Source organism: Lonchura striata, chromosome 33 (assembly GCF_046129695.1).
Source record: "Lonchura striata isolate bLonStr1 chromosome 33, bLonStr1.mat, whole genome shotgun sequence".
Taxonomy (NCBI): domain Eukaryota; kingdom Metazoa; phylum Chordata; class Aves; order Passeriformes; family Estrildidae; genus Lonchura; species Lonchura striata.
The window spans coordinates 3,337,323-3,469,664 of NC_134635.1; the positions used below are offsets into that span (position 1 = coordinate 3,337,323).

At 51.7% G+C, this 132,342-nt stretch overlaps 33 protein-coding genes and 2 pseudogenes across 33 annotated transcripts; 18 read left to right on the top strand and 17 right to left on the bottom strand.

Annotated features, from left to right (window-relative positions):
- The first annotated feature begins 7,206 nt into the window (after positions 1-7,206).
- LOC110476928 (feather beta keratin) lies at positions 7,207-7,576 on the top strand. Its single transcript, XM_021542227.3, has one exon. The coding sequence runs from the start codon at positions 7,207-7,209 to the stop codon at positions 7,510-7,512; it is 306 nt and encodes a 101-aa protein (XP_021397902.1). The 3' UTR covers positions 7,513-7,576.
- A 1,708-nt stretch (positions 7,577-9,284) lies between these two features.
- Positions 9,285-9,716, bottom strand: LOC110476931 (feather keratin 1). Its single transcript, XM_021542231.2, has one exon. The coding sequence runs from the start codon at positions 9,652-9,654 to the stop codon at positions 9,349-9,351; it is 306 nt and encodes a 101-aa protein (XP_021397906.2). The 5' UTR covers positions 9,655-9,716; the 3' UTR covers positions 9,285-9,348.
- Positions 9,717-12,486: 2,770 nt separating this feature from the next.
- LOC110476905 (feather beta keratin-like) lies at positions 12,487-13,306 on the bottom strand (annotated as a pseudogene).
- A 2,263-nt stretch (positions 13,307-15,569) lies between these two features.
- Positions 15,570-16,410, bottom strand: LOC110476930 (feather keratin 1). The gene is given in 3 exon segments (XM_021542230.2): positions 15,570-15,959; positions 16,264-16,308; positions 16,311-16,410. Coding segments are annotated over 3 exon segments (471 nt in total). The 3' UTR covers positions 15,570-15,633.
- Positions 16,411-17,200: 790 nt separating this feature from the next.
- LOC110476929 (feather keratin 1) lies at positions 17,201-18,081 on the top strand. The gene is given in 3 exon segments (XM_021542228.2): positions 17,201-17,300; positions 17,303-17,347; positions 17,692-18,081. Coding segments are annotated over 3 exon segments (471 nt in total). The 3' UTR covers positions 18,018-18,081.
- A 4,864-nt stretch (positions 18,082-22,945) lies between these two features.
- Positions 22,946-23,296, top strand: LOC144247772 (feather keratin 1-like). Its single transcript, XM_077789353.1, has one exon. The coding sequence runs from the start codon at positions 22,946-22,948 to the stop codon at positions 23,294-23,296; it is 351 nt and encodes a 116-aa protein (XP_077645479.1).
- A 5,341-nt stretch (positions 23,297-28,637) lies between these two features.
- On the top strand, positions 28,638-28,990 carry LOC110476919 (feather keratin 4). The gene has a single exon (XM_021542214.2). It carries the CDS (start codon positions 28,640-28,642, stop codon positions 28,988-28,990), a length of 351 nt encoding a protein of 116 aa, XP_021397889.2. The 5' UTR covers positions 28,638-28,639.
- Positions 28,991-33,396: 4,406 nt separating this feature from the next.
- On the top strand, positions 33,397-35,007 carry LOC110476904 (feather keratin B-4-like). Its single transcript, XM_021542197.3, has 2 exons — positions 33,397-33,479; positions 34,308-35,007. Exon 2 carries the CDS (start codon positions 34,342-34,344, stop codon positions 34,672-34,674), a length of 333 nt encoding a protein of 110 aa, XP_021397872.2. The 5' UTR covers positions 33,397-33,479; positions 34,308-34,341; the 3' UTR covers positions 34,675-35,007.
- A 1,683-nt stretch (positions 35,008-36,690) lies between these two features.
- LOC110476903 (uncharacterized) lies at positions 36,691-37,916 on the bottom strand. Its single transcript, XM_077789326.1, has 4 exons — positions 37,830-37,916; positions 37,649-37,706; positions 37,110-37,490; positions 36,691-37,010 (listed from the first exon to the last, which is right to left on the bottom strand). The coding sequence occupies exons 1-4, from the start codon at positions 37,914-37,916 to the stop codon at positions 36,691-36,693; spliced, it is 846 nt and encodes a 281-aa protein (XP_077645452.1).
- Positions 37,917-40,517: 2,601 nt separating this feature from the next.
- Positions 40,518-41,318, top strand: LOC110476902 (uncharacterized). The gene has a single exon (XM_031506863.2). It carries the CDS (start codon positions 40,518-40,520, stop codon positions 41,316-41,318), a length of 801 nt encoding a protein of 266 aa, XP_031362723.2.
- A 680-nt stretch (positions 41,319-41,998) lies between these two features.
- LOC110476918 (feather keratin 4) lies at positions 41,999-42,450 on the bottom strand. The gene has a single exon (XM_021542213.3). It carries the CDS (start codon positions 42,448-42,450, stop codon positions 42,058-42,060), a length of 393 nt encoding a protein of 130 aa, XP_021397888.2. The 3' UTR covers positions 41,999-42,057.
- Positions 42,451-46,307: 3,857 nt separating this feature from the next.
- Positions 46,308-46,856, bottom strand: LOC144247773 (feather keratin 4-like). Its single transcript, XM_077789354.1, has 2 exons — positions 46,832-46,856; positions 46,308-46,724 (listed from the first exon to the last, which is right to left on the bottom strand). Exon 2 carries the CDS (start codon positions 46,698-46,700, stop codon positions 46,308-46,310), a length of 393 nt encoding a protein of 130 aa, XP_077645480.1. The 5' UTR covers positions 46,701-46,724; positions 46,832-46,856.
- Positions 46,857-47,658: 802 nt separating this feature from the next.
- On the top strand, positions 47,659-48,306 carry LOC144247774 (feather keratin 4-like). The gene is made up of 2 exons (XM_077789355.1): positions 47,659-47,683; positions 47,791-48,306. The coding sequence occupies exon 2, from the start codon at positions 47,815-47,817 to the stop codon at positions 48,205-48,207; it is 393 nt and encodes a 130-aa protein (XP_077645481.1). The 5' UTR covers positions 47,659-47,683; positions 47,791-47,814; the 3' UTR covers positions 48,208-48,306.
- Positions 48,307-49,574: 1,268 nt separating this feature from the next.
- LOC144247751 (feather keratin 4-like) lies at positions 49,575-50,178 on the bottom strand. Its single transcript, XM_077789328.1, has one exon. It carries the CDS (start codon positions 50,176-50,178, stop codon positions 49,786-49,788), a length of 393 nt encoding a protein of 130 aa, XP_077645454.1. The 3' UTR covers positions 49,575-49,785.
- Positions 50,179-51,246: 1,068 nt separating this feature from the next.
- Positions 51,247-51,859, top strand: LOC144247775 (feather keratin 4-like). Its single transcript, XM_077789356.1, has one exon. The coding sequence runs from the start codon at positions 51,286-51,288 to the stop codon at positions 51,676-51,678; it is 393 nt and encodes a 130-aa protein (XP_077645482.1). The 5' UTR covers positions 51,247-51,285; the 3' UTR covers positions 51,679-51,859.
- A 1,457-nt stretch (positions 51,860-53,316) lies between these two features.
- On the bottom strand, positions 53,317-53,924 carry LOC144247776 (feather keratin 4-like). The gene is made up of 2 exons (XM_077789357.1): positions 53,900-53,924; positions 53,317-53,792 (listed from the first exon to the last, which is right to left on the bottom strand). The coding sequence occupies exon 2, from the start codon at positions 53,766-53,768 to the stop codon at positions 53,376-53,378; it is 393 nt and encodes a 130-aa protein (XP_077645483.1). The 5' UTR covers positions 53,769-53,792; positions 53,900-53,924; the 3' UTR covers positions 53,317-53,375.
- Positions 53,925-54,875: 951 nt separating this feature from the next.
- Positions 54,876-55,449, top strand: LOC144247752 (feather keratin 4-like). The gene has a single exon (XM_077789329.1). It carries the CDS (start codon positions 54,876-54,878, stop codon positions 55,266-55,268), a length of 393 nt encoding a protein of 130 aa, XP_077645455.1. The 3' UTR covers positions 55,269-55,449.
- A 1,329-nt stretch (positions 55,450-56,778) lies between these two features.
- LOC144247753 (feather keratin 4-like) lies at positions 56,779-57,352 on the bottom strand. The gene has a single exon (XM_077789330.1). It carries the CDS (start codon positions 57,350-57,352, stop codon positions 56,960-56,962), a length of 393 nt encoding a protein of 130 aa, XP_077645456.1. The 3' UTR covers positions 56,779-56,959.
- Positions 57,353-58,462: 1,110 nt separating this feature from the next.
- Positions 58,463-59,036, top strand: LOC144247754 (feather keratin 4-like). Its single transcript, XM_077789331.1, has one exon. The coding sequence runs from the start codon at positions 58,463-58,465 to the stop codon at positions 58,853-58,855; it is 393 nt and encodes a 130-aa protein (XP_077645457.1). The 3' UTR covers positions 58,856-59,036.
- A 1,263-nt stretch (positions 59,037-60,299) lies between these two features.
- LOC144247755 (claw keratin-like) lies at positions 60,300-61,434 on the bottom strand. The gene is given in 3 exon segments (XM_077789332.1): positions 60,300-60,876; positions 60,879-60,897; positions 61,400-61,434. Coding segments are annotated over 3 exon segments (450 nt in total). The 3' UTR covers positions 60,300-60,480.
- Positions 61,435-61,827: 393 nt separating this feature from the next.
- Positions 61,828-62,475, top strand: LOC110476917 (feather keratin 4-like). Its single transcript, XM_077789358.1, has 2 exons — positions 61,828-61,852; positions 61,960-62,475. Exon 2 carries the CDS (start codon positions 61,984-61,986, stop codon positions 62,374-62,376), a length of 393 nt encoding a protein of 130 aa, XP_077645484.1. The 5' UTR covers positions 61,828-61,852; positions 61,960-61,983; the 3' UTR covers positions 62,377-62,475.
- Positions 62,476-63,645: 1,170 nt separating this feature from the next.
- On the bottom strand, positions 63,646-64,375 carry LOC144247777 (feather keratin 4-like). Its single transcript, XM_077789359.1, has 2 exons — positions 64,351-64,375; positions 63,646-64,243 (listed from the first exon to the last, which is right to left on the bottom strand). Exon 2 carries the CDS (start codon positions 64,217-64,219, stop codon positions 63,827-63,829), a length of 393 nt encoding a protein of 130 aa, XP_077645485.1. The 5' UTR covers positions 64,220-64,243; positions 64,351-64,375; the 3' UTR covers positions 63,646-63,826.
- A 798-nt stretch (positions 64,376-65,173) lies between these two features.
- On the top strand, positions 65,174-65,821 carry LOC144247778 (feather keratin 4-like). Its single transcript, XM_077789360.1, has 2 exons — positions 65,174-65,198; positions 65,306-65,821. The coding sequence occupies exon 2, from the start codon at positions 65,330-65,332 to the stop codon at positions 65,720-65,722; it is 393 nt and encodes a 130-aa protein (XP_077645486.1). The 5' UTR covers positions 65,174-65,198; positions 65,306-65,329; the 3' UTR covers positions 65,723-65,821.
- Positions 65,822-67,524: 1,703 nt separating this feature from the next.
- LOC144247779 (feather keratin 4-like) lies at positions 67,525-68,118 on the bottom strand. Its single transcript, XM_077789361.1, has 2 exons — positions 68,094-68,118; positions 67,525-67,986 (listed from the first exon to the last, which is right to left on the bottom strand). Exon 2 carries the CDS (start codon positions 67,960-67,962, stop codon positions 67,570-67,572), a length of 393 nt encoding a protein of 130 aa, XP_077645487.1. The 5' UTR covers positions 67,963-67,986; positions 68,094-68,118; the 3' UTR covers positions 67,525-67,569.
- Positions 68,119-68,916: 798 nt separating this feature from the next.
- LOC144247780 (feather keratin 4-like) lies at positions 68,917-69,646 on the top strand. Its single transcript, XM_077789363.1, has 2 exons — positions 68,917-68,941; positions 69,049-69,646. Exon 2 carries the CDS (start codon positions 69,073-69,075, stop codon positions 69,463-69,465), a length of 393 nt encoding a protein of 130 aa, XP_077645489.1. The 5' UTR covers positions 68,917-68,941; positions 69,049-69,072; the 3' UTR covers positions 69,466-69,646.
- Positions 69,647-70,914: 1,268 nt separating this feature from the next.
- LOC144247781 (feather keratin 4-like) lies at positions 70,915-71,644 on the bottom strand. The gene is made up of 2 exons (XM_077789364.1): positions 71,620-71,644; positions 70,915-71,512 (listed from the first exon to the last, which is right to left on the bottom strand). The coding sequence occupies exon 2, from the start codon at positions 71,486-71,488 to the stop codon at positions 71,096-71,098; it is 393 nt and encodes a 130-aa protein (XP_077645490.1). The 5' UTR covers positions 71,489-71,512; positions 71,620-71,644; the 3' UTR covers positions 70,915-71,095.
- Positions 71,645-72,448: 804 nt separating this feature from the next.
- LOC144247782 (feather keratin 4-like) lies at positions 72,449-73,042 on the top strand. Its single transcript, XM_077789365.1, has 2 exons — positions 72,449-72,473; positions 72,581-73,042. Exon 2 carries the CDS (start codon positions 72,605-72,607, stop codon positions 72,995-72,997), a length of 393 nt encoding a protein of 130 aa, XP_077645491.1. The 5' UTR covers positions 72,449-72,473; positions 72,581-72,604; the 3' UTR covers positions 72,998-73,042.
- Positions 73,043-74,832: 1,790 nt separating this feature from the next.
- Positions 74,833-75,382, bottom strand: LOC144247783 (feather keratin 4-like). The gene is made up of 2 exons (XM_077789366.1): positions 75,358-75,382; positions 74,833-75,250 (listed from the first exon to the last, which is right to left on the bottom strand). The coding sequence occupies exon 2, from the start codon at positions 75,224-75,226 to the stop codon at positions 74,834-74,836; it is 393 nt and encodes a 130-aa protein (XP_077645492.1). The 5' UTR covers positions 75,227-75,250; positions 75,358-75,382; the 3' UTR covers position 74,833.
- Positions 75,383-76,186: 804 nt separating this feature from the next.
- LOC110476916 (feather keratin 4-like) lies at positions 76,187-76,736 on the top strand. The gene is made up of 2 exons (XM_021542211.3): positions 76,187-76,211; positions 76,319-76,736. The coding sequence occupies exon 2, from the start codon at positions 76,343-76,345 to the stop codon at positions 76,733-76,735; it is 393 nt and encodes a 130-aa protein (XP_021397886.1). The 5' UTR covers positions 76,187-76,211; positions 76,319-76,342; the 3' UTR covers position 76,736.
- A 3,122-nt stretch (positions 76,737-79,858) lies between these two features.
- On the bottom strand, positions 79,859-80,314 carry LOC110476915 (scale keratin). The gene has a single exon (XM_021542210.2). It carries the CDS (start codon positions 80,312-80,314, stop codon positions 79,859-79,861), a length of 456 nt encoding a protein of 151 aa, XP_021397885.1.
- A 4,057-nt stretch (positions 80,315-84,371) lies between these two features.
- LOC110476914 (uncharacterized) lies at positions 84,372-84,827 on the top strand. The gene has a single exon (XM_021542208.2). The coding sequence runs from the start codon at positions 84,372-84,374 to the stop codon at positions 84,825-84,827; it is 456 nt and encodes a 151-aa protein (XP_021397883.2).
- A 1,915-nt stretch (positions 84,828-86,742) lies between these two features.
- LOC110476913 (uncharacterized) lies at positions 86,743-87,186 on the bottom strand. Its single transcript, XM_021542207.2, has one exon. The coding sequence runs from the start codon at positions 87,184-87,186 to the stop codon at positions 86,743-86,745; it is 444 nt and encodes a 147-aa protein (XP_021397882.2).
- A 3,825-nt stretch (positions 87,187-91,011) lies between these two features.
- Positions 91,012-91,455, top strand: LOC110476912 (uncharacterized). The gene has a single exon (XM_021542206.2). It carries the CDS (start codon positions 91,012-91,014, stop codon positions 91,453-91,455), a length of 444 nt encoding a protein of 147 aa, XP_021397881.2.
- Positions 91,456-96,045: 4,590 nt separating this feature from the next.
- On the top strand, positions 96,046-96,411 carry LOC110476911 (uncharacterized). Its single transcript, XM_021542205.2, has one exon. It carries the CDS (start codon positions 96,046-96,048, stop codon positions 96,409-96,411), a length of 366 nt encoding a protein of 121 aa, XP_021397880.2.
- Positions 96,412-101,152: 4,741 nt separating this feature from the next.
- LOC110476910 (feather keratin B-4 pseudogene) lies at positions 101,153-101,882 on the bottom strand (annotated as a pseudogene).
- Between the last annotated feature and the right edge of the window lie 30,460 nt (positions 101,883-132,342).

Sequence of the window (132,342 nt, forward strand, 5' to 3'; positions counted from 1 at the left end):
TTTTGTACTTTTAATATTTTATTTATATGATATATTTTTGGTTTTTTTCCTTTTTATGTTTTATTTATATTATATATATGTAGATATATAAAAATATATTTTATATTTCATTTATATTTATAGTTATATTTTATTTCCTTTCGGAACCCACATACTAAGATTTGGTTCTTGCCGATTAACCACTCAACACTTTTTAAAGACAATTATTAATTGTATTTATATAAAAATTCACACGATGTGCTGCCAAGTGCAGATAAACTTAAACCTGATGGTTTATCCATTGGAGGTTGGATTTGATGACCTTGGAGCTCTTTTCTTGGGATTCTGTGAACGTCCCCTTTTTCCAGCCCCTTGTGCTGTAGAACATTCTGGAACTCGCGGGGATTTCTGCTCCCTCTGCATTTTTGGGCCCTCTATAAAAAACCTCCTCGGCCCTTCCCTCGCAGGCGGATTTTCCGTCGCCTTTGGCAGATTTTAATTCCAGTTATTATCTGGGTTTAGGGAAGCACAGGAGGCAAATGAATCCTCCCAGGTCACCCCGGGAGCAGCCGGAGGAACCCGCAGTGAACCGGGCTGACGTTTATTTCAATTCCACATTTGAATTCCAGCGGCTCCTGCAGGCCTCGGCCGCGGTTCCGCGGGATCCGCGGGGGGAAGGAGAACCCCCAAAGCCGGGATCAGCGCGATGGAGCTGGGAATGGAGGACTGGGAGCTCCAAAGCCTGGCAGGATTAAGGAGGAGCTGAGATGTGTCCTGAAATGGCTTTTCCAGCTGGGGCCTGGAAATCTGCGCCAGTAAACACAGCCCTGGGTTTTATTTGAATAAATAATTTTGTTTTCAAAGTGCCCTGCGTAGCCACGTTCTCTCCGTGTGCTGTTTTGGGAGTCCTGGAATGGTTTGGGTGGAAGGAGATTTAAAATAATTTCATTCCGAGCCCTCCCAGGAGCACAGGCCGCATCCAGCCGGGCCTCGGACACTTCCAGGGATGGGGAATCCACGATTCCCTGCAAAACCTCCCCGCCCTCCCACACAACACTTTTATCCTTAATTCCTCCCTCGGAACGAGCAGCAAACTTTGATTTCTTTCCATTTTCCCCCACAAAAAAAGTGCTGAGTTTGCAGAAGCTGCTGGAGGCCTCCAAGGCCTGATCCCTAATTAAAGCCCCGGCCTTTGTTTATGTCTTTCGAAACCTAAAGCTGCCACTTAAGAAATCTGCAATTACTGGGGCCTGCAAATTGCTCCCGTGGATGGGGTAATGATCCTCAGGCAGAAAATAATTCCTTTTTAATGAAAATCCTGCCCCAAAAATGCCCCCGTAGGAAACGCCGCGCTGCCAAGGAATAATCTCATCAGTGTGGATTTATCTGCTTTTTAACAGCTAAAGAGGGAGGAAACCACGCAAATAAAAAAAAATAATAATAATAAAAACAGGAGTGTGAAGCTGTGGAATTTTCTTCGATTAATTGAAATGTTAACTAAGCCTTTTGTGTGTGTGTGTGTGAGGTGCTAATTAATTCCAGGTTAATTTTTTAGGACTGAGTTGTGCATTCTCTCCTTGTGGGTCACGCTGGCCCCGTTTGCATTTCTGACCTTCCCACTTTGCTCCTGGTGCTTCCCTAGAATTCCAGAATAATTGTCTTTTTTGGACTCTGAGGCTCAGAATTAAACTGAAAAAAATCCATTTGTTTTTCTCAGTTCCTTCTCCTGACAAGGCCCAAATTTTTATTAAATCTTAATCAAAGTTCTTTATTTCTTATTCCTTTATCAATATGAAAAAATTCAGCTCTGAGCCCCTTCCCCTATATCCAAAATTAACCATGAATGATCTCCACATTTTGATTTAAAAATTAGTCCCTGCTTGTGTAATTCCTGAGGAATCAGTGTTGTCCAATGTCCAGGTTTTCTCTGCTAAAAATTCCAGCATTTGCCCATCCTAGGAAATCGGGCAGAAGTAAAAAACCAAAGTTTTCATATCAAAATCAAACCAGAGAAAATATTTATCATTATTAATATTATATTTGCAATAACAAAAATGGTTGTTATTTATTATTTAGTGTACTGCTAATAGAGTATTATTTATGATAAATATAATCAATATCTATAATTTATTAAATTTATAGCATTATATGAATAATTATAAATATATGATAGATTTAAAGTATATTTATATTTTTATATTTATATATTTTATAATTTATGATTTAAAACATTTTTATATTTCTATATTTTTAGAGTTTTATATTTTTGTAATTTTATATTTTATGTTTTTGTTTTTATATATTATATTTTCATATAAATATATTTATATAAAATATATAAATATAAATGAAAAAATCGATAAATAAATACATTTACTAGATTTATTTTTATTTTATATTTTCTTATATATTTTAAAAAGATCTGTTTATGACCAGAGGATGTCCTTTACCAGGTCCTTCGGGGTGACTTTGTGACTCTCTTTGTGATCCTGCAATCCTGCTGCATCCCTAAAAGCTGCTAATGAGTGTTTGACATGAATAAATCATTCATGAGAGTTGGCAAAGGGCTTTGAAATCCTTTAATCTGAAACTTCCCGAGGCTGTTCCCGGGGACTGGCGTTGCCTCGGGAACTTTGCAGAGTCACCCATTTTTGCAGGAATAATTCCAGAGAGAAATGGGATGAATTATTAAAAAACAGGAAATAGGAATAAAAATGGGCAATTCAGTGATTTTCAGGGAAAGAGGGATGGAGCATGAGCCCCTTTCCTACTGAAATCTCCCAGTATTCCGATTAGTTTGGATATATAAAATAAATTATATATATATAATTGTATATATAAAATTGCATATATATTTAATATATAATAAATTATATATATAGTTGCATATATAAAATTATATATATTTTTTGTTTAATTAAAAAAATAATTATTATTTCCCCAACAGTGGGGAAATGGGAAGAGGGAGGGAGGGAATTTTCCCTGCTCCAAACATTTTCCGAGCAGGAACCATGAGACTCTGCTGCAAAACCTGAACAGATTTTCTGGAGCACTAAAAATCAGGAGCAGAGAAGCCCCAATTCCTTCTGGGAGTTTCTGGGGCAGGACCTGGAGCTGCTGGAACCCTGAGAGGATGGAGGAAAGGCTGAAGGAATTGTTCTGCCCGCACAGAAATTGGGATTTTTTTTTTTTCCAAAAAAAAGGACATTTCTGGCCACTCTGAAACGCTTCTTTGAGCATCACCCCCAATTAAAGGGCCAAGAGCTGCCCCGAGGCTGAAAAATCTCATTCTGAGTTAATTTTGGGGCCATTTCACCAAAACCTGCAGCTTTCAGCATTGGAACTGACAAAAACCTCATTCCCCAGCTCATTTTGGGGCCGTTTTACCAAAACCTGCAGCTTTCAGCCCCGGGAACAAGGCAGGGAAGGTGCCCGGTGTCCCCCGAACTCTGCCCTTCCCCACAGCCAGATTTGTTTTTTACCTGCTCCTTGTTTGCTCCTTTACTAGAGCAGCCAATTTTTATTTTTCTTCCTCTTTAAATCCCTCTAAAAGAGGAGGTGTGACAGGGAGAGCCCCGGGGCAGCGGCTCGGATCCCAAATTTTGCCATCCCAGGTGCTCATTAATGGTTTGCACATCCCTGTGTCATTATCCCCAGCGTGGAATTGGCTTCAGACACCCATGGATTGAGCAATAAAAGCCCTCAAAGATAAACAGATCAGCTGTCATTCCAGTAATCGGCTCCTAATCAGGTCAGGATTCTTGGCCTTGTAAGGGTTTTTTTTTTATTTTATTATTTCATAAGCTGCTTGCATATTGAAGCCAAATAATGGAATAAATTAAGTCCCAATAGTGGAATAAATTAAATCCCAATAGTGGAATCAATAAAATCCCAGTAGTGGAATCAATAAAATCACAATAATGGAATAAATTGAAATTGCAGTAGTGGAATCAATTAAATCCCAATAGTGGAATCAATAAAATTCCAATAGTGGAATCAATAAAATGTCAACAGTGGAATAAATGAAATCCCAAGAATGGAATAAATTCAATGCAATAAATTCCACTATAATTAATGGAATAACCTGGATCCAGGGGGAGGCAAATCAACTCCTTTCCCTGGGTTTCAGGAATCCACTCCGTGGGTTTGCCTTGGGATTTCCTGTCAGTCTCCCAGGAAATCACGGAATGCTTTGGGATGGAAGGGGCCTTAAAACTCATCTCATTCCCCCTGCCATGGACAGGGATATTCCAGGGACATTCCCACCATCCCTGGCTGCTCCAGCCTGGCCCTGGACACGTCCATGGATGGGATAACCCCTGCCAGGACCTCCCAACATCCCAGGGAGGAATTCCTTCCCAAAATCCCGTCTAAATTTCCTTTCTGTCAGTCTGAACCTTCCCAAAATCCCACCTAACCCCTCTACACGGGTCTGAGCCCATTCCCCCTTGTCCTGGCGCCCCATCCCTTGGGAATTGTCTCTCCCCGTGGTCCTCGAAGCCCCTTCAGGTCCTGCAAGGCCACAGTTGGGTCACCCCGAAGTTTCTTGAGGGTGAACATTCCCAGCTGTCCCAGCAGAGCTGCTCCATCCCTCGGATCCGTCCTGGAGCCTCCTCTGGGCTCTCCCCAGCAGCTCCAGGTTCTCCCTGGCTGGACTTGGGGCTGGGGCAGCTCTGCAGGTGAGGTCTCACCTGAGCTGGACCCCCTCCCCATCCCCACCTCGTTTTGTTCCCAGTGCTGCTGCATTCAATTGTCACAGGAATCCCAAGCAGCCTTGGATCTGCTCCAGAGGCTCCGTGGGAGGTTATTGTGACACACAAAATGACTTTTTAATGAAAAAAAAATTAATAACCCTGGGTTCTGACGCTGTCAAATGCTGTCTGCCCAGGGAGTAATCAAATTTCAGCTGACGTTCTTGCCCAGGTGACAAAACCATTCCAATTTTGCATTGTAGCTGCAATATTTCCATGCCTGATGCACTTTGTGTGTCTCAACCATTTAATGAATATTTGGGATTGGCTTTGAAGTTCTTCCTTTCAAGAAGCTGAAGCTTCAGTTGTTCTGCAGACAGACACCTCCGAGGCTTCGGGATGTGGCATGAAGCTAAATGAGAGATGGAGGTTCTGATACTGCTGGGAGGGAGCTTCCAGTGAAATGTCCCTTTTTTAATTTAAAAAATAATTCCTTAAAAAAAATCCTATTTTTAAATTTAAAAAATACTTATTTTTGAAGTATTGAAATTTCTTTTTTTTTTATATTTAAACATACTCCCTAATAATTTCACTTTGAGTGAAATGTCCTTTTTTTTGATTAAAAAAAACTTCCTAAAAAGATTCTTGTCAGTTGTAGAGTCATGGAATGGTTTGGGGTGGAAGGGACCTTAAAGATCACCTTGTCCCAACCCCTTCCATGGGCAGGGCCACCTCCCACTGGGTCAGGTTGCCCAATATCCCATCCAGCCCAGCCTGGAATGGATCACGTCCTGGAACTGATCATTTCTTCAGCCTCAATCACCACGGGATGCATTCCCAATTAATTTGGTTCTTCTCTGAACTGAAATCTTCAAATAATTCTAAAAATAAAATGGAATCATTTTATCTCTTCATTGTCAGTTTAATTCTTGTTGCGCTGCAGTCATGATGTGCCAAGCTCTGCTTTAATGAGTAAAATTAAACATTTCTCTTCCCAAAAATGTTTTGGGGTGGAAAAATAGAAGCTGGAGCCTTCTTCCCCTTGGCTAGCCAAAATTACCTGCTCAAATTATCCGAGTTGAGCAGAAATGATTGTTGGCTGCACCACCTGAATGAAGCATTTGGGCTTCTGGCTTTGGGGATGGCCATAAATAAACCCAAATTAGGTGTCCCAGCAATTGCAGCAATTGGGAACCCTGAGTTCCCAATTGCTCCCATTCCTGTCCTACAGCAGAGCTGTCAGGATGTCACCAGTGGCCATCCTGGCCTCCAAACTGTGGTGCCAGGACATAAAACCCGAGCACGTTCCAGCCCTAATTAGGCCAGGGAAGCAATTTGCCCAGTTGCCAGCTGCTGAATGTTTTATTTCCACTGAGAAACAGAGTTCGGCTCCCTGTTGGAAAAAGGGAAGGAAAAACCACTCCTGGAGACTTTGCAGAAGTTGCTCTGAGGGTCAAGGGGGAATTATTTCCCCTTAAAATGTGAAGTTGACTTGGAAAAAAACCATATTTTTAAAAAAATCAGATTTTGGTTACTAAATGCACTTGGAGATTCCACACAAACTTATGGTAGTGACACAATAAACTATAAACCATGAGGTGCTTTCTGGAATAAAATGCTGAATGTTGACCAAAAAACTAAAGAAGTTGGTGCCAGGCTGGTTTTGTGACCTAATTAGGCTCTCACCTAAACCAGGGTTTCATTCTCCACGAGACATTCAAACCAGACATGAGGCACAATCTGAAAACACAGGGAAAAATAGCTGCAATTACACTTATGCAAAACATGCAAATGCTGTGTGAATCGGGAGCTACCTGGGATGAGTCTGGCATGGTTTTAATTTGGAAATGGCCACGAGACAGACGAGGCAGTGACTAAAGTGCCAGACAGAGGAGGAAAAACGTCGCTTTCCAAGGAGATCGCCACAAAGGCCTGAATTACCTGAATCAACAATGCTGGCCAGGAGAGGTCTTTGATCTCTAATTAAGTCACATAAAACGAGGTTCCAGCCTGGAATGGGGATGCCGGCAGCAAGGAAACGGGGAAGGAGCGTTGCAGCCCCAAATCAAAGGTTGGTGCAGGAGGAAGGGAGTGTTTTCCATGCAGGATGAGCTTGGGAAACACATCCCATGAGCAAAGCCTGGCCCTGGGGCTGCCCAGGATGGTATAAAACCCACTCTGAGCGCAGGATCCCTCATCCACCTCTCCTGCCTTCTCCTCCTCGGTGACACAGGTGAGCTGCAACGAACTTTGCCTTCCTCTTCTCCTCCTCCTTCTTCTCTTTGTCTTTGCCTTCATCGCTGCTGTGCAGCTCCTGCTGAGAACTTTGCTCCCAGATCCTGCTCCCAGCCTCTGCTCACTGTGAGGAGCTGGGAGAAGCTCTTGGGCTCTTTGCAGGAAGCCGTGGGGATGGGGATCCTGATCCTTTCTTCCTCCCTCTTCCCTGTCCCTTGTCCCGGGCTCTGCTCCTGCTCCTGCTGAGGCCGAGCCTCACGTTCTGCCTGTGCCTTCCGCAGGTTCTCCTCCAGCCACAGCCATGTCCTGCTACGACCTGTGCCGGCCCTGCGGCCCCACGCCGCTGGCCAACAGCTGCAACGAGCCCTGTGTCCGGCAGTGCCAGGACTCGCGGGTCATCATCGAGCCGTCCCCCGTGGTGGTCACCCTGCCCGGGCCCATCCTCAGCTCCTTCCCCCAGAACACCGCCGTGGGATCCTCCACCTCCGCCGCCGTGGGCAGCATCCTGAGCGAGTCCGGGGTCCCCATCAACTCGGGGGGCTTTGGGCTCTCGGGGCTCTCTGGCCTTGGTGGCCGCTACTGCGGCCGCAGGTGCCTGCCCTGCTAGAGCCGGGCCGGACGTCCAGCGAGTGCCTCGCCAGGCCAAGCGTCCCCTGGAGCTGCTGGCCAGCGTTTCCAGAGGCTTTGGCCCCTGCAGCCTCCTGCCAAGGAGGGAGGGAGGCCAACGTGGCCAGCTGAGGCTTCTGCTTGTCCTGCTTTCTCCTGCGCCTCCCCGGCCCTGCTGGGCCCTGCTCTGCTGGCCCAGGGGCTCAGCCCCGGCCGGCGCAGCGGGCTCCTGCTGCTCCCGCTGGCCCCGTGCCCGGGGCAGGCGGACGTGTGTCCCACCGCTGGCACAGCCAGGGCTGCCTGCCCGGCCCTGCTGCCGGGCCAGCCTGGCCCGGGCTCTGCCCACCCCTGCTTTGTTTCTGTCTTCACACTCAATAAAGTTCACTCTGCATTGGAACTGGAGGCTCCTGGAATTCCTGCCCTGCTGGGATGTGCAGCACAGCTGCTCCATGGGGGCTGTGATGCCCTGGGGGGGTTTGGGTGGTTAAAGGGCAGGGATGGACCTTTCTCACACCTGGGCAAGGTGAGAACCTCCAAGGCAGTGGCTGCAAGCGCCATGGGGCAGTGGAGGGCGTGTGTCCTCGTTTGGGCGTGCACAGGGCGAGCAGGAGATGCCCCAGGGCAGAGTTGAGCCAGACTAAGGTTGGAGACCTGCTGAGGGTGGATGTGTAACGTGGACATGGGACAGGGATGGATACGCAGGGACCATGATCCCTCCTCTGAGGGAGGGCAGCGGTGACGTGACATGGCCTGGGACAGTATCCAGGCCTAGAAGGGAGCAGTGGAATCATCTTCTCCCCCATCCAAATTGTCCTGTGGTCAAGGCATTAATTGCTGTGGAGTCATTCCATGTGCCACCGTGTCCGGAAGGGGCAGGAGTCTGGAGCAGACCTGCAGAACTCTGCTGTGCAGAATGGCCACTTGATCTTGGAGATTTTTTCCAGCTTTGAGGACTCTGGGATTGCTCCAGCAGAGTGACCCATGCTCAGTCCATTTCCCCTGCACCAACACCTGGCACAAGACTCACTTTTCTCTTTGCACACCTGCCCTGGGTGCCATGTGTCACCTCAGAACCTTTAGCTGTCCCTGTGCCCCAGGCTTTGGATGCTGTGCTTGGATGCAGCCAAGGAAAACAACCACTTGTAGCTGGAAATGCACAAAAAAGGCTTTGGGAAGAGGTCTGTAAATCTTCACAGAGATCTCTTCTGGAAGGTCAATGTTCTGCCTCATCAACTGGAACCCAATGTCCAAATTCTGGAAGGTCAATTTTTGCCTCAAAAACTGGAACCCAATGTCCAACCTCCCTCCTGGATGAAATGTCCTCTGGAGCACCTCATAGTCACCGTACGCACAATCACAAGGCCACACTCCCTCCAATCCCACATAAACCCCCCAGGGCATCACAGCCCCACATCCCAGCAGGAATTCCAGGAGCCTCCAGTTCCAATGCAGAGTGAACTTTATTGAGTGTGAAGACAGAAACAAAGCAGGGGTGGGCAGGGCCCGGGCCAGGCTGGCCCGGCAGCAGGGCCGGGCAGGCAGCCCTGGCTGTGCCAGCGGTGGGACACACGTCCGCCTGCCCCGGGCACGGGGCCAGCGGGAGCAGCAGGAGCCCGCTGCGCCGGCCGGGGCTGAGCCCCTGGGCCAGCAGAGCAGGGCCCGGCAGGGCCGGGGAGGCGCAGGAGAAAGCAGGACAAGCAGAAGCCTCAGCTGGCCACGTTGGCCTCCCTCCCTCCTTGGCAGGAGGCTGCAGGGGCCAAAGCCTCTGGAAACGCTGGCCAGCAGCTCCAGGGGACGCTTGGCCTGGCGAGGCACTCGCTGGACGTCCGGCCCGGCTCTAGCAGGGCAGGCACCTGCGGCCGCAGTAGCGGCCACCAAGGCCAGAGAGCCCCGAGAGCCCAAAGCCCCCCGAGTTGATGGGCACTCCCTCCTCGCTCAGGATGCTGCCCACGGCGGCGGAGGTGGAGGATCCCACGGCGGTGTTCTGGGGGAAGGAGCTGAGGATGGGCCCGGGCAGGGTGACCACCACGGGCGAGGGCTGGATGACCACGCGGGAGTCCTGGCACTGCCGGACACAGGGCTCGTTGCAGCTGTTGGCCAGCGGCGTGGGGCCGCAGGGCCGGCACAGGTCGTAGCAGGACATGGCTGTGGCTGGAGGAGAACCTGCAGAGAGGACAGCCAAAGCACCCACGGGCTGTGAGGCACCCAGGGAGATGCTGCTGGGCAGGACAAAACACAGCCTGGGCACAAGGGACAGCCTGGAGAGGGAGGAAGGCAGCAATTCCACAGCCCTGAGCCCAAAGAGTTCCCTGCAAAGGAATCCCAACATCTCCCACCTGTCCCCAGGAAAAAAACATCCACAAAAACCTGCTGAGAGCAGGAGCAAGGAGAAAGACTCTCAGAGACCACCAGGGAGAGGCAAAGCTTCTATTGAGGGCCAAGGCAGAAGGGAAGAGAAGAGAGGAAGAGAAGAGAGGAAGAGGGAGGCGAAGGCCCTTGCAGCTCACCTGTGTCACCGAGGAGGAGAAGGCAGGAGAGGTGGATGAGGGATCCTCACTTGCTCTGCCTTTTATACCGTCCCACACAGCCCCGGGCCCGACGCGCCTTCAACAGGGAACGTATTTACCAACAAGCTCATATTTTATGCAAAGCATCCCCAATTAAGTAAACTGGAGGTTGTTTACACTCCCTGCAAGGCTGTCTTTTCATTTCCCTGTTCAGGACATGCCCATTCAGCCAAACTGACTCCTTTCAAGTGGCAGCATTAGAGGCCAAAAGGTTTTTAGGGTATTTTTTAGCCAGAACCAGGCTGATGTTGCAGCCAGCTGGGTGGAGTGGAGCCGTATTTCCAGGTGATGTCAGCACCTTCCTCTCCTGAGGCAGCTCTGAGCCTTTGGAGTGATAAATGCAGTTTTTTTATTATAAACCCAGAATTAAAGGGCTGGCTTTGGCTGGGACTGGCCGTAGACATTGCTCCCTGTGACTCCAAGGCCTTTCAAGCCTTCTTAGACATCATTTATTCATCAGAGAGACTACATGGGTTGGTTTTTAACTTTCTTTGGGATCTCATATTGCCTTTAGAAGAAATTGTCTCGTTTCTTCTGCCTTTCACCTCTTTCAGCATCGCCTGGAGTTCTCCAGTCAGCAGGACAGGACATTTCCAGAAGGAAGGACGCTGCTTTCCCAACAACAAATATTAGTCAGGGTCATTAGCTTGCAGAAAACACTCCCTAATGAGAACATCTGACTTCAAAATCCTCCTTCCATTCCCCAGGGCCATCCCTCCACTCCTTTTCCCCCATGCCTCCGAAGAGACCCTACGCCCAGTCCCAAACACTCGGGAATATTTCTAAGCAGCACACAGGGAGCATCTGAGGGCTGGCAGCGCCCACAAACCCAGCCTGGGGAGCAGCAGGGGCCAGGATGTCCCCAGAGATGCCCGGCAAGGGAAGGATTCCACACTCTGAGCTGCATTTCCTGGGGCAAGAGCAGAGCTGGTGACCCCAGGAGCGGTGACAGCCCTGCCCAGCCACCACCGTGACACCCCTCATGGCAAAGGGGGCAAAACTCCTGTCCCAGCAAGGCTGGGACTCCATCAGAGACACAAAAATCTTAAATCCCAGAGGTCCAAGCCACATTCCTCATCCAGGAGGATGAAGGGAGCTCTCAGGTTGACAGGAGAAGTTTTTCCAAACAAACCCATTCAGGACAAGACCCCAGGTGTGAACAGGGCAGATCTAGCAGAGATTTTCCGTCAAAACCCACCCATCACATTTCCATCCAGGCATTTCCATGTAAATCCCTTCGACAGGTAAAAAACTGAATGCAACAAAGGCATTTCCAGCCCTCTCTCCCTGGCCCAGCCCTCCCCACTGAGGGTCTCCATAAAGCCTGCCACCCACCCCATTCTCTCAGGGGTGCCTTGGGGGTGGTGCCTCCCTTCCTGGGTTCCATTCTGACTCCGTGGCTCCAAAGTCCCCTCCTGGTTCATACAGGGATGGGAGGGCATTTCCACAGCAGATAAAGAGACAGAGCAACTTGGCAGGATGGCTTTATTTCAGACATGAAGCCCCAAAGAGGGCAGAGGACCAGCCTTGGACTGTCAGCAGATGACAGCAGGGCCAGGCACATCCCATCCCCTGGGGAGAAACACTGCACAGAAAGCAGGAAAAGAAAATTGGGCACGATGTTGACTTTGGCAGTTGCACTGTTGGGTACATGTCCCTTCAACTCATTTGGGACTCCCCCTGCACTCAGGGCTTGGGAGAAATGCTTGAGGAGGGAAGGCAAAGGTCCAGGGGTAGGTGGTAAAGCACAACCACGGCCTTGGGCAGGTGGGTGGAACTGGCACAGAAACATAGGTCAGTGGCTTGACTCATCGGCTGCAAGTTGTCCAACCTCAGTCTGGCTCAGCTGTGCCCTGGGGCATCTCCTGCTCGCCCTGTGCACGCCCAAACGAGGACACACGCCCTCCACTGCCCCATGGCGCTTGCAGCCACTGCCTTGGAGGTTCTCACCTTGCCCAGGTGTGAGAAAGGTCCATCCCTGCCCTTTAACCACCCAAACCCCCCCAGGGCATCACAGCCCCCATGGAGCAGCTGTGCTGCACATCCCAGCAGGGCAGGAATTCCAGGAGCCTCCAGTTCCAATGCAGAGTGAACTTTATTGAGTGTGAAGACAGAAACAAAGCAGGGGTGGGCAGAGCCCGGGCCAGGCTGGCCCGGCAGCAGGGCCGGGCAGGCAGCCCTGGCTGTGCCAGCGGTGGGACACACGTCCGCCTGCCCCGGGCACGGGGCCAGCGGGAGCAGCAGGAGCCCGCTGCGCCGGCCGGGGCTGAGCCCCTGGGCCAGCAGAGCAGGGCCCGGCAGGGCCGGGGAGGCGCAGGAGAAAGCAGGACAAGCAGAAGCCTCAGCTGGCCACGTTGGCCTCCCTCCCTCCTTGGCAGGAGGCTGCAGGGGCCAAAGCCTCTGGAAACGCTGGCCAGCAGCTCCAGGGGACGCTTGGCCTGGCGAGGCACTCGCTGGACGTCCGGCCCGGCTCTAGCAGGGCAGGCACCTGCGGCCGCAGTAGCGGCCACCAAGGCCAGAGAGCCCCGAGAGCCCAAAGCCCCCCGAGTTGATGGGGACCCCGGACTCGCTCAGGATGCTGCCCACAGCGGCGGAGGTGGAGGATCCCACGGCGGTGTTCTGGGGGAAGGAGCTGAGGATGGGCCCGGGCAGGGTGACCACCACGGGCGAGGGCTCGATGATGACCCGCGAGTCCTGGCACTGCCGGACACAGGGCTCGTTGCAGCTGTTGGCCAGCGGCGTGGGGCCGCAGGGCCGGCACAGGTCGTAGCAGGACATGGCTGTGGCTGGAGGAGAACCTGCGGAAGGCACAGGCAGAACGTGAGGCTCGGCCTCAGCAGGAGCAGGAGCAGAGCCCGGGACAAGGGACAGGGAAGAGGGAGGAAGAAAGGATCAGGATCCCCATGCCCACGGCTTCCTGCAAAGAGCCCAAGAGCTTCTCCCAGCTCCTCACAGTGAGCAGAGGCTGGGAGCAGGATCTGGGAGCAAAGTTCTCAGCAGGAGGTGCACAGCAGCGATGAAGGCAAAGACAAAGAGAAGAAGGAGGAGGAGAAGAGGAAGGCAGAGGTGGTTGCAGCTCACCTGTGTCACCGAGGAGGAGAAGGCAGGAGAGGTGGATGAGGGATTCTCACTTGCTCTGCCTTTTATACCGTCCCACACAGCCCCGGGCCTGCGGGCACCCTCGGCACACGGAACGTGTTTACCAAGCTCATCCTGCATGCAAAACATCCCCATTAGAGAAATGGGGACACTGCAACGCTGCTTTTTCATTTCCCTGTGCAGGACGTGCCCAGTCAGCCTCCCAGGCTCCTTTCAAGTACCAGGATTAGAGGCCAAAATGTGTCTGGGGGCAGTGCCACATCAGCAGGGCCGGGTGATGCAGCTGGTGTTGGGGACTGTCCTATTTCACCAGGGGACACCCGGCCCTTTGCCCTCCAGGGCCTCACTTTACGATTCCCAGAATGATCAGGGCGTTTTTTCTGGCAGCCTTAAAATGACTAGCCACGCTTTAAAACATGGTTTTTGTGACAGGAGTCAGTTCATCCACTGCATAACCAAATACTCGATTCCAGCAGAGGTGGCTGTCAACTTCCCTGTCACCTTGGACACTCTGAAGAATCAGGAATTTCACAACCAGACAAATCTACGCACTCTTTGCCCTTCCATGCCTTTTTGGAGAGCCCCCAGCATCCTCGAGTCAACAGGAGGATGTTTGAAAACCAGAAAGTCCTCTCCAACACACCCTAACTCTGCTTCCACCAGCTCCAAGTGTCCGTGTTGGACCTTTCCCACTGTTTCTTCTCCATTCCCAAATCTCCAAAACCCTTCTGGGAGCCTACACCCAAACTGAGTAGCCAGCGGTGGAAAGAGCCTGCAGAGCTCTCCAAGGAGACATCAAAACACATCAGAAGGACTCACGGTCTGGGAATGTCAGCAGGAAAACACTGGAGGCAAGCAGACACAGGATCACAGGCTCCTCTTCCATCCTCTCAACACACTCAGACATGCAGTGTCCACCTGGCTTGGCCTCATCCCATGGTCAGCACTGAGGAGCTGCCCTTAATGGTCTTTGAGACCTCCATTCCCTGCCCTCCATCCCTGGAATGGTTTGGGACTCCTCCATCCCCTGCCCTCCATCCCTGGAATGTTCTCTGACCCCTCCATCCCTGGAATGTTCTCTGGCCTTTCCGTTCTTCTGCTCCAGGTGGAGTGAAGGTCACTTCTTGTGTTTGGACAATGCTCTCAGGCACAGGGTCAGATTTTGGGGTGTCTGTGCAGGGCCAGGAGATGGATTTGATGATTTCTGGGTCCCTTCCAATCTGGATATTCCACAGTTCTATGATTCTCGGAATGACAGGGAGTAGAATACATGGGAGGAAGCAGGAGCACCTTGCCCTCCTCTGCCTCACCACCCACACAACAACTCAACACCCCAGTGATGTTGTCCCCATGCCCAACGTGTCCCTGTGACCTCCTGAGCCCTCCAGGAGGGACAGGAGGGCACAGGAGATGCTGTGGTGACAGAAGTGAAGGGTGACAACTCCTTGGGATTCTGTTGCATGAAGGACATTGTCATAGTTGAGATGGTCACAACACAGAGCAGCACACTACATTTTCAAAAGGCTTCAAACTGGTTTTATTATTTTTTCATGCTTTTTATACATTCTTACAAAGCTCATGAATTTACACTTCAGTCATTGGTCAGGTGAGACAAACAAAGTTCTCATTGGAACAGGCAGCTGCAGGTTTCACTTACTTCTTGTTCTTTCTTTCTTGGTTTCTGTGTCAACAACCTCAGTAGGAAATTCTTTCAGGGGTAAACATGGATCCACCTCTCAGACTTCTCTCTGGCTCACAGAAGTTGCTGTAAAACCTCTCCCACAGGAACACCATGGAAGGTGTCCCAGGAAACATTTTTCTACTGAGTGATGCAAGACATGGACCAGGGAGGATATTAAGGGGTGTCCATTCTTGGACAGATTGAGAGAAGCTGTTGGCATCTAAAGCAACTCCCTCCAGGCTGTCACACCCGAGCAAGGGGTGGGACACGTGACATCTGGAAGTGGATTCCAACCCCAAAAATTGTGATTTTGTGACCTCCCTCACAGAGCAGATTTAGCTGGGGATCCCAAAAACAAAAGAAGTTCAGGAGCCTCCAGTTTCAATGCAGAGTGAACTTTATTGAGTGTGAAGACAGAAACAAAGCAGGGGTGGGCAGAGCCCGGGCCAGGCTGGCCCGGCAGCAGGGCCGGGCAGGCAGCCCTGGCTGTGCCAGCGGTGGGACACACGTCCGCCTGCCCCAGGCACGGGACCAGCGGGAGCAGCAGGAGCCCGCTGCGCCGGCCGGGGCTGAGCCCCTGGGCCAGCAGAGCAGGGCCCGGCAGGGCCGGGGAGGCGCAGGAGAAAGCAGGACAAGCAGAAGCCTCAGCTGGCCACGTTGGCCTCCCTCCCTCCTTGGCAGGAGGCTGCAGGGGCCAAAGCCTCTGGAAACGCTGGCCAGCAGCTCCAGGGGACGCTTGGCCTGGCGAGGCACTCGCTGGACGTCCGGCCCGGCTCTAGCAGGGCAGGCACCTGCGGCCGCAGTAGCGGCCACCAAGGCCAGAGAGCCCCGAGAGCCCAAAGCCCCCCGAGTTGATGGGGACCCCGGACTCGCTCAGGATGCTGCCCACGGCGGCGGAGGTGGAGGATCCCACGGCGGTGTTCTGGGGGAAGGAGCTGAGGATGGGCCCGGGCAGGGTGACCACCACGGGCGAGGGCTGGATGACCACGCGGGAGTCCTGGCACTGCCGGACGCAGGGCTCGTTGCAGCTGTTGGCCAGCGGCGTGGGGCCGCAGGGCCGGCACAGGTCATAGCAGGACATGGCTGTGGCTGGAGGAGAACCTGCAGAGAGGACAGCCAAAGCACCCACGGGCTGTGAGGCACCCAGGGAGATGCTGCTGGGCAGGAGAAAAAGCAGAGTCTGGGGAGAAGGGACAGCATGGAGAGGGAGACAGAAAGGACAAGGAATTGCAGTCCTCAAGAGGTCCCTAAGAACACAGACAAGACCTTCTCCCACCTCCCTCCTGTGTGGCACAGAGAATGGAGATGATCTGCTACTGCCCCAGCAAAAGATAACTGAGGTGGAGCCCCAGTGGGAGCCAGAAGAGACAGAGGAAAAGAAATGGAAACAGAGGAAGGCACTCACCTGTGTCACCAAGGAGGAGAAGACAGGAGAAGTGGATGAGGGATCCTCATTTGCTCTGCCTTTTATACCGTCCCACACAGCCCCGGGCCCAGGGACAGTCTTTGCACAGAGAATGTGTTTACCAAGCTCATCTCGCATGCAAAACATCCCAATTACAAAAATTAGTGTTTTTATTTTTGCCCTGCAAGGCTGCCTTTTCATTTCCCTGTGCAGGACGTGCCCAGTCAGCCTCCCAGGCTCCTTTCAAGAGCCAGGATTAGAGGCCAAAACATTTCCAGGGAAAAATGATTTGTCAGCAGGCCCAGGTGATGCAGCCAGGGCTGAGGAGTGTCCCACTGACCATCTGGACTCTGAAGTGCAGAGGCAGCCCTATGTCCCCTGCTGGACATTGGCACCACGGGGCCGGACTGGGGCTGGTCCCTCACCTGAAGGGGTTCCTGAGGTTGGAAAAGCTCTCCCAGAACATCAAGTCTCACCTGCAACTGATCCCCACTTTGTCACACAGCCCTGAGCACAGAGTGTCATGGCCAGTATCCCACTGGACATCTCCAGGGATGGCAACTGCAAACCCCCATGGGCAGCCCCTGACAAAGGCCAGAGGAATGGTACCCAGCCCGGAGAGGGACAGAGGTGAGGGACAGAGCTGACCCTCGGAGGGAATGGCCAGGCTGGAGCCTCAGGCTCCTGAGGTGCTCAGCCCCATCATCAGGAAACACTTTAAAGTCCTGCCCTGGAGGGCCAGGGCAGGAATTATTTGGGATGTCGGACACTCCTCAGCACTGGCTGCATCACCCAGCCCTGCTGACGTGGCACTGCCCCCAGACACATTTTGGCCTCTAATCCTGGCACTTGAAAGGAGCCTGGGAGGCTGACTGGGCACGTCCTGCACAGGGAAATGAAAAGGCAGCGTTGCACTGTCCCCATTTCTCTAATGGGGATGTTTTGCATGCAGGATGAGCTTGGTAAACACGTTCCGTGTGCCGAGGGTGCCCGCGGGCCCGGGGCTGTGTGGGACGGTATAAAAGGCAGAGCAAGTGAGGATCCCTCATCCACCTCTCCTGCCTTCTCCTCCTCGGTGACACAGGTGAGCTGCAAGGGCCTTCGCCTCCCTCTTCCTCTCTTCTCTTCCTCTCTTCTCTTCCCTTCTGCCTTGGCCCTCAATGGAAGCTTTGCCTCTCCCTGGTGGTCTCTGAGAGTCTTTCTCCTTGCTCCTGCTCTCAGCAGGTTTTTGTGGATGTTTTTTTCTTGGGGACAGTTGGGAGATGTTGGGATTCCTTTGCAGGGAACTCTTTGGGCTCAGGGCTGTGGAATTGCTGCCTTCCTCCCTCTCCAGGCTGTCCCTTGTGCCCAGGCTGTGTTTTGTCCTGCCCAGCAGCATCTCCCTGGGTGCCTCACAGCCCGTGGGTGCTTTGGCTGTCCTCTCTGCAGGTTCTCCTCCAGCCACAGCCATGTCCTGCTACGACCTGTGCCGGCCCTGCGGCCCCACGCCGCTGGCCAACAGCTGCAACGAGCCCTGTGTCCGGCAGTGCCAGGACTCCCGCGTGGTCATCCAGCCCTCGCCCGTGGTGGTCACCCTGCCCGGGCCCATCCTCAGCTCCTTCCCCCAGAACACCGCCGTGGGATCCTCCACCTCCGCCGCCGTGGGCAGCATCCTGAGCGAGGAGGGAGTGCCCATCAACTCGGGGGGCTTTGGGCTCTCGGGGCTCTCTGGCCTTGGTGGCCGCTACTGCGGCCGCAGGTGCCTGCCCTGCTAGAGCCGGGCCGGACGTCCAGCGAGTGCCTCGCCAGGCCAAGCGTCCCCTGGAGCTGCTGGCCAGCGTTTCCAGAGGCTTTGGCCCCTGCAGCCTCCTGCCAAGGAGGGAGGGAGGGAGGTGCTGTCTGGACTCGTGACCAGCCTGTTTCAGCCTTGAAAACCCTGCTTTTGAAGAGTTTCCTTGTCTCTGATTTTGCATTTCACGGTGGTTTAACGATGTGATTGCCACCAGTCAGTGGAGGGGTTTTATTCAGGAATTAAGGAAAGGTGGAATCTTGCTTTCTGTCTCTCATTCAGAATGGTTTCTTTTCCCTTCATGAATATATATTTTTCCTTTGTTTTTGCTGAATGCTACTTGACTGTTTATCATTAAACTGATGTTGCATCTGATTTTGAGTTTCATTGTGGTTTTTCTCTCCTTTTTACCTCCCCTTGGGGCAGAATTATGTGAAAATCTATGCAAAGATTTCACAGAGATAAATGTGCATCCAAAAGCCACCACAACTCATCTGATAAAAGTAATTTCATTGGTTTTTACACTCTTGAGAAGTACTGAACAGATTCTGAACTCTCTTTCTCTTTCTATGATGTTTCCCACCATTTTTTTAATCCCACCTCTGTATTTAAAAGTACGATTGTGGTGTTTAAGCTTGAGAGATTTTAGATCTTGTCCTCTATTTGGCATCTTTGAAACTCTTTAGCGTCTGAATGAATAATAATATGGCAGAAGCAACACTTGCCATTGTGGCAACCAAAAGAGACCCAAGAAAGATAAAGCCACGAAATAAAATCTATTTGAAAATGAAATCATCCTGGAGCTGAGATATAAATATTTGAAGAGCTGGAGGGAAGGCTCCTGGCATTCAGGTCCAAATGTCCACAGAACAGGCAAAAAAGGTGGGGTTTTCTATTCAAACATTTTATGTTTTGTTAAAAGTTTATTAAAATATATTTACTTGCAAATTAACAAATTTGGGAGGAGAAGAGTTCAGCAAAAAGATGGGATAGAATCCTAAAATATCATCATTGGAAGGGACCCTCAAGGGTCATCCAATCCAGCTCCTGGTCCTGCACAGTCACCTCAAAATCCAAAAACATCCCTGGAAGCATTTCCCAAACGCTCCTGGAGCAGCCCTGGGATTGTGCCCATTCCCTGGGGGGCCTGGGCAGTGCCCAGCAACCTCGGGGGGAAGAATTTTCCACAAAAATTTAGACAAAACCTCCCTGGCACAGCTCCAGCAATTCCCTGGTCATGGGGAGCAGAGGAACTCTGGTTGGGACTCTTTCCGCCCGTGGCTCGAGGCAGCAACGCCAAAAAATGAAATCTGGGGAATGAAAATGTCCCAGAGCGAGAAGAATCTGGGCTGGAAAAGAGGTTTCCATGGGCGAGTTTTCAAAAAAATTAATCAGAGGGACTGGTGGGATGAGTTGTTCCCTGGGATCCGCGAGGAATGCGAGGGTGGGGGCGTTCCGCGTGGCAGAACCGCTGCAGTTGTAATAATGATCAGACTATTTTTGCTAGTTTTTTTAAATACAAAAATGACCTCATGGTCATCTTAAGAGACACCCCAGATACGGCACTTGCTGATAAAAATGTTAAACATAAGGTTTCTGTGCTATAACAATTGTATTATGGTGTGAACTTGATGCAATACCAATTAAAAAGTATGGGGCTTAAAAGCCAAGTTAAATCTGGTTTTATTGAAACATATATAAGGGATTTGAAAATGTATTCAGTATCCACCACCAAGCGACCATTTAATTGATTTAATCAATTTAATAATTTTAATAGATTTAATTAATTTAATCTATTAATCTCACTATGCAAATGGACACAGAGCATGAGGGGTGGAGGAGGGGAATTTGGGAGAGTGAAGAGTCTGGGTGAGGGGAAATAAACCCCAAAATTTACCTTTGCTGACCTAAAGGGATAAAAACTGAAAAAAAGTCGTGTTCCGGAACCTTCCTAGCCCAGCACAGCAGAGGGGTTGTGCAGGATGTCGAAGTTTTTATTAAATTTCTAGCTCAGTTCAATTTCAAGCAGAATTTTGTACCTTTAAGGGTCTGATCCATCACCTGCAATGACTGAAATCACTGGAGAGACAATTTCTGAAGAACGCAAATGTGATTTGGAAGCTGCCTTCCCTTTGCATATTCAGGTGGAAAAATGGGTGCAATAACTCTCTAGATATTTTTAACTTTATGGGGTTTTTGAAGCCTATTTTTTTTGCATTAATTATTTCCCACATCTATTTTTGCAAGTAGAACCTTTTCTTGATAAAGGAATTATCCTGCTTTTGTTTCCCAGTCTAGGTTTAGGCTGGAATTGCGTGAGAAGCATCATCCACCCATTAAAAATTCTTTCATCTTCCCAATTTATGTGTACGTTTAATTTCTGGTATTTTTAGACCAACTCTAATAATGTCAAGGTGAAATTACTTCAAGCGCAGTGTAATAAAGACAATTTTTCCCCCAGCTCCTCAGCAATTTGTTCACTTGTGTCTGCCTTGGGATCCAAGATCAAATCCAAGAGGAGCCAAAACTCTTTGTGTGCCATTCCCAGTCTGACCCAGTTACAAACAATTGTCAATTAAAATGTTCACATCTCCCAAAAAACAAAACCTCTGAAGACCTTTCCAAGCTTGGAGAAGCTTTGGGGTGACCTAATTGCAGCCTCCCAGGACCTGAAGGAGCCAACAAGGAACATGGGGAGCGAATTTCCAAGGGCCTGGAGCGACAGGACAAGGGGGAAAAGGGATGAAACTGAAAGAGGGGAAATTTAGGTTGGATTTGGAAGGAATTCTCCCTGTGGGGGCGGTAAGCCCCTGGCACAGGTGGTTCCATGGATTCCCCACCTCTGGAAGTGTCCCAGGACAGGTTGGACGAGGTTTGGGGCAACCTGGGATCATGGGAGGTGTCCCTGCACATGGATTGGCACAGGATGAGCTTTGAGGTCCCTTCCCACCCAAACCATTCCATGATTCCATGATTCTGACTGGCGTTTGTGAGCTGAGGTGGAACAGGAGGGGTTTAGAGGTTCCCTTTGTAAAAGAATTGATAAATCAGGATTAAATGTCCCCTTGTTCTTCCAGCTGTGCCTCAAACTGCGTTACCCAGATTTAATGCCATAAAACCATCTGAATTTGATGTGATAAAGTGGTAATTTCTCTCTGAATTCCACAATTCTGGCACTTCCTGCCTGGGCTCTGTGGGATTTCAGGGCTGGATGTGCTCTTTGGGCAGGGCCTTGCCCAAACCCAGAGTTGAGATTGTTCCGACGCCCAGCTGAAGGCAGAGCCTGGTGAGCATCTCTGGAGACAGGAATTTATTAAGGATTTACATACAAACCCTCAATAAAAGAACGCCTTGGAATGATTAATTATGTATTATAGACATTCTTAGTATTTTTCTTTATGACTAAAGTCAAACATACTCTGGAGTCTGGATTTTGTTGTGACTGAAAGGTGGCCCTGGAATAAATTTAGTCCCTAATTCCCAAGATGAGAGAAACCTGCAGGACGGAATCTGTCTGTCAGAAGATAAGGAGGAAATAAAAACAAAGTAAATAAGCAGTGAGGAAAAGAACATTTAATCAGGTGGAACATTTGTCATTCAGGACATACTCGTTGGGAATTAATTCCAGGTACAAAGGCTGTCTGTGGTCCCCAGGCCATCAGGGCTGAGGTATAAAAACCAACTCAACCCAACTCCTTCCTTCTTCTTCCCTCTTTCCTCTTTTGTGAGCAAGGTTAGTTCAATTTCACTTCTCTTTCTCTGTTTGCTGAGTTCTTGCCTTTTAATAATCTTTTTTTTCCCCCACAGTGTTCTGCTGCTTGCTGGATTCTCTTTTTTCTTGGGGGAGAGAGACTTTTTCTGTTTAAAAACTTGGGGTTGCCGTTGGAATCGTATAATTTCTGGAGTCCTGACTTGGAAGTAGAGATCCTTGAAATGGTGATAGAAATTTATTCAAACGTGGGATTTCAGACATGTTAAATGACAGAAAATATTAGAACTAATAAAGATTAATGAATTGCATAAGTGGAATAGCTCTGCAAGGGGTTGGAACTCTAGGATCTTTAAAGGTCCATTTAAACTCCAACTATTTATTAAAACAGAAAATCCAGGAGCTCAGTTATATTTCAGCAGCATTTTATATCTTGGAGGGTCTTTTCCATCCTGGAATGTCAGTTGAGTTACCAAGCGTGGAAATTTTGTTGCAGAGTGCAAAGATATCTCCTGGAATGTTGGGAAATGGGATCAGGGGTTGTGGAGATGAAGGAAAAGAAGGGGAAAAACCAGAGCAGAGCTGAGCACCCCCTAGAAATCAGAGAACTTTGGTTTTATTGTTGTGGTGCAGATGAGACCCAGGAGCGTGCATGGAATTCCTGCCTTTTCTCACATCCATGGATGAGTTGTCTGGGAAAGATTTCAAAGACCTCTTCTTCAAGGCTGCTTAATGACGTTGAAATTTGTCATTGAAATTTGTACCTCTTTGTAGGCAAAGTTGGAGCCTTGAAACGAATCCTCCCTTTCATTTTTCCAGCTGCCCGTGGACCTCTCTCCACAGGTACATTTGTGGTTGGGTTTCACTCCTAATTGCTGCTCCCTCAACGCTCTGGGTGCGCGGAGCTGGGCATCTCCAGACGTGCAATCAAAATCCTACAATTAAATTAATGACACAGGTTTGTTTCTTTTGTTCTGCTGCCAGTTCTCCCCCTCATCACTGACAGCCCAGAAGATATTTCAGCCCGTCTCTCTTTATTTAAGAGTTTGGTTTCCTCCTCAGCTCCTGAAAGGCTCCTTGGAAAGTCACTGTCCCGATAACTGAACTAAAAAGAGTGAATGAACTGAGCTGAGTAAATGCAGGTGCGACACGGCTCCTGCCTTGCCCTCAGCTGTGCTCCTGTATTCCAGACCTCATCCCGAGCCATGTCCTGCTACGAGCGATGTCCCCCCACGCCCTGCGGCCCCACGCCGCTGGCCAACAGCTGCAACGAGCCCTGTGTCCGGCAGTGCCAGGACTCCACCGTGGTCATCCAGCCGTCCCCCGTGGTGGTCACCCTGCCCGGGCCCATCCTCAGCTCCTTCCCCCAGAACACCACCGTGGGATCCTCGGCCTCCGCGGCCGTCGGGAGCGCTCTGAGCACCGAGGGCGTCCCCATCAACTCGGGCAGCTCCTTGGGCTTTGGGGGCTTTGGCTACCCCGGGCTGGGCAGTGGCTACAGCCGGCCCTACCGGCGCTACAACGCGACCCGCAGCGGCTTCTACGGGCCCTGCTAAGGCGGGAGGAGAAGACCGGGAATGCTGAACCCCAACCCGTCCCTGGAGCAGGACTGAGCTCACGGTGTCTAAAATGGGGTCAGAACCCCACAGCTCCACCTGAACGGAGTCCATCAGCCCCTGGAATTTAGGCCACTGCTCCTGTGTTACTCCTGGGTGTTTCTGGTGCTGTTTGTAACTCTGCTGATCGGTGTATTTGGTACAACCTGGTGTAAAGTGTTAAATTTAAGAATTAGGCGGGACGTGGTTCTCAGGGTGCGCTGGAAGAAGAGCTCTGCCTTGGGAACACATCTCCCTGAGCTGAGCCTTTCCCCCCACACCGATCCCCAGTGCTTTGCAGGGCTTTAATCCTCTCATTAGGATTAATAAAATGATGCTTTTATCATAATCTCCCGTGTCTCCTGCTGGTTTTTCCCCTCCCCTCCTGTTGTTATTTGAAACTTTTCCCCTCCTGTTGTTATTTGAAACTTTTCCCCTCCTGTTGTTATTTGAAACTTTCCCCCTCCTGTTCTTATTTGAAACTTTTTCAGTTTCAATTTTTTAGGTGAAAAAAATGAAATTAGTAGAATCAGTAGATCATCAATAATCTGGGGGAGTTGGGAAGGTTGGGAATGTCGGGAATGTTCAGCCTGGAGTGTGGAGAACTCCGAGCACCTCCAGGATCTGATTTAGATTTACAACAGCCACTGTAGGCATTAAACCAGTCCATTTTGGGGGAAAAAAAGGAAGAAATTCTCTTGCTGGGAATTTTTGGGGCATTCCAAAAACCCAGTTATGCAAACAATGTCTGTGGCAGGTTGAGTTGTCCCCAGGACTTAAACTGCTCATGGCTATGTCGCAGCCTGGCGTGAGATGAAAAACCTCCCTCAAAGCTTCCTTCATCTCCGGGAACCAGCGTTCCTTTCAATCCTTTGTTCCATCACAAAGGATGTGATGCTCCGGAGCCAACACAACGCTACAAATTTCAGTTCACGCAGTAATTTGTCAACTCTTTGGTGCCTCACCTGTCCCGGGAGCTCCAAAGGTGTTAATTGAGTGTGGAGAGGGCGAAACTCCACCAGCCAGAGCTGGTGTGTCCTGGCGTGTCCTGGCTCCCCATCCAAGGGCTCCAAAGTGCTTGGATGAAATCCGGGTGTTAATTAGGGAGCTGGAATCCCTGCCAGGCTCTTAATGAGGCTGTTCCCAAAACGGGATCTCCCCTCCAAGAGCAGCAGTTTCTGTGCCTGGAGGGGAGGATGAGGAGGAGGAAGCGCTCCTGGGTTATCTCAGTTTTACCCATGAAAAGGAAGCGATTTTTTCTTGGGAGTGATGCCTACTAGAAGAATGGATTTTGTAACACATCAGAAAAGATTCTGGGTTGTTGGGTTTTAGAGATTTTGAGGAGAGGAAGAAAGACGCTCTTTTTATAGCAAATATAGAAAAGACTCTAAAAAAGAAGAGAATCTTCTTGTGGAGAGAATAGGACGAGTTAAAGGATTTTAAGCAGATGTAGACGGCTTAATTTTTTAAAAATATAAATTATAGAAACGTTTAATAAAATAAAATTTCTGAAGGTGTTTAGCTTCGTGCACACATTGTGGTTTATGGTGGTTGGTTGAATGACATTTGCTATGCTTAGACAGAATGTAACTGATAAAGAGCTAATTCCTTAAAAAGGCCAGGTTTTTGTGATAAATGGGCCAATTCCTTTAAAAGGCCTGGTTTTTGTGATTTGCAGCTGCCTGGGGACTCCGTGACAGGGTTTAATTTCCTCCCCATGTCCCGGAGCTCCCTCCATCCCAAGAAATGTCTTCCTACAATTTGTGAGCCCCCACGTCCTGTGGAATTCTGGTTTCTCATGGAAAAGAAATGCCTTGTGCATGAGGTTTATCCCAATTATTCCTGGCAAATCCTGGCTCCCAGGGGATGGATCCGAGTCCCAAATTCACCAGCCTTGGTGGCACCAGATGTTGTTCTGTGAAAAAGGTGGAGCAGGCACCCAGGACAGCGCTAATTGCACTCATCCAATTTGAAACGTAATTAAAATCTGCGTTTGAAACCTCATGAAAAACAGGTCTGAAAAACAAACAAAACCCTCCCGTTCTGGGTGTGTTGTTTTGCAGAACTTCTGATGAGTAAATAATTTCTTCCCTTGAGTGTGAATTAATTTCTGGAGCTGTTTTCTGCTGTTCCCAGCAGAATTCCAGCTGGGAATTCCACACTACCCCGTCTCCCTGCAGGAATTCTCTGCAGATCCATCCAGGAGTAAGTGACATTAATTTTTGGACAAAACCAGAAATCATGACAGAAATTGTTGAAGTTTATTAGCCCAGAGTAAGATGCCAAAGCAAACCTCAAACCTGACTGATTTTAAAGTTGTTTGTGACAGAATCTGAATAAAATTAACCATGAAACGAGCTCTAGTTGGGTGTGAAAATGGAGGATTTCACATCTCCCTGTGCCTTCAGGGGGGTTCTTTGAGGAGAGGTGAGGTCCCAGCCTCTGCCTACCCCAAAAACCATCTCAGATCACACATCCACAGCTTTGTCTGCCTGGGCCGGGCAGCAAATTCCAGCCAGGAATGTGGTGTGGCTGCAAAAACCCCAAATTCCAGGCTGATGTGGCCAGAGGGGCTGAATTAAACACCTTAAACTGAAGGAGCATCTTCATGTTCAAACAATTCCCAATCCAGGGGGTTCTGGACAGGCTGGAGAGGTGGGACTGGGCCAAGCCCAAGGATGAAGTCCCAAACCCAGGTCGGGGCAACCCCAAGAATCCAGAGAGAGGATTCTGCTCCTCTGCTGGGCTCTGGGCAGATTCCACCTGGAATTGTGTCCAGCTCTGGAATCGTGTCCAGTTCTGGAATTGTGTCCAGTTCTGGAATTGTGTCCAGTTCAGGAATTGTGTCCAGTTCTAGAACTGGTCTGGATCATGGTGGGAACTTCAAATTGCTCCATAAAGTCCTCACGAGCCCAGTCCAGAATTACTGAGAGAAAAGCAAAACTCAGCACAGGAGGGAACTCAGGAGCTGCAAGAATTTTACAGAGGCTCCAAGCCTTTGAGGAACTAATTCTTCATAATGAGCTAATTAATTACAATTCAAAACGAATTGCAGATACCACTCTTGCCAGGGAAATTCCCTCTGCTTCTCCATGGATTTTGGGGTCACTACTGTGCCTGGAGACTTTACCCAGGGATGACTGTGAGTAACCTCCCAGTTCCATTTTGATTAAAGATCACTTTTTTCAGACGTTCAGTCACTTACAGGTGTCTCAGGAGGATATTCTCACATTATGCAAAAAGTCTTAATTATAATCTGTATATTTAGGTCTGGCCTTGATGACAAAAATCTGTGAACTCTTAATTTGCTCGCTTTAATTCATCTCAAAATCAGACCATTAAGTCATTCTGAGAGTACAATAAAATAAAGGCTCTAGTTGGAACAATATTTATTGTAATTGCTTACAAGGAAGTGTCCAAACAGATTTGAAATGTTGCCAGATCTGTTTTTAAATTCACAGCAGGATTTAAAATGTGTTTTGTGTTTTCCAAGCAAAGCTCAGATGAAGGAGGAATAAAAAGAATGAAGAAAATTTTTTAAAATATGAAAAGAAACTGTGGATGGTGTTATTCAAGTTAATTCCCCAATTAACTCCTTGAGAGGAAATATTTTTTAAAAGCAGCTGCTAATTCCTTAAAATATGGAGAAATACTGAGTAACACACAGCTAAAAACAGACAAGGAAATTTTTTTGAGAATCCTCCTGAAATATGAGATGGCTTGAGCCAAACCTTGAACTTCCCTTTTTGATTTAAAATAAAGCAGCTGTAATTCCTGCAGATAGCAACAATGACATCAATTTCACAGCCCAATTACTGCCCTGCACCCCCAAATCTTTGTAACATATTATTACATAAAATACAAGAATTCAGATCTAGGTCAGGGATCTGAAATGTGCCCAGGATGGGACATTTGCATGGTGGCACTCCAATAAAGCTGCTGATAAACTTTGAAGTCCTCAGGAACCCAAGCCAAACGGGTTTCTGTTCCCAGGGGATCCCCACAGAGACAGCCCTAATTTAAATGTGATTTGCATGTCTCAGGAGTGGATGTGCCAGCAGAGTGAGAACCTCAGGGTTAATCCCTTCATCCAGGACTGCTCATGGATTTGGGGTTGGAAAAGAGCTCCAGGATCATCAGTCCCTGGGATTGATCCCTTGATGTCCCCTCGTTTCTGGGACACCTCCAGGTGAGGGGACTCCAAACCTCCCTGGGCAGCCTCTTCCATGGAAAAATTCCTTCTTCTTTTCCCAGAGAGCCTCTCCATGCCTGGAGGTGTCCGAGGAATGAATGGACATTGGGCTGATGACCAGGTTGGGGTTGGGAACGCCTTGGACTCGATGGTCCTGGAGGTCCACTCCAACCCCGAGGATCCTGTGGAAAGCAGCAGGAAATACTCATGACTCGCATTCCAAAACCTGCAGTTCTCCACCAATTCCCCCAGGATTTACCTTGCAGAGGAAGGCCTGCATCATGCAAATGAGGCCTAATCTCCTTTAATGACACCAAGCAGATCCCAAAGGGGTTTGAAGGCTGAATAAATCCCGCTGAATTAACCACTGCAGCAACAAACCCGGCCCAGAATATTTTAAGATGAAAGCAACCTGTGGTCAGATAGACAAACCACAAGATAAGGAAGTGAAGCAGTAAAAAACACAAATACTGAGGCAAAAAACCCTGTAATCAGTCGTGGCCCATAAATCACTTCTTGCAAAAGAGTGGCCCAAGTGGTTGGGCAACTCAAAACTCGGTATAAAACCTGAGCAACTCCAGGCTCTCCCAGCCATTTCTCTTCCCTCCTTTGCCATTGTGAGTAAGGTGAGTTTGAACCAATTTATTCTCTTTCTACAGCAAACTTCTGCCTTGATTTTGTAGCTTTTCCCTCACTCCTATTGTAGTATTTTTTTTTTTCTCAGAGGGAAGAAGGGGTTTTATACCAAAGAGGGAGTTTTGTGTAGGTGGCGAGTTATAAAAATCATTAGCCATGTTAGGTAAATGGCTATGGGTTATTTATTAAATGTGTTATTTATTAGATGGGTTATTTATTCAGTTTTGGGATCCAAGGAAGTTTTAAGGTTGTGTAGCTGCACTTTAATATCAGCAGTGAATTCTTGGGCCTGTTCAGTCGCGTGACCGTGACCCACCACAGCCCAAGTGGAGAATTCACCTAAGGCCAGACCGCGAGCAGCACTAAAAACCTGACTTCCTTCTCAATTCCCAATGCTGAATGGACCCCTGGAAAGCTGCTGATAAATGTGGGTGTAACCCAGCTCCTGTATTCCAGAATTCCCTCCGGCCACAGCCATGTCCTGCTACGACCTCTGCGCCCCCACGTCCTGCGGCCCCACGCCGCTGGCCAACAGCTGCAACGAGCCCTGTGTCCGGCAGTGCCAGGACTCCACCGTGGTCATCCAGCCGTCCCCCGTGGTGGTCACCCTGCCCGGGCCCATCCTCAGCTCCTTCCCCCAGAACACCACCGTGGGATCCTCGGCCTCTGCGGCCGTCGGGAGTGCTCTGAGTGCCGGTGGTGTCCCCATCAACTCGGGCAGCTCCTTGGGCTTTGGGGGCTTTGGCTACCCCGGGCTGGGCAGTGGCTACAGCCGGCCCTACCGGCGCTACAACGCGACCCGCAGCGGCTTCTACGGGCCCTGCTAAGGCGGGAGGAGAAGACCGGGAATGCTGAACCCCAACCCGTCCCTGGAGCAGGACTGAGCTCACGGCCGTGGTTTTTGGATGCTGCATGAGATATCCCCAGCCTGGAGTAAAAGGAGCTGTGGGAGTTCGGCATCTCCCCAAACCAGGCCCTTGCTTGTCTTTTGTTGTGCTTTACTTCATATTTCTGATCAAATGTCTTGTCCTGCTTTTTTGTTTTGTTGTTTTTTTTTTTTTTTTTGTATTTGATAATAGGCAAAATATTAATTGTTGGTAATTGTTGTGCATGGCTGGATTAGCACAGGTCATTCATCAATGAAGAAGGAAGATTTCCACTTGCTGAGAATGTCGCTGTGAGAGGGATGAGTTGGTTCTGTCCTTACTGGACCATGGAAATGTATTCCTGACTTTTTCATTGCTTCCTTCCCTTCCTGAACCCATTAAATTCGTGCTGCATCACCCTCTGAGTCTCCCTGGCCTTCTTTGCTCTCCCAACCCCATTTTCAGTGCCTTTGGATGTCCCCACTTCCAGAAAACATAATTTCAAAATAATAATAATTTCAAATAATTTCAAAGGAGAATGAGGTAGATTCCAGTGGAGGAAAACTTCTAAATCCGAGCCTGAGACCCCTTATCAAAGGCAGAAAGGGACCCTACAATGGGTGCCTCTTGCTGGGGCATAAACAGGGAATTTTTAAAGATGTGATACTTGGGGAAAACCTTTTAAAAGAAGGCAGCTCAGCTGAGGTTCCTCAGGGAAATGTGGAGGGAGAGAAGCAGCAGTTGGGGCTCCCTGTTTTGGGTGCAGCATCTCCGGGCAGCTGAGCTCAGCCCCTGGTGAGCCTGGGAGGGAGGCACAGAACGATGGGAGGGGTTTCTCCCTTTGAAATTTGCCGAGTTGGGAAGCAAGTCTGGGACAGAGAGATTAAAGGACTAAAATTTCAAGAAATTTTAGTTCCAGCCCTCTATTAGGGTGTTTTAAGCCAGAGCTGAGCTTTATCAGGCACAGCTTTGCTCCTCCTGGATTGGGATAAAGGAGCTGTTTAGACATCCTGAAGAAAGAAGCTTGGAAAGGTTCCCCTGAAGGCTCCAGATGACTCAACCTCCTGTCAAACTCCCGTAAAACTCCCAATATCTCCGAAAAGTGTCACTTGGAGTCTTTGTCTACCTGTCCAGGATGAGGCTGAACTGTAATTAAAGGTGCTGATGAGGTTCTGCTGACTGCAGTCATTAGTGAAATGAAATTAAAGGAGGTAAATGAAAGAATTAATAATTTTAAGGAGGAGGGTTTTTTTTTAATAAACACCAGAAGACAGTGGAAAGCTGTTGTTTTGATGTCTATTACAGGGGAGCTTGGTCTGGATTAAATGTTTCATTTAATATTTTTTGCCATCTCAACTGAAGCTATTCTCTGATCAAAGGTGATTAATTCCAAAAAGTCCAATGGCTCCAAAGGGCTGCGACTGAGGCACTGCTGAGAAGGTGCCTTGGACAGGTTCAGGTGGATATTTCTCAAAAGAAAATTAATTTCCTTATTTTTCCAGTTCCCTTTTCATTAATTGAACAAATCCCTTCTCAGAGTGCAACAAAACTCTCCTCAAAGCTGGGATGTTTCCTCCACGCATTCAGAAATCACATCAGAAGGGTCAAACTTTTTGAAATAAAATATGATCCTCAAGTACCATTTCCCCCCTTCATTCCTGTCCCAAATGGCCTTTTTGGGTTAAAAATTGGTGTGGCAACCAGTAAAGCACAATTCTGAGGAAAAAAGGGAAATCTGGGTGGGTTTGCAGTCAGTTGGGAAAAGGATTTATTTACTGCTGCAGAAAACAAGTGGGAATATTGTGTTGTTAGAAAGTGATTTATTTACTGCTGCAGAAAACGAGTGGGAATATCGTGTTAGAATGTTTGTCACAGGGAAGGATCTCTTCTGAAGACCTGCAATAACTTGGTCCCAGAGAAATAAAAAATACCACCAGGTGTTTTTGCATAAATATTTGTTGTCAGCGAAAATCCCTTTCAGCACCAAATTCTGCAAGAGCTGCAGCATCTCCTGGGTTTACGGGGAGAAGGGAAGAGGCAGGAAGGCTCTGGAGAATTTTTATGGCTTTCTGGGGCTGCCTGGAGGATCCCAGACATTCCTGCACCATTTATTATGCAGTCCCCGCAGGAGCTGTGGGTTTGCTTTGCATTGGGCGGGTTCCCAGCAGGGAAATTGGTTTGTTTACTGTTTATATTCATGATGGGTTTATCCTGGCCGCGGATGAAACCCACGACCCGCGAGGCCGCTTTCATCTCCCTGCTTTGCATCCACTAAATATTCCCGACTCCATCGCGCCAACTCCACCTTCCAAAGTGGGGATGAGTCAAAATCCCATTTGTTTAGGACTTCGGGCATTTTGGGCACAGACTTGGGAGCAGCCCCTGGTGTGGCAGTGGGTTCTAAGTGGAGTCCTGAGTGTGCAATTCCAGCCGTGATAAGTGTCCAGGAGATTTCAGATCGCTGCTCCTTGTAATCTTCCCATGAGCAATATCCCAAAGCTTTCAACTCCTGGGAGGAGGAGATGGAGCCAGCCAGACAAGCTGGACTTAGGATCACCTTCAGAAGTGGGGTTTGGGCTCTTTTTATCTTCTCCGTAGCTTTGGATGAGTTGGTTTTCAAACCACAAGCTGCTCTTAGAGCTGTTAGATAATTCTTGGTATAAAGGAAAGTCAGGGAATCATGGAATGGTTTGGGTGGGAAGGGGCCTTAAAAATCATCTAAACCATGGGCAGGGACACCTTCCACTATCCCAGGGTGCTCCAAGCCCTGTCCAACCTGGGCTTGGACACTTCCAGGGATTGGGCAGCCACTGCTTCTCTGGAAAACCAATTTTTTAACATTTCTGTGTGTGCAACAAGAATTTTGGGAAGGTCTGGTAAATCTTGAGGGACAGGAGAGCTTCCATCCATCGTGTCATCATTTTGGGTCATCCCAAACTGGGGACATCCAGCGACTCACGGCTGGAATTGAGCTGATGCAAATTCTGATTTGTGTTTCAAGGACAGGGTAGAAGGATTGGAGCTGGTGGAGAAGTTTGTGGGATCCATCAGGAATCTTGTCCACCCCTTTGAACCCCTGGTCATGTTCAAAGACTCCGTCCCTGCCCATTTGCTGATCATGCCACATTTGCATGTCTGAGTGGTCCAGGGAAATCTTTTGGGAACTTTGAAGATTTCTGCTCCTCAGAAGTCTCCAACCAGCGTTTATTTCCCAGGACATGTTGGGGAAGATACTCCCAGTTCGGGGCTGATTTTCTTGTCTCTGCCTCGGAGATTAAACACCACGAGAGGCTGGAATGCTCGGCCCTGCCCTCCAGCCTGCTCCTGCATTGTCTGCAATTACTTTTTAATCTGGAAATTGCCTTTGAAAAGGAACTGGAATTGCTGCACGCTGAAGTGATCTTTGAGACGTGCAAAGTGAAAGCCAGAATTGGCTTTCAAAGAGGGAAAAAAGGAACAGGAACATTACAAACATCTCTGAATAACTGCTATTAATTTGGGGAACAATTTTGCATAATGGTGCAAAGCCCAGCAGGGGAAAGCAATAATTTAGTGGCAGATGTAAAAGGGCTTGGCGTCTTTGATGACCCCAAAGATGAGCTTGGGCAAGGCTTTGAGCAGCCCCAAATTCCCAGGCATCCTCCAGCTGACCTCAGTCGCTGTCCTGGTTTGATATAGGGAGAAAACCCAGCCTGGAGACTCCTGAGATGAAGGACTTGGACACTCAGTTTCCAAACTGTGTCTCAGGTTCCATCATGGGAATATGGTGGTTTAATAATAAAGGAATAGGTCAGATGCTGATCCTCTTTCATGCTCTCTCTGAGTCAAGAAAATAAAATCTGTTCCCTCAAATAATCCATTTCCCAGTACCTTGGAGAGTGGTGGGGTTTACTCAGCTCTAAACGCTTTCTAACAATTTTATTTCATTGATTTTTGTGTGTCTCTCTCTGTTTGAGAGAAATTTGGTGAAATTCTGAGGCAGAAATAAGAATTTCTGCCCTTTTCAGAGCGAGGTATGCCAAAAACTTGTGCCCTTCGTGCTGTGGGAAAGGGATGTCACAGGGAAGGTCACTGCACCTTTCCTGATGGTTTCATTCATCCGTGTCATGGTTCCTTAGGATGCAAAATAATTTCCTGAGTAATCCAGATGAATCAGCCTCTGATCAGGAATTAACCGGGCTCACAAGATTTGAGGATAAAAGAAACCACTCCGGAGGAATGCATACATTACAGGGAGGAAATGAAATCCAGGCAAGAAACAAAATCAGAGAGGAAAAGTAAATCCCCAGCCAGGGGTATTTTGCATATGAGGAATCGTTAGCAATTGGCTGCTAATGAGCTACAAGCACAATTTGTGTGCGAGGTCCTCGGGCTCTCTGGGCCAGGGTATAAAACCAGCGCGGTCGGAGGAGCTACAACCATTCCTGCTTTGCTCTCCTTGGAGAAAAGGGTAAGTCTCGATCTGCTTCCCATTTTCCTGGATTGTTGCTGTCGTTGTGTTTTATTTTTCTGCTGTTTGTCTGTAGCAACCCGAGGTTTGCGCTCTTTAAAAATTGCTGGGGAGACTTCGAAGCAGCTTTTTCTCCAGGGAGGGACATTCTGTGAAGGGTGGAGGTCGTTCCTGTGCTGACTCCGGATTTTTTTAATTTGTGTCACCCAAATATTTCCCTTTCTAGAAGTCCCAAGCTCTGCCTGAGCGTTGCTCAGCAGCTGGGAGTGGATGTGGGGAATCTGTGCAGAGCTTTTGGCTCTCGGGTTGGAACCACAAAATATTCGGGGTTGGAAGGGACCTTTGGAGCTCTCAAGGAGCAGGTGACACAGGAGAGCCTCCAAGCGGGATTGGAAGGACTCTGGAGAGGGAGGCACGAGGCTCTGAATGTCTCCAGAGGAAGATTCCCTGAACTCCCTTGCTCTGAGCCACCGGTGCCAAAGCCTCACCACCTCGCGGTGAAACTTCTGCTCCTCATTTTAACTTGCTGAGGAAGTTTTTGTTTCTCCCTCTTTTTTCGAGCACAGTTTTTCCTTGCTTTCCTGCCTGGTGCCTCACCTCCCTGCTTAATTCACGGCTGCAGGAGGAGTGCGGTGGGAAAGGAACGCTCGGAGCCGCTCAGGAGGAGGTGGAGCTGCCCTTGGTGGTGTGGAGAGCTCCGAGTTTCACTGAAATCTCCTTTCAGGCCGAGACCAACCCTTCCTCCCATTCCCCTCGCAGTCCCTGCGCTCTCCATCACCATTACAGCTTAATTACGCGACTAATTACTCCTCGCTCCTTGTTTTGCAGAATCCCCTGCGTTCCACGCTCACAGCCCACAGCCATGTCCTGCTACGACCTCTGCGCCCCCACGCCCTGCGGCCCCACGCCGCTGGCCAACAGCTGCAACGAGCCCTGTGTCCGGCAGTGCCAGGACTCCACCTACGTGATCCAACCTTCTCCCGTGGTGGTCACCCTGCCCGGGCCCATCCTCAGCTCCTTCCCGCAGAACACCGCCGTGGGATCCTCGGCCTCCGCGGCCGTCGGGGATGCTCTGAGCGCCGGGGGCGTCCCCATCTCCTCGGGCAGCTCCTCGGGGCTCGGCACTTTGGGGTGCTCCGCTTTGGGGGGGCTCTACGGGAGGTCCTACCGGCGCTCCAACCGCTGCGGGCCCTGAGGGAGCCTCGGGGCGGCCGGGAAGGGATGAGCAGGAGATGGAAAGCGCGATCGGATGCAGGGCTGGGCCCGTGCCCACCCGCTCGCTGACCCCCGCAGCTTTGCCCCGAGCTCCCGGGGCTGCAGGAGCTTGGCCCTTCCCATGTGATGCCTTCCTGTGGTATCAGGGAGGTGAAAAATGTCACTCGATTGTCGCCGGGTGTCCAGCTGTCAAGCACTGCCTGGAAATGGGTGATGAATTTTAATCGGTATTCAACCCTTCTGCTTTCTTTTGCTGTTTTCTTTCTTTTTTTTTTTTTTTTAATTCCACTTCTTGCTCATTAAAAAGATGGTGCATCACAATTTGTGGTTCGCAATGTTCCTTCTCTCTCTTCCTCTTTGGAGCCTTCTCTGGCAGAAATTTGCCTGTGCATAAATTGTGAGTACCAAGCCGATCTGCATTTCAGTTATACCACGCTAATCACTTAGGAGTTAGATAAATATAAACAATGAATGATAGCCAATTTTTTTTAGGGGAATATTTTCCCTTTTTTCAATTTCTGGAAGAACAATATGAAATAATCACTCCTGGCTAGCAACAAAAGTGGGGAAAGAAGTGGGAAAGCTAAAACAACTTTGCGGACAAAACTTCTTTTAATTTATTCTCAAGATTCCTTTTAAAACTCCTCTTCATAAATTCGAGCAGATTCCCCCTGGTCCTGGCTCTCCAGGCCTTTGGAAATAATTTCTCCCTGTATTTCTTTGTCAGCTCCTGGAGACACTGGAAGGTGAAATCATGTCACCCCGAAGCTCCTCTTCCTCGGGCTGACCAAACCCAGGCAGAACGCCCAAAACCCAACAAAAAAAAAAAAACCCAAAACAAACAAACAAACAAAAAACTTAGGTCTCGTCCTTCCCTTGCCGTTCTGCTAGCTTAGAAACTCTGCAATTATGTCTCAATTGCTTGCTAAACGATGTGGTGATTGAGGGGCCTTCCGGCTGTTACCACAATTCCTCAGAGCAGAAACAATTACTCAGAACCTCGGGGAAGTTAATTGCGGGCAAATTGCTAAACAAACATTCCCCAGCGTCGTGTTAAGTACCCCAATTAAACTCCCATTGCACGTTTTAAAGATCCTTTGATAGGGAACCCTGAGCACGCCGTGGAGTAATGCTCCCGGAGGAAAAAAATAAAGGACAAATGAAAACCAGAGAGGCTTTTGTGCAACACCAACAGAGGTTTAATGTCAGACAGAAGAGCAACAGCCGAGGGCAGGGAATCCAGGCGATCCCAGGGACAGCAGGGGATGCAGGACTCGTGCTCTGGGAGCAGGGCCTTGCTCAGGAGCGGGATAAGCTGGGGATGGAGGGGTCAGGGCACAGAGAGGGGATGGAGGGCTCAGGGAATCCCGAGGGGATGGAGGGCGCAGGGAATCCCGAGGGGATGGAGGGCTCAGGGAATCCCGAGGGGATGGGAGATCCAGGTACAGAGAGGGGATGGAGGGCGCAGGGAATCCCGAGGGGATGGAGGGCGCAGGGAATCCCGAGGGGATTGGAGATCCAGGTACAGAGAGGGGATGGAGGGCGCAGGGAATCCCGAGGGGATGGAGGGCGCAGGGAATCCCGAGGGGATGGAGGGCGCAGAGAATCCCGAGGGGATGGAGGGCGCAGAGAATCCCGAGGGGATGGGAGATCCGGGCACAGAGAGGGGATGGAGGGCTCAGGGAATCCCGAGGGGATGGAGGGCGCAGGGAATCCCGAGGGGATGGAGGGGTCAGGGAATCCCGAGGGGATGGAGGGCTCAGGGAATTCCGAGGGGATGGAGGGCGCAGGGAATCCCGAGGGGATGGAGGGCTCAGGGAATCCCGAGGGGATGGGAGATCCGGGCACAGAGAGGGGATGGAGGGCTCAGGGCACAGCCGGGGCTGCTGGGCACACTCAGCTGCCCCTGCCAGCGGCTCCTGCCCGGTGTCCCCATGGCCGGGGCTGGCCTCCAGGGCTGGAACAGCCGCTGGGGGCTGGCACTGCCAGGGCGGCTTTAGAAAACCCCACAGCTCCCGCGGCGGGACCTGCCCCATCTCTGGGAGCAAGGCAGGGAATAGCCCAGGCCCCGCGAGGAGAAGCCGGAGCTGTAGGACCTCCCACAATTGCCAAAGGAGCCCCCATAGCCCCCCAGGGAGCCCCCATAGCCCCCGAAGGAGCCCCCATAGCCAATGTCACCTCCATAACCCAGGGAACCCCCATATCCAAGGGAGCCCCCATAGCCCCCCAGGGAGCCCCCATAGCCCCCACAGCTCCCCAGGCCAAAGGAACCCCCATAGCCCTGGGAGCCCCCATAGCCCTGGGAGCCCCCATAGCCTGAGAAACCCCCATAGCCCTGGGAGCCCCCATAGCCCTGGGAGCCCCCATAGCCCCCATAACCTCCCAACCCAAAGGAGCCCCTATAACCACGGGAGCCCCCCAACCCAAAGGAGCCCCCATAGCCCTGGGAGCCCCCAAAACCTCCTGAGCCAAAGAAGCCCCCATAGCCAGAGGAGCCCCCCAAGGCCAGGGGACCCCCAGAGCCTCCCAGCCCAAAGGAGCCCCCGTAGCCCGGGGAGCTGCGGGAGCTGAAGGAACGCTCCAGCCAGGCTGGGCCCGACGATCCCACAACGCTCTCCTGAGGGAAGGTGCTGAGCATGGGACCCGGGATGGTCACCACCACCGGCGGGGGCAGGATCACAGCTCTGGAGTCGGGGCACTGCTGCACACACGGCTCGTTGGAGCTCTCCGCGATGGGCTGGGGGCAGCTCACGCCGCACGACTCGCCGGAGTAGGACATCCTTCTGTGCTGGGAGGCTGCAACGCACAGCAGAGGGGACTTAAAAACTAAACTGGCTGAGATGCATCAATATTAAACTCTGTGTCTGAAATATTAGTGGGAAACAGGTGAATTCAATGATGATATCAAAGAAATCTCATTGTTGTATCACTTCCACCTTTAGGCTTCCTCTCACCACAATCATCCTTGCATGAGAAATTCTCTGCTGGATAATTAATCAAACTTGTAGCAGCCTGTGGCAAAGATTCAGTCAAAGGTGTAAGACCCGCAAAAAAGAAGCGAAGAGGAAGAGGAAAAAAGGCTCATTGACTTTATGCAGTAATTCAGATTTTCTGGAGATGCGTGGCACCACTTACCTTGTTCGCTGCAGGGATGGGAACAGGAGCAGTGGATGAAGGTCTGTGGGTGACCTGAGCTTTTATATCCTCCTTAAAGCCACCCATCCTCGTTTATTACAAAACCAACGCCACAGTGGGTGCTTCCATTCTGTCACCTCAGCACTCCCAGACTCGCGTGGCTATGACACAACTGCTGATGGCAATCAGCTCCCTCTGAGAGCGATCCGAGGCGATTTGGGGAATTTGGGGCTGAAGGGTGGTCATGGAGCCATCAATTAAAGCCAGCTCTGGTTCACTCCAATTTTATTGTCCTTTTAAATTGGGACATTTTAATGGCCACGGTAACTCTTCCATGGTGTGGAGCCCTTTGTGGTGCCACCTTCACCAGGTGAAGGTCACCCAACTGGACCTAAAATTGTGGCTGTGAGAGGACACGAATTCTCCTTGTAGCTGAGTAGGGATCTACAAAAGTTGTCTCCAAAGAGGCAGAAATTGGTACAGCCAGAAGAGGCCTTAGCTTAAAACTAATTCCAATTTCACGATTTCATTTGAAATCTCAACTTCTAGAAGTTCAGTTTGAAATACATTAAAAAATCTTTATTTTCTCCCCCCCCTCCCCCCGTGAAGTACTGACCACTACAGAAAAAAGAGAGAATTTATTAAAGTAGTAATAAAATAAAATATACTTTATTAGGATGAGTCTGGAACATCCTGCAGTTATTTATTTTCTTTCCTCTTGCAACTGTTCTCTAATTTTACAATGTTGCAAAAGAGAAGCAATAAATTACCTCTAAATTGTAAAATAGCTCTGCTTGTGAAGTGTCATCAGGATTTGCTGATAATAATGAGAGGTACCTGGAGGATAATGACTTTAAGCTGCCTCACAAATACTCATTAATAGTCAGTGCTTGCAATTTCTGTTATTATCCTATTAAATGGAGGCTGGGAGTTATGAGGATTTATTCTGAGTTAGGAGCTCCCTTATTATGAAACAGCATAATTTAAAATCCGCCAATCAATGTCACTCCTCTTGATTCTCTAATTAGCCTCTGATTAATAATTTCAGTGCTGGCAATGATTTAATTTTCATTCATGAGCTCAAATTCTTCATTTTATTAACTATTAATGTGTTTGGGATGATTACGACAAGTACCTCATGTGCCATATCGAGTGCAGCTTCTTCTTAATTTATGAGGCAGCATTTTACTGAAATATCTTAAATTCCAGGGGAGAAATTAAAGCCTGATTGCAAATCATCTGAATTTTCAGGCTTAACCATCAGTGTTCTGCAAAAAAAGTGGTCTCAGACTGATTTTCTAAATTCTCTGCTCTTGGAGTCTCACCTGTAAATATTTTGTCCATGAAATTGTTCCTCATGACACAGAGGCCTCAGCTCACACGTCTCTGAACTGACGCTCCTGCCCCAGTTTTGGGCGCTGACGTTTCTGTGTTCGAGTCTAACACACCAAATATGAATTTCCTGTGGGCATTCACAAAGCCCCTGATGGTCCTGGAAGGATCTGGAACATCCCCCAGGTGTCACTGCCTTGGTGACATTCCAAAGCCAGCAGGGCATGGAGCAATGGAGCCCACCTTGGAATTGTTGAGTAATTAATGGCATTTGAGCTGCAAACACAGCTCTTAAAACCCCTCACGTTTCTGAAGCACTTGGAGATAACTTATTTTCTTCATTTTTGATACCCCTCTACCCCCTCCATATTTTTGTGCAGATCCCATGGATTTTCACGGGATTCACTTAGATTTTAAAAGGCGAAGTTAATTAATCTGAGCTCATCAAACTCAAAGACAGCTCGTGATGGGGATTATTATCTCATCATTCACCAACTCGATGCCCTCAAGTCTGTCCTGACATGGCCTCACGCCTGTTTTTGCGCGTGGGGAGTGGCAGTGCAAAGCCAGCAGAATTAAATCCCTCCATGTGAGGGTTGTTTTGTGTGGGACCGGAGGCACGGAGGGCGTTTTGTCCTTGTAAGCACTTTGGGAAATGTATAAAAGCTGCCACCACTCCGAGCCTCTCCACCACATCTCCTGGGTTATTCACCTTGGTGAACAGGGTAAGTCAAATTTGAACTCTTCTCTCCCTCTGTCCTTCCTTTTCCCCATCCAATTCTTTGATGTTATGGATTGGCAGATTGAAAAACTGTGCGTCTCACAAGGTTGTTGTAGAATAAAATCTGAATTTTCAACGTGCCACCTGAAATAACCATTTCAAGGCATTTTAGGTACAATGAGTAAAATTTTAAAATACCTGCATGATCATTCCCACCTTGTGGGAATATAAGGGTGAATTTTCTGGTTTGGAAGCTGATGGCTACTTGGGAGAAGATATGAAACTACAAAAATTGCTGCTTTGTATTGGACACTTCTTAATTTTCCTACAGATACATTGCTAGATTTCAGGTGGTCTTTATAAATTATAATGAGATAAAATGAAATTTGTCACAGAGTAAGAAGTGTCACCAGAGATGACACCAGATGTTTTCATTTGAGTGGGACATCTCATGGACCTTGACAGCAACCAGAGTATAGAATGTGATTTTTGTGGTCACATGAGAGACAGATTTGGAAAGCAATGAACTCTGGGCTCTCACATTTTCCATGGCAAAGCACAGGAAGAGCCAGGTGGAAATTTCTGCATCTGAAACCTTTCTCCTGCTGTGCATTGCAGCCTCCCAGCACAGAAGGATGTCCTACTCCAGCGAGTCGTGCGGCGTGAGCTGCCCCCAGCCCATCGCGGAGAGCTCCAACGAGCCGTGTGTGCAGCAGTGCCCCGACTCCAGAGCTGTGATCCTGCCCCCGCCGGTGGTGGTGACCATCCCGGGTCCCATGCTCAGCACCTTCCCTCAGGAGAGTGTTGTGGGATCATCGGGCCCAGCCTGGCTGGAGCGTTCCTTCAGCTCCCGCAGCTCCCCGGGCTACGGGGGCTCCTTTGGGCTGGGAGGTTCTGGGCGTCCCCTGGCCTTGGGGGGCTCCTCTGGCTATGGGGGCTCCTTTGGCTCAGGAGGTTTTGGGGGCTCCCAGGGCTATGGGGGCTCCTTTGGGTTGGGGGGCTCCCGTGGTTATAGGGGCTCCTTTGGGTTGGGAGGTTATGGGGGCTATGGGGGCTCCCAGGGCTATGGGGGTTTCTCAGGCTATGGGGGCTCCCAGGGCTATGGGGGCTCCCAGGGCTATGGGGGTTTCTCAGGCTATGGGGGCTCCCAGGGCTATGGGGGTTCCTTTGGCCTGGGGAGCTGTGGGGGCTATGGGGGCTCCCTGGGGGGCTATGGGGGCTCCCTTGGATATGGGGGTTCCCTGGGTTATGGAGGTGACATTGGCTATGGGGGCTCCTTCGGGGGCTATGGGGGCTCCCTGGGGGGCTATGGGGGCTCCTTTGGCAATTGCGGGAGGTCCTACAGCTCTGGCTTCTCCTCGCGGGGCCTGGGCTATTCCCTGCCTTGCTCCCAGAGATGGGGCAGGTCCCGCCGCGGGAGCTGTGGGGTTTTCTAAAGCCGCCCTGGCAGTGCCAGCCCCCAGCGGCTGTGCCAGCCCTGGAGGTCAGCCCCAGCCATGGGGACACCGGGCAGGAGCCGCTGGCAGGGGCAGCTGAGTGTGCCCAGCAGCCCCGGCTGTGCCCTGAGCCCTCCATCCCCTCTCTGTGCCCGGATCTCCCATCCCCTCGGGATTCCCTGCGCCCTCCATCCCCTCTCTGTGCCCGGAACTCCCATCAACTCGGGATTCCCTGACCCCTCCATCCCCTCTCTGTGCCCTGACCCCTCCATCCCCAGCTTATCCCGCTCCTGAGCAAGGCCCTGCTCCCAGAGCACGAGTCCTGCATCCCCTGCTCTCCCTGGATCGCCTGGATTCCCTGCCCTCGGCTGTTGCTCTTCTGTCTGACATTAAACCCCTGTTGGTGTTGCACAAAAGCCTCTCTAGTTTTCATTTGTCCTTGTATTCCCTTGACGGGATATTCACTCTTGTGCTGGGAAGAGATGCCTGGAGTTCCTCATTTGGCCAAAGCCTTGGTCTTTGTCATTTGGGGAAAGGAGGCAAAGAGACAGGAGGAGTTGGATGCAGGAAAACTTTATTGTAGCAAGAAGGGCAGGAGAGGCAGGGATGGGGACGGCGGGCAGCCCCCGGGCAGGCCGGGTGTCACGGGCTGCAGGAGGCCAGGGCAGCTTGTGCCGAGCTCAGCTTCTCCACGCTGGGCTGGGGCGGCGGCGGGGCTCTGGGGCTGCTGGTGGTGGCTCTAGCAGGGCCCGCAGGTGTCCCAGAGCCTCCTGCTGTAGCGGGGCAAGGCGCAAGGGCTGCAGGCGGCAGCAGCGGAGGCTCTGCCAAAGGTGCAGAGGCCGCCCGAGGCCTGGGTGGCACCGGCGCCGTAGAGGCCGCCCAGCCCCAGGGAGCCGCCAAAGGCCGGTGCTCCGGAGGAGCCCACCACGGCCTGCTGGGGGAAGGAGCTGAGGATGGGCCCGGGGAAGGTGACCACCACGGGCGGGGGCTGGATGAAGGCAGACGAGTCGGGGCACTGGCGGGCGCACAGCTCGTTGCAGCTCTCAGCGATGGGCTGGGGCACAGCCACGCTGGTTCTGGGCGGGCACAGCTCCGTGCTGCTCCGGGGTGGGCACAGGTCGTAGCAGGACATCTTGGCCTGGGATGCGAGGCTGAAAGATAATTCAGAAAAACTGGGGTCAGAACGACCATGGGGATCTCCCGATTCAGCTGCGGCTTTTTCCCCCAGACCTGACAAAGGCCTTGAGTCGCCAAAGCCGCACAGCCTTGCCTACCCTGCCCAGCACTGGCCCTGTGCCCTGCAGCCCCCTCAGAGCCCTGATCTTCACACCTCCAGACCTCACAATCCTTGCCCAAGTCCCTGCCCGGCTCCATCTGTCCTGTCCAAGGGATCATAGCAGGACATCTTGCAGGCTTGAAGGTAGGTTTGCAACAGAGACACGAAAACTATAAAAACTCAGAAGTTGATGAGAGACATTTTCAACATGAGTGAAGTCACTGTGTTGTGGTTCGTGTTCAACCTTCATTGTCATGCTGAAAACCCAATGAGCACCTTGATCCAAAAATTCCTGCCTATGTAAAACCGTCCCCATAACGACCAGACCCCACAGACTGATCTTTGTTCTGGCCCCACATAGTTGTGTCATTCAGGTTTTGGAAATGCTTATAAAAACCTCAGTCCCATCTCCCATTAACTTCCCCAAAGTTGGGAAGTTGGGAAGATCTGGGGACTCCCAAAGATTCGGATACTCCCATATCCCACATTTCCCACTGGTTTCATTAAGAGTAATTCCAGACAGAAATTATGTAAAGCTGTTCTAAATTTCAGCATTCCCAAAGGAATCTTCTACTGCTCTGGTTCAGACTCTGATTAAATAAACAGAAAGGAATTAAAAATTCATACTCACTAAGCTCCACAAGGCGAATGAGCTGCGAGAAGTGTTTGTCCAGCACCCAAGCACTGGAGCTTATATAGAGGATCCCAACATTCCTGAGGGTTTGGAACTTCCTTGGGGTGGGGGTTCTGCCTGAAAGAAATTGTTTGCCAGCTTTGAGTCACAAAAGTTTGGAGTTTGTGGCAGTTCTGATTTCATTCATATTCTCCTATCGTGTGATGTTGGAGTTTCACCATCCTGATTTCTTTAATCTTGGGTCTTAATTGGCACTGGCAATTCTTGGCATCATTAGAGTGACCTCACTGGAATTACCATGTTCATTAAGCTGACTCCACATGTTACTTCTTCCTTTACAACCTTGTCATGATCTTGTCTGCTCCAAGATTTTGTAAGACTCATCTTTGGCTGACATGGACATTTTTCCTTAACAGCCCTTTAAAATTATCTGATAAATTAATTAGAAGCAGAAACCAGCTTATTCCAGAACTCCCCAGGGACAAATATCATTTCCAGCTGTAATTAAAGAGACCTTGTTGGTATGAGATGGATTTAAAAGGTCATGAATATCTGCTGAGATCATCCAGGACACTCAGCAGTCCCCCAATAGTTTTGCATTGAGAGGGAGGTTTGGAATCAATTCTACATAAAAATCACTTTGTTTAAATAAGAAGGATTTAGTGGAAAATATAATTCAGTTTTAAATGGGTCAATGGTGCTGAATGTTCCCATATCAAGTCCTGTGATTCCAATTCTGAAGAAAAACCAAAGAGGCAGATCAAGGTTTTTCTTTAATGTCGTGAGTGTAATCTCTTATCAAGAGTGTTCAAGCCCTTCTTGAGAAAAATACTTTGTAATGATTTCACAAACATTCATTATCTGCTGTTCAACCCAGCTAATGTTCGGTGTTGTATTACACGAGTGATTTAGACATTTCACTCTTACACAACCCCAAGCTGCTTTAATGTGCAGGAAACAAGGTGGTGCCTGCCATTACTTTGATTAAATCATGATTTGTGCCATTGGAAGTCAAGGGTTAATGATTAATGCAGTTCTTCTTTTCCTTCTTTAAAAAAAAAATCCTTTCCATATCCGTGGTTGAATCCTCTGTGAGTTTAGGATTCCACCTTTGCTGTATTTGATTTATTTCAGGCTATATTTTCCATTTAAAAAAAAAAATTGTGATTATTTACCCTTTTCCTATGTTTTTTTCAGAGCACAACTTTTAGGTTTTCACCTGTATCCGGTGCATTTTACAGACCTTTCTGGTCATTCCTGAGAAATCCCCCCAGACATCTGCTCTTAACTCCTACGCTGAAGATTGGTTGTTGTGGTCCAGGTTCACACCAATATTTTCATTTTCTCTGCAGGTGGAAAAGGATTTGGGTTTAGGTTTGTGTTTGGGTTTAGGTTTGTTTATTGCCCCAACAAATTTCCCTGTATTTGCTGCAGGGGAAGGAAAAAATTGATTCTCCAAGCACAGAAAGGGTTTGAGTGGTTCCCACATCTCCCAGCCTGGGGGACATTTCCTTGCTTTGATTTATATTTTACAAAAATCTGACAGTGAGAGTAAGTTGTGCCTCATCCCTGGCTCAAACTCCCTTCAAATCCAACCCCTCGATTTCTCCTGGGCTGCATCAAAACCCCCGTGGGCAGCAGGGGAGGGGAATTCTGCCCTGCTCAGGTGAGACCTCACCTGCAGAGCTGCCCCAGCCCTGGATCCCAGCCCAGGCAGGACCTGGAGAGAGCCCAGAGGAGGCTGAGGATGACCCGAGGAATGGAGCAGCTCTGCTAGGAGGAAAGGCTGAGAGAGCCAGGATTATTCTCTTTGGAGAAGGGAAGCTCTGAGGTGACCTCACTGTGGCCTTGCAGGACCTGAAGGCACTACAAGAAACACGGGGAGAAGCTTTTCCCAAGGGATGGAGTGACAGGACAAGGGGGATGGGTTCTGACTGACAAGGAGGAGGTTTAGATGGGATTTTTGGGAGCACAGGGAAGGTCCTGGCACACGATATTCCATGGCTGCCTCATTCCTGGAAGTGTCCAAGACCAGCTTGGACAGGGCTTGCAGCAACCTGGGGTGGTGGAAGATGTCCCTGCCCATGGCAGGGCATGGAACGAGATGATTTTAAGATCCCTTCCCACCCAAACCATTCCATGATTCTGTGATTGCCTCTCTCCACTTCATATTAAAAACACCGTGATTTCAGCCCTCTCTAGACTTCAACATTAATTTGGACGGTTTCTGTGTGAAAAAACCCAAAACATCTAAGTGCAGATTTTCTCGAGCCCCTGAGGAACAAAAGCTGTGAGAGCACTTGGGAAGCACTGAGCAATGATCCCTGCTCCCTGTTTTGTTGTTTTGTACCCTTGCATGTCCCTGGGCTGAGTAAGAGTGCCCAAAGCAGGGAGGAGCTGCCCGGCACCTCAGCCCTGATCAGATCGTTCTAGCCGCTGGGTTTGGCCAGGCCGAGCCCTGCCCTGCTCTAACTTTCCCTTTTGTGTCATCCAGGGCAGGCTGCTCCCCTCAGAGCGGCTCCAGAACTCCCAGGCCCTCCCACAGTGGCTCTCCACAGATTTAAGCAACCAGAAACGGTCAAGTTGAATAACTCTGTTATGAGAAGGCAAGATCTTAAGTGAGTGCTCAGCACCATTTAAACAAAAAAAAAAAAAAAAAAAAGAAAATAGCACAAAAATTTGATGCATGAAAGATTTATTGCAGGAACAACTTGAATAAGTCAGAGAGTACAAAGGAAAGTATTGGAAAACAAGAGTTACAAACAGTATTAAAAAAAAAGCTAAAACTTTTAACTGATGCAGATGTCAACAAGCAGAGCTATACAAATGCAAATATGACATGAGGTTGATAAAAATGACATAATAAAGACAAAAGAAAAGGAAAGAACAATGAAAGCGTTATACATGGTAATTCACAAATGAGAACATGAGGGACTAGATCATCAAATTGTACACAAGGTAAAACCCTAAGCATAGGAAAAGAAAAGGATTAAAGGAAACAGAAGTGACAGAAACAACACAGATGAAAAACTTCTAGAGTTCTCCATCGCTGACAGCCAAAAAAGGCTCTGGGATGAGCCTAGCAGGGCCCGCAGGTGTCCCAGAGCCTCCTGCTGTAGCGGGGCAAGGCGCAAGGGCTGCAGGCGGCAGCAGCGGAGGCTCTGCCAAAGGTGCAGAGGCCGCCCCAGGCCTGGGTGGCACCGGCGCCGTAGAGGCCGCCCAGCCCCAGGGAGCCGCCAAAGGCCGGTGCTCCGGAGGAGCCCACCACGGCCTGCTGGGGGAAGGAGCTGAGGATGGGCCCGGGGAAGGTGACCACCACGGGCGGGGGCTGGATGAAGGCAGACGAGTCGGGGCACTGGCGGGCGCACAGCTCGTTGCAGCTCTCAGCGATGGGCTGGGGCACAGCCACGCTGGTTCTGGGCGGGCACAGCTCCGTGCTGCTCCGGGGTGGGCACAGGTCGTAGCAGGACATCTTGGCCTGGGATGCGAGGCTGCTCTGCAAGAGAGGGCAGCCGTGGCAGGAGAGCAGCCCAGGCCAGCGCCCGAGCCACAGGGGCCGGGGCTGGAGCAGGGAGCCGCGAGCAGGAGCGCCGGCACACTTACCCTTGTTCCCGAGGAGGAGAAGGTGGCCAGGGCACTGCTTGGTCCACTCTGGCCCGGGCAGGGCTTTTATAGCAGCCCTGGCATTGCTCAGCTCCAGCCGGGCCAGTCTGCACAGGGGACACTCCCTGCTGCTGCTGCTGCTGCTGCTGACACCAGGGCTGTGCGGCCCCGGCCCCTCCCTGAGTCAGCATCCCCCAGGTGCCACCACAGCACATCCTAAGGTCCAAAAGATCTCGCCCTTCCTGCCACATCAGATAATTGATAGCAAGGATGGCACCCTGGTAAGGACTCCAGGAACTTCCTTACTGGTCCAAAGGGGTGGGGCAAGGCTGGAATTAGCCAGGACCAGAGGGTCATCTCTCCTCTTTGCCCTGTGAAGATCAGGCCTGACAGGAGAAGTCTTTGTTCCCAGCCTCGTGGAAACCCAGGGCACTGAGTGCAGGCAGATGGGGTCAGGTTCTGATGGGTTGTCCTGTGATTCTCAGATCCCCTTCATGGTGAAGGATCCGGACGCTCCTGGCCCAGATACTCCAGTCCTTGACTGGGGTTCCTGCAGCCCATTCCTGAGTGCAATCCAAATTGTCAAGTAGCAGATGTGGCAGAAATGATAGGATGGCTCGGTCATCCTCAGATATGCTGTGGTGGCACCTGGGGGATGCTGACTCAGGGAGGAGCAGGGGCCGCACAGCCCTGGTGTCAGCAGCAGCAGCAGCAGCAGCAGCAGCAGGGAGTGTCCCCTGTGCAGACTGGCCCGGCTGGAGCTGAGCAATGCCAGGGCTGCTATAAAAGCCCTGCCTGGGCCAGCCTGGACCCAGCAGTGCCCTGGCCACCTTCTCCTCCTCGGGAACAAGGGTAAGTGTGCCGGCGCTCCTGCTCGCGGCTCCCTGCTCCAGCCCCGGCCCCTGTGGCTCGGGCGCTGGCCTGGGCTGCTCTCCTGCCACGGCTGCCCTCTCTTGCAGAGCAGCCTCGCATCCCAGGCCAAGATGTCCTGCTACGACCTGTGCCCACCCCGGAGCAGCACGGAGCTGTGCCCGCCCAGAACCAGCGTGGCTGTGCCCCAGCCCATCGCTGAGAGCTGCAACGAGCTGTGCGCCCGCCAGTGCCCCGACTCGTCTGCCTTCATCCAGCCCCCGCCCGTGGTGGTCACCTTCCCCGGGCCCATCCTCAGCTCCTTCCCCCAGCAGGCCGTGGTGGGCTCCTCCGGAGCACCGGCCTTTGGCGGCTCCCTGGGGCTGGGCGGCCTCTACGGCGCCGGTGCCACCCAGGCCTCGGGCGGCCTCTGCACCTTTGGCAGAGCCTCCGCTGCTGCCGCCTGCAGCCCTTGCGCCTTGCCCCGCTACAGCAGGAGGCTCTGGGACACCTGCGGGCCCTGCTAGAGCCACCACCAGCAGCCCCAGAGCCCCGCCGCCGCCCCAGCCCAGCGTGGAGAAGCTGAGCTCGGCACAAGCTGCCCTGGCCTCCTGCAGCCCGTGACACCCGGCCTGCCCGGGGGCTGCCGCCGTCCCCATCCCTTCCTCTCCTGCCCTTCTTGCTACAATAAAGTTTTCCTGCATCCAATTCCTTTCTTTTTACCTTTTTTCCCAAAACGAGGAAATTCCAGAGCATGTAGGTATTGCAAGAGTGGGAGGGGACCTGTTGTGTGTTGAATAGTCTTATGCAATGGAAAATGGAAGTGGATGTGGAAGGTAAGCGGGATGAGGGACAGAGACATGATGGTGGAGAAGAAAATGAAACCAATATCGATACTTAACCAGAAGATAGAGAATGTTGAGAAGGGGCTACTTTGGGAGAATCAGAAGATGGAGGGGAAAGAGAAGGAGAAGGACGTGAAGCACGAGACGGACAAGAAGGATGAGGGGAACGAAGTGTAAGAAGATGAGAAGGAGAAGGGGAAGGAGAAAGAGAAGGAGAAGGAGAAGGAGAAGGACAAGGAGAAGGACAAGGAGAAGGACAAGGACAAGGACAAGGACAAGGACAGGGAGACAAAGAAATCTAACTAAAGAGGAAGGGAAAGAGAAAGGGAAAGGGAAAGACAAAAAGAAAAAGACAATCACAAAGTCAGAGACAAGGAATTGATGACAAGAAAATTTAATATATGGGGCATAGTGACAGGGAATTTTTCCTCTGGTTTCCGTCCGTGGTCCTTAGTGAAGCCAAGCTCGATACAGAAGGGCTTGAGCTCTGACAGCATTTGCCTCTGGATGGCTCCCAGCTCCAGGGACAATCCTACTCAGGGCCAGCATGGCTGCAGAACTTTGAAGGCCCCTGTTCTCGTGTCCGGTGAACAGGGAATCTGTCGGTCATCAGGCAGGGCATTTGAAACCCTTTGTCGTTGTCCTTGTCCTTGTCATAGTCCTTGTCCTTGTCCATGTCCTTGACATTGTCATTGACATTATCCATGTCATTGTCATTGTCATTGTCATTGTCATTGTCATTGTCATTGACATCATCATCGTCATTGTCATTGTCATTGTTACTGTCATTGTCGCTGGTGTTGTCATTGTCATTGGAGTTGCTGTTGTCACTGCCCTTCTTCTTAACATTCCATGCCACATTCCAACTTCCATGCTCCATATGCATCCACTTCCTCATTGACGCCATTTCCTTCTCCACTATAACCTCCCATAAAACATTGCCTCTTCAATTTTACAGTTGCGATCCCCTTCCATTTCCTGTTTCCCCAGGAACAACACTTCCCCTCCCACTCCCGGAATTCCCCATGCACAAGGGTATCCATGAAATAAGGACAAAAAAGGAAAAGAGACAGGAGGAGTTGGATGCAGGAAAGTTTTATTGTAGCAAGAAGGGCAGGAGAGGCAGGGCTGGGGACGGCGGCAGCCCCCGGGCAGGCCGGGTGTCACGGGCTGCAGGAGGCCAGGGCAGCTTGTGCCGAGCTCAGCTTCTCCACGCTGGGCTGGGGCGGCGGCGGGGCTCTGGGGCTGCTGGTGGTGGCTCTAGCAGGGCCCGCAGGTGTCCCAGAGCCTCCTGCTGTAGCGGGGCAAGGCGCAAGGGCTGCAGGCGGCAGCAGCGGAGGCTCTGCCAAAGGTGCAGAGGCCGCCCGAGGCCTGGGTGGCACCGGCGCCGTAGAGGCCGCCCAGCCCCAGGGAGCCGCCAAAGGCCGGTGCTCCGGAGGAGCCCACCACGGCCTGCTGGGGGAAGGAGCTGAGGATGGGCCCGGGGAAGGTGACCACCACGGGCGGGGGCTGGATGAAGGCAGACGAGTCGGGGCACTGGCGGGCGCACAGCTCGTTGCAGCTCTCAGCGATGGGCTGGGGCACAGCCACGCTGGTTCTGGGCGGGCACAGCTCCGCGCTGCTCCGGGGTGGGCACAGGTCGTAGCAGGACATCTTGGCCTGGGATGCGAGGCTGCTCTGCAAGAGAGGGCAGCCGTGGCAGGAGAGCAGCCCAGGCCAGCGCCCGAGCCACAGGGGCCGGGGCTGGAGCAGGGAGCCGCGAGCAGGAGCGCCGGCACACTTACCCTTGTTCCCGAGGAGGAGAAGGTGGCCAGGGCACTGCTTGGTCCAGGCTGGCCCAGGCAGGGCTTTTATAGCAGCCCTGGCATTGCTCAGCTCCAGCCGGGCCAGTCTGCACAGGGGACACTCCCTGCTGCTGCTGCTGCTGCTGCTGACACCAGGGCTGTGCGGCCCCTGCCCCTCCCTGAGTCAGCATCCCCCAGGTGCCAGCCCAGCATATCTGAGGATGACCAAGCCATCCTATCATTCCTGCCACATCTGCTACTTCATAATTTGGATGGCTCCAAGGAATGGGCTCCAGGAACACCTGTCAAGGGCTGGAGCATCTGGGGCAGGAGTGTCAGGAGCCTTAACCAGGGAGGAGATCTGTCCATCACAGGGCAGCCCATCAGAACCTGACCCCATCTGCCTGAACTCAGTGCTCAGGGTTTCCACGAGGCTGGGAACAAAGACTTCTCCTGTCAGGCCTGATCTTCACAGAGCAAGGAGGAGGGATGTCCTTTGGGTCCTGGCTAATTCCAGCCTTGCCCCACCACTTTGGACCTGTAAAGGTGTTCCTGGAGTCCTTTCCAGGGTGCTATCCCTGCTATCAATTATCTGACGGGGCAGGAAGGATGAGATCGCCTGGACACCTTGGGATGTGTTGGGCTGGCACCTGGGGGATGCTGACTCAGGGAGGGGCAGGGGCCGCACAGCCCTGGTGTCAGCAGCAGCAGCAGCAGCAGGGAGTGTCCCCTGTGCAGATTGGCCCGGCTGGAGCTGAGCAATGCCAGGGCTGCTATAAAAGCCCTGCCTGTGCCAGAGTGGACAAAGCAGTGCCCTGGCAACCTTCTCCTCCTCGGGAACAAGGGTAAGTGTGCCGGCGCTCCTGCTCGCGGCTCCCTGCTGCAGCCCCGGCCCCTGTGGCTCGGGCGCTGGCCTGGGCTGCTCTCCTGCCACGGCTGCCCTCTCTTGCAGAGCAGCCTCGCATCCCAGGCCAAGATGTCCTGCTACGACCTGTGCCCACCCCGGAGCAGCACGGAGCTGTGCCCGCCCAGAACCAGCGTGGCTGTGCCCCAGCCCATCGCTGAGAGCTGCAACGAGCTGTGCGCCCGCCAGTGCCCCGACTCGTCTGCCTTCATCCAGCCCCCGCCCGTGGTGGTCACCTTCCCCGGGCCCATCCTCAGCTCCTTCCCCCAGCAGGCCGTGGTGGGCTCCTCCGGAGCACCGGCCTTTGGCGGCTCCCTGGGGCTGGGCGGCCTCTACGGCGCCGGTGCCACCCAGGCCTCGGGCGGCCTCTGCACCTTTGGCAGAGCCTCCGCTGCTGCCGCCTGCAGCCCTTGCGCCTTGCCCCGCTACAGCAGGAGGCTCTGGGACACCTGCGGGCCCTGCTAGAGCCACCACCAGCAGCCCCAGAGCCCCGCCGCCGCCCCAGCCCAGCGTGGAGAAGCTGAGCTCGGCACAAGCTGCCCTGGCCTCCTGCAGCCCGTGACACCCGGCCTGCCCGGGGGCTGCCGCCGTCCCCATCCCTGCCTCTCCTGACCTTCTTGCTACAATAAAGCTTTCCTGCATCCAACTCCTCCTGTCTCTTTTCCTTTTTTGTCCTTATTTCATGGATACCCTTGTGCATGGGGAATTCCAGGAGTGGGAGGGGAAGTGTTGTTCCTGGGGAAACAGGAAATGGAAGGGGATAGCAACTGTAAAATTGAAGCGGCAATGTTTTATGGGAGGTTATAGTGGAGAAGGAAATGGCGTCAATGAGGAAGTGGATGCATATGGAGCATGGAAGTTGGAATGTGGCATGGAATGTTAAGAAGAAGGACAGTGACAACAACAACTCCAATGACAATGACAACACCAGCGATAATGACAGGAACAATGACAATGACAATGACGATGATGATGTCAATGACAATGACCATGACCATGACAATGACAATGACAATGACAATGACAATGACAATGACATGGATAATGTCAATGACAATGTCAAGGACATGGACAAGGACAAGGACTATGACAAGGACAAGGACAACGACAAAGGGCTTCAAATGCCCTGCCTGATGACCGACAGATTCCCTGTTCACCGGACACGAGACCAGGGGCCTTCAAAGTTCTGCAGCCATGCTGGCCCTGAGTAGGATTGTCCCTGGAGCTGGGAGCCATCCAGAGGCAAATGCTGTCAGAGCTCAGGCCCTTCTGTATCGAGCTTGGCTTCACTAAGGACCACGGACGGAAACCAGAGGAAAAATTCCCTGTCACTATGGCCCATATATTAAATTTTCTTGTCATCAATTCCTTGTCTCTGTCTTTGACTTTGTCTTTTTCTTTTTGTCTTTCCCTTTCCCTTTCTCTTTCCCTTCCTCTTTAGTTATATTTCTTTGTCTCCTTGTTCTTCTCCTTCTCCTTCTCCTTCTCCTTCTCCTTCTCCTTCTCCTTCTCCTTCTCCTTCTCCTTCTCCTTCTCCTTCTCCTTCTCCTTCTCCTTCTCCTTCTCCTTCTCCTTCCCCTTCCCCTTCCCCTTCCACTTCCCCTTCTCCTTCTCCTTCTCCTTCTCCTTCTCCTTCCCCTTCTCCTTCTCCTTCTCGTCTTCTTACACCTCGTTCCCCTCATCCTTCTTTTCCCTCTCGTGCTTCACGTCCTTCTCCTTCTCTTTCCCCTCCATCTTCTGATTCTCCCAAAGTAGCCCCTTCTCAACATTCTCTATCTTCTGGTTAAGTATTGATATTGGTTTCATTTTCTTCTCCACATTGCCATCATGTATCTGTCCCTCACGCCGCTTACCTTCCACATCCACTTCCATTTTCCATTGCCTAAGACCATTCAACACACAACATGTCCCCTCCCACTATTGCAATACCTACATGCTCTGGAATTTCCTCATTTTGGGAAAAAAGGCAAAGACACAGAAGTTGGATGCAGGAAAGCTTTATTGTAGGAAGAAGGGCAGGAGAGGCAGGGCTGGGGACGGCGGCAGCCCCCGGGCAGGCCGGGTGTCACGGGCTGCAGGAGGCCAGGGCAGCTTGTGCCGAGCTCAGCTTCTCCACGCTGGGCTGGGGCGGCGGCGGGGCTCTGGGGCTGCTGGTGGTGGCTCTAGCAGGGCCCGCAGGTGTCCCAGAGCCTCCTGCTGTAGCGGGGCAAGGCGCAAGGGCTGCAGGCGGCAGCAGCGGAGGCTCTGCCAAAGGTGCAGAGGCCGCCCGAGGCCTGGGTGGCACCGGCGCCGTAGAGGCCGCCCAGCCCCAGGGAGCCGCCAAAGGCCGGTGCTCCGGAGGAGCCCACCACGGCCTGCTGGGGGAAGGAGCTGAGGATGGGCCCGGGGAAGGTGACCACCACGGGCGGGGGCTGGATGAAGGCAGACGAGTCGGGGCACTGGCGGGCGCACAGCTCGTTGCAGCTCTCAGCGATGGGCTGGGGCACAGCCACGCTGGTTCTGGGCGGGCACAGCTCCGTGCTGCTCCGGGGTGGGCACAGGTCGTAGCAGGACATCTTGGCCTGGGATGCGAGGCTGCTCTGCAAGAGAGGGCAGCCGTGGCAGGAGAGCAGCCCAGGCCAGCGCCCGAGCCACAGGGGCCGGGGCTGGAGCAGGGAGCCGTGAGCAGGAGCGCCGGCACACTTACCCTTGTTCCCGAGGAGGAGAAGGTGGCCAGGGCACTGCTTGGTCCAGGCTGGCCCAGGCAGGGCTTTTATAGCAGCCCTGGCATTGCTCAGCTCCAGCCGGGCCAGTCTGCACAGGGGACACTCCCTGCTGCTGCTGCTGCTGCTGACACCAGGGCTGTGCGGCCCCTGCCCCTCCCTGAGTCAGCATCCCCCAGGTGCCAGCCCAGCATATCTGAGGATGACCAAGCCATCCTATCATTCCTGCCACATCTGCTACTTCATAATTTGGATGGCTCCAAGGAATGGGCTCCAGGAACACCTGTCAAGGGCTGGAGCATCTGGGGCAGGAGTGTCAGGAGCCTTAACCAGGGAGGAGATCTGTCCATCACAGGGCAGCCCATCAGAACCTGACCCCATCTGCCTGAACTCAGTGCTCAGGGTTTCCACGAGGCTGGGAACAAAGACTTCTCCTGTCAGGCCTGATCTTCACAGAGCAAGGAGGAGGGATGTCCTTTGGGTCCTGGCTAATTCCAGCCTTGCCCCACCACTTTGGACCTGTAAAGGTGTTCCTGGAGTCCTTTCCAGGGTGCTATCCCTGCTATCAATTATCTGACGGGGCAGGAAGGATGAGATCACCTGGACACCTTGGGATGTGTTGGGCTGGCACCTGGGGGATGCTGACTCAGGGAGGGGCAGGGGCCGCACAGCCCTGGTGTCAGCAGCAGCAGCAGCAGCAGCAGGGAGTGTCCCCTGTGCAGACTGGCCCGGCTGGAGCTGAGCAATGCCAGGGCTGCTATAAAAGCCCTGCCTGTGCCAGAGTGGACCAAGCAGTACCCTGGCCACCTTCTCCTCCTCGGGAACAAGGGTAAGTGTGCCGGCGCTCCTGCTCGCAGCTCCCTGCTCCAGCCCCGGCCCCTGTGGCTCGGGCGCTGGCCTGGGCTGCTCTCCTGCCACGGCTGCCCTCTCTTGCAGAGCAGCCTCGCATCCCAGGCCAAGATGTCCTGCTACGACCTGTGCCCACCCTGGAGCAGCACGGAGCTGTGCCCGCCCAGAACCAGCGTGGCTGTGCCCCAGCCCATCGCTGAGAGCTGCAACGAGCTGTGCGCCCGCCAGTGCCCCGACTCATCTGCCTTCATCCAGCCCCCGCCCGTGGTGGTCACCTTCCCCGGGCCCATCCTCAGCTCCTTCCCCCAGCAGGCCGTGGTGGGCTCCTCCGGAGCACCGGCCTTTGGCGGCTCCCTGGGGCTGGGCGGCCTCTACGGCGCCGGTGCCACCCAGGCCTCGGGCGGCCTCTGCACCTTTGGCAGAGCCTCCGCTGCTGCCGCCTGCAGCCCTTGCGCCTTGCCCCGCTACAGCAGGAGGCTCTGGGACACCTGCGGGCCCTGCTAGAGCCACCACCAGCAGCCCCAGAGCCCCGCCGCCGCCCCAGCCCAGCGTGGAGAAGCTGAGCTCGGCACAAGCTGCCCTGGCCTCCTGCAGCCCGTGACACCCGGCCTGCCCGGGGGCTGCCGCCGTCCCCATCCCTGCCTCTCCTGCCCTTCTTGCTACAATAAAGCTTTCCTGCATCCAACTCCTCCTGTCTCTTTTCCTTTTTTGTCCTTATTTCATGGATACCCTTGTGCATGGGGAATTCCAGGAGTGGGAGGGGAAGTGTTGTTCCTGGGGAAACAGGAAATGGAAGGGGATAGCAACTGTAAAATTGAAGCGGAAATGTTTTATGGGAGGTTATAGTGGAGAAGGAAATGGCGTCAATGAGGAAGTGGATGCATATGGAGCATGGAAGTTGGAATGTGGCATGGAACGTTAAGAAGAAGGACAGTGACAACAACAACTCCAATGACAATGACAACACCAACGACAATGACAGTAACAATGACAATGACAATGACGATGATGATGTCAATGACAATGACCATGACCATGACAATGACAATGACAATGACAATGACAATGACGATGATGATGTCAATGACAATGACGACATCAATGACAATGACAATGACATGGATAATGTCAATGACAATGTCAAGGACATGGACAAGGACAAGGACTATGACAAGGACAAGGACAACGACAAAGGGTTTCAAATGCCCTGCCTGATGACCGACAGATTCCCTGTTCACCGGACACGAGACCAGGGGCCTTCAAAGTTCTGCAGCCATGCTGGCCCTGAGTAGGATTGTCCCTGGAGCTGGGAGCCATCCAGAGGCAAATGCTGTCAGAGCTCAGGCCCTTCTGTATCGAGCTTGGCTTCACTAAGGACCACGGACGGAAACCAGAGGAAAAATTCCCTGTCACTATGGCCCATATATTAAATTTTCTTGTCATCAATTCCTTGTCTCTGTCTTTGACTTTGTCTTTTTCTTTTTGTCTTTCCCTTTCCCTTTCTCTTTCCCTTCCTCTTTAGTTATATTTCTTTGTCTCCTTGTTCTTCTCCTTCTCCTTCTCCTTCTCCTTCTCCTTCTCCTTCTCCTTCTCCTTCTCCTTCTCCTTCCCCTTCCCCTTCCCCTTCCACTTCCCCTTCTCCTTCTCCTTCTCCTTCTCCTTCCCCTTCTCCTTCCCCTTCTCCTTCTCGTCTTCTTACACCTCGTTCCCCTCATCCTTCTTTTCCCTCTCGTGCTTCACGTCCTTCTCCTTCTCTTTCCCCTCCATCTTCTGATTCTCCCAAAGTAGCCCCTTCTCAACATTCTCTATCTTCTGGTTAAGTATTGATATTGGTTTCATTTTCTTCTCCACATTGCCATCATGTATCTGTCCCTCACGCCGCTTACCTTCCACATCCACTTCCATTTTCCATTGCCTAAGACCATTCAACACACAACATGTCCCCTCCCACTATTGCAATACCTACATGCTCTGGAATTTCCTCATTTTGGGAAAAAAGGCAAAGACACAGAAGTTGGATGCAGGAAAGCTTTATTGTAGCAAGAAGGGCAGGAGAGGCAGGGATGGGGACGGCGGCAGCCCCCGGGCAGGCCGGGTGTCACGGGCTGCAGGAGGCCAGGGCAGCTTGTGCCGAGCTCAGCTTCTCCACGCTGGGCTGGGGCGGCGGCGGGGCTCTGGGGCTGCTGGTGGTGGCTCTAGCAGGGCCCGCAGGTGTCCCAGAGCCTCCTGCTGTAGCGGGGCAAGGCGCAAGGGCTGCAGGCGGCAGCAGCGGAGGCTCTGCCAAAGGTGCAGAGGCCGCCCGAGGCCTGGGTGGCACCGGCGCCGTAGAGGCCGCCCAGCCCCAGGGAGCCGCCAAAGGCCGGTGCTCCGGAGGAGCCCACCACGGCCTGCTGGGGGAAGGAGCTGAGGATGGGCCCGGGGAAGGTGACCACCACGGGCGGGGGCTGGATGAAGGCAGACGAGTCGGGGCACTGGCGGGCGCACAGCTCGTTGCAGCTCTCAGCGATGGGCTGGGGCACAGCCACGCTGGTTCTGGGCGGGCACAGCTCCGCGCTGCTCCGGGGTGGGCACAGGTCGTAGCAGGACATCTTGGCCTGGGATGCGAGGCTGCTCTGCAAGAGAGGGCAGCCGTGGCAGGAGAGCAGCCCAGGCCAGCGCCCGAGCCACAGGGGCCGGGGCTGGAGCAGGGAGCCGCGAGCAGGAGCGCCGGCACACTTACCCTTGTTCCCGAGGAGGAGAAGGTGGCCAGGGTACTGCTTGGTCCACTCTGGCCCCGGCAGGGCTTTTATAGCAGCCCTGGCATTGCTCAGCTCCAGCCGGGCCAGTCTGCACAGGGGACACTCCCTGCTGCTGCTGCTGCTGCTGCTGACACCAGGGCTGTGCGGCCCCTGCCCCTCCCTGAGTCAGCATCCCCCAGGTGCCAGCCCAGCATATCTGAGGATGACCAAGCCATCCTATCATTCCTGCCACATCTGCTACTTCATAATTTGGATGGCTCCAAGGAATGGGCTCCAGGAACACCTGTCAAGGGCTGGAGCATCTGGGGCAGGAGTGTCAGGAGCCTTAACCAGGGAGGAGATCTGTCCATCACAGGGCAGCCCATCAGAACCTGACCCCATCTGCCTGAACTCAGTGCTCAGGGTTTCCACGAGGCTGGGAACAAAGACTTCTCCTGTCAGGCCTGATCTTCACAGAGCAAGGAGGAGAGATGTCCTTTGGGTCCTGGCTAATTCCAGCCTTGCCCCACCACTTTGGACCTGTAAAGGTGTTCCTGGAGTCCTTTCCAGGGTGCTATCCCTGCTATCAATTATCTGACGGGGCAGGAAGGATGAGATCGCCTGGACACCTTGGGATGTGTTGGGCTGGCACCTGGGGGATGCTGACTCAGGGAGGGGCAGGGGCCGCACAGCCCTGGTGTCAGCAGCAGCAGCAGCAGCAGCAGGGAGTGTCCCCTGTGCAGATTGGCCCGGCTGGAGCTGAGCAATGCCAGGGCTGCTATAAAAGCCCTGCCCGGGCCAGAGTGGACAAAGCAGTGCCCTGGCAACCTTCTCCTCCTCGGGAACAAGGGTAAGTGTGCCGGCGCTCCTGCTCACGGCTCCCTGCTCCAGCCCCGGCCCCTGTGGCTCGGGCGCTGGCCTGGGCTGCTCTCCTGCCACGGCTGCCCTCTCTTGCAGAGCAGCCTCGCATCCCAGGCCAAGATGTCCTGCTACGACCTGTGCCCACCCCGGAGCAGCACGGAGCTGTGCCCGCCCAGAACCAGCGTGGCTGTGCCCCAGCCCATCGCCGAGAGCTGCAACGAGCTGTGCGCCCGCCAGTGCCCCGACTCGTCTGCCTTCATCCAGCCCCCGCCCGTGGTGGTCACCTTCCCCGGGCCCATCCTCAGCTCCTTCCCCCAGCAGGCCGTGGTGGGCTCCTCCGGAGCACCGGCCTTTGGCGGCTCCCTGGGGCTGGGCGGCCTCTACGGCGCCGGTGCCACCCAGGCCTCGGGCGGCCTCTGCACCTTTGGCAGAGCCTCCGCTGCTGCCGCCTGCAGCCCTTGCGCCTTGCCCCGCTACAGCAGGAGGCTCTGGGACACCTGCGGGCCCTGCTAGAGCCACCACCAGCAGCCCCAGAGCCCCGCCGCCGCCCCAGCCCAGCGTGGAGAAGCTGAGCTCGGCACAAGCTGCCCTGGCCTCCTGCAGCCCGTGACACCCGGCCTGCCCGGGGGCTGCCGCCGTCCCCATCCCTGCCTCTCCTGCCCTTCTTGCTACAATAAAGCTTTCCTGCATCCAACTCCTCCTGTCTCTTTTCCTTTTTTGTCCTTATTTCATGGATACCCTTGTGCATGGGGAATTCCAGGAGTGGGAGGGGAAGTGTTGTTCCTGGGGAAACAGGAAATGGAAGGGGATAGCAACTGTAAAATTGAAGAGGCAATGTTTTATGGGAGGTTATAGTGGAGAAGGAAATGGCGTCAATGTGGAAGTGGATGCATATGGAGCATGGAAGTGGGAATGTGGCATGGAACGTTAAGAAGAAGGACAGTGACAACAACAACTCCAATGACAATGACAACACCAACGACAATGACAGTAACAATGACAATGACAATGACGATGATGATGTCAATGACAATGACCATGACCATGACAATGACAATGACAATGACAATGACAATGACAATGACAATGACATGGATAATGTCAATGACAATGTCAAGGACATGGACAAGGACAAGGACTATGACAAGGACAAGGACAACGACAAAGGGCTTCAAATGCCCTGCCTGATGACCGACAGATTCCCTGTTCACCGGACACGAGACCAGGGGCCTTCAAAGTTCTGCAGCCATGCTGGCCCTGAGTAGGATTGTCCCTGGAGCTGGGAGCCATCCAGAGGCAAATGCTGTCAGAGCTCAAGCCCTTCTGTATCGAGCTTGGCTTCACTAAGGACCATGGATGGAAACCAGAGGAAAAATTCCCTGTCACTATGCCCCATATATTAAATTTTATTGTCATCAATTCCTTGTCTCTGTCATTGACTTTGTCTTTTTCTTTTTGTCTTTCCCTTTCCCTTTCTCTTTCCCTTCCTCTTTAGTTAGATTTCTTTGTCTCCTTGTCCGTGTCCTTGTCCTTGTCCTTGTCCTTGTCCTTGTCCTTGTCCTTGTCCTTGTCCTTCTCCTTCTCTTTCTCCTTCCCCTTCTCCTTCTCCTTCCCCTTCTCCTTCTCCTTCTCCTCTTCTTACACCTCGTTCCCCTCATCCTTCTTTTCCCTCTCGTGCTTCACGTCCTTCTCCTTCTCTTTCCCCTCCATCTTCTGATTCTCCCAAAGTAGCCCCTTCTCAACATTCTCTATCTTCTGGTTAAGTATTGATATTGGTTTCATTTTCTTCTCCACATTGCCATCATGTATCTGTCCCTCACGCCGCTTACCTTCCACATCCACTTCCATTTTCCATTGCCTAAGACCATTCAACACAAAACATGTCCCCTCCCACTATTGCAATACCTACATGTTCTGGAATTTCCTCGTTTTGGGAAAAAAGGCAAAGACACAGAAGTTGGATGCAGGAAAGCTTTATTGTAGCAAGAAGGGCAGGAGAGGCAGGGATGGGGACGGCGGCAGCCCCCGGGCAGGCCGGGTGTCACGGGCTGCAGGAGGCCAGGGCAGCTTGTGCCGAGCTCAGCTTCTCCACGCTGGGCTGGGGCGGCGGCGGGGCTCTGGGGCTGCTGGTGGTGGCTCTAGCAGGGCCCGCAGGTGTCCCAGAGCCTCCTGCTGTAGCGGGGCAAGGCGCAAGGGCTGCAGGCGGCAGCAGCGGAGGCTCTGCCAAAGGTGCAGAGGCCGCCCCAGGCCTGGGTGGCACCGGCGCCGTAGAGGCCGCCCAGCCCCAGGGAGCCGCCAAAGGCCGGTGCTCCGGAGGAGCCCACCACGGCCTGCTGGGGGAAGGAGCTGAGGATGGGCCCGGGGAAGGTGACCACCACGGGCGGGGGCTGGATGAAGGCAGACGAGTCGGGGCACTGGCGGGCGCACAGCTCGTTGCAGCTCTCAGCGATGGGCTGGGGCACAGCCACGCTGGTTCTGGGCGGGCACAGCTCCGTGCTGCTCCGGGGTGGGCACAGGTCGTAGCAGGACATCTTGGCGTGGGATGCGAGGCTGCTCTGCAAGAGAGGGCAGCCGTGGCAGGAGAGCAGCCCAGGCCAGCGCCCGAGCCACAGGGGCCAGGGCTGGAGCAGGGCGCCGCGAGCAGGAGCGCCGGCACACTTACCCTTGTTCCCGAGGAGGAGAAGGTGTCCAGGGCACTGCTTGGTCCACTCTGGCCCAGGCAGGGCTTTTATAGCAGCCCTGGCATTGCTCAGCTCCAGCCGGGCCAATCTGCACAGGGGACACTCCCTGCTGCTGCTGCTGCTGCTGCTGACACCAGGGCTGTGCGGCCCCTGCCCCTCCCTGAGTCAGCATCCCCCAGGTGCCAGCCCAGCATATCTGAGGATGACCAAGCCATCTTGTCTTTCCTGGCACATCTGCTACCTGATAACTTGGATTTCACCCAGGAATGGTCCGCAGGAACCCCAGTCAAGGACTGGAGTATCTGGGCCAGGAGTGTCTGGAGCTTTCACCATGGAGGGGATCTGTGCAACACAGGACAGCCCATCAGAACCTTACCCCATCTGCCTCCCCTCAGTGCCCAGGGTATGCATGCTGCAGGATACAAAGATTTCTCTTGTCAGGCCTGATCTTCACAGGGCAAACAGGAGAGATGTTCCTCTGGTCCTGGCTAATTCCAGCCTTGCCCCACCCCTATGGACTATTAAAGAAGTTCCTGGAGTCCATTCCTGGGTTCTATCCCTGCTATCAATTATCTGACGGGTCAGGAAGAATGAGATTGCTTGGACACCTGGGGATGTGCTGTGGTGGCACCTGGGGGATGCTGATTCAGGGAGGGGCAGGGGCCGCACAGCCCTGGTGTCAGCAGCAGCAGCAGCAGCAGCAGGGAGTGTCCCCTGTGCAGATTGGCCCGGCTGGAGCTGAGCAATGCCAGGGCTGCTATAAAAGCCCTGCCTGGGCCAGAGTGGACCAAGCAGTGCCCTGGCCACCTTCTCCTCCTCGGGAACAAGGGTAAGTGTGCCGGCTCTCCTGCTCGCGGCTCCCTGCTCCAGCCCCGGCCCCTGTGGCTCGGGCGCTGGCCTGGGCTGCTCTCCTGCCACGGCTGCCCTCTCTTGCAGAGCAGCCTCGCATCCCAGGCCAAGATGTCCTGCTACGACCTGTGCCCACCCCGGAGCAGCACGGAGCTGTGCCCGCCCAGAACCAGCGTGGCTGTGCCCCAGCCCATCGCTGAGAGCTGCAACGAGCTGTGCGCCCGCCAGTGCCCCGACTCGTCTGCCTTCATCCAGCCCCCGCCCGTGGTGGTCACCTTCCCCGGGCCCATCCTCAGCTCCTTCCCCCAGCAGGCCGTGGTGGGCTCCTCCGGAGCACCGGCCTTTGGCGGCTCCCTGGGGCTGGGCGGCCTCTACGGCGCCGGTGCCACCCAGGCCTCGGGCGGCCTCTGCACCTTTGGCAGAGCCTCCGCTGCTGCCGCCTGCAGCCCTTGCGCCTTGCCCCGCTACAGCAGGAGGCTCTGGGACACCTGCGGGCCCTGCTAGAGCCACCACCAGCAGCCCCAGAGCCCCGCCGCCGCCCCAGCCCAGCGTGGAGAAGCTGAGCTCGGCACAAGCTGCCCTGGCCTCCTGCAGCCCGTGACACCCGGCCTGCCCGGGGGCTGCCGCCGTCCCCATCCCTGCCTCTCCTGCCCTTCTTGCTACAATAAAACTTTCCTGCATCCAACTCCCTTCTCTTTGAGTTTTTTCCCATAACTGGGAAATTCCAGGGGATGAGGGTATGCCAATAGTGGGAGGGGACATGTTGCTACTGAGTGTGATGGCAAATAGAATACAAGCTTATCTTACAACCCAGGACATTGGGATAGCCAGGGACAATGGAAAATGGAAGGGTATGTGGAAGGTAAAAGGGATGAGGGACAGGGACAGAGGATGGTAATGTGGAGAAGAAAATGAAATCTTAATGGGTGCTTAACCAGGAGACAGAGAAATTTGAGAAGGGGCTGCTTTTGGAGAATGAGGAGATGGAGGAGAAAAAGCAGAATGAGCACAAGTAGAAGGACGAGAAGAACCAGAAAGATGTGAAGGACAATGGGAAGAGATGTCGGAAGAGAAGAAGGAGAAGAGGAGGGAGAAGAAAGATAAGCAGAGGAAAGATAATATGAAGAAAGACAAGATGAGGGATAGAAAAAGCAGAAGAAAGAGAAGATGAAAAACAAGGAGTAGAAGAAATAGAAAGAAGGAAGACTAAGACATAGAAATTGAAGAAGAAGGTGCCAATGACAAGGAAATTTGATGTCCAGGGCAGATTGAGGAGGAAGTCTCCCTCTGATTTCTGTCCCTGGTCCGTTAGCAGAGCTGTGGTGGAACACAGGGGCTGGAGCTCCATTATCCTTTGACCCTAGATAGCTCCCAGCGCAGTGGCCAATCCCACTCTTTACTAACACAACTGCAGGTCTGCAAGAGTTCCTGGTCTCATGGCCTGCAAGCAGTACAATCTGTCTCTCTACAGGCAGAGTGCTTGACGGTCTTTTCCAGTCCCCATCTCCTTTTGCTTCTCTTCTTCTCTGTTTCCCAACTTCACCAGTTCCTAGAGTTCTCCTTCGCATCATTTCACCTTCCCATTAATTTCATTTTCATGTCAAATTTGACCTCTAATGTCCCATCACAACTTCTGTTTAACCTTTCCTTCCCCTTGTATTTTCCATTGCCTGTGTCCATCCCACCATCACCATTTCCTCTCCAACCCATGGAAATCCCACATCCCCAGAGGTACTCATGACTCCAGGAAAAGAGGCAAAGAGACGGGAGGAGTTGGATGCAGGAAAACTTTATTGTAGCAAGAAGGGCAGGAGAGGCAGGGCTGGGGACGGCGGCAGCCCCCGGGCAGGCCGGGTGTCACGGGCTGCAGGAGGCCAGGGCAGCTTGTGCCGAGCTCAGCTTCTCCACGCTGGGCTGGGGCGGCGGCGGGGCTCTGGGGCTGCTGGTGGTGGCTCTAGCAGGGCCCGCAGGTGTCCCAGAGCCTCCTGCTGTAGCGGGGCAAGGCGCAAGGGCTGCAGGCGGCAGCAGCGGAGGCTCTGCCAAAGGTGCAGAGGCCGCCCGAGGCCTGGGTGGCACCGGCGCCGTAGAGGCCGCCCAGCCCCAGGGAGCCGCCAAAGGCCGGTGCTCCGGAGGAGCCCACCACGGCCTGCTGGGGGAAGGAGCTGAGGATGGGCCCGGGGAAGGTGACCACCACGGGCGGGGGCTGGATGAAGGCAGACGAGTCGGGGCACTGGCGGGCGCACAGCTCGTTGCAGCTCTCAGCGATGGGCTGGGGCACAGCCACGCTGGTTCTGGGCGGGCACAGCTCCGTGCTGCTCCGGGGTGGGCACAGGTCGTAGCAGGACATCTTGGCCTGGGATGCGAGGCTGCTCTGCAAGAGAGGGCAGCCGTGGCAGGAGAGCAGCCCAGGCCAGCGCCCGAGCCACAGGGGCCGGGGCTGGAGCAGGGAGCCGCGAGCAGGAGCGCCGGCACACTTACCCTTGTTCCCGAGGAGGAGAAGGTGGCCAGGGCAATGCTTGGTCCAGTCTGACCTGGGCAGGGCTTTTATAGCAGCCCTGGCATTGCTCAGCTCCAGCCGGGCCAGTCTGCACAGGGGACACTCCCTGCTGCTGCTGCTGCTGCTGCTGACACCAGGGCTGTGCGGCCCCTGCCCCTCCCTGAGTCAGCATCCCCCAGGTGCCAGCCCAGCATATCTGAGGATGACCAAGCCATCTTGTCTTTCCTGGCACATCTGCTACCTGATAACTTGGATTTCACCCAGGAATGGTCTGCAGGAACCCCAGTCAAGGACTGGAGTATCTGGGCCAGGAGTGTCTGGAGCTTTCACCATGGAGGGGATCTGTGCAACACAGGACAGCCCATCAGAACCTTACCCCATCTGCCTCCCCTCAGTGCCCAGGGTATGCATGCTGCAGGATACAAAGATTTCTCTTGTCAGGCCTGATCTTCACAGGGTAAAGAGGAGAGATGTTCCTCTGGTCCTGGCTAATTCCAGCCTTGCCCCACCCCTATGGACTATTAAAGAAGTTCCTGGAGTCCATTCCTGGGTTCCATCCCTGCTATCAATTATCTGACGGGTCAGGAAGAATGAGATTGCTTGGACACCTGGGGATGTGCTGTGGTGGCACCTGGGGGATGCTGATTCAGGGAGGGGCAGGGGCCGCACAGCCCTGGTGTCAGCAGCAGCAGCAGCAGCAGCAGGGAGTGTCCCCTGTGCAGATTGGCCCGGCTGGAGCTGAGCAATGCCAGGGCTGCTATAAAAGCCCTGCCTGGGCCAGAGTGGACCAAGCAGTGCCCTGGCCACCTTCTCCTCCTCGGGAACAAGGGTAAGTGTGCCGGCGCTCCTGCTCGCGGCTCCCTGCTCCAGCCCCGGCCCCTGTGGCTCGGGCGCTGGCCTGGGCTGCTCTCCTGCCACGGCTGCCCTCTCTTGCAGAGCAGCCTCGCATCCCAGGCCAAGATGTCCTGCTACGACCTGTGCCCACCCCGGAGCAGCACGGAGCTGTGCCCGCCCAGAACCAGCGTGGCTGTGCCCCAGCCCATCGCTGAGAGCTGCAACGAGCTGTGCGCCCGCCAGTGCCCCGACTCGTCTGCCTTCATCCAGCCCCCGCCCGTGGTGGTCACCTTCCCCGGGCCCATCCTCAGCTCCTTCCCCCAGCAGGCCGTGGTGGGCTCCTCCGGAGCACCGGCCTTTGGCGGCTCCCTGGGGCTGGGCGGCCTCTACGGCGCCGGTGCCACCCAGGCCTCGGGCGGCCTCTGCACCTTTGGCAGAGCCTCCGCTGCTGCCGCCTGCAGCCCTTGCGCCTTGCCCCGCTACAGCAGGAGGCTCTGGGACACCTGCGGGCCCTGCTAGAGCCACCACCAGCAGCCCCAGAGCCCCGCCGCCGCCCCAGCCCAGCGTGGAGAAGCTGAGCTCGGCACAAGCTGCCCTGGCCTCCTGCAGCCCGTGACACCCGGCCTGCCCGGGGGCTGCCGCCGTCCCCAGCCCTGCCTCTCCTGCCCTTCTTGCTACAATAAAGCTTTCCTGCATCCAACTCCTGTGTCTTTGCCTTTTTTCCCAAAATGAGGAAATTCCAGAGAATGTAGGTATTGCAATAGTGGGAGGGGACATGTTGTGTCTTGAATGGCCTTAGGCAATGGAAAATGGAAGTGGATGTGGAAGGTAAGCGGCGTGAGGGACAGAGACATGATGGCAATGTGGAGAAGAAAATGAAATCAATATCGATACTTAACCAGAAGATAGAGAATGTTGAGAAGGGGCTACTTTGGGAGAATCAGAAGATGAAGGGGAAAGAGAAGGAGAAGGATGTGAAGCACGAGACGGACAAGAAGGATGAGGGGAACGAGGTGTAAGAAGAGGAGAAGGAGACGAAGGAGAAGGAGAAGGAGAAGGAGAAGGAGAAGGAGAAGGAGAAGGAGAAGGAGAAGGAGAAGGAGAAGGAGAAGGAGAAGGAGAAGGAGAAGGAGAAGGAGAAGGAGAAGGAGAAGGAGAAGGAGAAGGAGAAGGAGAAGGAGAAGAGAAGGAGAAGGAGAAGGAGAAAGAAGGAGAAGGAGAAGGAGAAGGAGAAGGAGAAGGAGAAGGAGAAGGAGAAGGAGAAGGAGAAGGAGAAGGAGAAGGAGAAGGAGAAGGAGAAGGAGAAGGAGAAGGAGAAGGAGAAGGAGAAGGAGAAGGAGAAGGAGAAGGAGAAGGAGAAGGAGAAGGAGAAGGAGAAGGAGAAGGAGAAGGAGAAGGAGAAGGAGAAGGAGAAGGAGAAGGAGAAGGAGAAGGGGAAGGAGAAGGAGAAAGAGAAAGAGGATTAGTAGCGGAAAGACAATGTGAAGAAAAACAAGAGGGAGTAGAAGAAAGTGAAGAGGAAAGAGAAGATGAGGAACAAGGAGTAAGAGAAATATAATGAAGGAAGACAGAGACGTAGAAAGTGAGGGAGAAGGAGTGGTTGACAAGGAAATTGAATGTCCAGGGGATAGTGGGGGGAATTCTCCCTCTGATTTCTGTCCCAGGTCCTTCAGCAAAGCCATGGTGGCACTGAGGGGCTGGATCTCTGGTAGCCTTTGTTCCTGGGTGTCTCACAGCACCGTGGCCAACCCTACATTTCGCTAACACCACTGCAGGTCTGCAAGATCTCCTGGTTTGCAAGAATGGGTATCTGTGTCTCTTAAGGCAGAGTGCTCGGAGCTCCTTGTCCTTGTCCTTGTCCTTGTCCTTGTCCTTGTCCTTGTCCTTGTCCTTTTCCTTGTCCTCCTCCATCTATTTCTTGTCCTGTGTCCCATACTCCTTCGCTGTCTTGCAACCTCACCAGTTCTCCCCATTCTCATTCTTATCCACCTATTTCCCCTTTGATTTCATGTTCCCATCTACTTCACACTTCATGATCCGAGCCACTCTTCTTTTAAACTTCCCCTTCCGCTTCCACATAGCATTCCCTGTGATGATCCCATCACCAAAATTTCCCCTCCAACTCTTGGAACACCGCCATCCCAGGGGTATTTTTGACTACAAAAACAGAGGAAGACAGGAGGAGTTGGATGCAGGAAAGCTTTATTGTACCAAGAAGGTCAGGAGAGGCAGGGCTGGGGATGGCGGCAGCCCCCGGGCAGGCCGGGTGTCACGGGCTGCAGGAGGCCAGGGCGGCTTGTGCCGAGCTCAGCTTCTCCACGCTGGGCTGGGGCGGCGGCGGGGCTCTGGGGCTGCTGGTGGTGGCTCTAGCAGGGCCCGCAGGTGTCCCAGAGCCTCCTGCTGTAGCGGGGCAAGGCGCAAGGGCCGCAGGCGGCAGCAGCGGAGGCTCTGCCAAAGGTGCAGAGGCCGCCCCAGGCCTGGGTGGCACCGGCGCCGTAGAGGCCGCCCAGCCCCAGGGAGCCGCCAAAGGCCGGTGCTCCGGAGGAGCCCACCACGGCCTGCTGGGGGAAGGAGCTGAGGATGGGCCCGGGGAAGGTGACCACCACGGGCGGGGGCTGGATGAAGGCAGACGAGTCGGGGCACTGGCGGGCGCACAGCTCGTTGCAGCTCTCAGCGATGGGCTGGGGCACAGCCACGCTGGTTCTGGGCGGGCACAGCTCCGTGCTGCTCCGGGGTGGGCACAGGTCGTAGCAGGACATCTTGGCCTGGGATGCGAGGCTGCTCTGCAAGAGAGGGCAGCCGTGGCAGGAGAGCAGCCCAGGCCAGTGCCCGAGCCACAGGGGCCGGGGCTGCAGCAGGGAGCCGCGAGCAGGAGCGCCGGCACACTTACCCTTGTTCCCGAGGAGGAGAAGGTGGCCAGGGCACTGCTTGGTCCACTCTGGCCCGGGCAGGGCTTTTATAGCAGCCCTGGCATTGCTCAGCTCCAGCTGGGCCAATCTGCACAGGGGACACTCCCTGCTGCTGCTGCTGCTGCTGCTGACACCAGGGCTGTGCGGCCCCTGCCCCTCCCTGAGTCAGCATCCCCCAGGTGCCAGCCCAGCATATCTGAGGATGACCAAGCCATCCTATCATTCGGGCCACATCTGCTACTTGACAATTTGGTTTGCACCCTGGAATGGTCTACAGGATTCCCTGTCAAGGACTGGAGCATCTGGGGCGGGAGTGTCCAGATCCTTCACTATGAAGGGGATCTGTGCATCACAGGACAGCCGAGCAGAACCTGACCCCATCTGCCTGCACTCAGTGCCTTGGCTTTGCACGAGGCTGGGAACAAAGACTTCTCCTGGCAGGCCTGATCTTCACAGGGCAAAGAGGAGAGATGTCCCTCTGGTCATGGCTAATTCCAGCCTTGCCCCACCCCTCTGGACCATTAAAGATGTTTCTGGAGTCCATTCCTGGGTGCCATCCCTGCTATCAATTATCTGACATGGCAGGAAGGATGAGATCGCCTGGACACCTTGGGATGTGTTGGGCTGGCACCTGGGGGATGCTGACTCAGGGAGGGGCAGGGGCCGCACAGCCCTGGTGTCAGCAGCAGCAGCAGCAGCAGCAGGGAGTGTCCCCTGTGCAGATTGGCCCGGCTGGAGCTGAGCAATGCCAGGGCTGCTATAAAAGCCCTGCCTGGGCCAGCCTGGACCAAGCAGTGCCCTGGCCACCTTCTCCTCCTCGGGAACAAGGGTAAGTGTGCCGGCGCTCCTGCTCGCGGCTCCCTGCTCCAGCCCCGGCCCCTGTGGCTCGGGCGCTGGCCTGGGCTGCTCTCCTGCCACGGCTGCCCTCTCTTGCAGAGCAGCCTCGCATCCCAGGCCAAGATGTCCTGCTACGACCTGTGCCCACCCCGGAGCAGCACGGAGCTGTGCCCGCCCAGAACCAGCGTGGCTGTGCCCCAGCCCATCGCTGAGAGCTGCAACGAGCTGTGCGCCCGCCAGTGCCCCGACTCGTCTGCCTTCATCCAGCCCCCGCCCGTGGTGGTCACCTTCCCCGGGCCCATCCTCAGCTCCTTCCCCCAGCAGGCCGTGGTGGGCTCCTCCGGAGCACCGGCCTTTGGCGGCTCCCTGGGGCTGGGTGGCCTCTACGGCGCCGGTGCCACCCAGGCCTCGGGCGGCCTCTGCACCTTTGGCAGAGCCTCCGCTGCTGCCGCCTGCAGCCCTTGCGCCTTGCCCCGCTACAGCAGGAGGCTCTGGGACACCTGCGGGCCCTGCTAGAGCCACCACCAGCAGCCCCAGAGCCCCGCCGCCGCCCCAGCCCAGCGTGGAGAAGCTGAGCTCGGCACAAGCTGCCCTGGCCTCCTGCAGCCCGTGACACCCGGCCTGCCCGGGGGCTGCCGCCGTCCCCATCCCTGCCTCTCCTGCCCTTCTTGCTACAATAAAGCTTTCCTGCATCCAACTTCTGTGTCTTTGCCTTTTTTCCCAAAACGAGGAAATTCCAGAACATGTAGGTATTGCAATAGTGGGAGGGGACATGTTTTGTGTTGAATGGTCTTAGGCAATGGAAAATGGAAGTGGATGTGGAAGGTAAGCGGCGTGAGGGACAGATACATGATGGCAATGTGGAGAAGAAAATGAAACCAATATCAATACTTAACCAGAAGATAGAGAATGTTGAGAAGGGGCTACTTTGGGAGAATCAGAAGATGGAGGGGAAAGAGAAGGAGAAGGACGTGAAGCACGAGAGGGAAAAGAAGGATGAGGGGAACGAGGTGTAAGAAGAGGAGAAGGAGAAGGAGAAGGGGAAGGAGAAGGAGAAGGGGAAGGAGAAAGAGAAGGAGAAGGAGAAGGAGAAGGAGAAGGACAAGGAGAAGGAGAAGGAGAAGGACAAGGACAAGGACAAGGACAAGGACAAGGACAAGGACACGGACAAGGAGACAAAGAAATCTAACTAAAGAGGAAGGGAAAGAGAAAGGGAAAGGGAAAGACAAAAAGAAAAAGACAAAGTCAATGACAGAGACAAGGAATTGATGACAATAAAATTTAATATATGGGGCATAGTGACAGGGAATTTTTCCTCTGGTTTCCGTCCATGGTCCTTAGTGAAGCCAAGCTCGATACAGAAGGGCCTGAGCTCTGACAGCATTTGCCTCTGGATGGCTCCCAGCTCCAGGGACAATCCTACTCAGGGCCAGCATGGCTGCAGAACTTTGAAGGCCCCTGGTCTCGTGTCCGGTGAACAGGGAATCTGTCGGTCATCAGGCAGGGCATTTGAAGCCCTTTGTCGTTGTCCTTGTCCTTGTCATAGTCCTTGTCCTTGTCCATGTCCTTGACATTGTCATTGACATTATCCATGTCATTGTCATTGTCATTGTCATTGTCATTGTCATTGTCATTGACATCATCATCGTCATTGTCATTGTCATTGTTACTGTCATTGTCGTTGGTGTTGTCATTGTCATTGGAGTTGTTGTTATCACTGTCCTTCTTCTTAACATTCCATGCCACATTCCCACTTGCATGCTCCATATGCATCCACTTCCTCATTGACGCCATTTCCTTCTCCACTATAACCTCCCATAAAACATTGCCTCTTCAATTTTACAGTTACTATCCCCTTCCATTTCCTGTTTTCCCAGGAACAACACTTCCCCTCCCACTCCGGAATTCCCCATGCACAAGGGTATCCATGACATAAGGACAAAAAAGGAAAAGAGACAGGAGGAGTTGGATGCAGGAAAACTTTATTGTAGCAAGAAGGGCAGGAGAGGCAGGGATGGGGACGGCGGCAGCCCCCGGGCAGGCCGGGTGTCACGGGCTGCAGGAGGCCAGGGCAGCTTGTGCCGAGCTCAGCTTCTCCACGCTGGGCTGGGGCGGCGGCGGGGCTCTGGGGCTGCTGGTGGTGGCTCTAGCAGGGCCCGCAGGTGTCCCAGAGCCTCCTGCTGTAGCGGGGCAAGGCGCAAGGGCTGCAGGCGGCAGCAGCGGAGGCTCTGCCAAAGGTGCAGAGGCCGCCCGAGGCCTGGGTGGCACCGGCGCCGTAGAGGCCGCCCAGCCCCAGGGAGCCGCCAAAGGCCGGTGCTCCGGAGGAGCCCACCACGGCCTGCTGGGGGAAGGAGCTGAGGATGGGCCCGGGGAAGGTGACCACCACGGGCGGGGGCTGGATGAAGGCAGACGAGTCGGGGCACTGGCGGGCGCACAGCTCGTTGCAGCTCTCAGCGATGGGCTGGGGCACAGCCACGCTGGTTCTGGGCGGGCACAGCTCCGTGCTGCTCCGGGGTGGGCACAGGTCGTAGCAGGACATCTTGGCCTGGGATGCGAGGCTGCTCTGCAAGAGAGGGCAGCCGTGGCAGGAGAGCAGCCCAGGCCAGCGCCCGAGCCACAGGGGCCGGGGCTGGAGCAGGGAGCCGCGAGCAGGAGCGCCGGCACACTTACCCTTGTTCCCGAGGAGGAGAAGGTGGCCAGGGCACTGCTTGGTCCACTCTGGCCCAGGCAGGGCTTTTATAGCAGCCCTGGCATTGCTCAGCTCCAGCCGGGCCAATCTGCACAGGGGACACTCCCTGCTGCTGCTGCTGCTGCTGCTGCTGACACCAGGGCTGTGCGGCCCCTGCCCCTCCCTGAGTCAGCATCCCCCAGGTGCCAGACCAGCATATCTGAGGATGACCAAGCCATCTTGTCTTTCCTGGCACATCTGCTACCTGATAACTTGGATTTCACCCAGGAATGGTCTGCAGGAACCCCAGTCAAGGACTGGAGTATCTGGGCCAGGAGTGTCTGGAGCTTTCACTATGAAGGGGATCTGTGCAACACAGGACAGCCCATCAGAACCTTACCCCATCTGCCTCCCCTCAGTGCCCAGGGTATGCATGCTGCAGGATACAAAGATTTCTCTTGTCAGGCCTGATCTTCACAGGGTAAAGAGGAGAGATGTTCCTCTGGTCCTGGCTAATTCCAGCCTTGCCCCACCCCTATGGACTATTAAAGAAGTTCCTGGAGTCCATTCCTGGGTTCCATCCCTGCTATCAATTATCTGACGGGTCAGGAAGAATGAGATTGCTTGGACACCTTGGGATGTGCTGTGGTGGCACCTGGGGGATGCTGACTCAGGGAGGGGCAGGGGCCGCACAGCCCTGGTGTCAGCAGCAGCAGCAGCAGCAGCAGCAGGGAGTGTCCCCTGTGCAGATTGGCCCGGCTGGAGCTGAGCAATGCCAGGGCTGCTATAAAAGCCCTGCCTGGGCCAGAGTGGACCCAGCAGTGCCCTGGCCACCTTCTCCTCCTCGGGAACAAGGGTAAGTGTGCCGGCGCTCCTGCTCGCGGCTCCCTGCTCCAGCCCCGGCCCCTGTGGCTCGGGCGCTGGCCTGGGCTGCTGTCCTGCCACGGCTGCCCTCTCTTGCAGAGCAGCCTCGCATCCCAGGCCAAGATGTCCTGCTACGACCTGTGCCCACCCCGGAGCAGCACGGAGCTGTGCCCGCCCAGAACCAGCGTGGCTGTGCCCCAGCCCATCGCTGAGAGCTGCAACGAGCTGTGCGCCCGCCAGTGCCCCGACTCGTCTGCCTTCATCCAGCCCCCGCCCGTGGTGGTCACCTTCCCCGGGCCCATCCTCAGCTCCTTCCCCCAGCAGGCCGTGGTGGGCTCCTCCGGAGCACCGGCCTTTGGCGGCTCCCTGGGGCTGGGCGGCCTCTACGGCGCCGGTGCCACCCAGGCCTGGGGCGGCCTCTGCACCTTTGGCAGAGCCTCCGCTGCTGCCGCCTGCAGCCCTTGCGCCTTGCCCCGCTACAGCAGGAGGCTCTGGGACACCTGCGGGCCCTGCTAGAGCCACCACCAGCAGCCCCAGAGCCCCGCCGCCGCCCCAGCCCAGCGTGGAGAAGCTGAGCTCGGCACAAGCTGCCCTGGCCTCCTGCAGCCCGTGACACCCGGCCTGCCCGGGGGCTGCCCGCCGTCCCCGTCCCTGCCTCTCCTGCTCTTCTTGGTACAATAAAGTTTTCCTGCATCCAACTCCTCCTGTCTCTTTTCCTTTTTTGTCCTTATTTCATGGATACCCTTGTGCATGGGGAATTCCAGGAGTGGGAGGGGAAGTGTTGTTCCTGGGGAAACAGGAAATGGAAGGGGATAGCAACTGTAAAATTGAAGAGGCAATGTTTTATGGGAGGTTATAGTGGAGAAGGAAATGGCATCAATGAGGAAGTGGATGCATATGGAGCATGGAAGTGGGAATGTGGCATGGAATGTTAAGAAGAAGGGCAGTGACAACAACAACTCCAATGACAATGACAACACCAGCGACAATGACAGTAACAATGACAATGACAATGACAATGACCATGACAATGACAATGACAATGACAATGACAATGACAATGACAATGACAATGACATGGATAATGTCAATGACAATGTCAAGGACATGGACAAGGACAAGGACTATGACAAGGACAAGGACAACGACAAAGGGCTTCAAATGCCCTGCCTGATGACCGACAGATTCCCTGTTCACTGGACACGAGACCAGGGGCCTTCAAAGTTCTGCAGCCATGCTGGCCCTGAGTAGGATTGTCCCTGGAGCTGGGAGCCATCCAGAGGCAAATGCTGTCAGAGCTCAGGCCCTTCTGTATCGAGCTTGGCTTCACTAAGGACCACGGACGGAAACCAGAGGAAAAATTCCCTGTCACTATGGCCCATATATTAAATTTTCTTGTCATCAATTCCTTGTCTCTGTCTTTGACTTTGTCTTTTTCTTTTTGTCTTTCCCTTTCCCTTTCTCTTTCCCTTCCTATTTAGTTATATTTCTTTGTCTCCTTGTTCTTCTCCTTCTCCTTCTCCTTCTCCTTCTCCTTCTCCTTCTCCTTCTCCTTCTCCTTCTCCTTCTCCTTCTCCTTCTCCTTCTCCTTCTCCTTCTCCTTCTCCTTCTCCTTCTCCTTCTCCTTCTCCTTCTCCTTCCCCTTCCCCTTCCCCTTCCCCTTCCCCTTCCCCTTCTCCTTCTCCTTCTCCTTCTCCTTCTCCTTCTCCTTCTCCTTCTCCTTCTCCTTCTCCTTCTCCTTCTCCTTCTCCTTCTCCTTCTCCTTCTCCTTCTCCTTCTCCTTCTCCTTCTCCTTCTCCTTCTCCTTCTCCTTCTCCTTCTCCTTCCCCTTCTCCTTCTCCTTCTCCTCTTCTTACACCTCGTTCCCTTCATCCTTCTTTTCCCTCTCGTGCTTCACCTCCTTCTCCTTCTCTTTCCCCTCCATCTTCTGATTCTCCCAAAGTAGCCCCTTCTCAACATTCTCTATCTTCTGGTTAAGTATTGATATTGGTTTCATTTTCTTCTCCACATTGCCATCATGTATCTGTCCCTCACGCCGCTTACCTTCCACATCCACTTCCATTTTCCATTGCCTAAGACCATTCAACACAAAACATGTCCCCTCCCACTATTGCAATACCTACATGTTCTGGAATTTCCTCGTTTTGGGAAAAAAGGCAAAGACACAGAAGTTGGATGCAGGAAAGCTTTATTGTAGCAAGAAGGGCAGGAGAGGCAGGGATGGGGACGGCGGCAGCCCCCAGGCAGGCCGGGTGTCACGGGCTGCAGGAGGCCAGGGCAGCTTGTGCCGAGCTCAGCTTCTGCACGCTGGGCTGGGGCGGCGGCGGGGCTCTGGGGCTGCTGGTGGTGGCTCTAGCAGGGCCCGCAGGTGTCCCAGAGCCTCCTGCTGTAGCGGGGCAAGGCGCAAGGGCTGCAGGCGGCAGCAGCGGAGGCTCTGCCAAAGGTGCAGAGGCCGCCCGAGGCCTGGGTGGCACCGGCGCCGTAGAGGCCGCCCAGCCCCAGGGAGCCGCCAAAGGCCGGTGCTCCGGAGGAGCCCACCACGGCCTGCTGGGGGAAGGAGCTGAGGATGGGCCCGGGGAAGGTGACCACCACGGGCGGGGGCTGGATGAAGGCAGACGAGTCGGGGCACTGGCGGGCGCACAGCTCGTTGCAGCTCTCAGCGATGGGCTGGGGCACAGCCACGCTGGTTCTGGGCGGGCACAGCTCCGTGCTGCTCCGGGGTGGGCACAGGTCGTAGCAGGACATCTTGGCCTGGGATGCGAGGCTGCTCTGCAAGAGACGGCAGCCGTGGCAGGAGAGCAGCCCAGGCCAGCGCCCGAGCCACAGGGGCCGGGGCTGGAGCAGGGAGCCACGAGCAGGAGCGCCGGCACACTTACCCTTGTTCCCGAGGAGGAGAAGGTGGCCAGGGCACTGCTTGGTCCACTCTGGCTCAGGCAGGGCTTTTATAGCAGCCCTGGCATTGCTCAGCTCCAGCCGGGCCAATCTGCACAGGGGACACTCCCTGCTGCTGCTGCTGCTGCTGCTGCTGCTGACACCAGGGCTGTGCGGCCCCTGCCCCTCCCTGAATCAGCATCCCCCAAGTGCCACCACAGCACATCCCAAGGTGTCCAAGCAATCTCATTCTTCCTGACCCGTCAGATAATTGATAGCAGGGATGGAACCCAGGAATGGACTCCAGGAACTTCTTTAATAGTCCATAGGGGTGGGGCAAGGCTGGAATTAGCCAGGACCAGAGGAACATCTCTCCTCTTTACCCTGTGAAGATCAGGCCTGACAAGAGAAATCTTTGTATCCTGCAGCATGAATACCCTGGGCACTGAGGGGAGGCAGATGGGGTCAGGTTCTGCTGGGCTGTCCTGTGTTGCACAGATCCCCTCCATGGTGAAAGCTCCGGACACTCCTGGCCCAGATACTCCAGTCCTTGACTGGGGTTCCTGCAGACCATTCCTGGGTGAAATCCAAGTTATCAGGTAGCAGATGTGCCAGGAAAGACAAGATGGCTTGGTCATCCTCAGATATGCTGGGCTGGCACCTGGGGGATGCTGACTCAGGGAGGGGCAGGGGCCGCACAGCCCTGGTGTCAGCAGCAGCAGCAGCAGCAGCAGGGAGTGTCCCCTGTGCAGATTGGCCCGGCTGGAGCTGAGCAATGCCAGGGCTGCTATAAAAGCCCTGCCTGGGCCAGCCTGGACCAAGCAGTGCCCTGGCCACCTTCTCCTCCTCGGGAACAAGGGTAAGTGTGCCGGCGCTCCTGCTCGCGGCTCCCTGCTCCAGCCCCGGCCCCTGTGGCTCGGGCGCTGGCCTGGGCTGCTCTCCTGCCACGGCTGCCCTCTCTTGCAGAGCAGCCTCGCATCCCAGGCCAAGATGTCCTGCTACGACCTGTGCCCACCCCGGAGCAGCACGGAGCTGTGCCCGCCCAGAACCAGCGTGGCTGTGCCCCAGCCCATCGCTGAGAGCTGCAACGAGCTGTGCGCCCGCCAGTGCCCCGACTCGTCTGCCTTCATCCAGCCCCCGCCCGTGGTGGTCACCTTCCCCGGGCCCATCCTCAGCTCCTTCCCCCAGCAGGCCGTGGTGGGCTCCTCCGGAGCACCGGCCTTTGGCGGCTCCCTGGGGCTGGGCGGCCTCTACGGCGCCGGTGCCACCCAGGCCTCGGGCGGCCTCTGCACCTTTGGCAGAGCCTCCGCTGCTGCCGCCTGCAGCCCTTGCGCCTTGCCCCGCTACAGCAGGAGGCTCTGGGACACCTGCGGGCCCTGCTAGAGCCACCAGCAGCAGCCCCAGAGCCCCGCCGCCGCCCCAGCCCAGCGTGGAGAAGCTGAGCTCGGCACAAGCTGCCCTGGCCTCCTGCAGCCCGTGACACCCGGCCTGCCCGGGGGCTGCCGCCGTCCCCAGCCCTGCCTCTCCTGACCTTCTTGCTACAATAAAGTTTTTCTGCATCCTACTCCTGTCTCTCAGTGTATTTTTCTGTCATTCTCTTCATTCTACAACTGAACGGCACATTCTGGTCCCTCCATTTTTCGCCAGGGCATATCATGTGATTTTTAGCCCTTTGAATGATCAGGTTTTTTCTGCTTTTTTTGTATCACTTCATGTTCTAACCTTTGTTTTATTCAGCATTAGTTCCATTGTTTTTTCCTAGTTTAACTCTTTCTGTCGGACAGGCTGGGGAGTGTTTGCTGTGAAAAAGAAATTGGGTGGTCTCTTTCCCATGGTTTAACATGTTCTTCTTATATTCCCATAACTCTCAGGTATTTTATGGTTTCCGTGTATTGACTCCACAGCATGTAAAGGGCACAGGACCTCTGGCCTAGTGAAGTGACTGCACACTCACGGTCACAGCAGGAGCAGATGTTCCCAGGCTTTGAGGGCATCAAATCCCAATGTGCCCTTCATTTGTCCCTCCTTGGAGTCCGCATCTCGAGCTGTTATTCTCTTTTTGCAGCATGATTAAATTATTTTAAGCATCCAGGGGTCTGAGACTTCTTTTGGAAAACCTGGTTTTGAGGCAGTGAGAAATCCTTGTGTGAGTGGGACTGTAAGAAGTGTGGGGGTTCAAGCTGAGGTCACTGGAACCACTGGTCACTGGAGCCAGTGGTGGCTCAGATGGTTCAACTGCATGAGATCTTCAGTTCTCTGGGCCGGTTGCCAGGGTGGGGATCGGTCCTGGGCTGGACTCGATGATGTTGGAGGTGTTTTCCTAGCTCCTGGGATGCTGAGATGGCTCCTGGAAGGTGGGACAGGGAAGGTTCCTGGCCATTGCACCACCTCCTTTCCCCGCAGTCAGCAGGCACGCAGCTCTGCCCCGTCCCATGATGGTCACTCTGTTCCTGCTGCTCCCAGCAGTTCAACCTCCTCGTTCTTCCAGTCTGAAACTCTGATTCCCTCTGGCTCAGTGCCACTCAGCTTTCTGTTATCAGGGCTCCCGAAAGATGTGCCAATGCCAGGAATGCAAATGAATAATTAGAGGTTTTTCAGGACGGATCCTTGTGCGTAACTCCTGCCTAGACACTGAGAGAAAGGTCAGCCCTTTGTTGGGTTTTGCAATGAGACATGAGCTCACTCTGAGCAGGCATCCAGCCCAGATTAAAGCTGTGTAATCATTGTTCCCTAGGTGTTAATGGCTCTCTTCAGGGGCGTTATCTTGGCTTTAACACTTGTCTGACACAACACCTAATTAGGCTGGTACCTGCCTGGCACTGCCTGGCTGAGAGGATCGGGTGAAATTTGGCAGTCGCAGCTCAGGTGTTCGGCCGGGCTCATGATTTACACCCAAGCACCTCTTGGAGGCGTGGAAGCAAAGATCAGAAGAGAAAAGGAGGGAAAAGCATCCGCGTTTTGTAAAGTTGTTCCAGGGGCTGCCCCGGATGAGGGGAAAGGGGACAGGAAGGATGAAGCAAGGAGAGAGATGAGAACCTGCCTGGGGAGATCTTTTGGAGATGCAGCAGGGAATATTCAGGTTGGACATAGGAATTTCCTCCTGGAAACGGCAGTCAGACCTTGGAAGGAGCTCAGGAAGGTTTGGAATTCCCATTGAGATGTCCAAGGAATTCCTGGATGTTGGGGTTGGTGACCAGGTGGGAATCTGGCATGGCTTGGATGATCTCAAAGGTCTTTTCCAACCTAAACAATTCTGTGCAGTTTTCTTGGTCAAAATATTCTCAAATAAGTGTTTGTTTACCCATCAAAATTAAGTCTTGTTTTGTGAAAATAAAAGCAGCATTCACAAGTACCATGGACTAATTTTCATTTCAATTTATTGCTTACAGCCATCTGACAGATCCAGTCCAACACAAGGGAGAATGTTGAAATCACCTGTGATAAATAAGATCTGCTGTTCCTTGACACTGATTAAGATATTTTCTTTGAAAGAGTCCCAGCGAAGGAAGAGGTAAATCCTCTCTAATGCATCAGTTCATGTTCTTTTTACCTTACCTGCTGACAGGTTCAGCCAAACCCTCCCCAAGGCAATTTATGATGGCAGTGATTAACGAAAAAAGAGAAGTAGTGTCTCACCTTTGCTCATCAGATACCTATCTCAGAAATTGTTTCCCTTTGTTCACCTTCCTCCTATCATTCCTTTTCAGAACGTGCTTTGGCAGAACTTCAGGCGGTATTTTTTGGTTTTGTCTTTGAAGGCAGTTGGCTGATTTCTAATACATCGCCTGGAAGACGTGAAATTAAAAGGAATTGCAGCACTAAATTAACACCTTGAGAAAAGAGCCATGGAATCTCCTGGGTTGGAAGGGCCACACAGGGATTGATTCTGACTCCTGGCCCTCCACAGGCACCCCAGGAATCCCACCCTCTGCCTGAGAGCATTGTCCTTGAGCTCTGGCAGCCTTGGGGATGGGATAGTTCCCTGTTCCAGTGCCAGACTCGATGAAAATAATTAGAATAACTACTGGAAGTCTGACAACTGGAATAATTAGTGTAAGGCAGAGAGGACTCTCAGCTGCAGGTCTGACCAAAAGCATCTCAGCCTGGTTCTGGTGGGGAGGAATCCCACTCTGGGGCTTAACAGGAAACACAAAGGCAGGTGTTGTATGCAGGATTTTTTTATTGCAAGGGCAGGGAAGTCCCCACTTGGCGAGGACACAGGAGGCAAAGACAAGCAGGTTGTTCCTCACTAGAGCTGCTCCCTCAGCCTCGAGGCAGGAGGCAGGAATTTCAGGGAGAAGCCAGAGGATGGTGGAGCAGCACATTTGGCCATTGGAAGGGGTGGGGAAGAGGAGAATGAACAAAGGAAGGAGGAAACAAAAAGGAGAATTTCTAGAGGGGTTCTGACTCCATGGTCTGAAGTTCTGATGCTCTTCCCCTTCCTCAGGAGCTCAGGTGAGGATCCACCGGTGTCGTTTGCCGAGCTGAGGGGTTTTTCCCTCGGGTTTAGCAGGAGCCACAGCTGCCGCGGCGGTAGCGGCCGTAGCGGGAGGACCAGGGGCTGCAGGAGCCGAAGGATCTCCCAAAGCCATACAGGCCCCGGTACCCACCACAGGAACCATAGCCCAGGGAGGAGCCCCCGTAGCCCCACAGGCCCCCGTAGCCCAGGGATCCGTAGCCCCCATATCCATAGAGACCCCCGTAGCCCAGGGACCCATAGCCCCCATAGCCCAGGGAGGCTCCGGAGGCCGGCAGGACGGGAGCTCCAGCAGATCCCACCACGGAATCCTGCGGGAAGGAGCTGAGGATGGGCCCGGGGAAGGTGACCACCACGGCAGGAGGCTGGATCACGGTGGTGGAGTCGGGGCACTGGCGGACGCACGGCTCGTTCCCGCTGCCGGCCACGGGCTGGGGCTGGAAGACGCCGCAGGCAGAGGAGGGGTACAGGTCGTAGCAGGCCATCTTGCAGGGATTGGAGGTTGATCTGCAAATGGTTGGAGCAAGTACAAGATGTTATTTGCCAACAGAAAAGGGCTCTGGAGCTGGCTGCTTTTCCCCAGAAAGGAGAGCTTTGAAGCACTGGAATTTCCTCACATCTCTTAGAGATGAAAATTGAATAAGAACAGCCAAAATTATTTGCTGGGGAACTTTGGTGAGTCAGGGGATCAACAAGGAGAGGGACTCTACTCCAGGAGTGGAGTGTGTTGTTCTTCAGGAATTATGACTCTGGCTCTTCATTCCCACTGATCTCCTTTGTGCTGATCCTTGTCAAAACCGGGATTATAATTCATTGTCTGTTCAGATTCCCTCGTAGCTTCTTAGATGAGACCATTACAAGGGAATTGCAAGGATAATTGTCCCATATTTCCAAACATTGAATCAGGGCTTTGAGATCCCTACAATGAGCTTAACACCCCCATTTTGATCTTGGGCTACGAACTCTTTTGAAAAATTCTCACACCAAATCACTTGCTCTCATTAACTTGGAAAACCCAGCGCTTCACATTTCAGCTCCTTAAGTTCCCTCCAGGATCCTTTTAATCTTAAAAAACCTAATACAGAGCATTTTAAACGGTTCTCAGTTCTTCTCTGTGTCCTACTCCAAGCCAGTGCCTGGTCTCTTGGGGTGTTCATGCCCATTTATCTTGAATTAAAAGCATTTCAGTTGATTTGTAATAGAGCAAACTGGATCTAATGGCAGATCTGCCTCTAAACTCAACATTTCCCTGTGAACCAGGAAGATTTAAGCTTTCCAAATAATTTCCAGTCACCCATTTAACCAAACGGAGGATAGGAATAAACACGGAACCTTTCACATTATGGATACAACTGGTGAAGGCAACCCAATATCCAGCAGAATTTTCTGATAAGAGACTTTCGGTTTGGTTTGAAATGGAGTGCCAACCTCGAAAGCAGAGAGCCACCTTCCATAAGGTTTCTGCAAGGTTTATCTCTTCACCTCAAATTTTGCCTACGAGTTCCCAATGGAAGAGAGCAGCCCGGATGAATTGTACAGCAAAGAGAGATTCCAAAAGTAGCAAAGAGAGACTCCAAAAGCAGCAAAGAGCAATTCCAAAAGCAGCAAAGAGCAGCTCCAAACTTACCAAGTCGTTGAGAAGAACGAGTGAAGGGAAGACGTTTGGGAGAACCCCAAGTGGAGACAGCTTTTATACAGTTCAGAGTTGCCTGAGGGCTCAGAGGAGCTCATTAGTTGACACAGAACATTTTTTTGTATTGATTGCTCCTCAAAGTGATGACATTGTTGCTCTTTTTGTTTATTCTCGATTTTAAATGCCGCGTTACGTCACACAAGGTCCTTTGAGCTGAAATGCTGATGGGTTGAAATTGGTGCATCTTTCATCCTAAAACATGATTCACGAGTTAGTGTCAGTTTTCTGGAGTGACACCATGTACTGAGCTGTTTATACACAAATATTCTTGTCCTGTCTTATAAGACAATTATGCTCAGACATTTACAAAAATTATTAAACTCTTAGAATGGTTTGGGGACACAAATATCCAGAAATGTCTTATGTTTTTTCTGACCCTTAAGCCACAGTTTAAACTTGAGTTTAGTTCTGAAGGGAGAGATATTTATGATTTTAAGGATTAGAATGGAAAGCTCAAAATAATCAGAGTCTACATCGAGTTAATAATAAAATCTATGTTTTATTGAGATGGTTCAATTTCTGGAAGTGTTCAAGGCTGGTTTAGATCGACAGTCAATTCTGTCCATGCAGGTGTTGGAACAGGAGGGTCTTTGAGGTCCCTGCCAATTTTAAACCATTCCATGCTTCTATATAGGAGAAATCCCAAATTTAGCTGTAGTGGAAATAAAAACCCCTTTTTTTTTTAGAGAGGATCTTGCAGCTAATCCCATCTTTCAGCACAAAGCAATTACAAAGTGGGAATCTGCTGGGAAGAGCAAATGTTGGATTTGCTGAGGTTTCTCTCTCTGTTTACACCACGATCATCCTACTCTATCATTATCGTCGTTATCATAATCACCGACGTGGTTATCTTCACACCATGTATTATTTATAAATTATGAGCTTTTTCAAATCTGGAGATACGTATGGGGATTTCCCGAGCCATTATCCTGGGGAAAAAAAAAGTCATCTCCAAGTTTTACAAGAACATTCCAAGGGATTTTCAAGCGCCTCCTGAACACCCATTACTGACTTGTTCCTACTGTGTCAGAGTTACATAAAATCTGCGCCTGGGTGTAAACACACCACAATTACAGGAGATTATCTCATTAAAATGCATAAATTGAGGCCACTTGGGTTTTTCCCATAATCAGATCTTGGTTTATAACATTGACCTTTCTGTCTTTGACCTTAAGAATAAAATCTATTCTTTATTTTTTATTTAATACACAGAATGTCGTGTCTCTAACATGTAAGAATAGGAGGGGGAAAACACAAGAAAGGAAAGGAAAGCTCAATGAAACAACTCAGAAAACTCAATTTCCATGGAATTGTGGCTGCCAGGTGAAATATTTCTCTGTTTCCAGGGACTGGAAGAGAACCAGTGGAGAGTTTAAGAAGGAACATGGGGAGAGGCTTCTTCTAAGGGTTGAACTGGCAGGAAAAGAGAGGATGGATTAAAATTGACGGAGAGGAGGTTTAGATGGGATATTGGGCAGGAATTGGGCACCCTGTGAGGGTGAGGAGGCCCAGGCACAGATATTCCATGGATTCCCCCTCCCTGGAAGTTTCCAAGGCCAGGATGGACGAGGTTTGAAGCATCCTGGTCTATGGAAGGTGTCCCTGTCCATGTCAGGAGGTGCCACTGGATGATCTTTGAGGTCTTTTTCAACCCAAACCATTCCATGTTAGCATTTTATGGCATAAAGTCCATTCAAAGATGCTCCTGATTGTCCTTGCCTTGCTTTGAGAAGGTGGAGGAAGAAATGCTGAGCCTGCAGAACCAATGTTTTTCCCTTTGCTATTTGTCCCCAGTCCTCATTTGAGGTCCTAAAAGAAATTCCATTGGCGCCATGTCTCCTGTTGATCTCACTCAAGGACCTTTACCTGGACAAAACCAGTGTCCTTCAGTCATCCCAATTATAAAAGGATTTATAAATAAATGTAGTCAGCTTTATTTCCTCCCCTAACGCTAAGGAAAGCAATGGGATCATAAAAAATAATTCCCCACATAAAGCCCGGAGACAATAGAGGTCTGGGGTGGAATGTGCAGCTCACACTGTGTGTGGGTTTGAAATGCACTAGCAATAAGCAAAAACAATTTCAGCACTTTTGGGGAATTATGTGTCCTGCAATTTGGGGTTGGGACCTAATTATGAACTGGCGCATCAGGTGGCCAGTGCCCTGTGGGCAAGCAGGGAGCTCTATAAAAGGTGTCTGCACCAGGTCCTTCCATCCACTTCTCTCACCTGTTCTGCCTTCGTGAACCAGGTAAGACACTTCTGTCTCAAGCTTCTCTAAACTGAACTTTCTGTCAAGAAATCTGGTTGCAGTCAGGCTGCTGCTGCTGCTCTGTAGGATATTTGGTGTTTAATTTCTCATTTATCTCTAGGTCTTTCAGGAGAGGGATTGAATCCCCAAATTATATTATTTTAGCGCTCCAAAGGGTTACTTGCCTGTATTTTAGGAGATAAAGAATAACCTGTATATATTTTAGGAGATAAAGAATAACCTGTATATATTTTAGGAGATAAACGTAACCTGTATATATGCCTGCATTTGGTAGTTTTGCTGAGTTTGTAACAGGAAAGATAAAATCTGAGTGGACATCAGCAGCTAAGAGTAATGTATTGCTGATGAAATTACCAGATCTGGAAATTCAAAGATACAACTGAAGAGTACAGACTGTGTTGGACTGAAGAGTAACCTGGAGATCATAGTCATAGGAAAAATAAGAAAAGGAAATACATTTACTTCCCAGATTTATTACTGCTTCTCTTGGACTGCTTCAGCACAGCCTGAAGTTTGCTATTCCTTTAAAATTAATAGAAATTAACACCTTCCACAGATCAACCTCCAATCCCTGCAAGATGGCCTGCTACGACCTGTACCCCTCCTCTGCCTGCGGCGTCTTCCGGCCCCAGCCCCTGGCTGACAGCGGGAACGAGCCGTGCGTCCGCCAGTGCCCCGACTCCACCACCGTGATCCAGCCTCCCCCCGTGGTGGTCACCTTCCCCGGGCCCATCCTCAGCTCCTTCCCGCAGGATTCCGTGGTGGGATCTGCTGGAGCTCCCGTCCTGCCGGCCTCCGGAGCCTCCCTGGGCTATGGGGGCTATGGGTCCCTGGGCTACGGGGGTCTCTATGGATATGGGGGCTACGGATCCCTGGGCTACGGGGGCTTGTGGGGCTACGGGGGCTCCTCCCTGGGCTATGGTTCCTGTGGTGGGTACCGGGGCCTGTATGGCTTTGGGAGATCCTTCGGCTCCTGCAGCCCCTGGTCCTCCCGCTACGGCCGCTACCGCCGCGGCAGCTGTGGCTCCTGCTAAACCCGAGGGAAAAACCCCGAGTGAGGTCTCACCAACAGAAGAAATGTGATGGTTTCACAGCCAAAGAGCTTGGAACCACTGCTGCTCCATCTCAAAACCATGGATTTGTAGTTGTCCAGCCCCTTTTATTTTTCTCCTTTTTAATCTTCTGCCTTAAAGCTTGTCCCTCTCCATTTCTGCGACGCCTGGGGTAAATATGGAACAAAAGGGCTCAAAATGGGTCCTGTTTGTTCACATCAACAGCTGGGATTTGGAAAAGAACCCGAATCAATCACATGTGAATGTGCCTCTGGCTGGAGAAGAGGTTCTTGCTTCTTGGAGACTCTGCAAATGCATTACTGTGCTTGTTGTCATTAAAAGTTTATTGCATCAAAGTTGCCATGTTCTGGTGTTCTTTTCTCCTTTTTTACCATGGTTATTTGCCTTTGGAGAAGTCTCACCTGTGCAGGTGTCAGTAGCAGCCTAAAATATCCTGGAATCTTGGAATATTTGGGTTGGGAGGGATCTTAAAGCTGATCTCATTCCGTGCCCTGCCAAGGCAGGGACACCTCCCACTGGCCCAGGTGGCTCTGAGCTTCATCCAACCTGTCCCTAAACCATGGAGATGAATTTCCTGCCCAAAAAAACAGGGAAGATTAATTTTCTGTATGAATTTCTTCCAAGTAAAGCTTTCATCCCTTTGAACTTCATGTTCTGACTCAAATATTTCCTCGGTCAAATTCTTAAACTCTGTCCTCAGGAAAAGCCTCAGCAAAAAATTAAATCAGTTTCCTGTCAAATCTTTAAATAAAGTTTTCTGGGCTACAGAGTGAAACTTTGAAATCTGAAATCTTTCTGAATAATCATGAAATGTAAAGTGGTGGATGGCTTTTGACAGAAAAACAATTTCTTCAGGTATTCATTCACACACCAGCAAGAAAAACTGGAGAAGAGAAAACCTGGGAAGATGGTACCTGGAAAAATTAAAAGGTAGGAAACACCATAACCTGTGAGCAAATCCACCCTTCTTGTTCTGGTGAGATTCCACCTTCCACCATCCTCAGGGAAGCTGGAGAGGGAACTGGAGTGACAAGACAAGGGAGAATGGATTCAAACAGAGAGAGGGCAAATTTAGGGAGGATTTAGGGAAGAAATCCTTCCCTGTGAGGGTGGCTAGGCCCTGGCACAAGCTTTCCTGGGAATTTCTGGTTGCCCCATCCCTGGAAGTGTCCAATGCCAGGCTGGAGCAACCTGATCTAGTGGGAGGTGTCCCTGCCCATGGTGGGGGTGGAAGGAGAAGATCTTTAGGGACCTTTCAATCCAACCCATTCCATGAGTCTATGACTCTGTAATATTATTTTTGTGCCCCAGGACAGCTGAGGGGGGAGGATTCCTGCTCCCAAATTCTGGATCAAGGAACAGGGACTGACTTCACTCCCAGCTAAGACATTCCAGGTGGTTTTGAGCTTTGAACCTCAGCCTATTGTAAGGATTTAAATTCCCCTTCCCCACCCACCCCACCCCGTACAGAGAGAAGTGTTGCAAGCCCACAGCCAGAGAAATGGAAACTAAAACTTCATTTGCTTTTTGCAGAACAGAATCACTTTATTGAGAAAAAAAACATTCACAGAAAAGCATTGCAAAGTATGAAGAATATCAGATCACAGGCAATTCCTTCCGTGGTTGCTCTTCTCCAGTTGGACAGTGAAGTTGCATTTTAGAATAAGATAAATTATTATTTTATCCCACGTATTACATACACAGACAGGAAAAAAAGCCCAGAAGGTGACAAGTAGAAGGTGAACAAATCAAGGAGGAGTTGTGTGCTTCCAGCTCCACTGGAGTGGGGTGGCCGCGGTCACAACACCTCCTCTGGGGCCAGGATTGTATCTCTCCATTGCCGGTGATTCCTTACTCCGAGATGTTTCCGCAGGGTTTAGCAGATGCCCCAGAAGCCGCGGCCGTAGCGGCCGTACCAGGAGGAGTAGGGGCTGCAATAGCCAGAGCCAAAGGCTCTGCCAAACAGGCCCCGGTACCCCCCACAGGAACCCAGACCCCCGTAGCCCCACAGGCCCCCGTAGCCCAGGGATCCGTAGCCCCCATATCCATAGAGACCCCCGTAGCCCAGGGACCCATAGCCCCCATAGCCCAGGGAGGCTCCGGAGGCCGGCAGGACGGGAGCTCCAGCAGATCCCACCACGGAATCCTGCGGGAAGGAGCTGAGGATGGGCCCGGGGAAGGTGACCACCACGGGGGGAGGCTGGATCACGGTGGTGGAGTCGGGGCACTGGCGGACGCACGGCTCGTTCCCGCTGTCAGCCAGGGGCTGGGGCCGGAAGACGCCGCAGGCAGAGGAGGGGTACAGGTCGTAGCAGGCCATCTTGCAGGGATTGGAGGTCAACACAGGCTAAAAATGAAGATAAGGAGTTCAAAATTCATCAATTTAAATTAAAATAACAAGTAGAGAATTCTGAGCACTTTGCAATCTCAGTGGTCTCCAGTTTCCACAAAGTTTTTTCTCCAAAAATTCTCTAAAGGGTGTCCACACATAAGAGCAAGTGGGAAATGTTCTAAAAACCTTGTCCCTCATAACATCCTGCAAAGAATTAGGACTGATTTCTCCATATTAAAATGAAAAACTGGAATCAAAAGCAGTGAGAACAAAGTGACTTTGTCCAAGGTCATTGGATGAGTCATTAGCAAAACTCAGATTTGGGTTCAGCAGGTTTGCATGAGATGGAGCTTATAGAGAACTTAATTACAGTAGCTTCATCTTCCCACTCATCCCAATTTTGCTGAGAGTCAAGGGAACAACAAGATTATAGGATTGTGAGCACCCAGAAAGGCATTTGACAAGACAACAAAGAACAAATCTCCAGCAATGTTCTGTAAATCCTTAACCGAGTTCTGAGGAAGAATTTGAAAGTGAGAAGGTGAAGGAGAGCCTGAGGATTTTTGGTAGCAGGACGCAAATGACTTTATAATGTGTGAACGGCTGCAGGGGTGACACCCTTGTCAAACCTTGAACCTTTTATGCAAAGGTTGAGATGGGTTAAATGTACCAAAATGAGGTTCAGAGAATCACAGTCTTCCTCAAGCTGGAAGTGACTCAAAAGGCTCAAGTCCAACTCCCTGCTCTTTGCAGGGTTATTTACAGCTAAGCCAGAGAACCTTGGAATTGCCTGGTTTGGAAGACACCCTTAAGATCATCCAGTCCCACCCCTTCCATGGGCAGGGACACCTCCCACTATCCCAGGTTGCTCCAAGTCCCATCCCAACTGACATTGGATGCTCCCAAGGATGGAGAATCCATGGAATATCCAGTGCCAGGGCCTCCCCACCTTCACAGGGAAATAATTTATTCCTAATATCCAACCTAAAGTTCCCCTCTGTCAGTCTGACCGCATTCCCCGTGTCCTGTCCCTGCAGTTCCTGAGGAAAGTCCCTCTCCTGGTTCCCTGGAACCCCTGGAGATCCTGAGGTCTCCACACAACCTCCGTTCCTGCAGGCTGAACATTCCCATCTCTCCCAGCCTGGCTCCACAGGGAGGAGATCCAGTCACCTCGGAGCACGGTCCAGCTTCTCCAGGGTCTGGAGTTCCTGGCACCAAGAACTCCACAGAGAGTTCCACACACCAAAAGGACAGAAAGGTCCTTGATCTTTCCCAAGTCCATGCAGATTCACCCAACAGAAAGGATGCTGGACATCAACTCCAGTTGAAACCAACAATAAAAAATACACCGAGAACAATGGAGAAGATTCAGACTTACCCAAGTCTCCAAGAAGTCAAGGGAAGCGTTTGGAGGAGTGAGGAGACAGAGGAGCTTTTATATCAGCTGGAGGTACCAGATCAGCATCTCTTGCCCGCCCCAATTTCGAGCTCATGCAACCATCAGGATGATGAAACTGTTTGGTTCATTATTGGCGTTTATGAGGCCTTTCAAATTTGTTTATAATAATGATCTAAACATCACCTGAGATTACAGAGAATTCTTTCATCTTGTGACAACTTGGGGGGGATTAATACCCGGCATTATTCCTGTCACTTCTTTGGAATTATGTCAGGAATCGCCAAGCCAGCTCCTCTTGGTATTAAGTGAATACCTGGAGAGTAGCTCATGCGTTCATAGGAATCACAAATTCCACTGGAATTTAATCCTGAGCAGGAAAAACAGTGAAATCCTTAATTTTGGCCAAGTCCATAGAGTTCCATGGAGGAAACAGAGAGGAACCTTTGTCTTCCTGAGGCTTGTTTGGGTTCAGGAGATAAACGAGAAATGAATTCACAAAGTTAACTAAAGCCACAAAGGGATTGGAGGTCCTGAAGAGACTTTTCCCTGGTGTTGAGGGTCCAATGTTTTTTGAACAAAGATGGCACCTGAGAACATCGAACAGGCCTTAGGAAACGTAGGATTTTTTAGGAAAAAATGGATCCTCTGGTGCAAAAGACTAAGTGTGATGCAAAAGCTTTGAATTATAGCCTTGGGTTCTTAGAAATCATGAGCTCGTGTGATACACAAGTCATAAATCCCCAAAAGGGCTGAGCTGGAAGATTTGGGATGAGGGAACAATCAGGAATTTGGAATGTGTGACACAAAGGCTCCTTCTTGCCTCATTTACGGGTGGGCTGTTTCAATATTGCAGACTCCACGCTGTCGGTGAGCCCTAAATGGTGAGGTGGGGTTCTCAGCCTTTGGGGGACAGGGGCTTTTGGACAATAATCTTTTCAAGCTTCTGGGACGCAAGTCCATGCAAATCCTGTAGATGGTCCAGCAGATTAAAGGCATGGAGCTGGATTTAGGTGCCTCACAATTATGGAATGACATCACATTCAAATGCTTCAGTCAAGATATTTGTGTCCTTGGTATCATCAGTTCAAGGCCAAATACTGGGGGTTTGTCCCCCTTCAGGTTTTTTCCCAATGAAAAGAATTTGAAATAAAAGATTCTGAATAAAACCCAGGAATTCATGGACCGTATTTTATTCAAAAACAATTCCAGGGATGGGACATCCACAGACCCTGGTCCAAGGGAACAAGGGACAGGAAAACAGGGAATGGCCTTGGGTGAGGGTTGGTCACAGCTTGGACTTGATGGTCTGGGAGGGCTTTTCCAACCCAAATAACTCCAAGATTCTGTAACAAAAACCATTTAAGGACCACAGGATGCTTTCCATGCCTTCCTTTGGGTTCCATATTGTTCTCACACTAAGCAGAGAGTAATAATGATAAAAATGACCACCCCAAAGTGGTTCTACATAATTTATTCTCCAGGTATTTTGTTTTTTAATGGCAAAAAAGCTCTGCAGATCAGGTGACCCCAAGCGAGCAGAGGGGTTTTGGCATTAACGATGGAGAAGCTCTAGAAGAGCGTTGGGATAATTCCTGCTGTAACACCAGGGCTGTGAATGGAATGATAACAGGAGTGAGGATGGCTTGTCACCATTCCAGATGAACGAGGGCTCTGTGATGAAACTCACCTATCACATTTCACGAGACTTCGGACCAGCAAATAAACAAAGAGTCAGCAGAGCTTTGAGGAGCTACGTGTCACATTCATTTGGGTTTGCCCCAATTATGCACATCCCCAAATTGCACCTTAGATGCTCTCCAGGACTTTGGGAATGGTATAAAAGCTCTCCCAACCCGGGGCTCTTCACATCGCCTTCCTTGCTTCATTCACCTCAGTGAGAAAGGTAAGCACCATTCTAAGGGATCTCTTCCCTTAGAATTTTTCCTTCAGAAAATTCTAGTCTCTCTTTTCTGCTGTTCTTAATCAAGGTTGGGATCATCCATAAGGCTTCTAAGATTCTTAATAATTGGGTTATTTTGTGATGGATTTATTTTTAGTTGGTGCTGGACATTCATAAGTTTGTAACGGTAAAATTATTCTTTCTTCTTAGTAGAAATTAGAAAAATTATCAAAGCAGCTTCCAAAGACTTGCAGAAGGTTTGTCCAGCCAATAAGAATTTTCTATGGGTTTTCAAGGTGAGAATGAAGTACAAGAAATTAGGAATGAGACCCCAGGAGAGACAACAGCTCAGAGAGCGAGTGATTTACAAAAACACTCATGAGAACGAAGGGCAACAAAGACTTGAGACATAACAATTACTTTCAACCGCATGTCCAACTGTCAAATCTTTTAACAATTGAATTTCTGCCTTTTGCTCGCTCCTCAGTGTCCGCTGACCTCCAATCCCTGCAAGATGGCCTGCTACGACCTGTACCCCTCCTCTGCCTGCGGCGTCTTCCGGCCCCAGCCCCTGGCTGACAGCGGGAACGAGCCGTGCGTCCGCCAGTGCCCCGACTCCACCACCGTGATCCAGCCTCCTCCCGTGGTGGTCACCTTCCCCGGGCCCATCCTCAGCTCCTTCCCGCAGGATTCCGTGGTGGGATCTGCTGGAGCTCCCGTCCTGCCGGCCTCCGGAGCCTCCCTGGGCTATGGGGGCTATGGGTCCCTGGGCTACGGGGGTCTCTATGGATATGGGGGCTACGGATCCCTGGGCTACGGGGGCCTGTGGGGCTACGGGGGTCTGGGTTCCTGTGGGGGGTACCGGGGCCTGTTTGGCAGAGCCTTTGGCTCTGGCTATTGCAGCCCCTACTCCTCCTGGTACGGCCGCTACGGCCGCGGCTTCTGGGGCATCTGCTAAACCCTGCGGAAAACCCTCTGGATGATGTAGAAGGGCAAAGCAAAATGCATATTTTTCTTCCCTTTAAATTCTTTTCTGATGCCTCCATGAGTTCAATTCCTCGTTATCTTCTTTATCACGCCTGTGGCTGAATGCAGTGACAGACTGAAGTGTCTTTCAAGCTCTGTGTGCATTTACAATCCTGATGTTGCCATGCTGTTTGTGTTCTTTTCATTCTCATTAAAACTGTTGCATCACTGAAAATCCTCGCGTTGGGCTTTTGTGTTCTCACCCACCCCTGAGTTTGCCAACCTCACTGGGTAAAGCTCCCTGCTCTGCATGAGGCTGCAAAAACATTGAGCAAACCCTGCCCAGAGGGGAAAGTTTCCAAGGAGAGCCTCCCATGGGGCTGTTTTACCCATGAATTTACAATTTCAGTAAATTTACATTTATGGAATTGCAACGTGGTCACAACATCATGGCCAAATATAAGCAGAAGTTTTCCTCTATGTGTTGAGCCCTGTGTGCAGAGGGAACTTCTTCAAATCCACAAGGACCTCATGAGTGGTCATGGAATCACAGAATTGGGTTGGAAGAACCTTGGAGATCGTCAAAAACATGGGTTTAATTTATTTATATATTAAATAGAAGTAGAATTTGCGTCTATAATTTATAAGTAGCCTAAAACCCTAAAGTACTCCACCATAAATGTTGTTATCTTCTTATGTCATCAGCAAAGCACAAAGCCACCTCCTGATTCAGGCAGATCCTTATCTCAAGAGGAGTTTTCCTCATCTGGTTCAGCTGCCAAAAGATCTCAGGGTACGCATTTTCCTGCAGCAAAAAGATTTGTTGAACATCACCCTGAGAACTTAGAGAACTTCTGACCAGAAAACTGAAGGGAAAATGTGAATTTGAAAAAGGCAAAACCTGCTGCAAAATTGAATGACTCCCAGCAGAACCCAGAGCTTTCCCAGCGGTATCCAAATGACAGGCGGAGTCGATGTTCTACGTCCTGCCAGGACCTGAAAAATCAGTCAGAAAATCTGTCTGCCTCCTGCCAGGACCTGTTAAATCAGTCAGAAAAATCTGTGGTGGTGAAGAGAAGGGTAAGAAGAGCTCCGGTTACAAAAGGAGCCCTTAAGCAGGGTTTAAGCCAGGCTCTAACAGAGATCCCGCGGTGCTTCCAGAGGGAAGGGACAAAGGATCCGTGTGATGACGCCGGATGGTGGCTGAACCACCACCCTCGGGTCAGGCAATCCTTGAGTTGGTCATCGGGAAATGTGACGGTCTCCAGGTGACGCAAGCGTGGCCGTCATCCAGCAGAGACTTCTGAGGGACAAGGGAAAAGCTTGGAAATCTCACGGAAACGGGAAAATTGGGTGTCCAGTTCTGGGCAAGACGGACATGGAGGGGCAGGAGAACGTCCAGGGAAGGGAACAGGACTGGAACAGCTGGAGAAGGGAATGGAGAACCCTGAGGGAGCTGCAGGGGGCTCAGCCTGGAGAAAAGGGGGATCCAGGGGGAGTTTGGGATCTGCCAGGTGGGATTTGTGATCTGACCCCAGGGAACAGGGACAGGACAAGAGGGGACAGCCTTGAGCTGTGCCGGGATTGGAAATTTGGGAAAATTCCTCCTGGAAAGGCCTTGGAAGGGGCTGCCCGGGGAGGGTTAGAGTGGCCACCCCTGTCCATGTCTGAGGAATTCTTGGATGTTGGTCTGCATGAGCAGGTGGGGGTGGTCCCAGCTGGACTCGGTGACCTTGGAGCTCTTTTCCAGCTTAAATAACTCTGGGATTCTGTGGAACTCCAGACAGGATCGAGGAGGGGCTTTTGATACGTCCTCTGAGCTGCTGGAGACCTCGAGGCTCCCATTAACGCGTTTATCACGCCTGGGTCGCCTGGTGGTGACGAAAGAGTTTTGCTCAATGTTTCTGTTTATGAGTTGGTTCAAATTCTGACGCTGCACAAAACACAAATTACAACCCAAAGATTTCTTTCATCTCAGCATTTTAATTGGCTGAGGTTCACGCCTGGTAACGTTCCATGAAATACACTCAGAATGACATCGCGGATTCTGCTGCTTCATTTATTCACCTCTCATTAGCTGGCATAATGATGCTGGCTCAGCTGTTAATCATCATTTTCATCTGCTTGAAGGTGCAAGATTTTTTCCTTTCTTCTTCGCCCGTGGTAGATAAAAAATTGATGAAAACCTCGGTGCCTTCTTTGTGAAATCAGCAACTTTTATGTGCAATTGGAATTTGGACTTGGATAAGACCATTCAGAACTTTTCAGAGGAAATTACAGATAATTTTTAAACCATCCAGATCCGTGTTTTGTCTCACAGATGTTCAGGCTACAAACAGAGAAAATGCGAATTAAAACACCAGCACAGAAGAGGAAACTCACACAAATAAATGAAAACTTAAATTAGACGAGAAAATCCTCTGGGGTGAGAAGCCATGAGCTGGTGAAGGGAACAGGGAGAGTTCACTTGGACAATTTTTTTTAAAGTTTTATTTTTAATAGTAATTATAAGACTAATTTTAATTACATTTCAAAATGCTGAGCTCTTAGAACACAACCACATATTTATATTGCAATAATCACACCCCATTTCACACATAAACTATTAAGGAAGTTTTGGGAAGTGCTTAAAAACACACCCAAAAAATATTTGGACACTTTTTGGGGAGAATTATTCCTATAATCCACTGGGGACATCCCGATGTTTGGGGGAAAGAACCTCCCAATTTCAGTGTAACTTTGGTAGGAATGTGTTTATTTAATAACCCATCCACAGCAAATGAGGGGTTTTGAGGTGGGATCTGGTGATGTTCATCTGTGGAAAAAACACTGATATCCCTCCAGAAAAAAAACAAACAACCAAACTTCGATTGAAGCCCTGTTTTAGTTACTAAAATATTGTGTTTTCTGCCTTGAGGAAAATGGAATTTCCCAATCCCAGTGGGCAAATCCACGATTCCCAGAACGACCTGTGGTTTGTGGCTGCGGGTGCAAAACCCATCAGGAGGCTCCTTGCACCTCTCCAAGCATTCCATTGCAAAATCCGGGAGCAGAAGTGATGAGAGTCGGGATCCGGAGCCCCGAACCCCCAAACCTGTGCACGGCAGCAGGTTCTGACTCCGATTAAAGTCATTAATGAAGCTAATGAAGGAAGGGCTCAGCAAATGGGGTTCAATTCCCGCTGGGAGGGATGGAGCTGCTCCATCAGGATCCGAGATGAAAGGGAGCCGGCAGCTGGAATGTGCTGGGCAGAGATTCAGGGTGGTTGTGCAAAGCGAGGAGAGTTTCGTCACTTTGGGGAGTGATTCCGGCTCCTCCGAGCTGGCGACTCCCGGGCTCGGCGTGTTCAGCCCCGGGGCATCCCCGGGTTGGGATAAAAGCAGCAGCTCTGCGCAGCTTTTCCATCATTCTGCTTTTCTCCTCTCCATCAGGTAAGTCCGATGTGTTTTCTTTCCTCTCCCAGCTCCAGAATGCCTTTTGCTGTTTGATTTTTTATTCCAGCTATTGTTCGCAACCATTGCATTCATTTCCAGGGCTTTATTTTTCCTTTATTCTTATTTTTATTATTTGAATTTTCATTTTTTTCCAGTATCCTGGCAAGTATTTTGCTGCAAGGATTTAGGAGCCAAATCCATTTGAGGCATTTTTTACTTAGGGATGACTTTTTTCCCTGTTATTTGTATTTGGCCATTCTTGGACTGACAGCAGAATGAAAATTCAGGATGGCACAAGCTTTAAAATGCTGAATTTTCCTGCATTTCAGTCCATGACTGAATCAAGGAAATTTGCCCATGCCCTGAGCTGTGAAATGATCCAGCTGAAGAAAGAGTTTGTTTTAATTCTAATCATTTATATATTTAAAAAAATGTAATTATTTTGTTATTTTCACCACAGCCAAAAAGAAGGAAAGTAGACTCGTGCTATGACCCAGTGAATAAAATAATATTTCTACTTTTTTTTACTGGGGAAAACCATTAAACTGAAGGCTTTTATGCCCAGATATCCAGGTGGAAAAAAGTTTTAAATCCTTATTTTTATCTGATGAAGGAATTGTGTTCCTTCCATCCTATCCCATTTCCATCTCCATCCCATCTCCATCCCACTCCATTTCCATATCTATCCCGTCCCATTTCCATCTCCATCCCATCTCCATCTCACTCCATTTCTGTCTCCATCTCACTCCATTTCTGTCTCCGTCCCACTCCATTTCCATCCCATCCCATCCCATCCCATCCCATCCCATCCCATCCCATCCCATCCCATCCCATCCCATCCCATCCCATCCCATCCCATCCCATCCCATCCCATCCCATTGATCCCATCCCATCCCATTCATCCCATCCCTTCAGTCCCATCCCATCCCATCCCATCCCATCCCATCCCATCCCATCCCATCCCATTTCCATCTCCCATCCCCATCCCTCTCTCAACCCAAACCTGCTCCTGTCCCACCCCAATTTTTCCCCCGAGGATGTTTCCCCCCATTTCCCAGCTCCCCCAAACCCCTCCTGCCCCTTCCGCAGATCCTCGGTTTTCAGCAGCTCCTTCTCTGCATTCCAGGACCCTCCACCTCTGCCGGGAAATGTCCTGCTACGACCTCTGCCCCACCACCGGCATCTCCTGCCCGCAGCCCGTGGCCAACAGCTGCAACGAGCCGTGCGTCCGGCAGTGTCCGGACTCCACCGCCCTCATCCAGCCGCCCCCGGTGGTGGTCACCTTCCCCGGGCCCATCCTCAGCTCCTTCCCGCAGCAGGCCGTGGTGGGATCTGCTGGAGTCCCGGCCTTCGGGGGCTCCCTGGGTTCCGGGGGTCTCTACGGCACCGGGGCTTTCCCGGGATACGGCACTCGCTCTGGATACGGAATCTCGGCGCTGGCCAGCGGCTCCTGCGGCCCCTCGGCGTCACGGCGCTTCAGCCGCCTCCTCCGCGGCTCCTGCGGGCCCTGCTGAGGGCAACGGAGCCTCCAGGGAATCCCGGGAATGCCCAAATCCATGGCCACGAGCGTGAGGGGTTGGCATTTCCATGGGCGCCTTCACATTCCTGATCTTTCTTCTACTTCTTGTTTGGCACCTCCTCGTTGTTTGCTTTCGCTGCCTATTCCAGCATTCCCGGTTTATTGGACTGGCATGGAACAGCCCATTCCCTGATTCAGCATTCCCGATTTATTGGAAGGGTGTGGAACGGCCCATTCCCTGTTCCGGCATTCCCGATTTACTGGACCAGCATGGAACAGCCCATTCCCTGATCCAGCATTCCCGATTTATTGGAAGGGTGTGGAACGGCCCATTCCCTGTTCCGGCATTCCCGATTTACTGGACCAGCATGGAACAGCCCATTCCCTGATCCAGTATTCCCGGTTTATTGGAAGGGTGTGGAACGGCCCATTCCCTGTTCCGGCATTCCTGATTTACTGGACCAGCATGGAACAGCCCATTCCCTGATCCAGCATTCCCAATTTATTGGAAGGGTGTGGAACGGCCCATTCCCTGTTCCGGCATTCCCAGTTTATTGGACTGGCATGGAACAGCCCATTCCCTGATCCAGCATTCCCGATTTATTGGAAGGGTGTGGAACGGCCCATTCCCTGTTCCGGCATTCCTGATTTATTGGACCAACATGGAACAGCCCATTCCCTGATTCAGCATTCCCGATTTATTGGAAGGGTGTGGAACGGCCCATTCCCTGTTCCGGCATTCCCGATTTACTGGACCAGCATGGAACAGCCCATTCCCTGATCCAGTATTCCCGGTTTATTGGAAGGGTGTGGAACGGCCCATTCCCTGTTCCGGCATTCCTGATTTACTGGACCAGCATGGAACAGCCCATTCCCTGATCCAGCATTCCCAATTTATTGGAAGGGTGTGGAACGGCCCATTCCCTGTTCCGGCATTCCCAGTTTATTGGACTGGCATGGAACAGCCCATTCCCTGATCCAGCATTCCCGATTTATTGGAAGGGTGTGGAACGGCCCATTCCCTGTTCCGGCATTCCTGATTTATTGGACCAACATGGAACAGCCCATTCCCTGATTCAGCATTCCCGATTTATTGGAAGGGTGTGGAACGGCCCATTCCCTGTTCCGGCATTCCCGATTTACTGGACCAGCATGGAACAGCCCATTCCCTGATCCAGCATTCCCAATTTATTGGAAGGGTGTGGAACGGCCCATTCCCTCTTCCAGCATTCCTGATTTATTGGACCAACATGGGACAACCCATTCCCTCTTTCAGCATTCCCGATTCATAGGACCAGCATGGGACAGTCCATTCCCTGTTCCGGCATTCCCGATTTATTGGACCAATATGGAACGGCCCATTCCCTGTTCCGGCATTCCCAATTTATTGGACCAACATGGGACAGTCCATTCCCTGTGGATTTCACCTGCAATGACCAATATCCTCGGACAACAGCCAGGAGAAACCGGCTAAGGACATCTCAGAGCAGACTTTGGTTGGACTTTCCCCACAATTATCCAGGAATGAATTTCCCCTGAAATTGTCTGGGAATGGATTTTCCGCGTTCTGTGATCTCTGGCTTTGCAAAGGGGCATTTCCCGCTCATTAAAACTTTGTTGCATCACACAGCAGCCTCCTGGTTTCCTTTTTTCCCCTTTTTTCCCCCTTTTTCCCACTTTTTCCCCCCTTTTTCCCTTCACTCACTGATCTGCCCGCAGGCAGGTCCGAGCTGCTCCCTGAGCAGGAGCACAACCTGGGTTTACTTGATTTTCCAAATGTTTCTGTAATAAAACTCCTCAGGAGCAGCTTTCCATCCTTTGAAAGTTAGAAAAAATAAAATAAATAACAGAATTCCAGCGTCATTCAGTCTGGAAAAGGCCGTGGGCAAAACTGACAGGACATGGGGAATTTATCAGGTAGAGTTATTCTTTATTCTGGGTTTTTTTATTTAACCAGGAATTATGGAATCAAGGAATGGTTTGGATAGGGAAGGACCTCCAAAGGTCATCCAGTCCAACCCCTCTGGTTTTCTCTCACTCGATCAGGTTGCTCAGAGCCCCTTGGATGCTGCAAAAATCAAAGATTCCAGACATTCTTATTTAATTATTTGGGTTAAAAAAAAAAAAAAAAGAAAAAAAAAAAAAAAAGAAAAATAAGCTTATCTTCAATGTGCCTGAGGGAGAATTTCATTTAAAACACCCGAAAAAATTGAAGTGCATCTCCTCCAATAGCAAAATGAGAAAAATGCCAATCCCACAGGAATCTGGCCCTGGAAGGACGCTGGAATCCAGCAGGGCACATCCCTGGGCCTTTGTGTCTGCAGGGAATTTGTCAGCCCGAAGCACCGAAAAACCCATTAAATAAAGATTTTGCCATCCCGGAGCACCTAAAACCCATTAAATAAAGTATGGAAATCAAACACAAGATATTTAATTGGCATCGGGATCTGCCCGGAGCTGGGATTAGGCTGAGGCTGCCTTTGCAAGGCTTTTAATGAGTCAGCTGCTGATTGCATCTCAATTAACAGCATTTCCTTGTCCTCGGACTGAGCCCGGGGTAAAACAAGGGTGCAGTGACCTCTGGGGTTCAGAGCCGAGTTTTCCTCATCCTCAGTTTTCTCCTGGGTGGCAGGTGGATCAGGAGCCTCAGCTGCCTCCATCGGAAGTTTTCTGTCCTGTTCTTCTTCAGATTGTGCCCGAGAACTGCAGGAAATGCCAGCCAGACATCCCCCTGCTGCAGTGGCCAGAAAATGATGATTTTTGTGTCAAATTCGCTCCATATCCAGGGGTCACAGGACCCGAGGCTGCTGCAAAACAGAGATGGAAATGGAGGAGAAACCCCTCTAAACTCTGAGACATTTTCGGATCTTTTCCTTGTGTTTCTTTCTGTTCCTTCCAAGCCCAGGGAGAATTAAAAAAATCAAAGGTTAAAGAATTGTCCTTTGGGGTTTCACAGAACCAGAAAATGGTTTGGGTTGGAAGGGACTTAAAGATCTTTGATTTATGGGCAGGGACTCCTTCTCCCATCCCAGGTTGCTTCAACTTGTTCTTGGACAATTCCAGGGATGGGGCAGCCAGAAATTCCCAGGAAAAGAGAATTTCCCCACCCTCCCAGGGGCGAGTGGGTTGATCTGCAGGGAGCACTTTAACAACTCCTTAATTTATTTTAATTTATTTATAAGAACTCATGGAATTACACCAATAATTTGCCTTTCAGGTAAACATTCCTGTGGGAATTTCCAAGGGAAGTTTTCCAAGGAAAGTTTTTCCCCCAGGCTGTTTTTAAACAAGGAAAAAAACCATAAAATTACCGTGTCGGGAGGTAATTAAATCGCAGCCCGGGGCGGGCATTGAGACACAAATAATCCCAGTCACCCGCGTTTGACTTTCTTTGGGAACAGGGAACAGCCACGCCTGCCCCGAGGGCAGATCCGGATGGGATTGGGAGAGTTCCAAAACCTCTTTATCCCTCTTGGAATGACTTTGTGTCACCGCCGAAAGGACCTGGGCACCTTCTGGGTGTGGAAAGGCACCAGAAGCTGCCACGCTCACCCAGACTGGCGGAAAACCCCCAAAATTATGGGTAAAAAACACAGGAAAACTCTGGATTTTGATGCACAACGGTTTAATGAGAAAGGAGGAAGAGAAATATCACGGTGGGGGTGGAAAATCCCGGGGGAAATGAAAGAAAAAATCGCTCCGGGGCTGGGCATTCCACAAGGGCGACTCCTGCGTGTTCAGGCGTGGGAAGGTGACACGACATCATCCCACTTTCAACCAGCCAGGGATCATGGATGGGACCATTCCAGGTCGCTTTGTTTTGTTGATTTGTTTTTGGTTTGTTTTTTTTGGGGTTTTTTTTTTTTTCTTTTTTTAGGACCCGCGGGGGGGTGGGGGAAGAAAAGAAAAAGAAAAACCGGAATTTACATAAAAGCGCGGGGCTGAGGATGCTCCGGGAACTGCCGGGATTTGGAGCTCAGGATGCTCCGGGAATTGCCGGGATTTGGGGCTGAGGATGCTCCGGGAACTGCCGGGATTTGGGGCTCAGGATGCTCCGGGAATTGCCGGGATTTGGGGCTGAGGATGCTCCGGGAACTGCCGGGATTTGGAGCTCAGTGTGCTCCGGGTATTGCCGGGATTTGGGGCTCAGGATGCTCCGGGAACTGCCGGGATTTGGAGCTCAGGATGCTCCGGGAACTGCCGGGATTTGGGGCTCAGGATGCTCCGGGAACTGCCGGGATTTGGGGCTCAGGATGCTCCGGGAATTGCCGGGATTTGGGGCTCAGGATGCTCCGGGAATTGCCGGGATTTGGGGCTCAGGATGCTCCGGGAATTGCCGGGATTTGGGGCTCAGGATGCTCCGGGAACTGCCGGGATTTGGGGCTGAGGATGCTCCGGGAATTGCCGGGATTTGGGGCTCAGGATGCTCCGGGAATTGCCGGGATTTGGGGCTGAGGATGCTCCGGGAATTGCCGGGATTTGGGGCTGAGGATGCTCCGGGAATTGCCGGGATTTGGAGCTCAGGATGCTCCGGGAATTGCCGGGATTTGGGGCTCAGGATGCTCCGGGAATTGCCGGGATTTGGGGCTCAGGATGCTCCGGGAATTGCCGGGATTTGGAGCTCAGGATGCTCCGGGAACTGCCGGGATTTGGGGCTGAGGATGCTCCGGGAATTGCCGGGATTTGTGGAGGCTCCGTGGTGGCTCTTGGCTCCTTCCTGCTCATTCCTGGGATGTTTAACAGGGTCTGCAGCTCCCGGAGGATCCGTAGGAGGAGTAGGACCTCCCGTAACCGTAGGAGCCGTAGGAACCCCCAGATCCCAGGAAGTTTCCGGATCCCAGGAAGTTTGAGGGTGCCGAGGAGCCCACGATGCTCTCCTGCGAGCAGGAGCTGAGGATGGGCCCCGGGAAGGTGATGACCACGGGCGGAGGGTGGATGACAGCCCGGGAGTCCCCGCAGGAGGTGACACAGGGCTGGCTCCAGGCGTCCGCGCAGGGCTGGGGACAGGAGATCCCGCAGGGGACCAGGCAGCGGGAGCTGGAGCTCTGTCTGTAGGGAAACATCTCCTGGGATTGAGGATGGGTCTGGAACCACAGAGCCGAGGCAGCAGGAAGGTCAGAGACCGATTTAACGGAGGCTGGGCTGGGAAGAGAAAGAGCGGACAGCAAAAGCATCACAAAGAGGCTCAAAATGCGGCGTTTTCCATCTTCTCGTGTCCTTGTCTCCTATGTGTCCCGACTCTTAATTATGGAGTCGATTTGACACAAAAATACCCCTCAAGTTTAGCAGTAAATCTCAAATTAACAGTAACCCCCAAAATGAGCAGTTACCCCCAAAATGAATAGTAAATCCCAAACGAACAGTAACCCCCAAAATTAATAGTAAACCCCCAAAATGAAGAGCAAACCCCCAAAATGAATGGTAGCCCCCAAAATGAACAATAAATCCCAAATGAAGAGTAACCCCCAAAATTAACGTTAAATCCCAAATTAGCAGTAAATCCCAAAATGAACAGTAAATCCCAAAATGAACAGTAACCCCCAAAATGAGCAGGAACCCCCAAAATTAACATTAAATCCTAAATTAGCAGTAAATCCCAAAATGAACAGTAAATCCCAAAATTAACATTAACCCCCAAAATGAGCAGTAACCCCAACCCCTGACCCGGCCCTGCTGGCCCCACAATTTGGGATCCAAGCAAAGCTCAGTTCAGATCCCGACAGTTCCAGGAACAATTCCAGGCTCGGACTTACCCCGTGGAGCTCGGAGTGAGTCGGGAGGGTTTGCTGGAGCAGCCCAGAGCCAAGAGGGTTTTTATACCTTTTCTTGGGCAATCAGCTGGAGCTGAAACATCCACGGCTGATGAATGATCCAAGAAAAATTCCCTCCACCTCTCACTGGCCCAGATAAAGTGATTATTTCGCTCAGCAATTATTACTGTTGTTGTTACATCCATGGCATTACTCAGGCGCGGTAATGATTTCTTTTTTTTGATTTTCATTGTTGCTTTTTCCTACTTCTGGGATTGCCTCACGATTGCTCAGAGGTTGATCCATCAACACGAGGTGCTGACATAGCCCGGATCCCACCCGGCTTTTTCAGAGGAAAAGGGAATTGTGCAATTTCTGCCATTATTGACCCACAGTGACTCCGGTGACTCCGACTCCAGGCACGTTCATCCACAGGTGCCTTCTGACGGAATTTGGGAATGGGAAGAGCTCCTTCCCATCCTCCTGGTCAAGGAACACTCATGAAATGTCCAGGGGGAGTAACCAGGGGCTTTTCCAGGAGAAATCCACATCCACTTTTTAGGGAATCTGTGGGATCAGCGCTGCTGAGGGAGGAGGATTCACGGACTGGGGTGAGCCAGGTCAGGGAGGGGATCCGTGCCTCACCCCTGGAAAACCTGGAAATGTCCAGCTGCAGCTCCAGCTGAGGCAGAGGTCTGGCTGCAACTTCAGCAGATTTGTTCCTCAGATTCCTCCTTCTCCAGTCATTCATGGATTGCGTTTCCTGTTGAGCCTCCATTTCCCATACCCAACACTATTCCTAAATTTCCTCAAGAAATGAGTTTTTTTCCCCAAAAAATCCCTCCCTTTATGGAGTTATAAAGTGAACAGTGAGGGTTTTGAGTAGCCCTGAGAGTTCTGTCCCAACATGTCCATTTTATTCCATTTTTTCCATTGGTAACTCTTGGGGTAGGAAGTCTGAGGGAGCTTTTCCTGGGGTTTCCCTGAGTTTTCCCAACCCTTGGAATTTACAGTTAAGAGGATTCACCCAAACCAAAACCAGGACTAGGAAAAACCGGGGAAAAGAGAAATTGTGGGGCCACAACCACCCCTGGAAGCTGCTCCTGTCCCGACCACACCTGGAAATCCCTGTCCCAACCTCCCCATCCTCCTGAAAGGGTAAAAGGAAAAACCCAATGGGATCAACCCAAATGAACCCTAAAATTCTTCATTTTGGGTCCTGGTGTTTGATCCTCCCCCTCTGCTCTGCTGTGCTGAGATCCCACCAGGAATTCTGTGCCGGGTTCTGGTGTCCCCAAGCCATGAAGCTGCTCAGGGGGCTGGAGCCACTCCCCGATGGATCCAGGCTGGGAATGTTGGGAATGTTGAGCCTGTGGAGACCCCAGAGATCCTCCAGGACTTGCAGGGGCTCCAGGGAAGCTGGAGCGGGACTTTTCCTCAGGAACTGCAGGGACAGGACACAGGGAATGGGGCCAGGAGGACAGAGGGGGAATTTGGGTGGGATTTTGGGAAGGAATTGTTCCCTGTGATGGCCTGGCCCATGGAATTCCATGGATTTCCCACCCCTGCCAGTGTCCAAGGCTGGGCTGGTCTATGGAAGCTGTCCCTGCCTGTGGAGCAATTCCACCCAAAAAAATTCATTCCTCAACATTTTTACCAACTTGGCAAAATCAGCAAAACGCTTCAGGAAGCGAAACCGCTTTAAAAAAAAAACCTCAAGGAAGAAACTGGAGGGTGTTGGGAGAAACTGATAATTATTCCAGGCAGATAAAACAACCGGAGCCCGGGCAGGGATCGCCTCCCGAGGGTTGGGAAACGCCGGGGATGGCTCAACCCCCGCGGGCGATCCCGGGATGGATAAAAGGCTCCCGGCTCCCAATTCCTCCCAAGCCAGCTCCGGATTCCTGAGATTTCAGCTCCTCGGGCTTCTCCTCTTCGGGATCTGAGTGAGTCCGGGGGACGCTTTGGGGGTGGCCGGGGTGGGAGTCGCTCCTTGGGGAGACTGGGAGAGCTCTGAGGAGCTGCCAGGGAGGAAGGGAGAAGGAGATGGGAAAAAGAGAAAAATCGGAGTTTTTGGAGATGAGCTTTTTGGGAAGGAGGGAGGAAAGGGACAGGGAGAAGAAAAGAGGGAGAAAAAAAGGATTTTCCCAGAGCAGGTGCTAGGGAGGGAGGGAGGGAGGGAGGGAGGGAGGGGAGAGGGACGGGGTAAGGGAGAAAGAAGAAAAATCTGAGCTTTTGGAGAGGAGATGCCTGGAAGGGAGGGAAGGAGGCATGGAGACAGAGAGGGAGAGGCAGGGGGAGAAGGGGAAAAAGAGAAAAAAATCTGAGTTTTAACAGAGGAGCCGTATGAGAGGGAGGGGTGGAGGGAACAGGAGAGAGGGACAGGGAGAAGAGAGAAAGAGAAAAATTCTTCTGAGATTTTGGAGAGGTTTTGGAGGAAGGGATGGAAAGAGAGGAGTGAGGAGAAGAGGTAGAAGGGAAAGAGAGAAAAATACGAGCAGGGGCTCTGCTGCCCTGATTTCCAACCCTAGCTCCCCTTTCCGCAGCAGTTCCAGGATGTCCTTCTCCAGCCAGCTGAGCTCTCGCTGCTCCGCGCCCTGCGCCGTGTCCTGCCCCCAGCCCTGCGCGGACGCCTGGAACCAGCCCTGTGTCACCTCCTGCGGGGACTCCCGGGCTGTCATCCACCCTCCGCCCGTGGTCATCACCTTCCCGGGGCCCATCCTCAGCTCCTGCCCGCAGGAGAGCATCGTGGGCTCCGCGTTCCCAGTGGGAATGGAGCGCCCCGCGGGCCTGCAGGGCTCCCTGCTCTATGGAGGCTTGCTCTCCTCCAGGAGCGCCTGGAGCCAGCGCTCCGGGGGCTGCGGGCCCTGCTGAACCGGGAGAGGGGATGGGGGAACCGGGGGGAGCGGCAGCCGGAGCTGGGGCAGGGGCTGAGCCCGGGGATGTGGCTCTGTGGGGCTGGGAGATGCTCTGAATGCATGGGAACTGCTCAGGATCCATGGGAAATGTTCTGGATCCATGGGAACTGCTCAGGATCCATGGGAACTATTCTGAATCCATGGGAACTGCTCAGAATCCATGGAAAATGTTCTGAATCCATGGGAAGTGCTCAGGATCCATGGGAACTGCTCAGGATCCATGGGAACTATTCTGAATCCATGGGAACTGCTCAGGATCCATGGAAAATGTTCTGAATCCATGGGAACTGCTCAGGATCCATGGGAACTATTCAGGAGCCATGGGAACTGTTCAGGATCCATGGGAACTGCTCAGGATCCATGGGAACTATTCTGAATCCATGGGAACTGCTCAGGATCCATGGGAACTGCTCAGGATCCATGGGAACTGTTCAGAATCCATGGGAACTGCTCAGAATCCATGGGAACTGTTCAGGAGCCATGGGAACTGCTCAGGATCCATGGGAACTATTCAGGAGCCATGGGAACTGTTCAGGATCCATGGGAACTGCTCAGGATCCATGGGAACTGCTCAGGATCCATGGGAACTATTCTGAATCCATGGGAACTGCTCAGGATCCATGGGAACTACTCAGAATCCAAGGAAATTGTTCAGAACCTGTGGGAAATGCTCGACTTCCATGCAAACCCCTCAGCACCCCTGGAATCTCCTCAGCACCCCTGGAATCTCCTCAGCACCCCTGGAATCTCCTCAGCACCCCTGGGAGCTGCTCTTCTTCTCCTCCTTCTTATTTTTAATGTCACTTATCTCCAAATTTGCCTTTTCCCTCCCAAAACCCCGAACTGTTTGTCCACTTTTATCCCAATAAACTTCTGTGTTTGCATTCAAATCCCTTGGATTTCTTCTCTTTTTTATAAAACCTCTGCAAACCCATGGGACCAAACTGTCCCATTATCCCAAAGATCTTGGGAGGAGGGTTTGGCTCTTCCAGGGAATGTTTTTATGGATTCATCTGTCAGAAAATTCCCATTTCACCTTCCCAGGGAACCAGGTGGGAGAGGGCTGCGCAGTGCTTGGAAAAGAATTCCATGAAAAATTAAATATCCACTCCAGAACTGCTCCAAGAGCTCATCCCGCCCGAACAGAAAACTCCAAATCGTGATGCAGAAAGGATTTTATTGGTGCTGAGAAATGGGATTCATCCTGTGACAGCAGCGCCGCTGGAAATCCCAGGGGAATTCAGAGGGAATTACAGAGGAATTCAGAGGAATTCGGGAAAATTCACAGCAAGGCAGAATCGATGGGAATTGCGAGCGGAGATCCATCCAGAGGGAATTGTAGGGCTGGGATCACTCCTGGATTGTTCCTGGGATCATTCCTGGGATCACTCCTGGGATTGTTCCTGGGATCATTCCTGGGATCACTCCTGGGATTGTTCCTGGGATCACTCCTGGGATCATTCCCGGGATCATTCCTGGGATGAAGGAGCAGCCCCGGCCCCTCTCGGAGTCCTCCCCTCGCTCACTATTTCCCGATTTGCTTCTTTTTCAGCGGCAATTGGTAACCCAAACCTTTGCTGGGCTTGGCAGGACGGGGGTAGGAATGTCGGGGATAAGAGGAGTAGGAATTTCGGGAATAAGAGAGGTAGGAATTTCGGGGATAGGAGGGGTAGGAGTAGCAGGAGGAGGAGGAGAAATTCCAGCCAGCAGAAGCTGCTCCGCGCTCGAAGGAGCTCTGGACAGCTCCGGACTGGATGGAGCTCTGGACAGCTCCGGACTCGAAGGAATTTCCCATTCCCACTGGGAACGCGGAGCCCACGATGCTCTGCTGCGGGCAGGAGCTGAGGATGGGCCCCGGGAAGGTGATGACCACGGGCGGAGGGTGGACCACGGCCCGGGAGTCCCCGCAGGAGGTGACACAGGGCTGGCTGCAGGTGTCCGCGCAGGGCTGGGGGCAGGACACGGGGCAGAGCTGCTGGAAGGACATCGCGAGGCTGGAGGTGACACAGAGGGGACAAGGTGAGGGGACAGAGCAACGGGGAGCCCTCACGTATTTATTATTTATTATTTATTATTTATTATTTATTATTTATTATTTATTATTTATTATTTATTATTTATTATTTATTATTTATTATTTATTGTTTATAATCATTAATTATTAGTTATTATTATTAATTACTCTTTATATCTATTATTTATTTATTTATTCAAATATTCATATTTCCAACATTCGTATATTCCAATATTCACATTCCAGTTTTAATGTTTTCAGTGTTCAGAGTTCCAATGTTCATATTTATTATACTCATATTTCAAATATTAATATATTTTAAAATTCATCTTTTCAATATTCATATTTCCAACGGTCATATTTCTAATATTCATTCATTCAATTACTAATCTTTTCAATATTCATATTTCCAATGATCATCTTTCTTATATTCATATTTCCTATAGTCATTCATTCACTCATTCAAATATTAATATTTTTCAATATTCGTCTTTTCGATATTCACATTTCCAATATTTCTATTCTCAACTTTCATATTTATTATACTCATATATCTTATATTCATATTCCAAATATTCATTTATTAAATTCATCTCAGAACTAACGCGTTTTGCCTCATTTATTTCCGACTGTTCTGTTCCCAAATCTTAAACCATCTCCCACCTCTCCCTGTGAATTTTTAAGAGGTAAATCGAACCCTGCCCGACCCCCAGACCTGACTTACGTGGTGGCACAGCAGGAGATGGGATGAGAATGGCAGAAAAATGATTTAAAATCTGGCTGCAGGAGCTTTTATAGAGCCTCACTTCGCCCCGGGGGAAGGGAACCGCTCCTGCCCTCTTTGTGCCCATTGTCCCTCAAATGCCTTTTTATTTTTCGCTTTTGTCTCTCAGTCAAGGTAATTCTGGCCATTGTTTCTCCCCAGAATCCACCTGGCGTTCCTTTAAATCCTGGAGATTTTGGGATGTCAGACATCCCAAAATGGAATCGCCCGCCCCAAGGGCAATTCCCACCCTTGGCACAACTCCCGAGCTGAAGATTTATTTTGCTGTGAGCTTTCATATCGATTTTTTTTCCCAAAATGTATCAAAATCCCCCAGTCCAATATCCCCATGTGGATTGTCCTCTCCATCCCCTGTTTTTGTTTCTCCAAACAAAGAATTCCTGGCTCAGAGCCGGCGCAGGAGATGAAAGGAGTGAGGCCTTGGGCTCCTCCCTGGTTCTCCTTCCCCGCTGAATCAACAGCCGGTGCTGGGATTTCACCTCAGACTTTTTAATAATCCCCGTGAGGAAATCGGCACCAAAAATTGCCCAATTCCCGCCGGGTGTCGGGCAGATGAGGGTTTGGGTGGGAAAAACAAGGGTTTGACATCGTCCTGAGATCAGAGAGCACTGAGATGGCGAGGGGAGGATCAAAATTAAAATTAAAATTAAATTGTTTTGGCAGCAGCTCGAGTCAGAGCAATCACAGGGGAAATGCGATTTCCAGGGAAGGAGAAATCCAGGGATCATTCCAAGCCCCTGAGGAGGAGGAGGAGGAAGGTTTTGGGGTGAGGATGAAGAAGGACAAACAATGATTCAGGAATTTAAAGATGTTTTTCAGAGATCTTTGCTTTCTGTGCCATCACTGCTGACTCAGAACCCGGCGCCCTCTCCAGACTTCCCCTGGGAGCTGCTGAGCCCGCAGAAAATCCCGCTTTATTAAGCATTAATTAGCAATAATAATTTTTTCCTTTGCTCTTTCAGGTCTGCACCTCCCATGTGAGACAGGGAATCACAGGAGGGTTAGGGTTAGGTTTAGGTTTAGGTTTAGGTTTAGGTTTAGGTTTAGGTTTAGGTTTAGGTTTAGGTTTAGGTTTAGGTTTAGGTTTAGGTTTGGGTTAGGGTTAGGGTTTAGGATTCTCTAAAATCACATTTAATCCATGTTTTTTCAAATCTAAGGAGGAATTTTGCAGTTTTTTGGGGGGATTTATTATTTTCTGGAAATGCTTGATGTGTTTCAGTTCCCCTAACTTAAAACGATCTTGAGGTGGAATTCCCATTATCCTGTCCCTCCATCCTTTGGGAATTGTTCATTCCCTTGTTTTTTGTCAACTCCTTCATATTCTGGAAGCCACAACTGAGTTGTCCCAAAACTTCTCCTTCCCTGGGGGGACAATCCCAATCTCTATTCCCAATCTCCAATCTCTATTTCCAATCCCAATCTCCAGTCCTGATCTCCAATCCCAATCTCCAATCTCAATATCCAGTCTCCATCTCCAAGAGGAATTCCTGTTTTTTTCCAAGTGGTTTTGGTGGTTTATCCACAGCTGGATTATCCTCAGGTTTTCTTGTTTTACTTCTTTCCTCAAATAACCCTTTTTTTTTTTCCATCTCTGAATGTTAAAGTTTTCATGGATGTCCACAAAAAAGTTTGAGATTCTCTTTTTCCAAGGTGGGGAATTAGGGAGGCAAAATTGCTGGAATTGGAATTTTTCCAGCCTGGTAACTTGGGGTTTTGTTCTGAATAAAATAGCATTTATTTTTATTTAGCTTAATTTTTTTCAGCATTAAAAAACCCCAATTTGTTTGAAAATATGAAGAGAGTGAACTTCTGGAATGACTGAGCTGAGGGATTCCAATGGATTTTGGGAGCCCTCTTTAAACATGACCTGATGGGAAACGTTCTCAAATCTTGGTTATCGGAACCATAAAACAAGAGAAAAGCAACTTTAGGGTGAAAATCATCAATTTACTAAAATGAAAAAAAAAGTATTAGGAGTATATTAAGGAAATAAAACCACTTGAAATGATTAAAATTATGACCTTGTTGTTTTTTTTTTCCTCTTTCCCAAATCAATTATTCCAGTTTTAGGGCATGTAACCCAAATAAAACCTGATTAACATTAAATTAACATTCCAGGTCCAGGCGTAATCCAGCCTGGGAGTGTTTGGGAAGTGTGCTGGCTCTCTTTGTTGTGTGGAAGCCATGGGATATTTTGGGGTGGGGAATGACCCGGAATTCCAGCACCAACGTGGCCATTAGGGAAGAATGAACCGAACATGATCTTTAGGATAAAAACAGTGCCTGGAATGGCTCGGAATGGGATGAGCAGGACACGCCTGGCATCCCAAACTGCCTGGAGGGATCTGTTGCTGGCACTGGCTCCTGGAACTTGGAGCTCCAGGTCCCTCCCTGTTACTGTCAAGCAGTGGAGAAGAGTCCTTGGAAAAGCAGTTCAGGAAAGTTTGGATGCAGAAATGTGGAGAAAAGCTTGGGTTTGGCTCAGTTCCCTTTGTTTAGAGGGAAGAGAATCCCCAGACAGTGCTGGGTATGAGCAGGACACAAAAAATTCCCATTTTGCTTCAATCTGAAGTTTTTATCCTGGAAAATGCAGAGCCAGATGTTTTTAGGAATACAATATTTTATCTCAGAAAATGCAGAGCCAGGTTTTTTTAAGGGATAAAATATCTTATCCCAGAAAATGCAGAGCCAGGGTGTTTTTTTAGGGATAAAATATCTTACCCCAGAAAATGCAGAGTCACGGTTTTTTAGGGATAAAGACTCTTATCCCAGAAATTTAACCCTAAATTTTACCTTTAGTCAAGTTTGGAGCAGTCTGGGAAGAGCGTGGAGGTCGCCTGTCCCTCTATCCAAGGCTGAGTGTCCCCAAGAGAGCCCAAGGAGCAGAGGAAAAAGGGAATTCCGAACGGGTTTGATGCAGCAGCATTTTAATGGGAATGCAAAGTGGAGACGAACATTTGCAGAGAGAATAATGCAGACAAAGAGGAGCCAACTCCGAGAAAAGCCCCAAATCACCCAAAATCACCCAAAATTGCAATCACCTGCTCCAGTCTGACCCTTTCCAGCCCGACAGCCCCTCCCCTCGCACTTGCTGAGACCTTCCAATCCCTACCATTCCCCAAATCCCTCGATTCCGATCCACGCTCGGCGTCGAACTGGGCAGAGAAAGTCCAAAGCACAGACAGAAGAGGCAAAGCCCCAAGAAGAAAGAAAAGCCTGAACTAAACTAAAGCTCTATCCTAGACTTAAAACGCAGGTCCTGGTTTCCAGCGGCGCTTCCCTCTCCGGCAGCCTTCGGATCACATTCCGTATTCCTTCGCTTCTTCCCTCGTTCCTTTCCGTGGTTATTTCCCTCAAAAACCGCTCAGATCTTCTTGCAGAGGCCCCTCTGGCACGGGTGCTTCCAGCGGGTGGAGAAGGTGTAGGAGCGCTCGGGGACGCACTTGGTGGCGCAGGGCGTGGCGCAGGGCGTGGCGCAGGGCGTGGCGCAGGGCGTGGCGCAGGTGGGCACGCACTTGGTCACGCACTTGGTGGCACAGGAGGTGGTGGCACAGGGCGCGGCGCAGGGCGCGGGGCACGGCGGGGCGCACTTGGTGGCACAAGGTGGGGGACAAGGCTGAGGACAGGGTGGGGGACAGGGTGGAGGACAGGGTGGGGCACAGGGTGGGGGACAGGGTGGGGCACAGGGTGGAGGACAGGGTGGAGGACAGGGTGGAGCACAGGGCGGGGCACATTTGGTGGCGCACGGGGCGGCGCATGGAGCGACACAGGGCGGGGCACACTGGGTGACACACGGAGGGTCACACTTGGCCACGAACTGCGGCACGCAGCAGGACTCCAGGCACTCCAAGCCCTTCTGGCCCGTCCCGATGGGCACGCCCGCCTCCAGCGCCCCGGCCAGCTCGGCCGACTCGGTGGAGCCCACCACGGTCTCCTGCGGGTACGTGGTGAGGATGGGCCCCGGGAAGGTGACGACCACGGGTGGTGGGAAGATGATGACCCGCGAGTCGGGGCAGGCCACCACGCAGGGCTCGTTGCAGGCGGCGGCGCGCGGGTCGGGGCAGGGCTCGGCGCACACGGTTTTCTCGCAGGACATCTTGCGGCTGGGCTGGACCTGCAAGGAGGGGACAAATGTCAATCCCGAGGAGCCAGAGGGATGGGATCAACCCGTGGATAGGCACAAGGTAGGGGGTGGGTTGACAACCACTCTGCTCTGCTTGGCTTGGCTCTTGTTGGTGACTTTCCAGAGCCCTGGGAACACAAACACCTGGGGACACCAAAACACCTCTTGGAGACACCAGAACACCTTTTTTGGGGACACCAGAACACCTCTTTTGGGACACCAAGCCACCTCTTTGGGGACACCAAAACACCTCTTTTGGGGACACCAAAACACCTCTTTTGGGGACACCAAAACACCTCTTGGAGACACCAAAACACCTCTTTTGGGGACACCAAAACACCTCTTGGAGACACCAAAACACCTTTTTTGGGGACACCAGAACACCTCTTTTGGGGACACCAAAACACCTCTTGGAGACACCAAAACACCTCTTTTGGGGACACCAGAACACCTCTTTTGGGACACCAAGCCACCTCTTTGGGGACACCAAAACATCTCTTTTGGGGACACCAGAACACCTCTTTTGGGGACACCAAAACACCTCTTTGGAGACACCAAAACACCTTTTTTGGGGACACCAGAACACCTCTTTTGGGGACACCAAAACACCTCTTTGGGGACACCAGAACACCTCTTTTGGGGACACCAAGCCACCTCTTTGGGGACACCAAAACACCTCTTTTGGGGACACCAAAACACCTCTTTTGGGGACACCAAGCCACCTCTTTGGGGACACCAAATCACCCCTTTGGGGACACCAAAACACCTCTTTGGGGACACCAAATGACCCCTTTGGGGCTGTTGTTTAATTAATATCTGTTTTCTCCTGTGCAATTTGGGCTGCAGAGGTGGAGCTCAGTAAAACGAGGGCAACACTGTAGGAATGGACAACACGAGAGGTTTTACTGGACCAAATTTGGACAAAGTCTGGGCTAAGAAGATAAGAATCCAAGGGATATCATCCCTGTGATGGAATTGATCCATGAGAATACCAATAATTATGGATTTAGTGCAGTCAGTTCACAACAGGTGCCTTTGCCACAGACATTGAACACAAAACTCACTTGGAAAATTCAATAAAAACCTTTTGCAAGACCATGAGGAAAAACTGAAGCACAACAAAAACCTGAGAGCAGTTGTCCCAAATTTAAAGTTCAGAGGGATTCAAACTGTTCCCAAACCAGGGCTGAGTTTTTCTTTCTGGTTTTGAAATAAATTTAAGGGTGGGTATTTGGAAAACAGCACAAAAGTTCATTCAAGTTGTCATTTCAACCTAACCCAAATTCCACCTCAAAGCACCCAGTGAAGGAGCTGCTTAATCTGTTGTTGCAGATTAAACTGAATATTTTGGGTTCAGCCCAGGTGATTATTTATTTTTTTAGCTGCGTATTGGAGAAGCCTGGGTGGGGTTGAGTTTGACTCAAGCCATTTTTGTTTTCTTTGGCATTCTAAACACGATGCCCAAATGTGCATAATTCACCCAAATTTAAACTCTAATCCAGGTGCTCTCCTGAGCTTCCCACCCTTTAAATCTGTTACAGCTCTTAATTCTCTGTCCTTGACTTGACCCTGATCGGAGACCAAAACAGAGGAAAGGAATAACTTAAAACCAGACCTAAACACAGAGCACAGCACATCCCAAAGAGATTAAAATATTCTCACTTTGCATAAAACCAAAGCTTTGCATAAACAGAACAAAACCACCCAAAGGAGCTTCCCAAGTTGAAATTTTTTAGGCCATTCCTGTATTTCCTGCATAGGAAAACCAGGAATTTTGTAGGGTCTCATCCACAGGGATGTTGCGTCCTCATCCACAGGAGACTGCAGCTCTGCCCATCTCAATATTTCTAAAAGTTGTGTTTAAATTTCCACACCACCTCTGCCCAAAATCAGATAAAAATTGGAAGCCACAAGGTCAGAACCGCCCCGCCAGGTGGAAGCTGCTGGCTGAGGTGTTTTAAGGTTACCTAAAGGCTGAATCCATTAAATTTCCATAAAGCAATGGAATTAAATGTTTTTAATATTATCTAGATTGCGAATACATTTTTAAACTTTGATCCCGCAACGCTTCTGGATGATAATCAAAATTATTTTGATTACTCCATGAAAATAAATGGAATTGTTTTCCAGAATGGCAGAACACGAATCCAAAATTCAGCGTTGAGTTAATTGTAAACATTTGTAAAATTAGACTCATTTTATTGTCTTATTTTAGGAAGAAGTTATATCAGAATCCAACTTACTCAGTTCACCGAGGAGAAGCCAACAGGACCCGCTGGAAGCTCCCTGAGTCAGGAATGGTTTTTATATCCCCAGCTGGACCACCAGGCTGATGCAAGAAAATAACGTCATATTTGTGCATTAGGTCCCATTACTCCCCAAACCAAATTTGAGGGGTAATTACAGTAATTGCTTTGCTTTGCTCACTGTTTGTGTTCATTACCCTTTTCTCACCTGCACGTGACCGCCGTTGTTTGGCCCCGGATTCTTCTCATTTCAGAGTTTTGAGACTCAAATTTATTCCTGCAGCTCTGCCGAGGTGAAAGCCCGGGCTGAGCTCAGCTTTGCAGGAGTTCCCGAGCTTTGCAAGGCTCGTCCTTGCAGCTCCTTAATCCCAGGATTTGTTTTCCTGGCCTCCAAGAATGCAGCAGAGCCTAACCCAGCATTAGCCGTGAGTGTTCCCGGCTGCTTCCAAACTTGTTGGGACGTGTTTATGGGAATGGCTGGACTGGAGTGGCCGAGTCGGCTCCCAGAGCCACTCCCGGCTGAGCCCATGGGGCTCTGGCTCCTCATTTGGTGTCTGAGTCCAGGATCCGACTCACCCCAAGTTCCAAACCTCGAGGAGTTCCACCTCAGCGTGAGGGAGAACTTCCTTCTATGGAGCTGCTGCCCAGGGAGGGCAGAATTTGGATTGTCCCTGTCTGGAGTCATCCCAAACCCACGTGGATGTGTCCCTGTGTCACCTGCCCAGGGAGATCTCCAGAGGTCACTTCCAACCCCAATAATCCTGGGATTCTGGGGTATGAAAGAACACTGGGAGGTGATGTGGCCAGTGGAGCCCTGGTTTAGCACAGAACTCCTCCTCTGCCACAAAATTCATGCCCAGAAAGAAATAAGAAGCGGGAAGGTCCCTTTTGGGAAAAGTGGGATGGTCAGAGGGATCCTGGTATGGGATAAATCACTCCATCCCCAGTTCCTTTCCTGGTGGTTTTGGTCACCAGAAAAATGTTGGAGTGTGGAGGAGTGTGGGAAACTCAGGGCGAGGGGAGAAGCCGCCGAGACAATAATTCACTGCTTAACACAAGGAAAACCAGGAAAAAAACCCAGGATTTCTTTAAGGTCGCTCAGGACAGCTCTGGATCCAGAGGACAAAGAGTTACAGCCCCAGTTCGTGCTGGGGCGAAGCAGAAATTCATGGCATGCTGGAAGCTCAGCCCCCGAGGTGAGAGAAGCCCGATCCCATTTAAATCTCCAAATATGCCCTGATTTGGGAAGGTGAGTGTTTGGCCAAGTGGATTGAAATAGTATCATTAGGATAACAAACACAGGGGCAGGCTTTTAATCCCCAAGAACCAGAGGGATCCAAATTCCCGAGGCTGAGTCAGGAGAATCACATGGGTGGCCCTGACACATTTGTTTGGAAGGGACGCTATGATTCAGTCCTGCTTTAATACCCGCAGCCTGTCATTAACTTCAGAGAGCCACGGCGCTTTGCATGGGTAAAACATGAGTGGGTGTTTGCAAAACCATCCCCAAGCATTTCCTCACAGCATTCCCAATGAGTGCTTTTGCCCAGGGGAGCCTCTGGGATCGCTCTGCTTCCAGGAGGGGACGGAGAGCACGGAGGTTGTGACAAAAATAAACCAAAGAAATAAAAGAGGAAGGAGGGAAATGAGCCCAGGAAATGCTGGGGATGCTCAGAAACATCTGGCTTGGGGTGGCAGGTCCTGGTGCCAACCTGATCCAGGGCTCCTCAGCTGAGTGTGACACAAAATTCTGCAGCTGGGAAGGTGGGATGGGCCCCTGAGAGAGGATTTTAAAGGAATCACAGAAATGGGATGGTTTGGGTGGGAAGGGACCTTAGAAATGTCTTCATGCCATGCCCCACACCTCCCACCATCCCAGGCTGCTCCAATTCCCATCCTGCCTGGCCTTGGACACTTCCAGGGATGGGGAGTTAATGGATCACGATCAGGATGAGGATCAGTAGGACCTGTCAGGGGCTGCTTGCCCTGGAGCAGCCCACCGCAACAACCTCTGGCAGCTTCGGAAAAGTTTGGAGACACCGGAATTCCTTTCCAGCTCCTTTCAGCAGTGCCAGCTCTGCCTGGAGTATTCCTCCTCCTCCTCCTCTCTCCTTAAGCAGCAGACTCCTGCAGCTTTTATCCTGTTTTTGGTTCTCTCGGGGGCATTCCCAGCTCCAGGTCTTCATCTCTTTCCAGGTTTCAGCCCCAGGAATTCCCCAAAAGCCCCTTGGAAGGGAAGAGCCTCTCTGCCCTTCCTGGCAGGAATTCCCTTCCCCAGAGCAGCTCCAGAGGGAGCTTTTGGACCAGCCCAACTTCCACAGGCAGGAATTAATTTCTTCTCCTGCATGTCTTTATTTATTTATGTGGAAAAAATTGGGGATGAGGAAGTGGTTATGCAATCCCAGTTGGAAAAGGATTTCAGACTTCATACAGGTGAAGTTACAAGAGATGTTGTAAGCAGGAAATATAAATAAATATTAATTATTCGGGAGGTTTGGGATGGAGAAGGGTCTGCAGAGGTCGGGAGGGAGCTGGGGGTGGGGCTCCAACCCTCCCAAATTCCTGAATTAGGCCAAAAGCATCAGTTGGAAGGAGGAGTTACAAGGAAAACAAACCAACGTGGGAATTTGAATGCAACAGAACTTTATTGGCAGGGAAGGGTTCGGGGCAGAGTCACAGGCAGGGAGCACAAAGGACGATTCCCAGGGCTTTGGGAAGCGATGCAGATCCACAAAGGCTGGAGAAGGCGATTCCTGGGGTGTCCTTGTCTTGCAGCTTCCCCAGGAGCTGAGCCCAGCCCGCGGCTGCTGCCGGGGGAGCCGGGGCTGCCTCAGAAATAAAAGGAGCCGCAGTTTCCTCCTCCAAACCTCCCGGAGCTGGAGCTGCCCCCTCCGTAGGATCCCCCTCCATAGGAGCCGCCCCCAAAGGAGCCCCCGCCGCAGGAGCCCCCGAAGCCCCCGCCCGAGGAGCCGAAGGTTCTTCTGCTCCCAAAGGATCTGCCCCCTCCGTAGGAGCCCCCGGAGCCAAAGGATCGGCCCCCTCCGTAGGAGCCCCCAAAGGAACCACCTCGGCAGGATCCGCCAAAGGAACCGCCTCCGTAGGATCCACCCATGGAACCTCCTCCGTAGGATCCACCCATGGAACCTCCTCCATAGGATCCCCTAATTCCCCCTACGGAACTGCCTCCGTAAGATCCCCCAATGGAACCTCCTCCGTAGGATCCACCCATGGAACCGCCTCCAAGGGATCCCCCAATTCCCCCCATGGAGCCGCTGCCCCCTCCGTAGGAGCCCCCAAGGGCGCCTCCGGATCCCGAAGATCCCATGGCCCCCGACGGGAAGGAGGTGCCCACGAAGCTCTCCTGCGGGCAGGAGCTGAGGATGGGCCCCGGGAAGGTGATGACCACGGGCGGCGGGTAGACCACGGCCCGGGAGTCCCCGCAGGAGGTGACACAGGGCTGGCTCCAGGCGTCCGCGTAGGGCTGGGGACAGGACACCTCGCACGGGGACGAGCAGCCGCTGCTCATCATCGCTCCTGACGACATTCTTGGGATGGACGGCGACCTGCACAGCAATCAGAACCTCAGTGCCCAGAACTCCAAGGAAAAAGAAATCCTGCTCTGGTTCTTTCCATGAGCAGGAAAAAATGGGGAAGGAGAGTAGAGAGATTCCTGACATCTTTTGTGATAGAGGAAGAACTGCTGTTCTGCAAAGGATTAAAATTAAAATGTTCCGGGAAGAGATCTGGGCTTTTACACAATCCCCAGGATGATAAAATGTGTAATTTCCTGACTGAAGGAATTATTGCCCTATAAATACAAGATCTCCTCTCTTTTCCCTCCATCCTGAATAAAAGCCAAGCTCGGAGTAGTTAAGTTGTAACCTCCCCGTCAAATAAGCAGTGCTTAATTGAGACTTTCCCTCTGTGGTTGGGAACAGCACAACCTCACGCTTTGAGATCTGCATCTCCCAACCAGCCACAACAAACCTCCCTTCCCAAGAGACAGAACTGATAGAATGGAACAATTTGGCTCGGAAAAGAGCCCCAAGTCCCAATTCCCGATCATTTCAAAGCTCTGACAAGGAATCATTTCCCAGTTCAGCACCGACAGCCGCATCCCAGTTAATGGAAATGGAATTAGAGGCAGAGAACTCACCGGGCTCGCAGGGAAAACCGGACTGAGGAGAAGGTGCTGGAGAAGCTGCAGGAGAATCCCAGTTTTTATACCCTTCCCGACGGCTCCCAGGCCATGCAACACAACTGTGGGACATCACCAGCGACACTTTTTGCTGCATAAGCGCCTTCTAATTGTAATAATTGCTTTGATAGGTGCTAATGATTCGTAAATCAACCCCTCATCGGCCAATACATGCACACACCCTTTGTCTTGCTTTAATCCTTAAATAATTTTTTGATGATTTTGTGACTGCTGCCATTTCATGACCTGGTTTGACTTGGGAATTGGCTTGGAAGGGGGATGGATCGGGAATTCCCTCAGCAAGGGCAAAAATCAGTTTGGCTTTCTCAGGGGAAATATTTTCTGTTCTGCAGAAAATTCCCTGGAAATCCAGAATTGGGAAAACCCACAAATTTTGTGTTTATAAATCCTTGGATGGGAAGGGTCATTTTTTGTACCCATTTAACCCAAGGAACTCGTTAAAAAGCACTTAAATTAATACCTTGGGTGCTCATTGTCATCCAAGGAAGCCCTGTGTGAGAGCATTTAATTATTTTAATTCTCCTTTTGTCACATTAATTTTCATAATTCTCCTTTTGTCATCTTAATTATCCTAATTCTCCTTTTGTCCCCTGTTGGGACAGCTGCAATATTCCAGGGAGACACGTGTCCAGGAGGTATCATTGGAGGAAGAAACCAAAATATTTTTGAGTGCATGAATCTGATTTCATCTAAAACACAATAAAAGCATCTCAAGACTGGCCAAGATTATTTTTTCAGGGAATTCCTGATTTCCCTGAAAATTCCAGCAGAATTCCTGGGTTTAGACCTCATCTGGTGAAAGGCAGAAATGCATAAATAGTAGGAGAGATCTCCAAGCAAAATTCCCAATTTATCAATCACCAGAAACATCCAGGAGGGTTTTAGATGTGATGGATATTTTGGGGTAGTTGTCACAAACACCTCACACAAACATTGGTGTCATCAAACCCCAGACTGGGGTAGGGAGTTGGTTCTAAATCAAAGTCAGCTGAAGAGTTTTGAGATTTGAAATTTGAGATTTGAAACCTAATATTTGATATTGGAGATTCAAGATTCAAGATTTGAGATTTGAGGTTCGAGGTTTTTGAGATTCGAGATTTGATTCTCAGTCGGAGCTGTGGGAGGGAAGCGACTCCAGTTTGGAGCTGGAATTTCATCTTGTTTGTCCTGGAAAGGGTGGTCAGGCCTTGGAAAGGCTCCCTGGAGCTGTCCAAGGAATACCTGGCCACTGGTCGGGGTGACCAGGTGGGGATCAGTCCCAGGTTGGACTCCAAGACCTTGGAGCTCTTTTCCAACCTCAACAATCCCGAAATACCGTGATCATCCCACATTTCACATTTCTATCACGATAAAGTTTATTGTCGGTGTTTACATAACTCCTATCCCCACTTTTCTGGTGTTTCCAGACCCGATTGGAAAACAGAACACGAGGAGCCGATATCGGGGTTAAGATCTTGCAACAGAACCCGAACAAGCCCTGTCAGGCCCCGGTGACATCCCCAGGTTTGACAGCTCTGCCAGTCAGCAATTCCTCCTTGACTCCTCAATTAATGGGAAACTTTCTGGGTTCCTCCAGTTGGGTTGGGAAATATTGATTTACATGGAAAATCCTGGGTTCTGCTGCTGGTTCTCCCATTCCGGCAGCTCTGGGAAGTGGCAGCGCTTCCATCAACTCCCCAGAATCCAGATTATGGGTGGAAAGCAAAATCTTGTGCAGGAAACAGATTTATTAATCAATAAATCCGTCAAGTGGATCAAAACTCATTCCAGCTTCAGTTCCAGCAAGGCCCAGGGACAGCACCAGCTCCGAGGTGACTTCTGGGGGTCGGAATGTGGAGCAAATGGGATCAAACCCAAGGGGTGCAGTGCTTGGAACGTGACTTGGGATTAATAACGAATTTATCACGTCACTTAGGAGAACAATTAGGACAATTAATGAAACAATCCAGCCAGCAAAACATGGTTTGGTAACGCGTGGGAAGCTCTTGCATAAAGCGCAGCTCCCATCCCACTGGGGGTCAGGAAAAGTATAAAAGAGCCCTTGGAATTCTGCAGTGCCATCCACAGCTGCTCCTCGTCTCCACTTCTCCAGACCCGGTGAGTTGGATCTTCTTTGTCCTCTGCGTGAATAGGGGAAAATATTTTCTGTCTTTCCTCTCCTTCCCAAAAGATGTTTTCAGGAATCTTTCTAAGCTCTTCCTCTCTTTTCCTGCTCATGGAAGGCACCAGAGCAGGATTTCTTTTTCCTCTGGAATTTTGGGAATTGTAGTTAGGATTTATCCCCTGCTTCATGTTCCTCCCCATCCTAAAAGGTGTCTCCAGGACATGGAGGGCTTGCTCTCCTGCAGAACCTGTGGTGCCCAACAATTCCATTTGCCTTTTCCAGGCTTTAAACCCAAAGTCCCATCCAAGCCTGCATTTGTAGGCACAGGATCAATGACAGGTCTGGAATTTCTCAGGCAATGGGATCAAGGTTGTTGGTGACCACCACAACTTTATCTTATGGTCCAAAAAACTCCTGGGGATGAGCTGCTCCCAAAGACCCCTGAGTTTGGCTTTGCTCTCCAGGATTCCCAGCACTGCCAGGGCAGCAGGAAACCCTTTGAGAATCAGCAGAGCTCAGTGCAGAAAAACACAGAAAGGGGACAAGCCTGACTCTTCCCAAACTCTCCTTCCCCACTTTTCCTGCTCATGGAAAGAACCAGAGCAGGATTTCCTTTTCCTCTGGAGTTCTGGGCACTGAGGTTCTGATTGCTGTGCTGCCGCAGGTCGCCGTCCATCCCAAGAATGTCGTCAGGAGCGATGATGAGCAGCGGCTGCTCGTCCCCGTGCGAGGTGTCCTGTCCCCAGCCCTACGCGGACGCCTGGAGCCAGCCCTGTGTCACCTCCTGCGGGGACTCCCGGGCTGTGGTCTACCCTCCGCCCGTGGTCATCACCTTCCCGGGGCCCATCCTCAGCTCCTGCCCGCAGGAGAGCTTCGTGGGCACCTCCTTCCCGTCGGGGGCCATGGGATCTTCGGGATCCGGGGGCGCCCTTGGGGGCTCCTACGGAGGCGGCAGCGGCTCCATGGGGGGAATTGGGGGATCCCTTGGAGGAGGTTCCATGGGGGGATCCTATGGAGGCGGTTCCATGGGTGGATCCTACGGAGGCGGTTCCATGGGGGGAATTGGGGGATCCTACGGAGGAGGTTCCATGGGTGGATCCTACGGAGGAGGTTCCATGGGTGGGTCCTACGGAGGCGGTTCCTTTGGCGGATCCTGCCGAGGTGGTTCCTTTGGGGGCTCCTACGGAGGGGGCCGATCCTTTGGCTCCGGGGGCTCCTACGGAGGGGGCAGATCCTTTGGGAGCAGAAGAACCTTCGGCTCCTCGGGCGGGGGCTTCGGGGGCTCCTGCGGCGGGGGCTCCTTTGGGGGCGGCTCCTATGGAGGGGGATCCTACGGAGGGGGCAGCTCCAGCTCCGGGAGGTTTGGAGGAGGAAACTGCGGCTCCTTTTATTTCTGAGGCAGCCCCGGCTCCCCCGGCAGCAGCCGCGGGCTGGGCTCAGCTCCTGGGGAAGCTGCAAGCCAAGGACACCCCAGGAATCGCCTTCTCCAACCTTTGTGGATCTGCATCGCTTCCCAAAGCCCTGGGAATCGTCCTTTGTGCTCCCTGCCTGTGACTCTGCCCTGAACCCTTCCCTGCCAATAAAGTTCTGTTGCATTCAAATTCCCACGTTGGTTTGTTTTCCTTGTAACTCCTCCTTCCAACTGATGCTTTTGGCCTAATTCAGGAATTTGGGAGGATTGGAGGCTCCAGGATGAGAACCAGACACAATTATCCCACTCAGCACTGCGTTTGAAGGGGGGAACAACAAATATTCCACCATCAGTATTTCCTACTGAAGATATACCCCTATTTTTGCCTCACGTTTTCTTTGCAACCTTTTCTCCTACAAATCCTTCACTTGGAAACCACTTTGCCCAGAGCCAGCTGAAATCCTCCTCTCTTAAAACCTGGAGTCACTTTCAGGCCACTTTAACAGGAATTGGGAGCTCTGGTTTCACCCTGTGACATATTCTAGAATTTGCTGAACTGGAATTCTGTGGGATCTTTTGCCTCCTGTCTCCACTTCACCTCGATTACAAACAAATTATCTAATTGTTTTCCAATTGAGCCTGTTTCTTCAGCCCCATTAAGGTTTTACTCCGGGCTGATGAATTTATGATGTGCCATCATTAAATTAATCACAGATTAAAATTCCTAAACCTCTTAAGCACACGGGGAATTTAAGCAACTTTAGTTGTGTGTCATCTAATTTTATATTTACTTCCAGAGCTGTCAATTCAATTTTTTAAACCCATTTTCAGCTTAAACAGAGAGTGAAAATTTTGAGTTTCCAAGCAGGAATCTCTCATGTGGACAACTTATTTTTCTTATATTTTCTACATTTCAGTTCATCCTTCTTGAGTTCATAAATACTAAGGATTCTATAGTGCAATAAAAAAATATTAAAAACATCTTTTAATTTTTTTTTTTTTTTTTAGGCTTCCTGCTCTCCCTCCAATATTTTCCAGGGGGCAAAGCCGGGTTTTAGATCCTCTTTGGCACATCTTTAGAGCTGGGGCTCACCCAGGGTTCTCCCTGTGCTCTCATGCCGACAGAAAACAACAGCACCAGGCGGGATCGGAGCTCTTGTGCCACTCCTCCCTTGGGAAATCCTCTCTTGCACAGCCCAGTGAGATTTTGCTGTCATATAAAAGCAGCCCTTTGATGATGCCACAGCTGGGAGGAATTTCTCCACATCTTGAAGAGTTTGGCGTTGCCAGCTCAGAGTGACAGCTCAGAAATCACGCAGAGGTTCCTTGGTGGATTTCCTTTGGTTCCCATCCCCATCCTCACCTTTTCGTTCTTTAATACTCCTGAAGGTGTGTTCACCTTTCTTGAACCTCAGAATTCTGCAGAATTCACAATAATTCCTAAAAACTGGTTCTAAATATGGCAGAATGGCTGAGACCGGGCTCTGCTCCCAGGGAATGGGCAGGACAAGAGGGAACGGCCTCGAGCTGTGCCGGGGAGGCTCCGGGTGGGAAATTTGGGAACATTCCTTCTAGAAAGGGCAGCCAAGGAGGTTTGGAGTGGCCACCCCTGGAGGTGTCTGAGGAATGTCTGGACATGGCACTGGTCTGGTGGGAGGTGGACATCGACCAAAGATGGGACCTGATGACCTTGGAGACTTTTTCCAGCCTCAAGGACTGGATTTTATAATTCCAGGAATGAACAGAATCCTTCAGGAGGGAGGAGCCGAGCTAAACCAGGGTGTAAAATAAAAACCTGTGGCTTTCCAGCCATCATCTGACCACCCCTCACTTGTTCATCCTGCAGCTCGAAGTTGTCACCTCCAGAGACCTCCGTGCCCCCCAGAGAACAACTGAACCCTTTTGTGCTTGAATTTCAGGTGCTGATCCAACCCTCCGTTTCGCAACCCCAATTAATTAAACAATTACCTCTCAATTACCATAAAACCCCGTAATTGTTGCTCACTGAACCAGCTTGAGGAAGCCTAGGGAGGTAGAGAAGAGGATGGGACCTAAATGGCCCCACAGAGAAAGGAAATCCCGACAAAAGGTGCTGATGCAGGAGGATTTTAATAGGATACACTACGAATGACACCAAACAGACACTCCTTCCTTCAGCCCACTGTCCAAGAAGGATCCACCTTCCACCCATTGTTCTTCTGCTGTCAGGGCTGCACTGACAAACCGTGCCAGGCCTTTCAAGCTGTTCTGTTTTTCTTCCCTTGGCACAATGGAAAGAAGGAGCTGGCACTGAAGGGTGATTAACAGAGGCTGTTGCTAATTAAAGACAAAGGGGGAATGCAGGGAAGAGGCGTGGGCCCAGTTCCCAGCAGTCCTGAGTCAGGGTGGCTCCCGTTGATGCTTTTGCCATCTCCAAAAGCCGGTCCCAGCTGCAGGTCTGGGTCGTGGGGTTCTATCTGCTGGGCCTGCGGATCTTCAGCTGCCTCAGTTTCCCAGGCGGGATCCACGGCTGCTGCTGGTGTAGAACTTCCTGAGGTAGCAGCCCCCCGAGGAGGAGCCCCCACATCCAGAGGAACCCGCCCTCCCTGACGTGCTCCCACATCCATAGGAGCCCCCAGACCCATAGGAGCCCCCAGATCCATAGGAGCCCCCAGACCCATAGGAGCCCCCAGATCCATAGGAGCCCCCAGATCCATAGGAGCCCCCAATTCTGGACAGGCCACCAGAGTAGCCTCCCATCCCTGAGCCGTAGGAGGAACCACCAGAGGGCTGGGGCATGGATGATGTCACGATGCTCTCCTGGGGGCAGGAGCTGAGGATGGGGCCAGGGAAGGTGATCCACACGGGTGGGGCGTAGACGAGGGCCGTGGAGTCCCCACAGGAGGCCACGCAGGGACCGAGGCCTCTGCTGTAGGCACAGGGCTCGGGACACGTCACCTCGCAGCCGGGCAGGCACCGGGAGCTGATGCAGTTCATGGTTCTCAGGGCTGGAGGAGGAGCTGGGAAAGAGAAGATGGAGTCAGGGAATGTCAGGGACACCAGATGAGGTCCTCGTCCTTCCTGCTCACGGAACTCCACGATCCCGGAGGTTGGAAAAGAGCTCCAAGAGCATCGAGCCCCAGCTGTGCCCAAGCCCCACCTGGTCACCCAGACCAGTGTCCAGTCCTTCCTTGGACATCTCCAGGGGTGACCACTCCAAACCTCCCTGAGCCCCTTCCAAGGCCTGGCCACCCTTTCCAAGAGGAATTTCCCCAAATTTCCCACTCTGAGCCTTCCCTGGCACAGCTCGAGGCCGTTCCCTCTTGTCCTGTCTCTGTTCCCTGGGATCAGATCCCAAATCTCCCCTGGAGGAGCCCAAAATTCCCCCTGTATCTCCCTTTTCTCCAGGTTGAGCCCTCCCAGCTCCCTCAGGATTCTCCAGACCCTTCTCCAGCTGCTCCAGCCCCTCAGTGACCTTCCTGAGTTGGGGGACCAAGAACTGGCCACAGGATCGAGGTGTGGCTTCACCTCCTGCCTCAGATCCTCCTGTCTTGGGACACTATTTCTCCCTCCTCTGTAGAAAACACCTTGGTTTTTTAAGCAAACTTAAGCTTTAAATTTGCATCTCAAGCCTTGAAGAGCCACAAGAAAAATTCCAATAATTCCTAAAATTCTGTCTTTAAATATCAGATGGATTTCTTCCAAGTGACTGCAGTGAGACTCCAACAAAAAACAGAATTTCACTGCCACGTCTCCTGGGTAAAATGCCCAAAATCAAGGAACAAGTCCTTTTTTAAAGCTGTCGCTACAGAGGATGAGAGAGAGCAAAGATCAGCTTAAATCCAACTCACCTGGAGTAGCAGGAGAAGTCAGGAGAAGGTTTGAGGAGACTCCAGAGATGTTCCTGCTTTTATACCTCTTTGGAGGCAGCTCCTGGGGTATGAAGCACCCCATAAAATCTCTCACCCTTACCAAATTCTGATATTTTTCCTCTGTGTGACTCCTCTAGCGCCTGTAATTATTTTCATAGTTTCCAATTAGCAAATCAACCCTCGACATATACAATCTGACTCTCATATCATAAATTTGGCTTTTTCATTGTGTGGGAATTTTACAGCCCGGCTCCTGTGCAACATCCCGGGGGTGACTGGATTTACAATGGAACCTGACCCCTGCCTGTTATTTTTCATTAATGATTTACGTGAGGCCTGGACAGATCAACGCTGCAAGTCTGCACTAAAGAACAGCTTGGGTTGATGAGGAGATAATTTTGAAGGTCAAACTCATTTGTGAAGAATTTCAGGAGGAATTTCCTCATGGAAAGGGCTTCGGAAGGGTCTGGCCAGGAGGGTTTGGAGTGCCCATCCTTGGAGGTGTCCGAGGAACAACTGGACATTGGTCTGGGTGACCAGGTGGTGATGGCTCAAATGTTGGACTTGACGACCTTGGGGGGCTTTTCCAACCAAGATGATCCCAAGGTTCCACGTTTGGGATCCACCTTGGGGCACAAAGGCCTGGTGATCTTGAGCTGTGCCCTTGCAGTGGCACTGGTGGCATCCTAGTGACAGCGCTGAGCTCAGCATCCCCAGAATGAGTTTTGATTAAAATTACTCAGAGGTTTCGGGGCTTAGAGGGCTTCACGTGTCACTTCAATGCCTTCAAATGTGTTTTGCTGTCTCATCCCCTCAATCTGTGGATGCAGGAGGGGTTGCAAAGAGCCCTGACCCCCATCCGAGGTCGGATGATTCTGTTTGGGAGGGATTTCACCCAAATCGGAGGATTACGCCCCAATTGTGTGAGTGACATGAGGGGAGCCACCTTCCTGCGAGTCACCGAAGGAAAACAAACACAGAGATCAGCTCCTGTTTCTTTTGGAACCTGAATGATGCTGAAAGGATCTTCCTCCATGAAGTCTGAGACAAAAGGAGAATTCTGGGTGTTGTGTTTGTGTCACTCAAAGCAGGGCTGGAAAAGATCAGTAATTACGAGCTGAAATGAAAACAATGGCGAGGCTTAAGAGGATCTGTTTCTTTGTAAGTGATAAGAATTTGGTAAATAATGGGTGACATCACATCCTTCTTATTGTCTGAAAATGGTATAAAAGGGGAGAGACCTGAGAAATCTTCCATCCTAGCAGCTCCACTGATTTCTTCCCTCCAAGACAACCAGGTAAGTCTGACTTCATTGCACTCCTCACTATTTTGAAATTTCTCTTTTTTTATCTTGCAAAATTCCATCCGTTTTAGAAAAGCTGAGGGAGAGAAGAGTGGATTTAGAAAAGTTGGGGAAAAGGGAAGAAAGGAGCAAGGAAAATTTTCCTTGGGGACTTTCTGAAGGGAAATCTTCCTGCAGATCTACTTGAAAAGGGAATTAATGGGACTATTCTGGGCAAGGGATTGTTTAAGGATCAACAGTTCAGCTCCAGAGAAGAGGGGAAGGTTTGGGGGATTTTTTAAGAGAGATTCAGAAGAAAAAGAGATGTGGTGGTAGGAAAGGAAGAACTGAGAAGCCTCAAACAGGTCAGGAAGGAAGGAAATAGCAGGAAAAATGGGAATCTGTGAGGGAGGATTGAACTGGGAGCAGCTGGAGACAAAGTGCAACTGGTTCATACTGGGAACCCGTGGCCTGACTGTGCTGCTTCCCTGACCTCCCCTTTCCTCTCCCAGCTGGATCCCAAATCCCAAGCAATGATGTCGAACGTCAGCTCCGAGTGCCTGCCGGGCTGCGAGGTGGCCTGCTCCCAGCCCTGTGCCTACAGCAGGAGCCTGGAGCCCTGCGTTGCCTCCTGCGGGGATTCCAGAGCCGTGGTGTTCCCTCCTCCCGTGGTCCTCACCTTCCCGGGCCCCACTCTCAGCACCTGCTCCCAGGAGAGCGTGGTGGGAGCGTCCCAACCCATGGTTCTGGGTGCTCCCATCCCAAACATCTCCGATGAGTCCTACGGAGTGGGGGGCTCCTTTGGGGCTGGAAGCACGGCGGGGGTGGGACCCGCCTTCGGATCCGGGGGCTCCTTTGGCTACGAGGGCGCCTCGGGGATCAGGGGTCCCTTTGGATATGGGGGTTCCTTTGGTTATGGGATGCAGAATTCCCGCGGGTCCTGTGGCTACGGGGGTGTGCTGGGAGCGAAGGGCTCCTTTGGGTCTGGGGGTGCCTTTGGCTACGGAGGCTCCTCGGGAGTGGGGAGCTCCTGTTACAGCTGGAGGTCCCGCAGCAGCCGTGGACCCTACCTGGGGAACCGGAGCTCATCCTAAAGCCAAACAAGCCAGAGGATGAAAACCCGGGATCCAGATCCACAGCCAGGCCTGGAATTCCAAGGCTGTTCCCTGAAAACCAAGCCCACATCTCTTCCTGTGCCTCATCTCCAATCAAACCCCGTGCCATGACGTCTCTCCTGGAACTCTTTAATTGATCTCATCCTGTGTCCCTTCTGGTGGGGTGGAAAAGCTTCAGAATTCCATGTGGGGTTTTCTGTAAAGGTCCTGGCTGCCCTGGGACTCCCCCACGAATTGCTCTGGTTTGTTCTATTTAATTTACTTCAAGCCCTAATAAAAATCATTCCAAATTGCATTGGCATCTTACTGGTTTTCCTTTCTTTGCAATCCCGGGATCATTTAGGCTGGAAAAGACCTGCAAGGTCATCAAGTCCAATCTTTGATCCCCACAAAATGAGGTCACCCCTAAGCATCCCAAACCCCCATTACCCTGCCTCCAAGGGTAAACTGGTTTTAACTGGGAGCTGCACCAGTCCATCCCCAGAGGTTTTTCCAACCAATTGGAAATTATTCTATGCTACTTATTGGATAATGTGGAATAGATCAGAAAGAGAAAATAGTTTATTGAGGAATTTCAGACTAATTATATTTGCATTGAAGCAGAATTAATTCCCCTCTGATGAGAATTAATTACCGCACAAGGATTCCCTTCTTTCGGACCAGTTTGTAACTGAAAGTGAAATAAAAGCCAGAACCCGGGGCTGTGATGCAACAGGGCTTTAATACAAACAAAAAGTGGGGTGAGGCAGTGCAGAGACAAAGAACGGAATCTCCATTTCAGCATTCCCATTTCAGCATTCCCATTTCAGAATTCCCATTTCAGCATTCCCATGTCAGCATTGCCATTCCAGCCTGGACTCCAGTCCAGCAATCATTCCAAGACATTCTTTTTCCAGCCAGACACTTTCCCAGCCAAGTCCCATGACTGGTTTGACTCTTCGGGTTCAGGGAGTACAAAACACAACAGGAGCGAGGGACAAAGGGAGGGAACATCAGGATCCTAAGCCTTGGATAAAGCACAACGAGATCCAAACAACCCCGGCTCCGAGCAGAGACGGTTTGGAATTCCTAGCTCTCAACAATTACTCTACATCCTACTTTTCCTTTGGACATTCCCTAGCTTTAAAGGGTTAAAAAGGCCCGTAGTTCCCATAGCGATATCTGTAGTAGCCTCGGGGAAAATAGGGATAATAATTCCTACCGTAGCCTGAGAAATAGGAGCTGCGGTAGAGGCTCCCCAGCCGTGACATCCCACCCCCGCAGGAGGAGCCCCCTCCCATTCCTCCGCAGGAGGAGCCCCCTCCCATTCCCCCGCAGGAGGAGCCCCCTCCCATTCCCCCACAGGAGCCCATTCCTCCCCCTCCAGAGCCCCATCCCGATCCCATCCCACCTCCTCCAGACCCCATCCCTCCTCCAGACCCCATCCCACCTCCTCCAGACCCCATCCCTCCTCCGGATCCCATCCCACCTCCGGATCCCATCCCACCACCTCCAGACCCCATCCCACCTCCTCCAGACCCCATCCCACCCCCTCCAGACCCCATTCCCCCGCCGATTTCGGGGATGGACGACCCAACGATGCTCTCGGTGGGGCAGGAGCTGATGATGGGCCCCGGGAACGTCACGACCACAGGCGGTGCGTAGACGATGGCTCGGGATTCTCCGCAGGAGGCGACGCAAGGCTCGCTGCAGGCATCGACGTAGGGCTGGGAGCACGTCACCTCGCAGGGCGAAGCGCAGCGGGCGCTGAGCAGTTGGCCATAGGAGGACATCGTTCCCGATCCAACCTGGAAGGACGAGAAGGTCCCAGCCCTGTGAAGGCACAGCCTGGGAAGGATGGGGAAGGATGGATTGGAAGGACGGAGAAGAGTTCTTCAGTTCTGGAGTTATTTGTGGGTTTAATTCTTTAAGTGACGCCTTTTAGAGGTAAAAAATGTCCCCAGGTAAAAACTCTCCCTATGTCCTCAGACTTCTCTGTGAGAGAGGGAATCCGGGTGAACAAAATGTGATTTGTCCCTAAATTCTGAGGGATGAGGCTAAGATATCCCGTAGGAAATGGAAGGTGTAGGGGGGATAATTCCCTTTGGAATTTGCTGGAAAGGGAGATGGGAATGGGGGTTTGCTGGATGATGTTTGGATGGACGGGTGCAGATGTGTGTGATCAAACCATCTGAATAAATGATTTTGTGGTTAAAAAAAATAAAAATAAAAATAAATCATCATTTCTAAGGCACAATTGGCTTTTCCATAAATTGCGCCACTCAAGGGAGATGAATTGTGGGGAAATGCTTCTGATTCTGTTCCCACTCCTCTCTAGTGCTCCAGGAATGGACCTTGAAGATTCAGTCCTGATCCCTGGCATGGGCAGGGACACTTTCCATAGACCCCAAACCCTGTCCAACCTGGCCTTGGACAGTTCCAGGGATGGGGCTGCCATGGCTTTTCTGGGAATTCCATTCCAGGGCCTTCGCATGCTCACAGGGAAGGATTTATCCCTAAAATGCCATCTAAACCTCCTGTCCATCAGTGTGAACCCATTCCCCCTTCTCCTGGCACTCCATCCCTTGGAAAAAGTCTCTCCCCGTGTTCCTTTGGGCTCCTTCAGGTCCCGGAAGGTCACAATTGGGTCACCCCAAAGCTTTTCTGCATTTTTGTCCTGTCTCTGTGCCCAGAATGAATTCTGGGAAGAACCTCCCGGTCCTTCTCCCTCTTCATTCCCTGTTCCTTTTGGGAATCAATCCCACCCTGATCAGGGGTTTGGAGTGACCCTTCTCCATAAATGAATGCTCAATTCCTAAAAGTTCCTCCCATCAACATTTGTATAACTCCCATTCCTTTCCCCGCTTTTATCCACCTTAATCCCAAGCCCGACTTCCCACGCAAGAATGGGTTTGGAGAATAAACTCTACCCTGATTTAGGATAGGCTATAAAACCTCAGTTCAAAGCTCCCCGTAAACCAAATTACCTCTAATTAGGAGCTGATTCAGTTAAATCCGACTTACCCAGTCAGCGAGGAGAACGAGTCGGCGGAGGCAGCTCCAGGGCCGCCAGTCAGGAGCACTTTTATATCCTGTCACGGAGAAGGGAAATTGGGAGCCACCTTGACGCAACCCCTTGTGAAATGGAATGTTTTCCCTGCTCCTGCCTCCCCTTGTCGCAACTGTTTTGATAACGCCTTAGGATTAGGAGATAATTCCCAGTCCCACACAGGGCACTGCAGGTGCTTCACCCTTCCCGGGCCTTTGCTGGAAATCTCTCCATCCTGGGGGACGGAGGGGAGGGTTTTCCCTAAAATCTGAGGGGATTTTCCCTAAAATATTCATTCTGTGTGTTCGTGGTCACTTTGTGTTCACCCCATGGATTTTTATGGAATTTTTGACTTCTGAATTCCCAGGCCCACATGAAGGTGTGGGATAATCCCCAGGCCTACAGGTGCTTCACCCTTCCAGGACCTTTTCTGGGAATCCCACTATCCACGGCGGGGATTTTCCCTAAAACAGGTGGATTTTCCCTAAAATATTCCCTCTGTGTGTGCGTGGTCACTTTGTGTTCACTCCATGGAATTTCCATTCTTGGAGCTGTCCTTTGAACAGAGAATTTCCTTTTCAAATTCCAAGTAGGAAATTTGAGGTACCAACCCAATTCCTGGACAAGAATTCCATCAGAAATTCAGCTAAAAAAGGGCACCTGCTCAGGATTTTATATTTTATCTGCAATTCTTCATCTCAAGGGTCATCCCCTTCAGAATAAACACCAAAAAATAACAAAAAAACAGGAAGAAATTGAATTTTCCTTCAGGGATCTGTTTTTTAGAGGCCAAGATGAGGAGAAAAGTTTAGTTTAGGATTAGAGGACTCAGAGTAAACATCACCTGAAGTCCAGGCCCACAAACTGACCTCAAAAAAATCCCCAGGCTTGGAAAATGCTGATAATGTGATTTCCATGCTCACGTTTGCATTAAAAAAAAACAACCTGTTCCTTCTCAGTTGTGGTGAATTATTGAAACGAAAGGAAAACACAAAAACAAAGCTCCAAATAAATTATTTTATTTACATTTCATGGCTCTGGAATCAATCTAATGAGCAGAGGAGACACATGAGCAGCACAG

Bases quoted from the DNA above. Each gene is read 5' to 3' on its own strand.
- LOC110476928 (XM_021542227.3), top strand. From the start codon at position 7,207: ATGTCCTGCTACGACCTGTGCCGGCCCTGCGGCCCCACGCCGCTGGCC.
- LOC110476931 (XM_021542231.2), bottom strand. From the start codon at position 9,654: ATGTCCTGCTACGACCTGTGCCGGCCCTGCGGCCCCACGCCGCTGGCC.
- LOC144247772 (XM_077789353.1), top strand. From the start codon at position 22,946: ATGTCCTGCTACGAGCGATGTCCCCCCACGCCCTGCGGCCCCACGCCG.
- LOC110476919 (XM_021542214.2), top strand. From the start codon at position 28,640: ATGTCCTGCTACGACCTCTGCGCCCCCACGTCCTGCGGCCCCACGCCG.
- LOC110476904 (XM_021542197.3), top strand. From the start codon at position 34,342: ATGTCCTGCTACGACCTCTGCGCCCCCACGCCCTGCGGCCCCACGCCG.
- LOC110476903 (XM_077789326.1), bottom strand. From the start codon at position 37,916: ATGGGTGGCTTTAAGGAGGATATAAAAGCTCAGGTCACCCACAGACCT. The intron at 37,707-37,829 runs GTAAGTGGTGCC...TCTTTGCCACAG, and splicing joins CCATCCCTGCAGCGAACAAG to GCTGCTACAAGTTTGATTAA. The intron at 37,491-37,648 runs GTGAGAGGAAGC...TGTGCGTTGCAG, and splicing joins CTCATGCAAGGATGATTGTG to CCTCCCAGCACAGAAGGATG.
- LOC110476902 (XM_031506863.2), top strand. From the start codon at position 40,518: ATGTCCTACTCCAGCGAGTCGTGCGGCGTGAGCTGCCCCCAGCCCATC.
- LOC110476918 (XM_021542213.3), bottom strand. From the start codon at position 42,450: ATGTCCTGCTACGACCTGTGCCCACCCCGGAGCAGCACGGAGCTGTGC.
- LOC144247773 (XM_077789354.1), bottom strand. From the start codon at position 46,700: ATGTCCTGCTACGACCTGTGCCCACCCCGGAGCAGCACGGAGCTGTGC.
- LOC144247774 (XM_077789355.1), top strand. From the start codon at position 47,815: ATGTCCTGCTACGACCTGTGCCCACCCCGGAGCAGCACGGAGCTGTGC.
- LOC144247751 (XM_077789328.1), bottom strand. From the start codon at position 50,178: ATGTCCTGCTACGACCTGTGCCCACCCCGGAGCAGCGCGGAGCTGTGC.
- LOC144247775 (XM_077789356.1), top strand. From the start codon at position 51,286: ATGTCCTGCTACGACCTGTGCCCACCCCGGAGCAGCACGGAGCTGTGC.
- LOC144247776 (XM_077789357.1), bottom strand. From the start codon at position 53,768: ATGTCCTGCTACGACCTGTGCCCACCCCGGAGCAGCACGGAGCTGTGC.
- LOC144247752 (XM_077789329.1), top strand. From the start codon at position 54,876: ATGTCCTGCTACGACCTGTGCCCACCCTGGAGCAGCACGGAGCTGTGC.
- LOC144247753 (XM_077789330.1), bottom strand. From the start codon at position 57,352: ATGTCCTGCTACGACCTGTGCCCACCCCGGAGCAGCGCGGAGCTGTGC.
- LOC144247754 (XM_077789331.1), top strand. From the start codon at position 58,463: ATGTCCTGCTACGACCTGTGCCCACCCCGGAGCAGCACGGAGCTGTGC.
- LOC110476917 (XM_077789358.1), top strand. From the start codon at position 61,984: ATGTCCTGCTACGACCTGTGCCCACCCCGGAGCAGCACGGAGCTGTGC.
- LOC144247777 (XM_077789359.1), bottom strand. From the start codon at position 64,219: ATGTCCTGCTACGACCTGTGCCCACCCCGGAGCAGCACGGAGCTGTGC.
- LOC144247778 (XM_077789360.1), top strand. From the start codon at position 65,330: ATGTCCTGCTACGACCTGTGCCCACCCCGGAGCAGCACGGAGCTGTGC.
- LOC144247779 (XM_077789361.1), bottom strand. From the start codon at position 67,962: ATGTCCTGCTACGACCTGTGCCCACCCCGGAGCAGCACGGAGCTGTGC.
- LOC144247780 (XM_077789363.1), top strand. From the start codon at position 69,073: ATGTCCTGCTACGACCTGTGCCCACCCCGGAGCAGCACGGAGCTGTGC.
- LOC144247781 (XM_077789364.1), bottom strand. From the start codon at position 71,488: ATGTCCTGCTACGACCTGTGCCCACCCCGGAGCAGCACGGAGCTGTGC.
- LOC144247782 (XM_077789365.1), top strand. From the start codon at position 72,605: ATGTCCTGCTACGACCTGTGCCCACCCCGGAGCAGCACGGAGCTGTGC.
- LOC144247783 (XM_077789366.1), bottom strand. From the start codon at position 75,226: ATGTCCTGCTACGACCTGTGCCCACCCCGGAGCAGCACGGAGCTGTGC.
- LOC110476916 (XM_021542211.3), top strand. From the start codon at position 76,343: ATGTCCTGCTACGACCTGTGCCCACCCCGGAGCAGCACGGAGCTGTGC.
- LOC110476915 (XM_021542210.2), bottom strand. From the start codon at position 80,314: ATGGCCTGCTACGACCTGTACCCCTCCTCTGCCTGCGGCGTCTTCCAG.
- LOC110476914 (XM_021542208.2), top strand. From the start codon at position 84,372: ATGGCCTGCTACGACCTGTACCCCTCCTCTGCCTGCGGCGTCTTCCGG.
- LOC110476913 (XM_021542207.2), bottom strand. From the start codon at position 87,186: ATGGCCTGCTACGACCTGTACCCCTCCTCTGCCTGCGGCGTCTTCCGG.
- LOC110476912 (XM_021542206.2), top strand. From the start codon at position 91,012: ATGGCCTGCTACGACCTGTACCCCTCCTCTGCCTGCGGCGTCTTCCGG.
- LOC110476911 (XM_021542205.2), top strand. From the start codon at position 96,046: ATGTCCTGCTACGACCTCTGCCCCACCACCGGCATCTCCTGCCCGCAG.